General features: G+C 46.8%; 1 protein-coding gene across 1 annotated transcript; it reads left to right on the top strand.

Annotated features, from left to right (window-relative positions):
- Positions 1–25,835: 25,835 nt before the first annotated feature.
- LOC129386506 (uncharacterized) lies at positions 25,836–119,757 on the top strand. The gene is made up of 12 exons (XM_072287553.1): positions 25,836–25,917; positions 26,503–26,553; positions 28,497–28,512; positions 55,694–55,786; positions 71,307–71,540; positions 82,510–82,744; positions 84,517–84,691; positions 92,112–92,227; positions 96,636–96,780; positions 106,871–107,077; positions 109,110–109,235; positions 118,899–119,757. Exons 3-12 carry the CDS (start codon positions 28,503–28,505, stop codon positions 119,094–119,096), a joined length of 1,539 nt encoding a protein of 512 aa, XP_072143654.1. The 5' UTR covers positions 25,836–25,917; positions 26,503–26,553; positions 28,497–28,502; the 3' UTR covers positions 119,097–119,757.
- The last annotated feature ends 24,422 nt before the right edge of the window (positions 119,758–144,179 follow it).

Here is a 144,179-nt window from a genome sequence, read left to right as displayed (position 1 = left end):
ACCGGTCAAGGAACCCAACCTCGGACTGCAGTGGCCTCGGGTCCTGACACGACTTCAAAAGCTCCCACGACTAGCAACAAGATGACGAAAGGCACAACCGGACCACCGCCACCGGCGGGCACCTTGCCTTGACGTGCCCCCAAGTCTCCTCAGTCAATAACCCGAAAGCGTCACGGGATACAGACGCCCCTACATTCCAAGAGGGGGATTTCACGGCTCTCGAGGGCCCTCCGTTTGGCGCACCAAAGAATACGTCTAAGCCCAAGGTAGGCAGTCAGGATGGGCCTCCTCCACCTCCCCGCACTCCCCTACCTTCTCCCTCACCAAAGATTCCTCCTCATCCCCCCTAATACTGACGTCACGGACCTCCGCCGCGAGCTCGAGACTCTCCGGGCACAATATGCTCAACTTAACGCCAAAATTCACGCACTAGAAACGGCTCGCTCCTCCCCGCCCCCTGCCCATCTAGCTCCGGAACCGATGCAAGTGCTGCCAGCAGACCTGACACCCTCTAGTTATGACGTACGTTTCACCGCCCTCGAAAACGCCCTTGCCGAATTAACGGCTCAGATATCAAATTTTGCCAAATCCAAGAGAGCCTTCTCAAGGCCGTCACAGCTACGGTTACGGCCGTCGTGACGGCCAATATTAAGACATCGCTAGAGTCAAACCCCCGGCTTTTCTGCCGAACGGGACCCCTCAAAGACGCGAACCGCTGATCAGAATTCACCTGACCAATCGATCTAACCGAACTCTCGGAGAAACCGGAATAGCTCCCGCTGCAGGTGACGGAACCTGGGCCGGTTCTGCAAGGCGATCTCCTTTCAAATCAACATGGCTTCGTCCCCTTTGAAGGAAACACTGAGCAGCTAGCGAACGCTTTGCGCTCACAATACCTCAATCAGGATCGAGACCCGCGAGGGATGGATTACTCGTATTCAGGCTGCGACAATCCGGAAATGGAAGCCTTTCCAGCTTCACGACCTTCGTGCGGCTCTTGCACGAATGCGCAAGAGGACGGCGCCCGGGAGGGATAACGTAACAGTCAAACTATTGGCAAACCTTCCAGATCGGGCGTATGAAACCCTACTCGAATACATCAACGCCATTTGGACTGGGGATACTTCGGTGCCAGCCGATTGGAAGACATCGTTGGTAACCTTTATCCCGCAGGCGGGAAAATCGGTGAACATAGACAACCTCCGGCCCATCTCCCTCACTTCATGTGTAGGGAAACTCGTGGAAACGATGGTCCGTGACCGCCCCTCGGACTATATCGAGAGCAAGGGCACCTTCGCCGACACCATGTTCGGCTTCCGACCTCATAAATCGGCAAAAGAAAACCTTTTACTGCTTCATCACGAGATCGTCGAACTCACAGAACTCACATAACGACAAGATAGTCCTGGCACTCGATCTCAAGGGCGCCTTTGATAATGATAAGCACGCCATCATACTAAAACATCTTAGCGGGACCAACTGCGGTGCTCGTACATTCAACTATATCAAACATTTCTTAACGGACCGCTTGGCCTATACACGCCAACAAGAGACCGAGTACCGCCCATTTGAAATGGGCACACGGAGCACACCACAAGGCGCTGTGTTGTCCCCGCTTCTCTTTAACATTGCAATGGCACACCTCCCGGCACAGCTGGCGGGTGTCGATGGTGTTCAGCATGCGCTGTACGCAGACGACATCACCATCTGGGCCACTACGGGAAACATAGGAGAGATGGAGGAATGCCTGCAAGCAGCGGCGAACATAGCAGACCACTATTCCACGTACTGCGGCCTCCAAGTCTCAATTTGTGCGTATTCGAACTTCTCTGAAATGCAAAATCTCAGTTCAGCTTTCTCTAGCCAGTGGCCCCATTAGAGAAGTGGAGGAGATTCGAATACTCGGTCTCTTCATTAATCAACATCGCAAGGCAGACACAACTCTTCCCGAACTCCGCAAGGTCGGCGACCAAGTGGGCCGGACGGTTCACCGCGTTTCCAACAAGCGAGTAGGGTTGCGAATTAAGGATGCCGTGCGGCTCGCACATGCCTTCGTAAATAGTAGAGTACTGTACTCGAACCCATACCTACGCTTACGGAAACATGAAGATTGCTTGGAGGTTGTACTCAGAAAATTGCTCAAGAGAGCCCTCGACCTCCCGATCTCCACTTCCAACGCGCGTCTTCTCGCGTTGGAGGTGGTGAACACCTATCGGGAAATTCCCGAGTCGCATCTCGTTAACCAATACACGCGTCTCGCCCAGACCGTGTCCGGTTGCCGCCTCTTAGACCGGTTACATATTAAACATGACCACCATACGATGGAAAGGGTTGGAGTGCCCGAACTGTGGAGACGCGCCCTCTACGTTCGACCCCTTCCAACTAAGATGAACAAGGAGGACCATAATGACCGGCGCCAAGCGCGGGCGGATGCCCTGCACCGCCACTATGGCTCTAAGAAACACGTCTTCTACGTCGATATTGCAGGCTCCAGCCTCTCCAGGGGGGGATGGTACACGCCTGCAATCATGCACGAAGAAAGACAAGTGGACGGCCTCTCGTTCAAAGCACCCAGCTCAACGCATGCGGAGGAGGTGGCGATCGCCCTCGCAGCCTCCCACCCCGACTCTAAATTCATTCTCACAGACTCCCGTGGAGTTTTCTCGTTCTTTCCACTTCCAACTTCCAGCCTGCGTCACTGGAACCCTCGTGTTTAGGCGACACGGCTCCTTTTTCCGCCCAAAGCGCGATTCCTAAGTGCAGCGTAGGATGCGGGACGCCTCTGACAGGATCGCTGCGCCGTAGCGGGTCTGGTGCTATGTCTCCTGCTATGTGTGCGGTGCTGCAGGCGAGGAGTCATGCGTCTGCGTGGTGCTCCCAAGCTAGATAGAGGACGATCCCATCGAGGCGTCAGCCCCGTGATCGCGTCCGCCTTCATGGCGCGGCGCGGCCCGGCTGTCCTTGCCGATCACGACGTTCGGCTCGCGTAGATCGCTTCTTTCTCCGAGACACCGAGTTCTTTGGTTCCTTCCGCTTGCTCAGGCCTACGTTTCGTCTTTGTGTGACTCAAGAGCATGCCGAGCGAATTAGTGGGCGTTGCGAATGGGGTGCGATAACGCTATGGCGTTCCACTCTTGAAGCCGAAGCTTAAGCGTCCTCAAAGTTTTTGACACACAACAATCACCGTTATCTGTCTTGCTTCCATTTCCTTTCTTGAAAACGAGGCGCTCTCTACTTTCCTGTTGAGACTGGTATGTTACGCTGATAACGCGCATGCCGTTCGTGGCTTAGAAGTGACGGGCTCCCAGCGGTAAGCAAAGGAAATGCGGACAAGGCAGATTACAGTTATGGTTGTGCAGCAAGACGCGACCCAGATACCTAAAAGATACTTGCTTGTAATTTACTTTTCTTCAGCTGATGGCAGCCGGTGGAGCTTCGTACGGCAACAAATGCTGCTTACCTGGTGCTACAACTTTGGATGAATGCACAAGAAGCCCGGAACTAGCATTTATATAGAGCTAAATGAGCATTTCATCATTTCAGACGACGTCTTGCGTTTTCTTATGAAACTGCACGTGAGACAGATTCGGTGGAGGCTTCTAAAGATCGTTCGCAATCATTTTTGCCTAATAATTAAATGATTCCGCGCCAAGGCCGCGCGTGGTTCAGCAGTAGTAGCAAAAAAAAATGCCGTGCCTATCAGCAGAGCCGGCGTGGCGAGTACCAACGGGCGTTCAAAACGCGCGCGCCCAATACCGAAGCCGGAAGATGCTAATACCATCCGCTTGGCGCGCTACAGTCAAATCAGCTGTTGGACTCTATTAAAGCCTCTCCATCCACGCGTCACCGCCGCTTTCTTAAGTAGCGACAACCGCCTTTTCCCCTGACACCAAATCCGGTTCCGGCATTTCCGGTTCCGGCATGTCCGGTTTTCAGATTTCCGGTTCCGGCGTTGACGCTTCCTGGAGTTGCGCTGCGAGAATTTCCACTGTGATTGCAGACGATGGTGAGACGCCCGTGCTTAGCAACCGGTGCTAATTTGAGTAGCTCGCTCTAGCCATTTCACCAAGCGTCATTCGTGTGCATCTACGTGCTTGTTTGCGTACGCTGCGCCCGCACGCTTTGCCAGTCGTCCCCTTTCTCTGACAAAGTGCGGAGAGCCATGGGCTGGGGCACAACACACGAACATAATTCGCCGTACACATCTGCACGCGTCACAACACTAACACAATTCGCCGTACACCTTTGCACGCGTTACAACACGCGCGCACGCCCCAATTCACTGCACACCTCCACTCATATCGCACAAGAAAAGCACACTTGTTTTCACCATGTCACTGAATGCCCTCCACGCAAATTTGAACTTGTTATATTTCATAGCTTCACGTCATTGCAGTTCTTCACGCAGTGCACGCACTTGGGACGTTCGTTACCTTCGATCTGCCGTACGAGACAAGTTCAACCTCAGAATCAACAGCATAAACTCTATGCGTCTGCCGTACAAGTTGGCGTCGCGAACTCCTTCACTAAAGTCCCTCCATACGTGCTGGCTGGAGGGGATGTATACATCAAAACAAGAAGAATTCAAACGGGACAAGCTGTTGTATTCCGCTGAAGTAGTAGTTTGCGTTCGCTGTTTTCCAAATGCAAGAAAAACGGGAGCGGTCTCCAAGCACCCAGGCACTAAATTCCACTGTACGTTGTCTCTGGTGGCACAACTTGTCGCAGGTTGACGCGAAGCAGCGAACACGACCAGATCGCCGATTACAGTAGGCGGTGGTTCTTGGATGGAATCGCATTAACAGTTTCAACCGCAGCTGGTGCAATTAAAGCCTCTCCGTAGACGCGAAAGTAAACAACGCTAAAAAAACATAGGGTCACTTCCACTCGGAACAGGAAGCTGAAGCTACGTAAGTTCCGCTTGACGCCGGAAGCTGAGGGGGTGAGTGGGAAAGGAGCGTGGAGGAGGAGGGCAGGCTGGCGGTACTTAACCTGGTCGGCGGTGACGCGTGGATGTAGGGGCTTTAGGCTCTATGAGCGGCCCAAACGGCGCGAAAATAGCCGCCCGGTGGCGTGCGATGCGGGGATTTGACGGACGCGTACAAGCAAGTCCGCTAGACGGCGCGTCCCACAAGTTGTGAGTCATTAACACTCGTCGCGGTTTGTATTGTTATTACAGACTCCCGTTCAGCATAGCTTCAGCGCCGGCTATCTTTCAAAGGAAGATGGATAAGATAGAGGGTTACCGGGCCTCCAAGCCAACCTGACGACGTGCTAGTGTCGGAGCGTAGCTGCGACAGCGGAGGGAGGCTTAAGGAAGTATTACAAAGATTCCGAGACCACGGCGTGAAATTTGGTCCCGTCAAATGCAAGTGCAGACACCCTTCAGTTACGTATCTTGGGCATGGAATAGATCGTGAAGGATTGCATCGCATTGAGAAGAATGTAGATGCTACCATGCAAGCACCACGACCGAGTGTCCGAGTAGCGTTCATTTTTGGGCACACTCACGTATTATGTACAATTGATGCGCATACTAAATGGATTGAAGCGGTTACCATGAGGGACGCGAAAACAGCTTGTACTGTTCGCTGTTTTCGAAGCATGTTTTGCCGTTTCGGAATACCGCACACAATGGTGGCTGCTAATGGCACTATATTTACAAGTCAAGAGTTCGGCACGTTCGTAACAAGAAATAATATTGCGCATCTGCATACAGCGGCATTCCATCCGCAGTCGAACGGAGCGGCCGAAGGAGCGGTTCGAACCGTGAAGGATGGGCTGCGCAAGATGACACACATATGTCCACGCTCCTCTCTCCGTTGTACCAGCTAATGGAAAAGAACTCGCACTGGGAGTGGCTGTCACTGCATCACGCTGCATTTCAACAAGCCAAGGAAAGCCTGAAGGACGCTCAACTGTTGGTCCATTTCGAATCTAACAAAGAGCTGAACGTAGTATGGGACAAGAGCCCTACGGCGTGGGATCAGTGCTGTTTCATTTGGAAGGAAAGGAACATAGGTCAATTGGTTTCCGCTCCAGAGCTCTAACAAAGAGTGAGCAGAATTATTCGCAGTTGGAGGGAGCAGCGTTGGTGCTTACTTTTGGCGTGCCTCGTTTCCGGCATTGTCCTTTAGGTCGGCAGTTTACCCTGGTCACCGACCATCAACCCTTGCTCGGGCTACTGAAGCCTGATCGCCAGACACCAACGATGGCGGCAGCTCGCATCAACGGTAGGCACTTTTACTGGGCGGCTACCAGTACAAGCTGTAGTACGTGGCTGGGAAGCAACTGCTGACAGTAGATGCCCTCAGCAGACTTCCAGTAGAGGCGACTGGTCCAGCCTTGGATGGCAACCCACCCGAATACGTCTTGCCATTGGAGGCCCTGGATGAAGGTATTGCAACAACCCACGAATTATAAGAGCTAACGGCCAAGGACCCAATGTTTGTCCGTGTCGCAAGCTTTATATTGCATGGGTGGCCGCCAGCGGCTAAAGGAATGAAGAAGTCGCTGTTGCCGTTCTGCGACCGTAAGTTGGAGCTGTCGTGGGCTCATAAGGTAGTCTACTGGGGAAGTCGAGTGGCGACACCGTCTGCGGCACAGAGAAGGATGTTACAGCTGGTACATGAAATGCACCAGGATTCATTGGCCGCGAAATTGGTCGCACGGTCAATATTTTGGTGGCCGGGTGTTGACCGGGACATAGAGGAAGTGTCGGCACAGTGCGAAAATTGCGTGCAGAATCTACCCATGCCGGCAGCAGCCCCGCCAGTAAGTTGGCCCAAGACATATGACAGATGGTCTCGGATCCACATTGATTTTGCAGGTCCAATAGCCAGCCAGATGATACTTGTGGCGATTGATGCGCATACTAAATCGATTGAAGCGGTTACCATGAGGGACGCGAAAACAGCTTGTACTGTTCGCTATTTTCGAAGCATGATTTGCCGTTTCGGAATACCGCACACAATCGTGGCTGCTAATGGCACTATATATACAAGTCAGGAGTTCGGCACGTTCGTAACAAGAAATAATATTGCGCATCTGCATACAGCGCCATTACATCCGCAGTCGAACGGAGCGGCCGAAAGAGCGGTTCGAACCGTGAAGGATGGGCTGCGCAAGATGACACAAGGGGCGCTAGAAGATAACCTCACACGACTGCTGTTCAATTACAGGCGAACCCCCCAAAGAGAAGGAAAGTCCTCCCTCGAAGTTGCTCCTAGGCTACAAGCTACGTTCGCGCCTGGACACGTGTTTGCCTCCCAGGGCCACAGGTTAAGCTGCAGGCACGGACTACTGGGCTGTTTGGCCAGGAAGCAGAGTATACGTGCGCAATAGCGGCACCAGCCCAAAGTGGGCACCAGGGCATGTGCAGTCTACGTCCGGAGCCAGGATGGTAAAGGTGGAATCCTTAGCCAGAGTAGTGCATCACCATCTCGACAAAGTTCGCCACCCTCATTAAGTATCAACTGGAATGAAAGGTTATGACACAATTGCAAGCGCTTGGACGGAAGAATTAACACAACTGACGCTTCCTCTTCGACTGGCACGACAAGCACGGTCCCGGGCGCACCAGAGCATCACTCCGCAGACGAGACAACGACCGTGGCTGAACCCTACGGGTGAATCTCCGCATGGCTGACATTGGCGGTTTTGATGCAGACGTTCTTTCGACGCTAGCGCCAAGGTCCCGTTCATTTACGGCCCTAACAGGAAGGCGATGCTTTAGCATAATGGCGGCTCACACGATTGTTTAGGTTGGCATGGCAACAGGAACAGCAGCCGCGCGGTGCCTCCTCCCCATTGTGCGTGCCTGTGCTTTTTTTTTTTTTTACTATGCCGACCCACTCCGCTCCCTTTTTGCACTTCGCCATGGCCCGCGCGCCTTTACTTTTGCTTTCTTTTTGCCTGTCCGCGGTGCGTATATTTTTTATTGCGTGTTTCTGCTACCCAAGGCATTGTTTGTCAATTGGCAGCTGGTGCGCCGTGGATCCTTTGTGCGTTAGCACGCACGAAGTCTTGTCCATACTTTGAGTATGGCAGCATATGCCAGAACATACATAAATTCTACTCCCAATGCAACAGATCTTTCGCCTCGTTTTAGTGACTTCAGTTTCTGAAAAAAAAAATTTTTTTTTGCATAGCTTGGTATTATACACGCTCAGAATATAAAAGTGAAAAGGCATGACACGTACATGACAACTAAACAGAACAGTTCGCATACAGTGAAATAAACAGATAAATAAATAAAACTCGAGAAAACGTGAAAGCCTTTTCATGAACACCCATATAAAAGGTCTTTATATAATGCCCTAAACACCGAAGTGTAGGAGTGCTTCCGATATGCGCTCTGAGAGCTTCTGATATACTCACGGAGATATTGCACAAAACTGGACGACGTGTTTGACATAGTCATGAGAACTAATGAAAGGGAAATTCTCTGGTAATGGCAAAAACAATAACACGCAAAATACCTAAAAAATAGAAGAAAATACTAAGATTGTTTGATTGACAGCCATACAAAAAATTACCGACGATTACGTTACTTCCTAATGCGAAATTTGAGCGCAGCAAATGCCACCGCACAGGGCGAACGGCAGCGGCAATTTCGGCTCGGGCGGTGCACATATACAGATCCGCCGCCACCGATCTGGCTCTCTGATTGCCACCGCACAGGGGTTGCATTGGAGGAGGAGCGAAGAAAGGAATTAAGTTCGAGCCGGCGCTTTGACAACCGGAGACTCGCAGGAAGAGGGGGGAGGGGGGCGGCGTGTACACCCAGCGGCAAACGATGGGGGCAGAAGCGCGCGCAGCAAGCGGACAACACGATAAAGGGAGGAGGGAAGAGATAGCAGCGACTGACTGATGCCGCTGACGCCGATAGTGAGTCAACCCCAGCTGCGGAGTTGGTTTCAGGGACAACGCCGCCGATGCCGACACAAACAATATGATACCCTCGCTTCCGCAGCGCTAAGAACCAGGTCTAGCCGTGGGAAGGTGGTCACGTATTCGTCGACGTGCCGGGGCCTACGTGAAATAACCGGCGCGTCGGCAACTGAAGAGCACCCTATCCGCCACACAAGAACAGGGGGGGGGGGACCCTTTCCTCCTCTTTCTGCATGGCGGCGACGGTGTTCTATGCAGTCACGTTATCTTGACTCTCTAGCGGCGTCAGCGGCATCCAGCGGTATCAGTCGGTCGCTGCTAGCGCTGGGGGGATGAAAGGGGGGCGGAGCTGGTTACGAGGCCGACGACAACGCCGACGACGACGCGAAACCCAGGAACGGACGCCAAAGAGCTGCGTTCTAAAAAAAATATGATCTTACTTGTACACGTGCACTAAAGTATATGGAATGCGTGACATGTTTGTTACTATTGAATAAAAGGAAAAAGAAATGGCAGAACAAAAATAATATTGTACTAAAAACGGAAATGCACATTATCACATTATTTTGCACTTGGCCACGAATTTAGTAACGGTGGCAATGTGGAGCGGAAGGTAATGAGCTTTTGCAGCAGCACATACAAAACATTCGCACTAATGCCTATTCTTCAATCAAAGCAAGTGAAATAAGACAACACGACTTTTCTTTCCCCACGAATGCAATGCTTAGCAGTAAAATTACGTCCTTAAGACACCAAGTCAAACCTTTGTGTAATAAAGACGGACTGCAATAATCTGCATATAGGACACTTGCAATGATCATGCTTTCCCAGAAAAGAAAGCGTATCATGCCTAGACGTGAAGCTTGTTGGCGCGGTTTTCCCATCGGCAATTAATGAGATAGTACATAAACACAAACGGTAATTTTTCAGCTGTTAGTACGTTCGTAGAACGGTCACACACAGAAAAAGCACTGAGGGCGGAATGGAAAGCTGGGCGACTTAGTGAAGTTGCAGAATGACACTTGGCACAGAAAAACAAGTCATAGACCAGGTGACAATGAGTAGGAACATCCATTTGTCAGCTTTCTCTACCAGTAAGAGGGACGTGTAGCACAATCAAGGCGCAACGACGCCCAGAGATTCATGGAGCACACAGATGGACCGGGCCGCGTTCGTGTACATGCGCCTTCTGATGTCCTGGGGTCTACGCGCTCACCTGTTGTCTTTAGGCACCCGGAACAACCTTGTAGGGCTTGTTTCGGAGGTATTCGTGCACCACTCGTGCACCATGCACGAGTCGTGAAACGGGTGAAACAACCCAGAGCACAAGCACACAGCTATCGGGGACCACGAAACTGACGAAACTGACCACGCCGGTCAATGCACAGCAGCGCACGCTTCCCGATAACAGCAGATAACGAAACATGAAACGTCATGCAGTGGTCTTAGCTGGCGGCGGGCCGGCGGGCGCGCGCAGAGACAGTCTAAAGTGAGAAAGTTACGTGCGAGGGCAAGGGTAGAGGAGTTGATAGAAGGGGGAAACGGCACGGCTTCCTGGATCGGGGAGCGCGGGCGCGCGCCAATCTAGGAAGCCGTGCAAAGGAAGCGGTGTTGCTTTCCCACCTTCCTAATGGATGGCGCCAATTATCTCTGCCACCTAGTGTTCCTGTATATGCTCCCGCAGGGAGCAGAGTTGCGCATACCTTTTCCGGCGCCGCTCGCACCGCTATTGGCCGAGCGCGAAAAATGACGTCAAATAATCCGCGCCGCTGCGAAGCCAACTTTACGGGCGCATCGCCAACTCATGCGAACTCGTCGTTTCCGTCAGTGCCATCGCCATTGCAATCAGCGGACCGTCGATCGTGCGTTCAGAGGAGCAGCTGCGGGTTCCAGGTACGGTATTCGACGATGTGAAGTCAAGGACCTTGGTGAAGTGATACGAAACACATCGTACGGGCACTTGTATTCCAGTATGACGGGGTGCAGCGCACCACACTGCACAAACCGCACGGAAGGCGGTAAAGCGCTCTACGCGGTGCCAGTGGAACAAAACTTGTTCAATTAAACATGCTGGAAATCTACGTTGTGCTTTGGTGAATGCTGTTTCCTGTGGCCGGGAGTGGAGTGAATGCACTGTTGAATGGCGTAAAATTTCCTTGCCTCTGATGCAATAGGTCACAAAGCTTTGTAACCTGGCTTTTTGCCAAAGCCTGCTTAAGTGATTTCATTGACTTGATACAGTGTCTTCAACTACTGGCTCTTCTCTGAGTGGTAAGAGATCAAGAAAAATGTGTTGTCATATTACAGTCTGCACTGTGTGAATAATTACTCTGCAAGTTGGCCATCTTGATGCGATTAGCGCAATAAAAATAACCTGTTGTATACTCTTAATAGCTTGTTGCCTTTCCAGTTTCTTTGAATTCTGCCCCCAAGGTTCCAAGAACCAGCACACTGGGCCTGCTGCCAGCAGCCGTTCATGCATTCCCTTGTATGAAATAAATTTGATCTAGAAGCTCTTGCATCTTGAATCTTTTTCTACTTGCAGATTTGCTGCTACTAAATAGCTGATTAGTCTGCAGTATGAATGAATCGTAAAGTAAGCTTTGCTTAAAATGTGCGCATGTGAACATTTGAAATGCGCTTAAATCTGTGTCTGCACTGCATGTATCGAAAACGTGCAGCTTGTGAACGATGGTTAGTGACAAATGACGCTCTGTTAACGGTCGCTGACATAACTGCAGGCACGATAGCTCTCTTGGCGACGGTCATTAATCGGCTGGTTTCGGCAGCCAAAATGCGCTAAGTGTCCACCCTACGTGTCTGAAGTTTTCTTTAAACAATCTTTAAAACATTTCTTGCTTTCTGACCATGATAAGACAACTTCATATGCATTCCGAAAATCATTGCACCGCTTTTTGTGGCAACGTACTGCGCGTTTGCGAGCGAACTTTGGAGCTGTTCGAGCCATGGGAGTATTTTATTTTGGGGAATCGAAGGCGGTCCTACCCCCTATTTGTACGTTCGTGTGTGTGTTTGTATATGGGTGTTTACATAGGTACGTACAAAGTTTCGGTTGGTTGGAAGCCCACCACCTCCGGGTGCACGAATGACTCGTTCGAGCGTAGAATATATTAAGAAGTGCCCTTTGCTCAGCGCCTGCGAACAATTGGCGCTTGTAGCTCGCGACCACTAGAGAAAAAGGCGGAACACCGCGCGGCATTTGGCTCCTGCGCGCGCGAGGAGTGGCTTCACTGCAGAGCTGGAGCACGATGGCGGACCTATGCGCAACTCTGCTCCCTGCGGGAGCATATACAGGAACACTACTGCCACCGAAAGCCCTTTAGACTTCGTAAAGCAGCGACACTCTGCTCCTACGCCTCCACTCGAGCCTCCTCGTTTCTCCCCTCTTTGACTCTCCCTTCGACCGTGGCGCCGCCTACACCGTTCGAGCATAGCAACGTCGCCAACATGCGCTTCTCGCGACCGCGTAGACGCTCCTCGAGCGAAAATGGCGCTGAAGCCCGGCGCGAGGGCCCACGTGATGCTATTAGGTCAATAGCGACGTGGCGTGGGGCTCGGCCTGACCGCGCGAGGAGTAGGCGGCAGTCTTCAAAGCAGGGCGCTACTTTACGAAGTTTAAGGGGCTTTGCTTCCACCGCACCGGCCGAGTTTCCGAGGCCAGGCTGAACAGCAACCGGCGGGCTACATTCACGACCCAACTCGAACGACGCAACAAGCTCCTAACGTCGACGCGACCACGGAAACGACTGACCTTGCACAGCGTCCACTACGGCGATCGACAATAACTTGGAAGGCGATACAGCAGTTCTAATTGCGAAGCTCTGTGTTGTACGTTGCTGCGCGTCAACCAAGCCAGCTGCGCGCGCGCATGCTCTGGCACCTTCGCGTTTGTGTGCCCCTTCCCCCCTTCCCGACTCCTGTGCAGAGATATTATCTGCGTTCCATTTGCCAACCCGTTTTGCCATTCCAGTATATATATGCACATATATTGCAGCGGTGCCTTCAATAAACGTTGTTCCACGACCAGCTAGCGTCTCATTGTGCATCCGATCTATATGTAAACTGGTAGCGAAGATTCCATAGAAGCCCACATGTCAAGAAAATGGGGCTCGTTGCAACCGTCGCCATATACGTATCGCGGGGACAACTAATACTAGGCAGAAAATGAAACAAAATAAAGTGATGTCACAACAGGAAATGACAGTAACGTCAAAATCGTACGCTGCTTGGCGCAAATGTTTGAATTCCTCTTGCGGCCGGCATTACGGCCGCTACGACAGCAGTTAATTTTCTTTTGTGGCTGATGCGAGCTTGCGTTCACATCAGCGGATACGCCAGCGTTTCCTATTAAGAGTGGCGTATGTCTTAATGTGAGCGTAATTAGGTTGTTATTGACGGTAGTTGCTCTATTAGATTCCTTAGGAAGGTGAGCGAATACGATGGAAATAAATGAGACTGCCAAAGAGCTTCCAAAATCAACTTGAATTGTATTCGTCTTGAATAATGTAACCGAATAACTGACCAAACAAAACATGTTTCAATGATGAAAAGTATCATGACCAGTACGTAGTCGTAATGCATAGAAACTCATGCGAATCCTTTGCACAGAATGATTCGTAATTCCTTGCGAAACCGTCTATTCCACTTACATTCCACTTACTAATTTTGCTGCCCATCGCACACTAGGAGCCGGTGTTATGGAGCGTAAACAAACATAGCGCGACCATTCTTCGCGGGGTGTTCCGCATTTATCGTCATGACGAGAGAAGCACGTCAGTAGCTTAGCTCGGCTATGCCAGGATATACGTAGTGAAAGCTAGGGCATAGCATGGTTAGCCTTGGTTATTCTTGATTGCAAATCGAGATTAGTCTGGTTGTCTAGCTATGTTGCGGCGTTTAGCTAGTCGTTCGGCGCGCTATTCGTCTGTTTGCTGGGTGATTCGTTTCCTCTTCATTCCATTGCGATAATGGTTTCAGGCCGCCTCCTGGCTATCAGAATGGTCTCCGTCCAAGCCTGCCGCCTCAACTGTGGTTGCGCGCACGCGAGCTCTCCTTTTGAATCCTCTGACATGTTATCAGACATGCGACGCAGCTGGCGAAGCGAGCGGAGGCGAGCGCATCGACGAGGAACACGGTGTGACGTCATACCAAACGCCGGCGGTTGAAAGGCGCGGCACTGCGCAACCTGTAACTCGGTGCTACTAGTGGCGCATGCGCAGTAGTGACTAGAGAGCGAGAGAGAAAAAGAAATATCTGGGGCGAGGCAGGCGTTGTGACGTCATGTGCCTCCTCGGAGCACCGCCACGGCGACATCGCAAGTTCGCGGCCAGTAAAGCGTTCGTTTTAGAACCTGCTCTAGCACCTTTCGCCAAGGAATACAGTGCGCTCCGTCACGCGGCGTTCGTAGTGAAGCGCCCACCACTCTATCAAGAAATACGCAAGAAGAAAAAAGACAACCCGGACGAAACCGCCGCGTTCAAGTGAGCAACGCCATTCCTCACGACATAATAGCTGGCTTGCGCAGCTTTGCCAAGTCTTGCGCCAGAATCATTGGTTGGTAGGGCTCGCGGAGAAAGAACTAATAAATTGTGAAATAGAAAAAAAGTTAGGATTTTTTCTTTTAGTGCAGAAAAAAATATCTGAAACGGTAAAGTTATTCGTACTCCAGTATTCTGGTTGAACCTTTTAGAGTATTGTTTTGCACGTACGTTTTCTAGTTTCTGTGTTTGTCCCCCTCTTACCTAGTCGCGCTTCAATCATGCAACGCTAACTGATATCCTTGTTGATACGTTTAGAGGCGTTTTTCGTTCCAAGCTTCGCGACCTATTTAGATAGACCTTGGTGCCTATCGCAGCAGGTTACTACAGTTTCGAACCTCCTTGGGCCTCTGCCGGAGATAGTGCAAGCTGGCCCACCACTGTTACCTAACATCCAGGTTTGAGATGTACTATGGCTCCACACATTTATTAGTAATAGTCTCAGTAGACATAAAATAAACAGCATACGCTCTCGCTGTTGTGTTCCATAACAATTGTATTTGGGCTGCCATTTTGAAAATTCTGAGGAATATTTTGTCAAGAATTTATTAACTAGCGTGAGCACCTGAAGTGGTAGAATAGTGCGGCAAATGCAGCATGTCATATATCGTGCATGGTGTACAGCATACATCTACCTAAATATATGCAGCCTCACGGTGACTGCTACGACGACGGTGAAAATTTGCTTGCAATGTCCATGTGATTCCTATTGCAATAAAGGAATCTACAGTGTGACCGACAGTGGTATCAAATCTCTGCCGTCGAACAAGCAGCCCGGTTTTCTAACCTCTAGGTCACGATCGCTTCTTTGTTATCTTTATTGCCTCGCATGTAACAGAGCGGAAAAAATCAAGACAACCGTACAACAAAATGACATAATAGTAAACCGACAGCTGACGCTTTTCGTCACATGTTAGCATGCATGCACCACTCGTTCCAAAGCCACCCAGCTGTTTGAAAGGCTCGGGGCGTGAACCTTGTCCCGCTTGCTCGTCTTCTGTCCTTGTGACAGCTCGTGCTATGATGCGCCGTGTGAGACCACGCATCACTGTTACAAGTGCTTGAGTATGACGTTTGGTATGACGTCCGTAGTACGCTACGTAAGAGCTGTGCGAGCCGTTGTACCGACTTCTTCCTCATCCAATTTATTCGAGCCTAAACATTTATTCGCTTGAGCGCAAATGTGATCGTCATTTTACATAGAACACATGGCACAGCCATAGACGGGGGCCGTTGCGCAACACGTAGTTCCTGATGGCATGACACTCTGTGTTTCCTTCGATTAGGCTCGTCCACCAACTATGTAGAAACAAACAATTCGCATTTCATTAGCTCGCGTGGAGCGTTCGGCTTCGATATCGTGACGTTGTGGCCATACGATCATCTTCAATGTGTTCGTCGTCGTGCTAGATTTGAAACAGACACGGAGGCTTGCAGCCCACACAAACTCTTCCGCTTGTTGGAATGCGTCCATCCGCCGGTATCGTTTTGTCGAAACCAAAACAATGTTGGATAGCCAGGTACCTGCACAATGTTTTTATAACGAAGATTCTCATAGTGCGTAGGATCTAACAATTTTTTCTTGCATACTTATGCGGACGTCTCACCGAAGAATTAGTTTAAAGAAGTGGCAGACAACGAAGAACGCATAACAGAATGAAGTAATAATTTACAACAACAACACAACGGTTCTGTTGATGTTCAATCGCACACGAAAAGTACAATTTAAATGTCTGTACATCTGCAGCATCTACTATCCAAACGAATACCAATAATCACGCAAAATACACGATACGATGGGCAGATTACGGGGAAGATTTACGTGTCGATCTGAAATGAACGACACTTCTCGCAAAATGAAAGGATTAAAAAATTATGCACTTCTGCACAGTTCCTTGAACTTCATTCCCGGCGCGCTGTCCGTGCACTGATACAATGATCCCTGTGTTTGTGTGAATGAAGCTAAAGCTGTGATCTATGCAGAGTTAATTTATTGCAGACAATGGAATGCGGCATCCATTCTTATACGTCGAGAGCATTTCAGTTGAGATCACTGCCATCATCAAGACATTATAACCGTGCCATCATCTTCCGTCTTCGTATATAATCTTTTTCGTCTCGAAATCGTTGCAGTTATTCTGTGGGCCTCTTGCAAATTGCTCTGTGCCAACGGTGAAACTAGGCAGCACCAAATGTAGCAAATTTGAATAGTCATCGTAAACAAAAATTACTGAGATCTAATTCGCCAACAATTTCCGCGACGGTTGGAAGAAAGAAAGAAATATGTTATGGTTGCCTCTTCATGGCAAAAGTACCAGTTTAAACCCCGAGATGCGGGATAGATGACGGTAAAATTGAGGGATGCGCATGAACATCGAAAGCTGGTCAACGTAACCTCGTATTGACGTGGGAGGTATGGATCTGCCAGCTATGGGTAACGAAGGTACTATACTGGACCAACCATAGCAGGACAGACGGTGTAGCGCACTTCAAAGTAATAACTGCTTGAATTAGGCTCATGTTTACGAGGAAAACGATCACGACCATTCAGACAATCGTGTATGAACATGTATTTGCACATGCACCATGCGCAGACTTAGGCGGAGGCTCCCTATAGACGTTGTAGCGTGCTCATTGGGAAGAGTGAGAGAAGAGCCCTGGTGGCATATGGGTCTCGGACGCCTCTCTGCAGCCACAATGCGGTGTATCACCTCACTGTTTCAAAGCCTGTCGCATTAGCGTCGACATTCGTCGTGAGACAAGTTCTATGAAACCTTTTCTTTTTGTTATTTTTTCTGTATATCAACTAGCATTAGCATAGCATTAGCATAGCATTATTTATCTCAGTTCCTGCTATTTCCCCTGCGCTGTTCAAATAAAATCTTTCTTGCCAGATTATTTGTAAAGGATAACCACGCTGGTATAACATGTATTCAGCAGATTTCTTTTTATTTGTGCAGGAGCATACGCGCTTTACATGTGTTCTGGATTCCGCATAAAAGCACTAAAGTTCTAAAAAGCGTGTCATTTATGAATATTTTGGCGGCTGCCGCGAGCTGCAATCAAGAATTCTAATTATCTTGTGTATACGCGCTTCAGATATATATATATATATATATATATATATATATATATATATATATATATATATATATATATATATATATATATATATACACATATATAATTTATTAGAAATACAGAGAGGTATGACATAGCGAGTATGCTCGGGCCTTGTACACTGCACATTATAAAGGAAAAGGGGACAAAAAGAGTGGTACAAGATGATGATGAGGATAGGAAGGGATCCGTATATACAGCAACCGCATAACGCATTGGTTTCCTTAAAGGTTTCAATTTAGTCCCGTGATATTGAAATGTACAAAGCAGCCCTCGTAGCTGTTGCTGCTACCGCGCGGTCGCACATTGCGCGCAAAACAATACTTGCATTTAATTTTTGCCAGCCAGTGACCGCCAGCGCAGAAACCAGCGTATCCCGCTGTGAAGCACAGAGAGGGCAGTCGCAAAATAGATGGGGGAGGGACTGAGACATTTGGGAGCATTCGCAGTATTAGATCGCATTGTATTCTATACTTAAGTTCCAATTCACAAACAAAAATAAAACGGATCAGTGCGCATCATGCAGCGTCCGCAGCAGCCGGTAAAGACGAGGACGAGGCTGCACGAGCGCCGAAGCGCGTGTATCGAGCTTTCGAATCGCAAGGAGCGCACGTAATCTGCTTCATCTGCCGATCTACTTAAGCGCAGCCATGGGTAAGCAACAACCGTTGTGTTATGGTATTACCGGTAGTTTTGACAGGCGATATCCGCGTAAATATATGGGGCTCTTAGGTGATTATTCAGTGGTTGGATAGAGACCACTCCGGTGCGTTCCAGGCCGTTACGAACAAATCAGTGCTGACAGCTTCCCGCAAGTAGTTTGGCTACGGCTACAAATATCCCTCAGCAGACGTAGTTGAGTTCCTTCGGTATAGACATTAGGCTGCGTGAGTGGTGGACGCTGCTGCGTAGGGACGATCGAGTTACCGATGCTTGTGTTCGGCGTTTGCTCATTTGTCGGTTCGCACATGCGTTTCAGTTGCTTAGCTGTGTGACATTTCGTTGTGCGAATGCGTCCATCGGTTTGCTGCATACATGCATGTGGTTATTTATACGGGTAGGTTACGCTACTAAAGAGAAAGGAATGTGTGTTGCCAACTGTTTGTTTCCTTTGAGGAATATAATAGCCCCCAGCTGTTTAGGACGTAGCACTATGCACTGCTAAAGTAGTGTGAGTTGATTGTAGTACGTGAAAAAAAAAAAGACATGGCACACAGTGGGAAAGCTATCAGCACGTTCCCGCTTGAAAAAAAAAAAAAAAACATGTTGTGCGGGTATTATGCATACGTGCAAATATATGAGGTGCGAAGCTTTCCTTTTTATTCACGCAAATGCTAAAGCAAGCCATTTACTACAATAAAACCATTTACTACAAAACCATTTACTACAATACTTCAGCATAACAAAGGGAATACTTAACTATGTAAGGTAAATGCAACGCTAATTACACAAAAGCAACGCAAAAAACGTCATGCGCAGATGAGATAACCGTTGGGCCATTAGGGCGACAGAGTGGGTACCAAGAGAAGGGAAGCGGAGTAGAGGACGGCAGAAGACTAGATGAAGCGACGAAATTGGGAAACTTGCGGGTGCTAGTTGGAACCGGTTGGCACAGGACAGGGGTAATTGGAGATCGCAGTGAGAGGCCTTCGTCCTACAGCGGACATAAATATGATGATGATGATGATGATGACAGAAAGCTTCCCTTTAAAGCACCGCTGTGCGCCCGTTCGAGCCCCGTCTCTTCAATTCGCTGATTCGCAAACGGCAGCCAGGAGAAGATGTCACGGGGCGTCAGGAAGTGCAGTTCATTTGGCATATCACACAAGCACTGATAAATCATGACTATTCGAACATGACACTGAAGATCAAGCGCCATCTCGTGGTAGGGCAAACAAATATATCAGAACTGAAACTGCCACTGCTATCAGTGCAGTCAAGTACATCCAATTCTTTCTCCCTATACCTTGTACGAATTATTTAACGAGGTAGGTTAGGTACAGGGCATGGGCGTTACTTCCTGAAACACTCATTTTGCTTTGGTATCAGTGATTCCGAGGATTTTACATATTTATCGTTTAGTACGTTATACTACCCTCTGCCACTGCAGTATCTTAGGAGGAAGCTTCATCTCAGGCTCAACTCCGATGCCTTCTATTGAAATGCTTGCAAACCGCCGAAATGACTGTTTCTGAAATATTCCTACCACAAGTTTTATTAAAACGTGTTGCATTTAAAAGAAACATACTATACTCCAGTGTTACTAGGAAGCGCAATTCTAATTTAGGGTATGATAATTTTAAAGTAATAATTGCCAAAAATGTCAAGCTTGAAAAAAAAAATACAGACGCCAAGTTTGTTGCTCTGCAGCAAAAAGATGATGTCGCAGTTCTGTCAGCTGCCATCCTTTGGTATGAAAAAAGAAAAACAAACAAACTTGCTATATTATTTAAAGCCTACGTAGATTTGGTACAATGTTTACAAGAGCTGCGTACAACCACTCATCGTTTGTAATACTTTTGACTTGCGTTTAATATATCAATCTTGTTCCCTTAAGATATGTTATAAGTCTAGTTTACATAATCGGGATATTATATTTCACCGCTATTCTACAGAGTTCTAAACTTGTTAGTTGCGTTTTCTTTTCGAAATTTTACAATTCTGGACACTTTGTATTAAACAGTTGAGGGCCTGAAAAGTACGTTCCTAACAGTTTCTAGATTTTCACTTTTGCATTATACCTTACAGAACATCATTCAATTCTGTATAGCGGTCCCCTAGAAAAATTATTTCTCCTTTGCCATGTATTTAAGTAGGCTGCCCAAAGCTAAAACTTTCTCTTAGCCTCCTCTCCTAAGTGATGATAAGCGTTTATTATTTTGCTAAAATGCGCTCAAGTGAAAGTCCTCAGCGAAGTTTACATTCAAAATGAGATAGCCACATGTCACGAAAGTAATCGTAACGTTATCGTATAGACGAGCTGTGAGATTTTATGTGTGTAATGGGCATGAACACCACAGTGAGAACGAAGATGCTGCCATAGCATTTCGTTTCCATAATTCAGTAAGTAAAGAATTAGTACAAAGTGCCTGCCGCGAAAATACCGCGCGGTAAAGTGAAAATTGCGAGATCCGATGTTACTATCTTTCCATGCAATGGCAGTCTTATTTGTTGGGCAGTGCCTAAAAAAATTTGTATCTGGGATTCGTTTAGTTTCATGGATACTTGCCTGCTTCTTTACGGCGCTACGATGTCAGAATTTTTCCGAAGTCCAAGAAACTTCAAATAAATATTCTTTAATTACATGCAACCAACTTAAAGGACGTTTAAAAAGCATCGCCGCTACCTAGCTTAGGGTTGGTAACAAGCAGGCTTTTTACATCACTAATACTGGAGCTAGAGGTCACGTGACATATTAGGCGAATATTGGACGTGTCCACCAGGTTTTTAGGCCAGGTGCAATGGTCGCCAATAAGAAACTTACTGGGTTTCGCTTATTTTCATTTCACTCGGAACGTCTACGCGTTGGACACGCATCATCAGCGTTCTCTTCCCTCTGAACGCAACAGTCATCCCCACTGAGCTGTTTTATCATCATCATCATTATTATTACTCTGATTATTTCTTCGGTGCACTGCAGGAGAAAATTTTCCCTAGCGATCTCATATCACCCTCGTCATGTGGCAGTTAACCCCGTTTCACGTCTGCGAATTCCCTAATTTACAAACAACTCCTCGATCTATCCCACCCTCGACTTGGCTGCCGTTTTTTCGGCACCCATTTTTAAAACGCAGCTTTCATTCTTTCCTTTCCTGGGCTTGGGGTTCCCCGTTGTTTACACACCGGATATATTTGATATATACAGTGAGCTTGGACCGCTGTATTTTCACTGACTGTTCTCTTGCTTAGTAGGCAGCTTCGCTACAGGTCTCTATTGGCCAGCACCCAACATGGATAGCAGGGTATGCGCCACCAGATACGTTCCTATGTATATACAGAACTTTGGTACTAAATATGCGCCACTGGCTATGTCCCCATTTTTGGCCAATCCCTGGAAATACACGTGTCAATGTGGCACAGTGGGTATGAAAGGTAAGTAGATTACACCGTAACTTCTTTTGCCTATTTCCCGGGTTTTGTCTTTAATTCCATCCACTACTCAGTCACGTGGTCACAAAGAGCAGCTGCGTGGCCACGTGCATTGTCAGTGAGGGCTCGGTGGTAGGTGCGTGTCATTAGACGAGAGCACATTCTAGCTGCCGAAGAAGTTGCGTGCCTCGCTGAACAGGCACGCAAGTGTCCCGCCTCGAAACGCGAAGGTGTCATCCTCATCATCAGCCTGGTTACGCCCACAGCAGGGCAAAGGCCTCTCCCATACTTCTCCAACTGCCCCGGTCATGTACTAATTGTGGCCATGTCGGCCCTCCAAACTTCCTGATCTCATCTGCCCACCTAACTTTCTGTCGCCCCCTGTTACGCTTCCCTTCCCTCGGAATCCAGTCCGTAACCCTTAATGACCATCGGTTATCTTCCCACCTCATTACATGTCCTGCCCATGCCCATTTCTTTTTCTTGATTTCAACTAAGATGTCATTAACGCGCGTTTGTTCCCTCACCCAATGTGCTCTTTTCTTATCCTTTAACGTTACACCTATCATTCTTCTTTCCATGGCTCGTTGCGTCGTCCTCAATTTATGTAGAACCCTTTTCGTAAGCCTCCAGGTTTCTGCCCCGTACGTGAGTACTGGTAAGACACAGCTATTATACACTTCTCTCTTTAGGGAAAATGGCAACCTGCTTTTCATAATCTGCGAATCCCTGCCAAACGCACCCCAGCCCACTCTTATTATTCTGACTATTTCACTATCACGATCCGGATGAGCAGTCACTACCTGTCCTAAGTAGATGTATCCCCTTACCACTTCCACTGCCTCGCTACTTATCGTAAACTGCTGTTCCCTTCCGAGACTGTTAAACATTACTTTAGTTTTCTGCTGAATAATTTTTAGTCGCACCCTTCTGCTCTACCTCTCCAGGTCAGTGAGCATGCATTGCAGTTGGTCCCCTGTGCTACTAAGCAAGGCAATATCATCAGCGAAGCGCAAGTTACTAAGATATTCTCTATTCACTCTTATCCCCACTTCTTCCCAAACCAGGTCTCTGAATACCTCCTGTAAACACGCTGTGAATAGCATTGGAGAGATCGTATCTCCCTGCCTGACGCCTTTCTTTATTCGTATTTTGTTGCTTTCTTTATGGAGGACAACTGTGGCTGTGGAGCCGCTATAGATATCTTTCAGTATTTTTACATACGGCTCGTCTACACCCTGATTCCGCAATGCCTCCATGACTGCTGAGGTTTCGACTGAATCAAACGCTTTCTCGTAATCAATGAAAGCTATATATAATGGTTGGTTATATTCCGCACATTTCTCTATCACCTGATTGATAGTGTGAACATGATCTATTGTTGAGTAGCCTTTACGGAATCCTGCCTGGTTCTTTGGTTGACAGAAGTCTAAGGTGTTCCTGATTCTATTTGCAATTACCTTAGTAAATACTTTGTAGGCAACGGACAGTACGCTGATCGGTAAATAATTTTTCAAGTCTTTGGCGTCCCCTTTCTTATGGATTAGGATTATGTTAGCGTTCTTCCAAGATTCCGGTACGCTCGAGGTCATGAGGCATTGCGTATACAGGGTGGCCAGTTTCTCTAGAACAATCTGCACACCATCCTTCAACAAATCTGCTGTTACCTGATCCTCCCCAGCAGCCTTCCCCCTTTGCATATCACCCAAGGCTTTCTTTACTTCTTCCGGCGTTACCCTTGGGATTTCGAATTCCTCTAGACTATTCTCTCTTCCATTATCATCGTCGGTGCCACTCGTACTCTATAAATCTCTATAGAATTCCTCAGCCACTTCAACTATCTCATCTATATTAGTAATGATATTGCCGGCTTTGTCTCTTAACGCATACATCTGATTCTTGCCAATTCCTAGTTTCTTCTTCACTGCTTTTAGGCTTCCTCCGTTCCTGAGAGCTTGTTCAATTCTCTCCATATTATACTTCCTTATGTCAGCTGTCTTACTCTTGTTGATTAACTTCGAAAGTTCTGCCAGTTCTATTCTAGCTGTAGGGTTAGAGGCTTTCATACATTGGCGTTTCTTGATCAGGTCTTTCGTCTCCTGCGATACCTTACTGGTATCCTGTCTAACGGAGTTACCGCCGACTTCTATTGCACACTCCTTAATGATGCCCACAAGATTGTCGTTCATTGCTTCAACACTAAGGTCCTCTACCTGAGTTAAAGTCAAATACCTTTTCTGTAGCTTCATCTGGAATTCCTCTGTTTTCCCTCTTACCGCTAACTCATTGATCGGCTTCCTACGTACCATTTTCTTCCGTTCCCTCCTCAGGTCTAGGCTAATTCGAGTTCTTACCATCCGGTGGTCACTGCAGCGCACCTTACCGAGCACATCCACATCTCGTATGAAGCCAGGGTTAGCGCAGAGTATGAAGTATATTTCATTTCTAGTCTCGCCATTCGGGCTCCTCCACGTCCACTTTCGGCTATCCCGCTTGCGGAAGAAGGTATTCATTATCCGCATATTATTCTGTTCCGCAAACTCTACTAATAACTCTCCCCTGCTATTCCTAGTGTCTATGCCATATTCCCCCACTGCCTTGTCTCCAGCCTGCTTCTTGCCTACCTTGGCATTGAAATCGCCCATCAGTATAGTGTATTTTCTTTTCACTGTACCCATCGCCGATTCCACGTCTTCATAGAAGCTTTCGACTTCCTGGTCATCATGACTGGATGTAGGGGCGTAGACCTGTACAACCTTCATTTTGTACCTCTTATTAAGTTTCAGAACAAGACATGCCACCCTTTCGTTAATGCTATAGAATCCCTGTATGTTACCAGCTATATTCTTATTAATTAGGAATCCTACTCTTAGTTCTCGTCTCTCCGCTAAGCCCCGGTAGCACAGGACGTGCCCGCTTCTGAGCACTGTATATGCTTCTTTTGGCCTCCTAACTTCACTGAGCCCTATTATATCCCATTTACTGCCCTCTAATTCTTCCAATAGCACTGCTAGACTCGCCTCACTAGATAACGTTCTAGCGTGTAACGTTGCCAGGTTCATATTCCAATGGTGGCCTGTCCGGAGGTGTACGCATGCGCAAATGAATTAAATCAATTCATAGCACGGATTAAAATATATGTGAAATTCACATAGGCATCTCGTGCTCTCCATTTATTAGGTATGTGTACCAACGCAGGCGCGAAAGTTGCTTGTTTAAGCAAGAATATTATAAAAACGTCTACTTTAAATAGATTCGAACATTTGCGTGAGATATTCTTTATTTTATGTCGCATTCATTCAAACCTACCAACCAACACTTGATGAAAACCGACGCTTGCAGTGCGTTCTGAATCTCTGCGACGACCGCCCGTTCCTTCAGAGCACGCCAGGTGACCATCCAAACTTGTGCGTGTAATGTGAAAGTGACAATCAGAATTACACAGTACTTCCTTCCACACCACTGTGTTTAACGAGTCAGCGAAATGCTTACAAAACGTCTTCGTTGATTCTCATTGAGCGCCTTGTTTAGGTCATGTGATTGATCTGTAAATGAAGTGGTTGTTCTTCAGGCATACGGTTTTCTTTTTCATTACAGCAAGGACTGTGACTTTCATTGGGTGCATGCCTTTGTGTTAGTCTCATGCCGACGTCACTTAACAGCGGCTTCATTTTGTGTGTGTGTGTGTTTCAGAGGAAAGTCAGTTCTTGATCGATAAAGGTAAGCAGAGATTCTTTCGTCTCTCGTGACACTGTTTCAGATGGATGTTTTTTATCCGCGTCAATTGCTTGCTATGAAGAGCCGGGATACCCTGCGATTTCCTCAATTCTAACGTAGACACCTATCAAAGCCTGTCAAATTGAGAGTAGTATAGTTAGTTGGGACACCCGTAACATTCCGCGTAAAAAGGAACACTTATTCGAAACTTCGGTTTGAAAACAAAATGGTTTTATAATGCAGCAAACCTTCCTCCGAGTATATGCCCTCTACTGTTTGTGCGGGCAAAATTTAGCTGGTAAACAGGTTTTTCTTTAGGAATACCTGCTAGCTACTTATCAGACGAGAGTGTCTGGAAATTTATCTGTAAATTTGTTCCCTTGTTAAGTATCCCATTGAGGTATTTCTCGTTCATGAATATGTTCTTGTGCAGCTTCTGGAAGTTCAGTGGCGATGAAGAACTTGTCCTCGGGAATCTGAGTCATTCACCATTAATTTTATCTTGGAAGTACCTAACATTCCTGGATTTTGAAGAAAAATGGTATATATCTCTAGTCGCATATTTAAATCATTATTAATGATAATGTGTGACAGCTATTTCTTGGGGAGAAATTGACGTATTTCAATCCCGCATTTTGAAAAGAAAGCCCCCCCGCCACTCAAACTACTTTTTTTTAAGGTGCAGAGGCACTGAGTGCACAACCAAACGAAGAGCAGACAATTTTGTGGCGCGTAAATTTCCAAGCTACAAAGTAGTTTATTCAGTTTGATGTTTCAGATGTTGTTCATGTTTTCTTAAACAGTTACATTATTACAAACAAGCTAGAGTCCGAAGGAACTCTAACAGAAATTTCTGGTGAATACAACTGAAAAAATTGAGTTGGAGCTTATGCCTGACGAAAGATGACGCGATGTTTTCTGCATTTATATATTCTCTCCAAATAACCTGTCTTTCTTTGACATTCATGGACTTGTAGATTAAAATTATGACAATGTAAACCTCTTTTTTAAGTGATCTGCTACACAATGATTTACAAAATCGCTGTTATATATAGAAGGCACGAAATGAGTAAAGCAGAAACGTTGGTACTTCCTCTGCAAAGACGACGAACTCTGTTTGTTGCAGGTGAACAGTCAGAGCTGCTTCTGAGCAGCACAGTCGACAGCAACGTAGCCGGTAAGAATATAAAACGCTAAACTGTCAACCACAATTCATAATACGCTCGTTAAAAGGGTGTAGGTATATCTCGCTTAACCCGCCGCTCATGAGCAAATAATGAATGAACCCATGTTACTGCTACTGTGTATTATTATAAAACATTCATTTAGTTATACTGCATTTCATGTTGATGGCTGGGCGGAGGATACGGAGAGCGGACCCGTGTGGCACGTACTGGAGACGTCACATCGTTGTCGCCGCCCCCCCTCCCACCGAGGATATCATTTTTTCTAGTTATTCCACCAATCGTGGCAACAAAAACATTATGCGATTTTTCATCTCGTGTTACCAAAGTGCTCGAAATTAACTTACAACGCGCGTGTAGTCTGATTCACTTAGCACCACACAATAGTAACTTCACAGCGCACTACCAATGTGGCACAGTCGTCTATTCGCGGAGCGAATATTTGCAACATGATGAGGCACATATAACCTGCAGCAAAAATTCGGACACCACGAATCACCCAGTCAGAGACGTAGGTAGCGCGCAACTTCAAGAAGCGTTTTCACTTAAAGGGGACGGAACCAGCAACCTGTCAACAGTCGACAATTGCAAGATACATTATAGTATGGATGAAAAAAAGAGCAGGGCAGAGATTTAAACGACGGGATCCGTTACAGGCATAGCTAAAGTTATAAAGTAGTTTGAGAAGTTTTCAGGAAGAGAAGAAAAATACGGATATGTATAGAACCATTCAGGAAATAAAAGCACGTACAGTATATCTGATTAGCTCAAGCGGGGTAGGTGAATGTCCCCACCCCGTTTCAATGGGGGTGCCAATAAATTGGGATCATCATTATCAGAGTAATTTAGCTGTATGCCGAGGAGAAAAATAATTTTGTGCTACAAGCCATTCTGTAATGGTCTACGCCGATGTATGTGACCCCGAGCAACTCATACGTAGGACAGCGAAACCCAACAAGTTATCGCACTCTTCAGACGTCCTCAGGGTCTGAGACCAAATTCACGCAGCCTTCCACTCGTGAGTGCTCTTTCCCATCGGCATGTCGCATTAGCTAATTACACGTCCAGCATGAGAAATGGGTGAAATTTGCTCTTAGGAAAACTTGTATGGTAAGAGCTCTTTGTGAATGTGGGTACTGCATTCATGTTGTGCAACATTTTCAGTAAAACCTGTGTAAACGAAAGAAGTAAATGGTTTGGTCAACCGTACCCCACCTTGTGCAACTCCTCCGACGCTAGCGGCCATCTTGGTTCACTAACTTATCTACAATTCGTTCGCTAAGCTTGAGGTCAATTGAAACGTTTGAATATTTCTCGTGTATTCGTTTCTTGTACCCTAGGGCTTGAAAACAACTACGGAACAGCCTGCATCCTATCATTATTGTCACTGATTCAAGCATTTCACTATAGCTGAAGTGTTTATATAGGCAGCTGTAAACGGACCTTAGTACTTTGACCAGACTAAACATTTTCACTCATTTCCAACGCGAAGGGCTCCACTCATCGTATGCTTGTGAACCTCTGAAATCGCAGACTCGTCTGGCATAGAACAATCAGTCGCATGCAAGACACACCGAACCGAATTCTCCGTGGATGAGTTGTTTCTCAATGTATTGTTTCACGAGTTGACCACAAGGTCGGGTTCTCCCGCGGTTCCGTCCCTGCCTATCAGCAGCGCCCTCCTTGGCGTTTATGTTGCAAGTAATTATTTCATACGTGTCTACACCACTAACAAATATGCCTCTACGCTGCATAATTACTGGCCCCATTCATTGCGAAAGAAATAAGCCAGCCAGATAAAGTATTTAATATAAGGCATTGAGAGTAATTAACGTTCGCATCAACCTTGCTTTTTGTGTACCTTAGTAAGTCACCTTGATGAACTGAAACATTTACAAAGAATATTATGCTTTCTAAAGAACTCTAATCTTTCTAGCCTCTAATGATGATGAGTAAGTATTTTATATACCACTTATATTCCTATTTTCTTAGAGCGGTCTTCCCGTATAGGTGCTTGTAAAGTGATGGTGCCTGACTCGTTCCTGGTTCAATGCATGATGGTTATTTATACGCATATTTATTACGTAAATCTTATCCATAGGCAGCTCGCGTGTGTATTGCCGCCAAAAATACTCCCTTTTCAGGAACACAATAAATCATATTAGGTGCAGTTTGGGTCCCTGCTTTTGCCTGCAATAACTAAAAAAATAAAAGCAATATTTGTGGCTGTTACTAGACAGCCTTTTCGTGAGTGCTGGCAACGCTTTCGTAATCTAAAATAGTGCATGGCATGTTCAGCTTACTTTAGATTTTAAAGGATTCAGAGGAAGCTGAATAACGTTTCAACTTGGTTCAGCTATATCACAAAAATAACGTAATGCAAGCAACTAAAATGCAGGGCCACGTGACAGTAATAACAATGCCAAGTCACCCTGTTTAAAGCAGTACAAATCAACAAAAATACGAAGCGCTGTTACTATAACTAAACAATCATTAGACTCGATCGTCGATATCTTCATCTCACACGTCAATACAAATCAGTAGTACGGGCTTCGCTTTCGAATGGTTATGCAATATATTCTGTGCATTATTATCTGTGCTCAAGCACCAAGATTTCCGTAAAAATATGAAGCGAGAATCATGTGATGCTTGTGTGTACGCGGCTGGAGGGCACACTAAAGCCAACGAAAGTTTGCCCAATTGATACTATTGGGACAGCCTCTGCAGCGAAGATATATCGTAGAAATCCGTGCAGTAGAGAGAGAAGTGGTTCTTGTGGGGAAGGAGAAAAGGCTAGCGCTATTTTCTGCAACCCATGCGGGAGCACGGCTCAGCGCGAGCAGGGTGAAGGGGATGGGCTTAAAAGAGAGAGAGGGTAGGAGGGAGAAAGGTAGAGGGTCGTAGAGATGGAAGCGAAGTAGTGGCCGATCAGGAAGCCCGAGGTGGCGGGATGGCCGTTAGGCCATCCGTCTTTGTAGAAATGTCCTATAGTCTCGCCAAGAGTCCCGACGAGTCGAGGTACTCGACGACACTTAGGAAGGCTTGTAGCTGATTACGACAGGGGAAGAGGATATCTTCCTGTCGTGAACATGGGAGCCCCAGGCGGTTGAACTCTTGCAGAAGTCGACCGCGACGCTGCAGGTGAGCAGGGCAGGCCAGGCCAGCAGGAGGTGCTCGAGAGTTTCTGGTTCACCACAGGAGGCACAGGCTGGCGAGGTGGCTTTCCCAAGGCGGTGCCGGCGGGCTGCCGTCCAGTAGCAGCCAACTCGCAGTCGGAGCAGCAACGAGGCACCCCTTCGTAGGAGGCCGTGCTGTGGAAGAGGCCGTGGAGGCCGGCCCAGGGATACCCGTTTGTCCGGGTGGCAGGCGATGATGTGCCGGCGCAGCCTGTGCCTCGAGAAGTCTGCGGCCGTTACAGCAGGGCTGAGGGGGACGCTTGAGTGGTGGGCACTTTTTGCCAGAGTGTCCGCCTCTTCATTGCCCGGGATCCCCACGTGTGCCGGTAGCCAAAGCAGAGATACTGAGCATCCTGCGTCCTGAAGGGCCGTCAGTCTTGAAGAGAGTAGTGCTACCCCAAGGCTAGCCCTGTCAGGGTTCTGCAGGCAGAACATCACCGCCTTGGAGTCGCAGAAGATGGCTGCCTGGGTCACTGGTAGCTCCTCTGCAAGTAGGTCCACAGTGAGGGGGAGTCCTGCTAACTCTGCTGCGGTAGAACTTGCGTGCCCCGGGAGACGGCACAGCTTGCTCTTTCATAGGGCCGGTGCAACGCAGGCTGCTGTGGATGAGCCAGTCTCCGGTATCACGGATCCGTCGACGAAGATGTGAAGGTGCACGGCAGACGCGTACTTCGAATGAGCGTTCGTCCGTGCTGTGCGAGTTGCAAGCACGTGTCGTCGCTTATTCAGCACAATAGTTCACGGTAACGCTTAATTTGCCTAGAGAACGTCTTGAGCTTTGTTTCTCTTTGTGTCGCATTGACATGTGACTGTTCTTAAACCGGTGAAACATGAGCAGGCTATCTCTTCTATAACTTGAGAAGGGCTACATATCCTTGTTCGCCCTTTTCGCGGGCAGCGCAATCTATAACAAACTTCATTGAGCAGAGAAGAGGCGTACAAATTTGATGCCAGGTATAACTTCTATAAAAATTGCCTGCATGAAATGTTTGGGCCTATATCGTTGCAATGCTTCACCTGGATGCAAATTTAGATAAGGTACCGAGCATATTGCCGCGACACCATCTGTGCCCAACCACGCTGACGATAAAGACGACGACCTCGTCTGTGCAAGCGAGGCGCTAGAGAAGAAGTCTGGACTGAGCGCTTGTCCTAACTCTCTCGAATAAATACCGCTCTCCGCTTTTTTCTCCAGTGAGCCGTGACACTGGTGGACGTGCTGGGTGTCGCATCATCACCTAATGATAGGGACGATTCCTGCGAGTAGCCCTGCGTCCAGCCCTTCAAGACATCATCCACGCGTCGAGACACCTGTGCACCGCGCAAGCCGCCGCCTGCAAGGTCTGTGCCCGGAATTCGGCCTCTTTCAAGGAACTTTGCCAGCGACCTCACCGACTCAGGAAATGGCGCTGGCAAGTCCAACACAGGTGACCATTCAAAGCAATCTAGTCCCCACTAGCTTCCACGGTGACACGTATGAAGACGCCGAAGACTGGCTGGACCAGAACGAACGCGTAGCTAAGCTCAATCAGTGGCGTCCGGACCAGAAGCTTTCCAATGTGTACTTCGCTCTTGAAGGTAGCTCAAGGACGTGGGTCCACAACCTCGAGGCACATTTGACAACGTGGGACGAATTTTGCCGTCGGCTACTTGACACCTTCGGAAGCACTGATCGCCGCGATAATGCACAACGCCTTCTCGAGTTGCGCATTCAGAAGCCCAACGAAAGAAACGGAACGCCGACGAATTTGTGAGTGCCGACCTACTCTTACGTGACAGCTTTAGTTGATACTGGCGCAGACTTTTTGATAATGAGTGAGCAGTTGGCAGACCGGCTTAACAAAGTCAAAATGCAATGAACGGGCCCTTATATTCGAAATGCCGGGGGCCAGATAGTGACACCTATAGGAAAATGCACTGCACAACTCCAGATAGGAAATACAGCTTTTGTCGCCAGTTTTATTATGTTAAAAGAGTGCTGCAGATCCCTCATCCTCGGAATGGACTTCTTGCGGGAGTATGGCACCGTGGTTAACATACGGGACCGCGAGATAACCTTGTCAACTAGTACAGACACGAGCCAAGACGAAGAGCGCCAACGTACATCGTTACGTGTCGCCGACGACGACGTCTGCATGCCACCACTATCATGCAGTCTTGTCTCCGTCAGTTGCGGAGAACAATTTAACAAGGACGGTGTAGCCGAACAACTAACTGCACTTCTGTTCCTCCAAGGTGTTGCCATCTCTCGCGGTATCGTTAGCCTAATCGGTGGTCGCACAGAGGTACTTCTGACAAATTTTACCAATGAACGCCGGCACATCAGTAAAGGCACCGCTGTGACGTACTTTGATGAAATCGACCACGTTCAACACTGCTTTGCTGTAAAAGAAGAATCGACCACCTATACGATGCCACATGCACCCGTCGCGATGTTGACCCAGTTTTAGCGCCGCAACAGAAACAAAGTCTCAGGGAACTGCTTGACGATCTTAAGGACTGCTTCTCTACAACCTCCCGAGTACGTCAAACTCCACTGACTAAACACCGCATCATTACGGAGGAAGCAGCAATACCCATCCGACAGCATCCGTATCGCGTGGCTGAGAAAGAGCGGGAAGCAATACAGCAGCAAGTCAAGAAAATGCTTGAAGATAATGTCATCCAGCCGTCAAAAAGCCCTTGGGCATCGCCCGTGGTACTCATTAAGAAGAAGGATGGTAGCCTGCGGTTTTGTATCGATTATCGCAAGCTCAATCGGGTTACAAAAAAAGATGTGTACCCCTTACCACGCATCGACGATTCCCTCGACAGGCTACGGCATGCACGGTACTTTTCATCGATGGACTTAAAAAGTGGATACTGGCAAATAGAGGTCGATGAGCGGGATCGCGAAAATACTGCTTTTGTAACGCCTGATGGGCTCTATGAATTCAAAGTTCTCCCTTTTGGTTTGTGTTCCGCCCCAGCCACGGTCCAAAGTCTAACGGATACTGTTCTCTCAGACCTTAAGTGGAAGACTTGCTTAGCCTACCTAGACGACGTCGTTGTTTATTCTGCCACATTTGATGAACATCTCAGACGGCTACGGTCGGTTCATCAAGCCATACGGTCCACTGGGCTTACCTTAAAACCTGAAAAGTGCCACTTTGGCTATGAAGAAGTACAGTTTTTGGGCCACGTAGTAAGTCACACAGGTGTCAGACCTGATCCTGAGAAAATCGCAGCCGTCACAAAGTTTTCAAGGCCTAGAGAGAAAAAGGCAGTCAGACGCTTCCTCGGCCTATGCGCATATTGCCGGTGATTTATTGCGGGTTTTGCACGCATCGCGTCACCGCTCACCTGCTTAACCAGAGAAGATGTCACGTTTTTGTGGGGCGAGGAGCAGGAGGCGGCATTTAACGAGTTGCGGCACCGCCTACAAACTCCGCCTGTTCTTAACCACTTTGACGTGGATGCGCCGACAATGATCCACACCGATGCCAGCAACGTAGGTCTAGGCGTCGTCCTTGTTCAACGGCAAGACGGCGCTGAGCGAGTCATCGCTTACGCGAGTAGAACATTGTCACGTGCCGAGTCGAACTACTACACCACCGATAAGGAATGCTTGGCTGTAGTATGGGCAGTTACCAAGTTCCGCCCGAACATATACGGCCGCCCATTTCAAATTATAAGTGACCACCATTCTCTCTGTTGGTTGACCAATATGAAAGACCCATCTGCACGTTTGGCACGCTGGAGCCTACGGCTTCAAGAGTACGACATGACAGTGGTCTATAAATCGGGAAGGCAGCACTTAGACGCTGACTGCCTTTCCAGATCGCCGATCGAGTCGTCAGGCGGAGACGATGACGAATCCGCAGGTTTTTTGGGAGTTGTTCACGCGGCCGCCATCTCTCAACAACAGCAAGAGGACCAGGAGCTCGCGTCACTTATTGATTTCTTAGAAGGCCGCACCACAAACAAGCCCAGATTGTTCTCAAGGCACGTGTCATCATTCTGCCTACGGAACACTTCTTTTTAGGAGGAACATCTCTTCAACAGGGAAGAGATATCTGCTAGTCGTACCTAAACCTCTCCGCAATGAAATTTTGCAGGCCTGTCACGACGAAGCTACCTCAGGTCACTTAGGCTACACAAGAACATTAGCACGGATCAAAGAGAAGTATTACTGGCCACGGCTCGCAGCACAGGTGAAGCACTACGTTCGAACGTGCCTTGACTGTCAGCGACGAAAAGTGCCACCTACGAAACCTGCCGGATTATTACATCCCATTTCACTACCGGAAACGCCGTTTGCACAAATTGGAATGGACCTTGTGGGCCCATTCCCAAAATCTTCTGCCGGCAATAAATTGATCATAGTTGCGACAGATTACCCCACGCGATATGCTGAAACCAAGGCACTTCCTAGCAGCACAGCAGCCGAGGCCGCACAGTTCTTCATCGAAAACGTCGTCCTGAGGCATGGTGCTCCAGCGGTCATCGTAACCGACAGTGGAACCGCGTTCACGGCTGAACTTTTGCGAACTGTACTCACCCTCAGTGGTACGGCACACAGAAGGACGACAGCCTATCACCCGCAAAGCAATGGCCTTACGGAGCGCCTCAGCAAGACTCTCGCAGACATGCTGTGCGTGTATGCCGATGTGGAACACAAGAACTGGGACCAAATATTACCCTATGTAACGTTTGCTTATAATACGGCTCAGCAAGAAACAACAAGGACGCCATTCAGTCTCCTCCACGGTTGAGAAGTAACTACAATGCTGGATGCTATGCTTCCTCATGATTCCAGCGATTCCGAGACTGACGCCGCAGATTTTACAGAGCGCGCCGAAGAAGCAAGACAACTCGCGCGCGTTCGCATAGCCAGCTAGCAAGACCGTGATGCCCGACGTTACAATCAACGCCATCGATGTGTCGTCTACCAGCCCGGCCAGAGAGTCTGGGTTTGGGCTCCAGTACGCCGCCGAGGCCTCGCGGAGAAACTTCTGCGCCGATACTTCTGGCCGTACAAGGTTCTACGACGTCTTAGCGACGTCAACTATGAAGTTCCTGACAGCCCATCTTCCTCGAGGCGCCGTCACGACCTTCCTGAGACTGCACGTGGTGCGCATGAAACCTTATTTTTCTGAATGACATGGACACTCTGTGGTTTGCTGGACACCGGATGCTACCCGCCGAGCATCGGGACGATGCTCCTTCTGGAGGGGGGCAAATGCCGCGACACCATCTGTGCCCAACCACGCTGACGATAAAGACGACGACCTCGTCTGTACAAGCGAGGCGCTAGAGAAGAAGTCTGGACTGAGCGCTCGCCCTAACTCTCTCGAATAAATAGCGCTCTCCGCTTTTGTCTCCAGCGAGCCGTGACAATATCATCCTGCCATCCTTCTAGGATAGCTATGCAAATTCCTGGCAAATTACTGGTGGCAGTGTAAAGTGTGTATTACAAGGTTGATATCCTTAGTTTACCATATATCTACCATATTTTGATAACAGTCAAGTTTTAACATATTTCCAAATGTTCGCATAACATTGCAAAAAATTTCCTCCGAATGTGGCTTACTTGACGAGTCGGACAGCACATGCAGGATATTCTAAGTATCTCTGTCTGTTTGGTACCTCACATATCCTAAATTTACTCTGGATCAATCAACTAAGGTTCATCCTGCAGTAGCGAATCAGAAGCTGAACAGACGCGAAGTGTCCACGGCTTATCAGAAGTATTAGGACTACTATTTTTTTTTATATCTAACCGCCACCAAAATTTAATAAAAGATTTATCGGCGTTCAGTTTCATTAACCGGAACGCTAGCCCACTATTCAGCACTTTTCGCAAAGAGGGACCTCGAAAGTCACTGAAGCCTAAGAAAGAATTTCGCATGAGGTAACATCAATTATGCTCGTTTTAAATTTTATAATCACAGCGTCCCCCCTTATTTGTCAATGATAAAGTGACAAATTCTGAGAATTTGCTACTAATGCGTGAGCATTGATTCGCTAGACTGCGACTTCGTTTTTGCTTAGTTTTACTTACTTGCGTCTCCTAGCTTACGCGCGTCTAGCCATGGCCTTTTCGGTGGCAAATTATTCTTATGCTTTAGCAGACAATTTTTAGATTTTCTCGCCGCATCAGACTTATGCTCGCGGACAACTTTCGGTGGCAATTGAAGGGAACGCTGCGAAGGCAAAGAAAGCACGTGTGAGAGCGGTTTTGAAAAGAGTCCCGCGTTTTCATCCACCTTAGTTTAAGCTGGGGAAGAGAAAACATAAACACCTTGTTAGCAACAGGTAAATAAGATAACATGCAGCACTGAATGTAAAAGTTTACCTATTTTTCCGCTTTTCCCTTCGGCGTCTGGGCAAACACGAGACCGTCCGACGAAGAAGCTGCTTCGATTCAGCGTCTGGTCCAAGCAACCGAAAGCATTGCCAAACGCTGGCGAACTACTTGGCGCAGTAACACGTGTGCAGCACCTCCGCCCCCGTAGCTTTCCCTTCATTGCCACAGAAGGTTGTCCGGGAGTATGCGCAATACAGTCGTACTAATCGAGCCAGAACGCCGGGCACGAGCGCGCCTCGACGGAACAGAGCGGTCCAAGGGGAACACAAGCTGCCGTAGCAGCGGGAAGCGTCGCGTGAGGGCAGAGTGCATCGCCGCGATGCAGTGCAATTCCATGTCACCCTCGCTTTCTTTCTAGCAAGCCTGTGTAATGCGCGCGTTCCTTGTCCACGCAAGCTCTCAGCTGGGTTCTGACTGCGCCTTGTTCAGGCCCACTGAAAACGCGTCTAGCGTCTCAACGCGTCCGCTTGCCGACAATGATCCACACCGATGCCAGCAACGTAGGTCTAGGCGCCGTCCTTGTTCAACGGCAAGACGGCGCTGAGCGAGTCAACGCTTACGCGAGTAGAACATAGTACCCCCAGATTTGTGCTTGGCCCAACCACAAATTTAAAGTTAGCCCAATTGAAGTCGGCCTGCCCCAAAATTTCAAGTTAGCCCCCATTTAAATTTAACTTGACCTACCTCCAGATTTCACGTTTGCTGATCCGCAAAATTAAGTTGACCCACCCCGTAGTTCCAAGTTCACTTAACACCCAAATTTTAGTTAGCCCACGTGCAACTTTCACACTGTTTCACCCCAAAATTCAACTTGGCCCACTCCCAAATTTATGTTGGGTCGCCCTGAAATTTCAACTTAGCCCTACTTCCTAATTGAAGTGGCCCCACCCCCCACTTTCAGTGGGACCACGTCCAAATTTCAATTTGTCCCACCTCCAAATTTCATTTGGCCCATATCAAAATTTCATGTTGGCGCACTTGCAAATTTATACTTGGCTCACTGAACAGATTTAAGTTGGTTTACTTGCAAATTTATAGCTGGCTCACCCAATAGATTTAAGTATGCCCGCTCCCAAATTACAAGCTGGCCCACACCCATGTTTTTGTTGGCCCACCTACAAATTTCAAGTTGATCCAACCACAAATTTCAAGATGACCCACTCCGAAATTTCGGATGATCCACCCCTACTATAGGCTTCCCCATGCATTTCATAAGCAGCCCTATTTATCACTATGGGTACTGTCCTTTTATGTTATTTTTGTTGCTTTAAATTTCTCCTTATCGCTTAAAAGCTAAAAGTCATCTAAATTTACACTATACTAAAAAATGTCTGCAAATTAAGCATTTTGAGCAGATACAAGGCATTTTACTTTTGACTTGCCAGACTGGGGAGAGCTCGGCAAACAATACATGCGCATTAAGTGTACATTAGTGACTATTCCTAGTTAGCGTTCCAGTCACTCGGATGTTTAATCCAAAAATTTGCGCCTAATCGAAATATTCACTTGAAGAAGCAGCACCATGCTATCGGACACACGCATTTAAAAAAAATTATTTCAACCAATGAGGAAGAAAATGCTGGTCGAATATTTTTCGAATCAATACTACCGCGCATTGCCACAGTTAAAAAGAACAACCGATAAAGAATCTCAGTCTATATGTATGGAAGCAAGAGTAGCCTTGTGTACCTCAGAGGAATCCCTTAGGCGATAATTGCTGCGGGCTGCCGGAGTTCTTATAACGCATAGTGCAGTGTATTATTATGTATCATGCCCCAAGTGTAAATGAGCTTGTGCGAGCTTGTAATGAAAGCAACTTGAAAGGTCCTTTAAGTATTTCTCAAGGCTCATTTTCCTTTGACTACTAATGTAATGGTTAAGTACTCGAAAAGGTTATTGTATATTTTTTGAAGGGGGGGAGCGTAGAAGTCTAGTGCAATTTTGTTTTTTTGGCACAATGTCTAATAGCGATATTTAAAACATCAAATTCCGTGTATTGACTTACAGCAAAGTGTTATTTGCCATCTTGCGTAAGGCATGGTATAACGAAACCGCTCTCTGGAAAGCATAGCTACAGGCATAGCTGCGGCTTTCGCCCTTGCCATACGCGGAGCCAAGTGCTCGAGGCAACGCCGGTAACAGGCTGGCTTGTCTTTTTGTTTTTTTCGGCAATAGTTATTAACAAAATCACCATCCTCATGAAATCGGCATGATAAACAGTGGCCAACCAATACGTAGTTTCCTTTGCTTTGACTCCGGCATGTTTTCTTGCTGCGGCAAGTGTTTACCCCTCTCCCTCTCCGAGTCCTAGAGGATGCGAGAAAGATACGAGAAACAAGAAATATACAAGATAAAAGAAAATAACGGAACACTGGGTGCGACTTCAGTGCACATCGCTCTCCTCGTCTTTACAGCAGCTCACAAACGGCATAGATATGGACGATACCAGCGTGGTCGACCCTTAATCTGCAGCTGCTTCATCGCGCAGCGCGCTGTAGTTTAGCATGTGCGTTCCTTTTCCATGTTCCCATTTGGTATTTAATTACCGCGTGTACTTTCGTTTTCGGGTGTGTTGTCGAGGCGCCAGGCTTCAAAGTGCACCTAACCACGCCTTTGAACGGTTAGTGCGCTCTGCATTCAACGGGAGCGTCTGTAAACAGCTAATTCCTGAACTCAGGAACGCGTGATCACAAACGCAGTTCGATAATTAGGCAGTGCACGGGTAAGAGAGAACACGCGAAATGCCTTCTCGTGCGAACACTTCATGCTTGCCGCCGCAACCGGCAGCAGCGACCACACGCAACACATTAACTGCTGTCCCCCAGATTGCCGTTAACATTCCTCATACATTTCCACCGGACATGCGTGTGTGACATAACGCGCACATTTTTGCTTCACACGCTAAATCTAGAATCCAACACGAGTGTAGGAACGACAGTGTATGGTGCACGCATGTAGTTTAATCACCTTCGTCCAACAGCAGTGTAGTTCGGGAGCTAGGATCTTTCACGTGCCAGGCACTTTCTTGAGAATGCAGCAAAGGTGCGGTTCGTAGTACGACGTAAAATTGTGTAAGAGGTTTCCATCGAAAATTCGAAACCGTGTGATAGTTAGTAAAGGGTACGTAGCCGAGGTTCGAAGAGCAAGTCGCCGCGAGCAGAGGCCTCTGCGATGGTTTCGGTTTTAAGGTAGTACGTCTCTTGAGAACGCCGCTTGTGCGGGTATCACAAGACGCAGAAAACAGAAACGTAAGGCAGCCTTTAATAGGAAATATAATCCATAACATAATAACTACTCAAACACAAGGGCACGAAATTAAGCTCTGTTCGAAACCAAGTCATCACGGAATTAGAGGCCACGAGAGAGCTGACGCGTGTGCCGATCAAGCCTGCCATAAGGATGTCAGTACTGTAAATATACCCTATGCAGATTGCATGAAGATAGTAAAAAATAAGCTTAAAGAAAAATGGCAGTGTACATGGAAAAGCGAAGAAAATAAGAAACTACATTTAGCAAAACCTATTCTGGGAGAATGGAAATCATGCAGGCATCAGGAACGTTTTATAGAAGTAATTTTATGCCGCCTGCGCATCGGACATATACACCTAACACATAACTTTCTACTGACGAAACAAGACAAACCCTTATGTGAGAAATGTGGAGATGAACTCACTGTAAATCACATTTTATTCTCGTGCACACAACTCGAACGGCTAAGGAAAAAATATTTTACTGTATTTTACAGTGAACGCCATTCCCTTCCATTCCAGTCTACATTTATGAGATATCCCACTTAGGAACCTCATCTGTTTTTTAGTTTTTTGAAAGACGCAGCGATCCTAAACGAAATAATATATATCACAGAACTACTAATCCTAAAAATTCTTACCCAGCTTTTCCACGGATCTTATGATGCACCTGACCCATTTTCTCAGTTGAGAAGAAGGCTGAGGTCTCCATTTGATTTGTTGGGCTCCTCAGAGTCCTTGTCCGGACAAGGACCTTCGCTGAGGATACCCAATTTTTGAAATAAATTATGCCATGTGTTTGGCGCATGATAGCCTGTGTTGCTTATGCGCCATAAAACCCAATACAATAAAATACAAATGCAGAAAACAGCATGCTTGGCTTCGTTCATTCGGGGGGAGGGGCAGGCGCGCAGTGAAGTTAGCTCTTCAATATTCGCTCGATGTTGAAGACGATCATGTCATTTTAGAGTCCCAAATGGCCACAAGGCCACGATCACCGAGCTGCACGAAATACTGGCACAGTGAAACTTGAACTCCGAAAAGATGGCGGATGCAGCCAGTGCTGCGAGATGACTGTGCACATTGAATGTCCCCAGTTATGTACACATGAATCTCATAGTGCTCATGGTATTGAAATGGTCATTTATATATTTTAGGCGAACACGTACGTGTTAATATGAGCAGACAGACTGCATGACATATGACACTCCCATTCGCGTGATCTACACAAGGGAGAACTACATGTGATACATGTCCTGAAAATCGAGGAACCTAAAAAAATCTGAGAAGGAAACAATAAAGCTAGAATCAGCAATCTCAAACAGTGTAAGAATGCTCGTTTGGTTGGTGCACATTTACTAAGGTATTTCTCCTCACGCTTCTTTTAGTATATGCGCATATGCACGCATTAAACATTCACCTCACAAATTGATGAAATCATTGTTTCAGTGTTGTTTTGCTTGTCGCTCGCTATCTTGCTTTTGATGTTTCTCAGTTGCCGTGCACATCTATCCTCTAGAGTCTCATAAATTTTTATAGAAGAAATGCCCCTTAGTTTGCATATCAGTAAATGTGTGTCACCTTTCTTCCATGAAAAATATGGTACAGAGTGCGCTCAAACACATGAAGTGCTACTTTACATCCTGTGTAACACGTCGCTAACTCCTCTGCGTCTATTCCATTGAAGACAAAGGGCTACCGGCATCGTACAATTCTGCTTGGTAGCATTCTGCTTGCTTCTCGCTGTCTTGGTCGGCGTTCTGGTGGCCGTCTCCCTGAACTCTTGTAAGTATCCCATGCCTATCTTCCCAGTCTCATCGTCTCTGATTGGCCATTGCACAAGCCTAGAGCATAGCACATAAATTGACGTAGCCTTTGAAGTGGCGCTAATGTTTCGGACTCTCGAATCCGCACTGACCATGCGGCAATAAGATTTAGGAATGTAGTATAACGCAAGTTTCTAGTTAAAAAAACAATTCATAAGCGAGAGCCGCCAACTATGCCAAAGCGGCCGCCAACTATGCCTGTTAATAAACGTTCAGTTGTGTGACTAATGTGACCCGCTTTGATGGCGCAGTGGCTTGTATGCCATGTGCGCAATATCAAATTCCGGTGGCAGGGGCTGCATTCCAACGGTGGCAAAATACAAACAGATCCCTGTATTGTTAATTGGGTGAATGTTAATAAACTACAGGAGGGCAAAAATAATCCTGGATCCCTCACAACTACAAAATCGTAGTATGCATGAATCGTAATACACAACATCGTAGTAGGCAGCACAGCCTCGTGTTCTACCGCACACCTGATACAAATATTCGCGAAGCTTCGTCATCTGAATTGCTTTTTAAGGAAGCATGCGCAACAAAATTGCAAGTTAACCCTGAGTCGATCGAAAAAGCCCATCGACTAGGAATATTTCGAGAGGGGAAAACGCGACCCTTGATCTCAAGGTTTCGGTCTCTGAAAGAAAAACATTTGATTTAAGGAAATCCCAAGAATTTGAAAGATACAGGTATCAGTATGCCGCAAGACCTTTCCGAGCCAGTGCGCAAGAGAAGGCGAAACCTGTGATGGTTTGCTCAGGAACATAAAAGTAAGGACGCATGTGTGCAATTAAAGCGTGACATACCTTACATAGACGGCATTAAGTACACCTATGATGACCTTCCAGAGAAGGTTGTGCCGTGCAAATGACCGAATAAGTCCTTATCGAATTCACTTTTGTTTTTTGTAGTCAACTGTAAGAGCATTAAAAACAAAGTGGATGCTTTCAGCAACTTAGTGCGCATGGTCAAACCTAGTGTACTTATTGGCACCGAGTCATGGATCGATGAAGACGTAGCGAGCTCTAAATTATTTCCTGATAACATTACAGTTTATAGAGAGGATAGAAATTATCACGGAGGTGGTAATTTTATCTTGGTAGACAAGCGCATTACTTCTACACGCGTAAATATAGAGGATGGGAGTGAAGCTGTTTTTTGTCAGCTGAAACTCTCGAATGGCAAATCACTATCAGTCAGCGCCTTTTACAGGCCACCTATTGGTTCAGCCAGAGAATTGTGTCATTTTACCGCCACAGCTACAAAAATCACATCTGATTACGTCATTGAGGGTGGGGACTTTAATCTACCTAATCTCATCTGAAATGAACAGCCGATAGCCTCTGGAAGCTCCCCTAGCTTCAAATCTGAAATTGCCGATTTTATTAACCTCTTTTCATTAGGACAAACTGTGCTGGAACCTACGCGAGGAAGTCATATCCTAGATCTTTTTTTCACAGATATGCCAGAAATGGTCCAGAACACTGAAATATTGCAAGGAATAAGTGATCATGACGTCATGCTATGCGAAATAAATATGAAACATGTAAGCGTTTACAATGAGAAGAGTCGGTGCATGTATAATTACGCCGAGGCTGATATGCAAGCAATCAATACTTCATTACAAGCCTATTTCGTTGTGTTCGAAACACTTGCGGATGAGTATTCCGTGGAAAACCTATGGGTTCTATTTAAAGAAAAAATCTTTGAACTGCACAACTGGTTTGTTCCGTCGTATGTATTGACTAGAAGGCGTAAGCGAAGTAAGCCATTGTGCATTGAAGAACTGGATGTTTTAGTGAAGCGTAGGGATAAAATTTACCGTTCATTCAAACGATACCCTTCTAACGAGAACTTACGAAAACTAAAACTGGCAACGTGGCAAGTGAACAATGCTACAGTACAAAGAAAATCAGCCTACTTTAAAAGAATAGAAAATAAAATAAAGCAGAGGCTGAAGGAACTTTGGAAGCATAAAAAACAAAACAAAAAAGACATTTCTATCCTCGCTTTGACCGATGACGATGTTACGATTTCCGACGCCACAGAATACGCCAAGTTGTTCAATCTTTATTTTACATCAGTGTTCTCTGCCCCAACAGATCTCGGAAAGATCTGAAATATTTGAAAGACGAATCCGCACCCATTCCTAAGATAGTGATCGAAGCTTGGGGCATTGAATTACTGCTGCGTGATTTAAATTGTGCAAAAGCTGTGGGCACCGACTGTTTACCCAATTTTATGTTGAAGTCTTGCTCTCATATAGTGCGAATGTACTTAAATATTATTTTTGAGAAGTCCTTGGAACACAGCTCACTTCCGGCTGATTGGAAAATGGCATCGGTTTCTCCTATACATAAAACTGGCTCGATCAACGCTATTATAACTACCGTCACATTTAACTTACTTCTGTCTGCAGTAAAGTTCTAGAGCATGTTTTATATACTGCAGTAGTCAAACATATAATTTGTAATTCTTTTAAAACGGGGGTGTTTGCCCAGCAGCACTAGTTCTAGGTTTGCAGCGGTAGGCCTAAACAAGTCGGTACTATGGCGAAACGGGGAAGCCAGCAATTCTCGTCGTCTTCTCTTTCACAAGCACTATGCCCACTGCCCAGTGCCTTCAGTACAATCAATCCCCACCGAAAGAGTAGCCATCCTGGTGACCTAAGGGCAGGAAAACACAGGGAGGTCATGGCACTGCTTGAGCCGGGAGACGTGGATAATTTCCTGGCCCCAACGACGCTGGTCGGAAGGCGCTTCCATTGGCTCGATGAGGTAGTTGACCGCGGATGTTTGTTGCAGTACCCGATAAGGACCGTGGTACGTGGAGAGCAACTTCGAGGAAAGGCCTGCAGGGGTAGAGGGCACCCACAACCAGACCAGCGAATCCCGGAGCAAAGCGCGTAGCCGTAGTGGATGAATCGTGGCGATGCCTTTGGCGCCACTGCTCCTGGGATGTGAACGAACGAGCGAGCTGGCGACAATCTTCGGCTGAAGCAGCCGCTCTAGAAACAGTCGTCCCCTCCGAAGCATCCGTCCGGTAAGGTAAAATCGTGTCCATAGTACATTTAGGTTCGTGTCCGTAAAGGAGAAAAAAAGGGCAGAATCCGGTGGCGCTTTGCGTGGCGTTATTGTAAGCGTAGGTGATGAAAGGGAGAATGCGATCCCAATTTGAGTGGTCAGATAAAATATACATGGCCAACATGTCGCCAAGGGTGCGGTTGAAACGTTCTGTCACCCCATTAGTTTGAGGATGATATGCCATGGTAGTGCGGTGAATGATGCGACACTCCTTGAGCAATGCTGAAATGACGTCGGAGAGGAATACGCGACCGCGGTCGCTCAGTAATTCTCGAGGTACTCCATGGCGTAAAAGCAGATGTTGAAGGATAAAACTGGCGACGTCTTTTGCTGTGGCAGATGCAAGGGCTGAAGTTTCAACGTACCGCGTGGGGTGGTCGATAGCGACAATAACCCAGCGGTTGCCGCTTGGAGTGTTAGGAAGCGGACCGTATAGGTCAATGCCGACGCGGTCGAGCGCGCGCGCGGGGCATGGTAAGGGCTGCAAGGGGCCGGAAGCATGTTGAGTTGGCGTCTTGCGTCGTTGGCATATGAGGCATGACCAGACATACTGGCAAACGAAACGGCACATACCGCACCAGTAGTACCGAAGCTGGAGGCGAGAGTATGTCTTTAATACACCAGCGTGGCCGCATTGTGGGTTGTCGTGGAACGTGGCGCAGATGTCGGAGCGGAGGTGTCGGGGTATTACAAGCAACCACTTGCGCCCGCTCGAATTCTAGTTGCGGGGGTTCAGCAAGTTATCCCGAATGATGAAGTGCGCGGCTTGACGACGGAGCATCCGAGAGATCGGCGCTGGTGACTGTCTAGACAAGAAGGCAATGAGCGAAGAGACCCATGGGTCCTTGCGCTGCTCTTATAGTATGTCGGAAATACTGAGGGCGAAGGCACCGCATGTAGAAATGGACGAGTGGACAGGAACAGAGGGCAGGGGTGACCGGGATAGAGCGTCTGCGTCTGAATGCTTTCTGCCTGAGCGATAAACAACGCGGATGTCGTACTCTTGCAGGCGCAATGCCCTACGGGCGAGCCGACCAGTTGGATCTTTTAGTGAAGATTACCAGCATAGGAATGTCTGGCCCAAATGATGGCCAGACATTCCTTCTCAGTAACCGAGTAGTTCGCCTCGGCTTTGGTAATGGTGCTGCTGGCATACGCGACGACGTACTCTTCGAAGCCATCCTTGCGTTGTGCGAGAACAGCGCCGAGCCCAACACCGCTAGCGTCTGTATGAATCTCAGTTGGAGCAGAGGGATCGAAGTGTCACAGTACTGGAGGAGAGGTGAGAACGCGTCACAATTCTTGGAATGCGTCATCGCACGCCGGGGTCCAGGCTGACAGGTCAGAACTTCTGGTGAGAAGCTGCGTCAAGGGGGCGATGATAGAGGCAAAGTTACGGACGAAGCGTCGAAAATATGAGCAAAGGCCGATGAAGCTGCGAAGCTCCTTCAAGGTGGTTGGTTTAGGAAACTCGGATACGGCGGTAAGTTTCGTAGGGTTCGGGAGGATACCGTCTTTTGAAACTACATGGCCAAGAATAGTGAGCCTGCGTGCGCCGAAGTAACATTTCTTCAGAATTTGTTGCAGGCCTGCAGTGGAGAGGCACGCAAGAAGTTTCTCAATGCTGCTGAGGTGCGACGCAAAGTCGGTGGAAAAAACCACAACGTCATCCAAATAACAGAGGCCCGTTTTCCACTTCAGCCCTCGAAGAACGGTGTCCATCATTCGCTCGAAAGTGGCAGGCGCGTTGCAGAGGCCGAATGGCATGACGGTAAATTCATATTGCCCATCAGGTGTTACAAAGGCTGTCTTTTGGCGATCGGCCTCTGCCATCGGCACTTGCCAGTACCCGGAGCGCAAATCCAGCGAGGAAAGGAATTCAGCTCCCTGAAGACTGTACAAAGCATCGTCGACGCGCGGCAGAGGATAGACAATGTTGCGCGTTATTCGGTTAAGGCGGCGATAGGCGATGCAAAATCGAATGGAGCCATCTTTTTTTTTTTTAACGAGGACAACCGGAGATGCCAAGGGACTGTTAGAGGGCTGGATGATGCCACGCTCCAGCATGCCGTCAACATGCTCGTCGATGATACGGCGTTCAGCAGCCGACACGCGATACGGACGCAGGCGCAATGGTGTTTGTTGACCGCTGTGGATACGGTGAACGACTGCGGACGCTCGGCCCAAGGATGGCTGGTCAATGTCAAATGAGGCACGAAAACGTTGGAGGAGCTTGATGATTTCTGTGTGCTGCGCAGATGTGAGCTCTGCGTCGACGGCACGAGCCAACACGTCTACAGGGGCATCGGTCGCAGCGGGAGGAGTGACGGCACAAATCGGAAGTGATGCCATATCACCAAACGTGGTGGCTGGGAGAACGCAATCGAAAGGTTCACAGGTACCCAGGCGCTCGCCGCGGAGTAGGGATGATGGGCAGGCGGACAGATTGCACACGTAAACGGCAGCAGAGCCGTCGCAAAAAGTGACTACAGCAAACGGAAGCAGAAAGCAGGAACAGAAGCAGAAGAATGGTCGTCAGGGTCAAAGCATGGTACGGATAACGTAAGTTCGGCACGAGCGCAGTCCATAACACCTTGACTGACAGATAGGAAATACCATCCAAGGATAACGTCGTGCGAGGAACGAGATAGGACGACAATTTCGATAACATACATAACGCTTTGAATGACGACCCGGGCTGTGCACGACGCTGAACGCTGAATGCGATGCGAAGTTGCCGTACGCAGAGGGGAATGGTGACTTTGTTCAAACTGCGGCAACGCTTCTCACTAATAATAGAAACGGCGGCTCCGGTGTCGATAAGTGCGTGTACGGTGACGCCGCCTGCGGAAAGTTCAGTTTCGATCGCCGGTGCAGAATGAGGCCTTGAAATGTTCGACGTAAACGCGGTTCTTGCCTCTGGAACTGCGACTGTTAGTTTTCCTCTCGGGCTGGGCTGGGTCGGCGAACCATCGGGGATATGGATTGGCGACGTGGGGAAGGCGACCAGCGTGAATCCAATGGGAGGCGACTGTAAGACGAGTCCGGAGGTAAATTAGATTGGTCCTGACGTTGATGTCGAGAAGGCCTGTAGCTTGAGGCGCCCCACTTTCAGCTAAACGGGGGCTGCGACGGCGGCAGAATCGTGCTACGTGGCCCGGAAAATGGCAAGAATAACATAATGGAAGGTGATCAGGTGTTCGCCACGGGTTGACGACAGGGACTCCAGCGGCCGAGTGAGGAACGACAATCGGACGCGAAGTTGGCGGCGGCACATGGAAGGTACCGGTGGCCCGGTAGGCATCAGGATCCGGAGTATCGTAAGGCCGGGCGACAACGTCACCGTAAGTTAGCGGTCCAGCTGCAGGCTGCGGAGGAGGGGCAGATGGTAGCGCCGCGGCAACTTGGGTCTGAATGACATGACGAAGCGAAGGAGCCAAGGTCGTCGACGGCTCCGGTGCGCTATTCGCCAGAGAGAGTTGGCGTGCGACTTCCTGACGGATGAACTGCTTCATCTCTGGCATTAAAACAGAGATGTCGGCAGCGTCGCGGCCGAAATCAAAGGGAGATAAATCCGCGGTGTCCTGCTGAGCAGCGCGTCTTGATGCACGCTGCTTGCGCAGCTCGTCCTATTGTTGACAAAGCTGTATGACCTCGGCAATCGTCCGGGGACTCTTCGCGACGAGCATCTGGAAGGCATGGTCATCGATGCCTTTCGTGACGTGCTTGATCTTGTCTGCTTCGTCCATGGATGAGTTGACGCGCTTGCAGAGCGAGAGCACGTCTTCAATATAACTGGTGAAGGTCTCGTCCTGGCGTTGAGCTCGGCCATGCAAGCGCTGCTCAGCGTAAAGCCGGTGAACGGCGGGACGGCCGAAGACCTCTGCCAAAGTCGTGAAAGCCGACCAGGTGGTAAAATCGGCTTCATGATTGAGGAACCATAGGTTTGCCACATCAGTCAAGTAAAATATGACATTTCTGAGCTTGGCGCGGTCGTGCCATTTGTTATAGGCCCTTACACGATCATTTCCTGCGAGCCAGTCTTCCACGTCATGATCATCTGTGCCGCTAAATATAACCGGATCACGCTGGCGAATGACGCCAGAGCAAACGATGGCTGGAGGCACGGGAGCAGCAGTCTGGGACGGTCCCGGTTCATTCATTGAAATAGCTGGTGGTAGCGTCCGACTGCGGAGTTCCAGGATGTCGAAGAGAAACCCCCACACCTCCACTAAATACAACGGGGGTGTTTGCCTAGCGGCACTAGTTCTAGGTTTGCAGCGGTAGGCTTAAACAGGTCGGTACTATGGCCAAACGGGGAAGCCAGCAATTCTCGTCGTCTTCTCTTCTCTTCTCGTCGCCCACTGCCCAGTGCCTTCAGTAGACTTCAACTCAAATCAGCATCGATTTAGACGAGCATTATCATGCGTCACACAAGTAATAGGGATCAAACGTGTCTTAGTGGCAGCCCTGGACGGCAAATCATCGGTTGACTGTATTTTTCTTGATTTTTACAAAGCGTTTGACACCGTTTCACATTACCTGTTACCGCAAAAACTAACCAGATTTAATATTAATCCTCAAGTTATTGCGTGGATCGCCGAATATTTACGCGAGAGGCGACAATATGTAGTCGTAAACGGCGAACAATCTACAATAACTAATTTTATGTCAGTGGTACCTCAGGGGTCAGTTCTGGGGCCCTTCTCTTCGGAACTTTATATCAATGACAATAATTAAAATGAACAGTCCCATATTAGGTTATTTTCAGATGACTGTATCTTTTACCGTAAAGTTACATCTGAAAGTGAAGGCTTCGCAATTCAAAAACGACTTATATGCCATAAACGAGTGGTGTGAGCGATGGGAAATGAAACTTAATCTCGAGAAAAAGATGTGTGTGAGGTTCTCCAGAAAAAAAAGATCTTGGAAAATGTGAATACGCGATAAACTGCTCTCTAGTAAAAATGGTCTGTGAATATAAATACCTAGGCGTTTACTTTTGCCCCTCTTTGTCATGGAATCGGCATGTGCATTATACCGTAGGCAAAGCTTGTCGGAGCTTGGGATACTTACGACGAAATACACGTGCGTTTCCACAACAAACCCGGGAGTTACTGTATTAATCATATGCAAGATCTGCGCTCGAATACGCATGCTCTGTGTGGGACCCTTCATCAGTAACTAACAAAGAAAGACTAGAAAAAGTTCAGTTCATGGCGGCAAGATATGTACTAGATGTACCAATCTATGACAGGCAGTTTAGTGCAACTAAATCTAAGGCCAATGCTAAACTGGCAATCTCTCCAGCACTGAAAAGCGTCGTTTCGACTTAAGCTTGTACGCAGCACATATCACTCTCATACTCGAATTCCGCCTGACGTGTACATAAACCAGCCTCACTACACATCAGCACGCAAAGATCATGACCACAAGATAAGAGAATACAAATGTAATACATCGGCCTTTAGCAGCTTTTTTCCCCAAGAGCCATCAGTCAATGGAACCGACTTCCTTCCTCAGTTGTAGGAATTTCTTGTCATAACACGTTCTTTTCTGCATTAAAAGTAAGAGTCTCTTGATCACTAAGGATTGATAAATTTAGCGTGTACGTCTAGCAATTATCATGACCTATAAAGAATCCCAGTTGCAAATGACATTTTCTTTTAGTGCCTCTTTTTTCACCTTGTCGCACTGTATCTTAATCACCACATTCTTTCTTTATCAACTTAATATTCGCTTTGTTCTTTTTTTTTTTGCTTTTTCATTATGACTCTTCGTAATCATTCTGCTTTATGGACTTTTTTTTTTTCATATGTGACATGTGACATCTGCAACGTGCCTGTGTCCGACGTGGCTGCGTGCAACTTGGCTGTGTGGTTTTGTGCCGGCGTACAATAATGTGTTGTTCACTTACACGAATTTATGCAAACCCGCAATCTTTATGCTTGTTTTTTCATCTGTATCCCTCCCCCCCTCCCCCCCCCCTCCCCCCCTCCCCACTGTAATGCCTGAATGGGCCCTGTGGGTACGAAATCAATGAATAAATAAATATATAAATAAACAGCGTGCCTCATTATGGTATCTTCAATTTGGCACATGAAACCAGATCACTGCATCTTTTACTCATATAACAACAGGCCCATTGCACCGAAGGTTAAAAAAGAAGGTCAATCGGGTTCCATTTCATTGGAGAGAACGAGACAGTGGCGCCACTACCCAGCTTTCATTTTTTCTCGTAATCACGGCATGTTCTGTTGATGCTGGCGTCACGAAAAAAAGTGGCAGAAAAAACGCATAATTTCGGGATAGACGATAATTGCAGTATTTCTCGCGTAGGGGGATTGGTCGAATATCACGACATCACCCTCAACTACCGCGAAATGCGGTTGAGATCATCATCATCATCATCATCATCATCAGCCTGGTTACGCCCACTGCAGGGCAAAGGCCTCTCCCATACTTCGCCAACCACCCTGGTCATGTACGAATTGTGGCCACGCCGTCCCTGCAAACTTCTTAATCTCATCCGCCCATCTAACTTTCTGCCGCCCCCTGCTGCGCTTCCCTTCCCTTGAGACCCAGTCCGTAACCATTAATGACTATCGGTTATCTTCCCTCCTCATTACATGTCCTGCCCATGCCCATTTCTTTTTCTTGATTTCAACTAAGATGTCATTAACTTGCGTTTGTTCTCTCACCCAATCTGCTCTTTTCTTATCCCTTAACGTTACACCTATCATTTTCCTTTCCATAGCTCGTTGCGTCGTCCTCAATTTGAGTAGAACCCTTTTCGTAAGCCTCCTGATTTCTGCCCCGTAGGTGAGTACTGGTAAGACACAGCTATTATACTTTTCTCTTTAGGTATTATGGCAACCTGCTGTTCATGATCTGAGAATGCGTGCCAAACGCACCCCAGCCCATTCTTATTCTTCTGATTATTTCCGTCTCATGATCCGGATCCGCCGTCACTACCTTCCCCAAGTAGATGTATTCCCTTACGACTTCCAGTGCCTCGCTGCCTATTGTAAATTGCTGTTCTCTTCCGAGACTGTTAAACATTACTTTAGTTTTCTGCAGATTAGTTTTTAGACCCACTCTTCTGCTTTGCCTCTCCAGGTCAGTGAGCATGCGTTGCAATTGGTCCCCTGAGTTACTAAGCAAGGCAATATCATCAGCGAATCGCAAGTTACTGAGGTATTCTCCATTAACTTTTATCCCCAATTCTTCCCAATCCAGGTCTCTGGATACCTCCTGTAAACAGGCTGTGAATAGCATTGGAGAGATCGTATCTCCCTGCCTGACGCCTTTCTTTAGTGGGATTTTGTTGCTTTGTTTATGCAGGAATACGGTGGCTGTGGAGCCGCTATAGATATCTTTCAGTATTTTACATATGGCTCGTCTACACCCTGATTCCGTAATGCCTCCATGACTGCTGAGGTTTCGGCAGAATCAAACGCTTTCTCGTAATCAATGAAAGCTATATATAAGGATTCGTTATATTCCTCAAATTTCTCTATCACCTGATTGATAGTGTGAATATGATCTATTGTTGAGTAGCCTTTACAGAATCCTGCCTGGTCCTTGGCTTGACAGAAGTCTAAGGTGTTCCTGATTCTATTTGCGATTACCTTAGTAAATATTTTGTAGGCAACGGGCAGTAAGCTGATCGGTCTATAATTTTTCAAGTCATTGGCGTCCGCTTTCTTGTGGATTAGGATTATGTTAGCGTTCTTCCAAGATTCCGGTACGCTCGAGGTCATGAGGCATTGCGTATACAGGGTGGCCAGTTTCTCTAGAACAATCTGCCCACCATCCTTCATCAAATCTGCTGTTACCTGATCCTCCCCAGCTGCCTTCCCCCTTTGCATATCTCAAAGGCTTTCTTTACTCCTTCTGGCGTTACCTTTGGAATTTCGAATTACTCTAGACTATTTTCTCTTCCATTATCGTCGTGGGTGCCACTGGTACTGTATAAATCTCTATAGAACTCCTCAGCCACTTGAACTATCTCATCCATATTAGTAATGATATTGCCGGCTTTGTCTCTTAACGCATACATCTGATTCTTGCCAATTCCTAGTTTCTTCTTCACTGTTTTTAGGCTTCCGCCGTTCCTGAGAGCATGTTCAATTCCATTCATATTATACTTCCTTATGCCAGCTGTCTTACGCTTGTTGATTAACTTCGAAAGTTATGCCAGTTCTATTATAGCTGTAGAGTTAGAGGTTTTCATACATTGGTGTTTCTTGATCAGATCTTTCGTCTCCTGCGATAGTTTACTGGTATCCTGCCTAACGCAGTTACCATCGACTTCCATTGCACACTCCTTAATGATGCCCACAAGATTGTCGTTTATTGCTTCAACACTAAGGTCCCCTTCCTGAGTTAAAGCCGAATACCTTTTCTGTAGCTTGATATGGAATTCCTCTATTTTCCCTCTTACGACTAACTCATTGATCGGCTTCTTATGTACCAGTTTCTTCCGTTCCCTCCTCAGGTCTAGGCTAATTCGAGTTCTTACCATCCTGTGGTCACTGCAGCGCACCTTGCCGAGCACGTCCACATCTTGTATGATGCCAGGGTTAGCGCAGAGTATGAAGTCTATTTCATTTCTAGTCTCGCCGTTCGGGCTCCTCCTCGTCCACTTTCGGCTATCCCGCTTGCGGAAGAAGGTATTCATTATCCTCATATTATTCTGTTCCGCAAACTCTACTAATAACTCCCCCCTGCTATTCCTAGTGCCTACGCCATATTCCCCCACTGCCTTGTCTCCAGCCTGCTTCTTGCCTACCTCGGCATTAATGTCGCCCATTAGTATAGTGTATTTAGTTTTCACTCTACCCATCGCCGATTCCACGCCTTCATAGAAGCTTTCGACTTCCTGGTCATCATGACAGGATGTAGGGGCGCAGACCTGTACAATCTTAATTTTGTACTTATTAATTTTAACAGCATGACCTCCCACCATCTCCTCAATGCTATAGAATTCCTGTATGTTACCAGCTATATTCTTATTATTCAGGAATCTGATTCCTAGTTCTCGTTTCTGCTAAGCCCCGTGCCCGCTTTTTAGAACTGTATATGCTTCTTTTGGCCTCCTAACTTCACTGAGCCCTATTATATCCCATTTACTGCCCTCTAATTCCTCCAATAGCACTCCAATAGTTGAGATATCCTCCCCCAGATAAATTCTTAACAAAATTCCAACAAAGTACCTGGCGCCAGCTTCAGGCACAAACTTTTCTTTCTCCAGCTTTTCTCTCCCTGGTTCATCCAGGCCTATATCGACAGGAATGTACGCTCTGCGGCGCGCCTAGAGCCAACTTCCATCACATAATGTTCTTATGCCCTGAGCTCCAGCCACCCTCTGAGTGGCAACTCACCGACGTCGAGGGATCGGAGACCGTCGTGTCTAGCTCCAACCCAGCCGACTAAATACGGCTGCTGGACTGGGCTTTGAGCGTCGCCGAGGGCCACAAACTCCCGGACACCCTACGCGCTCCTGAGCCCCCTCACAAGTAACGTTGTATAAAGGCTCAAGTAATAAATGTTTACCACCACCCACCTTTACGAACAACTGAAGCTCACGAATCATTTAAAGACTCCTGTCTTTCAATCTGTGAGTCTAACAATTGTCAATCGCGAGGGTGAGCATAATTGGGCAGAACGTCGCACGCACGTATCATTCTCGCTCTATAGAGCATTGCGTCCGCATGCCCGACAGCACAAAGTATCTAGCTCGCATAAATTTCTGAAGTGCTCGTGGATCAAGGAGCTTTAGATCACTTACACCCCCCGTTCCGACGCAGGCAATGTCATCGTTGCTTGTCTAAAATAAATTTATTCTTGCTTCATATCACCTTAAAATGCACTATATGCAACATTGGAGCTAATTCTAACAGAGACACATTGAAATGTGTTCACTAATGCGCTAGCGCACTTATGCCAAAGAGTTACTTCGTACTTCGGCTGAAAAGCGAGGTTAAGGGAGATGAAAGACGATATTTCTTACGCTCAGTTATTTTTCTGCATGGGAGTCAAAGCAATGAATGTGAATGAAGTAGATCAGTGACTAAGGTCTAAAAGCTATCATTTTGTTTATATGCCTTGTGCCACAAGCAGTATTTATGTATACAGCTAGATAAGTGTTAGACAAAGGCCAATCACGATGCTCTGCAGACGAGACTTATACGCAGGGTTAATCTTAAAGACGGTCCAGAGCCACTTATTCTTTAAGCATTCCAACGTCAGTTTCAAAACATTGTTTCGGTAGAACGGGTTCACATGACTCGCACGTTCCCAGAATTAGTTATTCTGTCAGCATTCAAACGCCAGTTCAAAGTCATTGTTTGGGCAATTACGTTCCCCAGATTTTACTGCGCAGCTCCCCTCAGAAAGTGAAAAAAAGAAATTGTGGTTATTCCAATACTACATATTTCCTACCACTTGAAAAAGGTAGCTGAGCGATTTAAAACAACAGTGGTCTCTTCTGCCCGTTCTAAGCTTGTTTAGTTTTGTTGCCGAATAATATGAGGTAGCGCCAGATGTATAGTAACTAGAAACAGATAATGCAGTTTGTCTACTGCACTTACAATAACGCCTACATAACGGGTGGAAGCAGCTTACAGATCGCACGTACTGCTGTGTAGGTCACAGTCTCCGAGAACATGACGATAACAATAAGAACAAGCGCAATGACTCGCTCACGCATCAATATAAATCTTGTGGTCCTTAGCCGTTTTTATTGCATGTACTGCAGTGAGCAACAACTACCAAATTATAGTACTCATTACAATGGTGCCGGTACAAATGTATGACACTAGTTAGATTGTGCGAGTGCCGGTTTTGGGTTAACAGTAATGCAGACGCTAAAGTACCACTAAAAGCGATGCAGGCGTGCTTGTCACTTGGTGTCACTGATGTCTGTAAACAACTGTGTCTGGGAAGGCGTTGCTACAAGAAACTAGTGCTGTGTCTTCGACTCTACTGTTCTGCCTTCGCGCACGTGCAGCCCCGCCACAGATACCGGTTTTAAATTCTCTAGTAGGTAAATGTTAATAGTACATAGTAGGTAATGTGTTGCTTACTCTTCACAGCTCAGCTTAAAGGAACAGCAGTTCTTGAACCTAAAGCACCGTGTATGTATAACGCATCCTGGCCGTGACAGTGTGCTTTGTGTGCAGGGAAGTGTAGCTTTGCTACGTGATCAAGCCCGACAGACGCAGTGAGCCTACGATAACATGCTAGACAGTGCAATGCCCATGATATTCCCTACTGCGCTTATGTAATGTTGTCTAATGTGGTCACGTGAGCTCCGACGTATATTATCGAACGTTTACATTAGGGTACAATTTAGCAATATGGCATAATCTGACTGATTAGACAAGTCTATTTTTGTTATGATGCTGTTTAATGTTTCATACTCTTCAAGCGTGACTGATGACATCGCAGCTTTCCGTGAGGAAGAAGTTGATGATACTGAGGAAGACATCTTTGGCGGCAGCGACGGTGGCAGCGGCAGCCGCACTGGTGCGAGCGGAGGAAGTAAGTACTTCAAGGCGTACACCACCCTCTGTGTATTTAACGCCTCGCACGACAGGTGCGTGTAATACCAATACAGTCGAACGCCTTTACCACGAATGCCTCAGTAACTATGCGAGCACTATCGAAAAACAATTTATTAGGTCCCAGCCAAATGCGTATCCTTCCTACGCATGGTTATGACCTCTGCAACGAAAACCACTACAAAAAATTTGCCTTTGCCACCAAGAAATTCAGGCCGGCAGGATGGTTGAATTGTTGCTTCACAACGAAGCCCACGTGAGGGTTCTCTCATGCCTCCACCCCAACCCTCCCGCCAACCAGACACCACTGAGCTGCGCTTTGCTTGCATCAACGGCAGCGCCAGTGCGCCATTTGAAGAGCGTTCCGATGCACTACTGCGCTGCTCCAAATATCGCTCAACCCGTACGCCTTTTGCAACACAGCAGCGGGTGCGACGGCTGAACAATGCGTAGCAGTTGTTGATGGCGTGATGACGTTATCGTAACTCATAACTGACGAAGTCTTCAAAGTTAGCTATCGGACTCATAGTGCGGACAGCTCACACATTGTGCCGCAGAGCGCGCCCTGAGCTTCTGCACAATAAGATCAGGGTGGCACACTGCATGAGACGAAGTGCGCGCGAAAAAGAAAATAATTACAACTTCTTTCATTAACTTTAGTTAGTACAGGTTAAATATAGGCTATCACTTGTTCGACATGTTTAGAATGCGCTATTCTGAGCGCCGCGGAGCGTGGTCTCTGCGATCCCTATACCGTAGAATTTCGGAAGACGGCTTATAGAGACTCATTTGCGCACAGGTCAAAAATAGCTAGTTGCAACGGCAACGCTCTGTATTGGACTTTTTTCTCAGAGGTAGCCAAAGAACTGATGCAAGGCCCATAATATTTGAAAAGCGCACTTCGCAAAATACATTTCGCTTGCTTCAATTCACGATTTCAATCACGTGCAGAATAACGGGATCTGTTAAAGGGTATTGCTCATTTGCGTGACGCCTGCGCTAGAATGTATTTTCCACATCTGCCGCCAACCCATGCGTTTGCTGGCGCTGGCTAACACTCGCAGAGTTAGTTCTAGCAGATAAACATAAATACCCCTAAAAGTGAATAGGAAAACGGCGCTGAGGTAGCTCATTTGGTAAGAGTATCGCACGTGTAAGGCGAAGACGTGCTTCGTACTCCACTTGTTATTAGTTGTTATTAATTATTATGTATAATTAATATAATAAATATGTTTTCATTTGCATTATTTTTCATATCTTTAATTGAATTCTGAGGTACCAGGAATTTTCCTATGCTGTTTTTGGTGTCTTTCTTTGTTGGCTTCTTCTGAGATGACAATAAAAATGGGGCCCCCATTTCCTTCTCGTTAATTACATAGCGAGTGTTTCGAAACTGGCACAAATTATGCCTTCAGGTGGCACGTATGGGTCTCTTGACCAGTTGCTTTCACCCAAATTGTTCACGTACACTTGACGCCGTGAGGCGAAGAGCACGCTCAAGTGGAGAGCAATTCGATGGGTCTGAGCCACTGCCCTGAAAATTGATAACCGGATGAAGAGGGTAATCCCGGCGTCTACGAATGGTCCGCTTTCCCTTACATAGCTTGCGGTGGCTGGTCAAAATAGTGGCGGCATGCAATGGAAGCTTAAGGTTGACGCTAAAACGGATCCTCAACAAAAAAGAGTGGGCAGAACGACGTCTTAAACGTGCCGAAAGTGCTCGAAAACATTACGAGGCGACGCAATAAGTTTGATTGTACGCAAATAAACCTATGCTCTCCGGCAGGTGCGAGCAGCCAGTGCCTGAGTGATTGGTGGCAACCATCTTTTATTCCTTTCGGAACGGGGCATCCTGAGGCTATTCAGAAGAAAATTCCGTTTTGTTCGGCATATTAATACATCTTTAAGGCGTACACGTCACTTTGACGCGGTGAGTTTTCGGTGTTAGGTGACGTCGCGTGATAGGCAGGCAGACTGACTACAGCCCGAAAACGTTTGAGCAATTCTCGAGGTATAATGGCGAAAAGACGTCGAATCAGAAACAACTTTTTTTCTTTTGTTCGGTTGGTCCAGTCATGCATAATCAATGTAGACACGTCATATCAGATGGGGAGCTATCGCGGTTTTCGTGAGATCGCGTGACATACAAGCGAAGTAGAGGTGGTCCAAAAAAGTTTTTGAAAAATCGCTCAGGGCTGATTGCAGAATCGGAATAGAAAAGTTTTGAACAGCTTTACGTTATAGCGCCCCAGGTCGCACTACTAGAAATGGCAGGGTGTGCATCAAAAATGTTTGAAAAAATGCGTAGATAATATCGCTGCTGCTAGGCTATTTGAAAGATAAAGTTAAATCATTCGCCCAATACGAATCCTACTGGGGAGGCCGGCTCCTAATATATTGTACAAATAATTAAACATCGGCAAAAAAGTGTGCGCATGTAAACGCCCTTATAATATATATCGAGTATTAGAATCTATGCTCATGACTGGATGTTATACAGACCAATAAACTGTATAAACAGTTTATAAACAATCTGCACATTATCTCTAACTGCCGTAGCACCTGCCTTATGACGCTAAACACCAAGATATGCAAAATATTACTTTTTAATGTGAGCGTGACGTTTCCAATTTTCCCTACCACATACAAGGAGATAAGCTGTGCCGCACAACATCTTACAAATATCTTGGCGTTTATATTACACCAGGGCTCTCCTGGTATGAGCCCATCACCGCTGCCTGCAATGAAAGCCTCAAACATTAAGGTATTTACGCCGCAACATCCATCATTGTCCCTCTACTGCTTGCAAATTATGGTATCTCATTTTCATGCACCGCCAACTGGAATGCAATTCACCTCTTTTGTCCCCTTCCGCTCATTATCTAATTAACATGCTTAACGCAGCTCAGAACAGAGCCGCCCGTTACATTTCCAAGCAACTATGACAACCATTCAAGTGCGACTAAGCTTAAACTCAATCATTTCAGTCAACCACTGGCCTTTCATGGTCAAATGTTTTACCGTACCTGTTTCACAAGTATACGTATACAGCAATAAATAGCCTTGTTACGCCATGCCTGACTTGTTTTCAAGTCAGGCAGTCCACATAATCCAATCACCTGAGTTTCACGCGCATCTTTGATAACACGAACGCTTTTAACACATCCGCACATCCACAAGCCGTCCGCAAGTGGAATTATCTTCCTGGTGGATATTGCCTCTGATAATAACCTGAAAATGTTTCGCCACAAGCTTGAGGTACATTTTCTACTATAGCTTTGTAACATGAATTCGTCGTTTAAGTTCCTAATTTGTTAATATTGTGATGTGTTCCCTTTTGTTCTTCACTTGCACTCAAAGGCTCTTTTAGTGTTTATTTCACAAACGCATTCTGTTCTATTTCATTCTTCTTTTTCCTTTTTATAATTTCCTCATTTTGGTCACTTGCGTTGTAACCTTGTTTGTATTTTGCAGTATAATTTCTTGCGCTGTGTTTCAATATTGACTGGCTTCGTAACCCTGTTCCTTAATAGTTTGCTTGTGCTTTGATTGTTATAACTAAACCCCCTTTACACAATGCTCTTTGGGCGTGCAAGGGATATTTAAATAAATAAATATCTAAGAATTCATCACCATTTACTAACTATTAAAATGTGGTATTTGTGGAGGGCCACACATGTTGGCGCTACCTATTCGGGGCAGAAAAACTATTCTTCGCTCTACATCGCGTTCCACTGAGGGCTTTCTGTGGAGTTCAAATCATCATGCTTCAGCGTAACGGCGTTTATTACGCAGTGTTAATATTAAGGTCGCGATACTAGTCCAAGGTAAACTGCATAGCCTTCACCACGCAGTTGGCCAGCTATACTGCAATCCTTCCTCAATCCTTCAAGTAAGCAATGCGACAAAGCTTCTGCTTGCCCGTGTTAGTACATTTATGTTTGCCAACTTCGTCTATGTGGTCAATTACTAGGTTGACTCGCAAGGCAAGGAAAGGAGGCTATGTAATCTTTCTCACCAAAGCCTGTGCTGTGTTGGAGAAGCAAAAGCAGCAGCTTCATTGCTGCAAAAATAAGGACATTGCGGAGAAAAGCAAGACACGCACAGCATGGTCTACCAACTCAAATATTTTATAATATCACACAAATGCGTATATTTTCGAGCAATCACGTGGCAAGAATGCAAGAAAAATAGTAAAAGCAAACACAATCGAAAGGTGCGCATTGAGATGCTTTGCCCGAGCCATGCAATGCCGACAGATTGTCTAGAACCGCACATTTCAGCGGATCTCTTTATAAAAAAATGCGTTAGATGTCATGTACCGCCTTGTCTTTACATTTAGAACTGACCATGGTATCCGACACAATAGATATACAGCCGCGCTCTTTACAATGCAGATGGCGACTAGCTCGCGAAAGATGATATATGTTGCATTAAGCTATCATTGAAACAGCACCCGCTCGGGGCAACGTAGCATTTCCATAATGATAGAAGAATGTCATAGATGAGCTCTGCCTAACACGCGACCATTAATCGACGTGGCTAAACAGTGCGCCCATGTGGGCTTGAGTTCCGTTCTCGACCCTTCCGTTCACAGTAGCGCAGAGCGTGCCCAGTTTGTGCTTTCACGAAAATATTACACAGGAGCCATAAAATGCCCCTATTATCGCGACAGCGTTAAAAAGCTTGTGTCGCAGAAAAACCGGTGTCGTCGGCGTCGGTGGCCTTGGCCGTGACCGATAAATCCCGGAAGGCACTTCATAAATAAAAAAGAACTTGCAAGATGTGCTGGGTGGGAATCGAGCCAGGGTCTCAGGAGTGTAAGACGGAGACGCTACCACTGAGCCACGAGTTCGTTGCTTTGAAGCGGTACAAAAGGGCCTCTAGTGAATGCGGTGCTGCCTTAGAAACTTGCCGTAGAAAGTTATACTGCGGTGCATATCGGTGAGTATGAGCATGTAACTTACAAAAGTCGCAGTTACACGAGTAGCGAAGCAAGTTTCCGCTACATTTGTTCTGCGCTCTGCTCACACACAGAGCCATCTTGCGGCCAACATAGAAGATCCCCTCCTCGCTATGTGTGGCGCTGCCCCGACACGTGGCACGCCTCTCGCCCGCTTCTCCCTTTCGGGCTGTGCGGGGACCGGTACGAGGATGCCCCCCTACCCTTGCGTTTAATAAGTTTTCTCGCTCTGTCCCCTTCCAACTTCAAGCGTGTTTTCTCAAGACGATGTGACACACCGTGCCAATACGGAAACCTTACAACCGAAACGTTCGAGCGATTCTTTCACGTACGAAGGCGTTAGCTTCCGCTTGCACTCGTGACGAGCCCCTTTCCCTCATAAATGCCAAGCTATATCTAGCTTACCGCGTTTGCTTTAGTTCGCCTAATGTCCTGGCGAAGCTTCGGTTCATTCACTGTATGTACATTTTAGTCAAGGCTGCATTCAGACAGGAAACATCAATGACAATATTTACTACCTGCGAATGGCCCAAGCAGAGGTCAAGAATATTCGAGAATACAGCAAATGTGACTTCGCCTAAATTGCAAGGTCTAGTCCGAGACCCGAGAACATATTGTTAGGGACATGCAACGTTAACTTTTAGCTGAAACTCTGTAAGTGTGCATCCTAAAGATATTGGCCGACAAGTCTGCGTACATGTCTAAGTTAATAACACCTAAGTAATCGACGTCTTCTCGACGTTTCCTTCTTTTGTATCCCGGTGCCCTCATCATCATCATTGTGTGAGCAGTTCGATTCGCGCATCGTCCAGTGTCGCCACCGCGCCCGCGTTAACACCGAGTCCAGTCAACGAGATAAAAAAAAAAAACTTGCTATGATGTATCCGATTGTTTCGTTTCCTTCCATCCTGGAGACGAAGTGTTTTCGTGGACCCAGTTTACGGTCCTTTGATTGTGTTACAAATTTCAATCCCATTTCATTGGGTCCTACATTGTTCTGGAATAAACTTCGCCGCTGATTTATTGCATCGCTTTCGTTGTCGTGCCTTTTGACGGCCGCTGCCTGTGGACGGTGATTATGCCTGTATTGCGCTTAAAGCCTTTTATACGTCGTTCACTGCCATATGCAGCCGCGAGGTTGGCCGCTTCAACGCGTGGTGAAGTGCTGTCAGCATATTACCCCTTCATCTTCTTCAGCTGCATATATTTACCACTATAGCCAGCCTCATGCGCATGGGCGCGTGTCCATGATGAATAAAACGTCGAGGTTTAACAGCTGCTTCGCAATTTATATATATATATATACATATATATATATATTTATATGTATATACACAGTCCGGTTGTTCGATGGGCCAGATAATAAGTGGGTGAAACTGAATTTCCCAATTTCGTGGTAATCTGCTGTATTCCCCGAGACCTACCACTACCTCAACGACGTGAACGACTTCCGGCACTTCACCCACGTACTCGTTTTGCCAATTTGACACTCACAATAGTAACCTATTAAATATGCAGGACTACTTATTTTGTGAAGCAATGCACACTACTGTAGAAGCAGCCGCCGTTGAGCACCACAGCAGCACTGGAAGCATTGACAAATTGACTTGCGAGTGTAGGGCATTAAAATGTGTGTTAGCACGTTGCCACACGTCACACACACCACCGAGCACACGCCACCTAGGCACACAGTTTAGCCACGAGAAGCTCAAGAATGTACGATGCAATAAGGGTCTATAAAACAATACGAAAATCGATTTCCGAAGTTGGAGCATTTATTCATGATCGAGGGGCTGGTAAATGGCAGCTTACGCTGACTGAATCAATGCCAATCCAACGCAAATCGCGTGTGCTTGTCAGCTGAATCAATAAGCATTTCTCCGCAATTGAAGCCATGCGCCAATGCCATCGCGCGGCTGGCTTTACGTCCCTTTTATTCTTCCGTAGCAGTGACAGATAGCGCCACTGTTCCAGTGTGGTAACATAGCTAGCTCCCTGTGAGCGACATTAGGCTAGGACGGAATGCCTTGATATTAATAATCAATCTCAAGACCGCCGACATGACACCTGAACTTTGATGCCGAGATTAGAGAAAGCCTACCGGACGACTGCAACACAATTCCCTTCCGTCAAGGGGAGCAAACGCGTTTGAATTTGGTACCCATTCGGTCCAAAGTGGCTGAAATGCCGTTATGTCAGGCTGGAGAAATGCTGCTGAATCCGGTACTCTGCGGGAAAAATTCGAGAAGAGTTTTAGCTCAACGGCATTATATGCGTCCAAGCTGGACGCAGACTCAGACCATGTCTTGCCAAAAGAAAAACTATACTACAAAACACTTTGAATACCCCGCGATTTATGAAGCCCCGTCTTCAATTATCATCATCGTCATCATCAGCCTGGCTAAACCACTGCAGGGCAAAGGGCTCTCCCATACTTCTTCTACCACGGCGTTCATGTGCTAATTGTGGCCATGTTGTACCTGCCAACTTCCTAATCTCATCCGCCCACCTAACCTTCCACCACCCCCTGCTACGCTTCGCTTCTCTCGAAACCCAGGCCGAGACCTTTAATGACCAACCGTTATCTTCCCTCCTAATTACATGCCATGAACATTTCTTATTCTTGATTTCAACTAAGCTGTCACTAAATCACGTTTGTTCCCTCACCCAATCTGCTCTCTTTTTATCCCCCCCCCCTTTTTCATCAATCTTCTCTTCATAGCACGTTGCGTCATCCTTAATTTAAGTAGAACACTTTTCGTAAGCCTCCAGGTTTCTGCCCCGTAGGTGAGTACTGGTAAGACACAGCTGTTATACGCTTTTCTCTTGAGGGAAAATGGCAACCTGCTGTTCACGATATGAGAATGCTTGCCGAACACATCCCAGCCCATTCTTATTCTTCTGATTATTTCAGTCTCATGATCCAGATCCGAGGTCACTACCTGGCCTAAGCAGGTGTATTTCTTACCATTTGCAGTACCTCGCTACCTATCGTAAACTGCTGTTCTCTTCCGAGACTGTTAACTATTACTTTGGTTTTCTGCAGACTAATTTTAAGACCTTCCGTTCTGCTTTGCCTCTCCAGGTCAGCCAGCATGTATTGCAATTGGTCCCCTGAGGCAATATCATCATCGAATCGCTATTTACTAAGGTATTCTCCGTTAACTCATATCCCCATTTCTTCTGAATCCAGATCTCTGAATACCTCCTGTACACACGCTGTAAATAGCATTAGAGAGATGGCATCTCCCGGCCTGACGCCCTTCTTAATTGGGATTTTGTTACTCTCTTTATGGAGGACTACGGTGCCTGTGGGGCCACTATCGATCTTTCAGAATTTTACATACGGCTCGTCTACACCCTGATTCCGTAATACCTGCATGACTACTGAGGTTTCGACAGAATCAAACGCTTTCTCGTAATAAATGAAAGCTATAGGGTTGGTTATATTCCGCAGATTTCTCCATCACCTGATTGAAAGTGTGAATTTGATCTATTGTTAGGTAGCTTTTACGAAATCCCGCCTCGTAGTTTGGTTGACAGAAGTCTAACGTGTTCATGATTCTATTTGCGATTACCTTAGTAAATACTCTGTAGGCAACGCACAGTAAGCAGATCGGTCTAGAATTTACAAGTCTTTGGCGTCCCCTTTCTTATGGATTAAGACTATGTTGACGTTCTTCCAAGATTCCGGTACGCTCGAGGTCATGGGTCATTGCGTATACAGGTTGGCCAGTTTTTCTAGAGCAATCTTCCCACCATCCTTTAACAAATGTGCTGTTACCAGATCCTTCCCAGCTGGCTTCCCTGTTTGCAAGCTCCCAAGGTTATCTTTACTTCCTCCGGCGTTAATTGTGCGATGTCAAATTCCTCTAGACTATTCCCTCTTTTATTATCGTCGTGGGTGCCCCTGGTACTGTATAAATCTCTATACGTAATCCTCAGCCACTTGAACCATCTTATCCATATTAGTAATGATATTCCCGGCTTTGTCTCTTAACGCATACATCTGATTCTTGCCTATTTCTAGATTCTTCACTGCTTTTAGGCTTCCTCCGTTCCTGAGAGGATGCTCAATTTTATCCATATTATACTTCCTTATGTCAGCTTTCTTATGCTTGCTGATTAACATGGAAAGTTGCACCAGTTCTATTGGAGCTGTAGGGTTAGAGGCTTTCATACAATGGCGTTTCATAATCAGATCTTTTGTCTCCAGCGATCGCTTACCCGTATCCTTTCTAACGAAGTTACCACCGACTTTATTGCAAACTCTTTAATGATGCCCACTAGATTGTCATTCATTGCTCCAACACTAAGGTAATCTTTCTGAGTTAAAGCCGAATACCTGTTCTGTAGCTTGATCCGGAATTCCTCCATTTTCCCTTTTACCGCTAAATCATTAATCGGCTTCTTATGAACCAGTTACTTTTGTTCCCTCAAGTATAGGCAAATTCGACATCGTACCATCCTATGGTCACTGCAGGGCACCTTGCTGACCACGTCCGCATTTTGCATGATGCAAGGGTTAGAGCAAAGTATGAGGTCTATTTCCTTTCTTGTCTCGCCATTCCGGCTTCTGCACGTCCACTTTCGGTTATCCCGCTGTCGGAACAAGGTATTCATTACCCGCAAATTATTCCGTTCTGCAAACTCTACTAATAAATCTCCCCTGCTATTCCTAGAACCTATGCCATATTCCCCCCCTGATTTGTCTTCAGCCTGCTTCTTGTCTACCCTGGCACTGAAGTCGCCCATCAGTATTATGTATCTTGTTTTGACCTTACCAATCGCCGATTCCACGTCTTCATAGGAGCTTTAGACTTGGTGGTCATCATCTCTGGATGTAGGAGCGAAGGCCTGTACGACCTTCAATTTGTACATCTTATTAGGTTGGACAACAAGACGCGCCACCGTTTCCTTAACGCTATAGAATTCCCGTATGTTACCAGCTATATCCTTATTATTAAGGAATCGGATTGCTATTTTTCGTCTCTCCGCCAAGCCCCGGTAGCACAGGACGTACCAGCTTTTTAGCAATGCATATGCTTGATTTGTCCTCCTAACCTCACCGAGCGCTATTATATCCCATTTAATGCCCGCTAATTCCGCCAATAGCACTGCTAGACTCGCCTCACTAGATAACGTTCTAGCGATAAACGTTGCCAGGCTCAGACTCCAATGGCGGCCTGTCCGGATCCAGAGATTCTTAGCACCCTCTGCTGCGTCACAGGTCTCACCGCCGCCGTGTTCAGTTGCTTCACAGCTGCTGGGAACTGAGGGCTGGGGTTTGATTGTTGAATTCATATAGGAGGTTGTGGCCAAGTACCGCATCAGGGTGGCCAATCCTGCTGTGGGGAAGGGAGTACGTCACCGGGTTCAGGCCGAACTCCAAGCCTGCTTATGCAATTTTAGCAACACGCGGTTTTTTTTTTTAATTGGGTGAAAAATTACGCGCCGCCGGCGTTTGAGCCCCGGTCCCCTTCCACGCGAAGCGGGTGCTCTACCTATACGCCATCACTGCGCCTTCAGTTATACATTCGGGCTACGAGAATGTAGTAATCAATGTCATGGCTTCCTCCTGCCTAAATACAGCCTTGCAGTTGTCATGCAAGCAACATATGGAGAAAATCGTCGCCAGACTTTAGAGCGACAAATGCAATCAGCAAATTGTAAGAACAGCTTGATCTTCCTGAACGAAAAGGGTCATACGATGGATAAAACCAGAACCAAAGGCATAGTAAATATTGACGCCTGCTCTACGTAGACATGAAGACAACGATGAGGATAGTGCTTGAACAGACTCCGTATAGTGAGACTGCGGAAATGCAGAGATGAAGACGTCTTTGTTCTGGTGGTTTTGAAATACGCTGTACCGCCGTCTTGCTTAACGCATTATTGTCTCGTGTTCGCGTTGAGCCGCGAAACTGGTGTAGGTGCGGGCTACACGACCTTGCCTGATGCTCCGGACTCCTCCTGGGAGCCGTTCATCCAGGCCGTCTCCGCTTACAATGCATGTGCGTCACATGCTTCGTCAGTTCTAGCCCTTACTGCCGAGCTCCACGCCCTACAGAAGCGTTTGACCGGGGTTGTCTACCTCTGCCAATGGCGGCCGCTAGCCTGGCACAGGTTCCACGAGTTCTACAAAACAGCTCTACACAGAGTCCGTCCCAGGTAACGCTGCTGCAACCACTGCTTTCCGATCGCTTTCGCGGTGGTACAAATGAAGACGTTGAAGAATGGCTTGAGTAGTGCGAACGTGTTGCCAACCTCAATGCGTTTCCTGCCGAACAGGAGTTCCACGTGTATTTAGCCCCTGACCGTAGTGCTCGCACGTGGCTTGAAAACCGTGAGAACAACATCACTTCATAAGTGGATTTCCAACGTCAACTCATTGAAACATTCGCGAGTGTTGATCGACGGGACCGCGTCCAGCAACAAATTGAGTTACGCATCCAGACACCGAACGAAACCCTACCAATGTTTGCGGTAGACATGACCCGCCTATGTCGTAGAGTTGACCCTCACATGCCTTAAGGAAAGAAGTTGCGATACCTTACGTGTGGCGGCAAAGAAGAAATACTCGCCGGACTTGTGTGCAATCACCGAGTACCGTGGTTGATTTGATAAAGGAACTCACTGGTATTGAACGCGCAGTCCATCTAAAGTGCAGGCAGTAGGATCGCTTGCCCACCAGCACTTCAATCAACGCCGCGAAAGAGCCATCAACAATCACAGCTTCTTCCCTGACCTAATTCGGGAGATTCTTCGCGGAGAACGTCAGAAGCTCTGGATACCGGCAGTCAGCACACCCGTGACGTTAGTCACTGAAGTCGTCCGTAATGAAATTAGGCAAGCGTTCTCGGCAGGCGATCCTAGTAGCAGTGTCCCATCAGTTACGCCGACGCTCTCCGACGTCAACCCTCTGTGACGCCCATGCGGTCGAACCATCAGCAGCCGAGAGCCTCGCCTTGGTCACCTCCAAGAGAGAAAACTTTGAGACGACCGCCCGCTGTTGCCATTACGTCCTAACGCCAGCCGCCGCCAGCTGCATTCTGGTCACCGCCACACGACGAGACTTTGAGGCCTCCGCAGATTCGAAAAACGGACGTATGGCACGCTTTCGATAGGCTACGAATAGACCGGCGATAACTGCGGAGGCTTCGGCCTATTGCCCGCCTTTTAATGGTAGCGCGACACCTCTTTCCGGCCTTGTCAATTCCGGCATGACGGTCGACGCAGCGATGACGACAACATGCTACGACGTGACGATACTGCTTTGCAAGGCCCGGCCATAGCAGGCACTCTAAACGAGGACTATCTGCCTAATCACCAGACCGATTTCGGCCGACGGTCACGTGGTCCGTCCACTGCTCATTCATTGTCACCTAATGAACGTCCTTCTGCTGACCTTCGGCGAAGAAGATCGCCCAGCCCACGCCGGGAAGACAAAAGCGGCGTCCTCTGGGGGTAAGGTTGCGGGCCGACAGCAAGGCGATTAAAAACCCCCAATAACGCCGCTGCAGGACGCCGTGGCATCGACAAACCTTGATACCGACGAAATTGTGAGCGCAAATCTTATTGTGTCCGTTGACGGACAGCAAGTGACAGCATGAGTCGACAGGGTGCCGATATTCTATAATGAGGACAGGTATAGCCGTTCGCCTTACGAACGTAAAAGCTCCCTAAATGGAGCCTCATATAAGGGCTGCAAAATTGAAATGCATAATCGACTATTTAACGAGAAATCCGTAATTATATTTCTAACTAATTACCTTAAGCCACATATTGCAATTTACACCTTCTAGCGGGTGAGACTGCAAGGCATATCCTCTTCGAAAGTATTGTGCGGATGACATCATTTACGAGATATGCGCCTAGAAACTTGCGGTAAAAACGCACTCTTGTTCGACTTAGTTCTTTAATAAGACGTCGTTTTATGCTTTAAAGCACAAAAGCAAATGAAAATATATTTTTTCCGCAAAGATAGGAAATTATTATCTCGAAGCTGGTGTCATCCTGAGTACTCGTTCGAAGTGGATCCGCCTTGCGAACTACCCACGTAGAATGTTGAAACTGCAATATGTGCCATGAGGTAGTTAGTTGAAAACCTAATAATTTATTTCTTGTTAATTAGACGGTTATGCACTCCCATTTTTGGTGCGAGTAATGTCCGCCTCTTCAACTGCGCCAATTCATGGAATAGAAAACATATTGAAACCATTCGGTGAAACGCATGGCAGAGGAAGTTTTTTAAACGGTATAGATTGTTCATAAAACAACATGAGCGCAGCGAACGTGGCATTCTTGCGCACGTGTTGCTGCGCAAGAATAATTAACAAAGAAGAATAATTAACAAAAATGTACTAACTACAATTTTTATTACTGCCTTAGGGGCCGTCGTCATAACGACTAATTTTGAGACAGTGATATTTTCATGTGCACCAATCTTTTAAAAATGTTGAAAATGGCGCCTAATTGGAAATATTTATAATAAAATTAGAAAGCTGACTTGAGACGATAGAGGTTTAGTTCGGCCTCCACAACAAGTTTGCGCACGCAGGAAACCCGCGGAGACGACACTGCGCATGCGCATTAAGCTGGCGCACGCACGGTCTCTTGCGTGCTTTTTGCGGGACGATCTCGCATGTTCACGAAAGCGCATTTCTTTATACGTCGCTTGCCGAAGAAATGACTCCGGCTTGAGATTCGATATCGTGGCGGCTGATATTGGCTACACAGTTCCAGAAGCTTGCCATACGAAGGCGCTGAGCAGCACACTACCGGCTCCTTTGCGTGCAAGTCAGCAATTCCGACCTCATATTTTGCTTCCGGCCAACAATCGCCGTTTCGTGAGCGTGCGCTTTTGTACGTACGCACGACCTCGCCCGCTGCGTATGTGGGTGGTTTCAGACGCCCAACTAAAACGGTCTGTTAGCGAGACTGAGCGCGTCCCGCGGCGCGTTCGATGGCAAGACGCCGGAAAAGAAGCGTGGGGCGAACATTTAGTGAGAGCACGTCGCAGCAACTCCTGACCCGACACACTACACACGCACGCGAAGCGAAGCGTGTCGTATCAGTAGCTGCCGCGATTGGCCGAGGCATGCGGTTTCAAACTTTCCTCGCGCTAATATTCACGGGGTGTTTACGACCGATATGATAGCAGGGCCGCCTTTTATGCACTCTTGCGGCACTCAGTTTCCCTTGAAAGTTGATGACAAATATCTTGAATCAGGTGCGAAGGTTTCTTTTGAACATTTCGGTTGCATGAAAATGTGACGGCTTTCTCTTCCTCAATTGTACAACTACCGCTAAGGCATCTTCAAAGATACATATAATGCATTTGTGTTTATTAGACTTCCGAAGCTAACGTTATTATCGGCATAGTATGTCCGCCTCTTCCAGGAAATTGTTTGGCAAAATGCCTTGCTTGCTGCACCTATGCTTTACTGCGAAGCTGTATATGGCTACCTGATCCGTCCGTCCCCTGTATGCCGGAAACTCTTCCTGCGCGACCCTATGCGCATGCGCGAAAAAAAATGAGAACGAGAGGCATGTGATTAGCTAACACCACCTAGATCGCCCAAGACCAGTTCACTCCGATCCATAACGCCAAGCTTCCTGGTCCGAAATTTCCATTGACAAGGCTGGCGTGCTGAAAGTGGTGATGTCACAATTACTGTTGCCCGATCGAGAGCATCCCCATTAGATTCTATGGTAGTCAGGTGAGGTAAGCTCACTTCGTCGATTGGCGTGAAAAGGCGTTGCGCTATCAAGGCAGCCTTGAATTAATTGGGCTAGAAGTGACGTTGCTCGCCGTCGCAGCCGAGTGCGCGCGCAGCATTTCTCTCTGGCTCTAAAATGGAATGGCGATGCGTCGTACGTACTCCTTAGGAGCAGGCAGCTTTCGATCAGCAATGCCTCGAGTGTAACCGGCAGCGAATTCGTCTATGCCGTGCCAATATTGCAGCCCGGGTACAAGAACAGGATAGTGCAGCCGAGTACATGCAGTGTAACTGCGTACCGAGGACCCGGAAGCCTACCAAGCCCTCATTCAATGAACCGTCGGCATTAACCAGATTAAACCGGGACCACACTTTTCAGCTTCGCCGGTTTACCAAGAGTGCTGAGTGCTTGGAGGGTGATCTATTTAATAAAATATCTGCACACAAGCAAAAAAAATAATGTATATTGCAAGTGGCGGTAGTTTGCACTTGATTAGTAGCATTTGCGCTTCGCTGATTGAAAAGGCAGTAGGTGTGTTGAGTGAGCTTCTGAACAACGACTTTCGGCAAGGTAAACGTGATTCAAATCATGGATCCGCGACCTCTGAGAGCTGCAACGTAATGCAGATGTCTTTCTGTAGCATTTACCTCTAAATCGCAACTGCATTAGTTATTTATTTGCTTATTACTAGCAATCCCTTCTCCGGGGATATAAGCAGAGTGGTTTACAAGACTACAACAGTAAACAATCGCATAAAGCATGAAATATTCAGTTGACGTTTTTCTTATATTAATATTTAGTGTTTATATACCAGCAGGTCCAGCAGGTCCTCTAGTACCGGCCACCCCTGGAATGCCCGTAACCCCTGGAGCACCGACACAGCCAGTAACCACCCCGCCTCCGACCACCAGTCGAATGTTAACAAGCAAACCTTCAAGCCCGCCTACCACGCCGACTACAACATCTACTTCAAAAATTACGACAACAACATCTACTCCAAGAATTACGACTACGTCAATACCAACAACGACAGTGGATCCCAATACTAGTGAGTTGCGGTTTGACCTTAATCTGCTTGCGCCTATTTCATTCCATATCAGTGACAAACAATGCTGCATAACGTGGTGTGTTATTTCCACCCTGAGCGTACTGCCCAATTGCATTGCACAGTTTAAGCAATTTGATGAAGAGAAAAAATATTCATTAGTTATTACAGACGCTATTGCGTTGGTATATATCATGAGCTAACTACAACTCGTTAATTACTGCCTCAAAATTTTAATTGCTTCGCCTTTGCACAAGTGTCCCAGAAAGCAACTCTTCTCGAATACACGCCTTATTAAAGTACCTTCCAAACGTTGAATATATTACCAGCTTTAAATAAAGAATCGGCTATTGCACGATTCCATTGAGTCTTAGAATTGATTAGTCTTTATTCGTAGATACGAATATTGGAGAGCTCTAACGTTAAGGTATTCCAGACTTCCACAATTGTTCAGCAAAATTTCGGGCTACCCTCCTCCCCCCTTCGCTTGTCTGTCGCGCGACGTCATGCAAACAGTGAGAACACTCCCATCTGATATATTATTTGCACGCTAATTTTATATCATTATACCGAACGAAGGAAAAATAATTATTTATGATTCGATGCCTTTCTGCGACGTTAGTGCTCTGCTATTGGTCGAACATTTTCGCGCTGCGCCCACTTCACCTTCTGTTACGCGACGTCACAAAACAGCGCGAACTCATCGCGGTAAAGTGACGTGTACAGGCTGAAGGCATATAATTTTGCCAAACTAATTTCTTTAGTAGTTCTAGACTGCCCCGTTACGAAAGAAGTAGGAGATAGTGCCACGTCGATCGCGCCGAGGAGATGTCGCGGAGCATGATTTATTTGTTCATAATAAGTGATTTTGATGGTCAGTATGAGCTTATCAAGCCCTGTCGGCACGTATACGAGGTTGCTTTGCAAACTCGTTGCTGAGAATCCGTTCTGGCGCCATTTTTGACGTTTCGTTGCATGCCGCCATGATTTTCGACCAGACATCGCATGCTAAGGGGAAGAGGACCAATCGAAGAAGTCAGCGCCACCCATTATCTATTATCACTGTGCTGACTCGGCCGCATCAAAACCCTCCCTAAATGAGCGTGCCCCTCACCTCTTGGCAACAAATCAGATAAAAAAACTGCTCAATGTAGGCAATGCTATTCCCTTTGAAAGCAAAATAAGTGACCTATAAACGAGACGCGTTTGATTGGACTTTTCAAACAACGCTGTTGGTTACCGGCCGATGCTTGCGTCGGTGATTACGTAAATTTGACATAAGGAGATTGGAATAATAACAGATTGGAATAGTTTTACATTGTAGGACCCATGTTTGCATAGTTTTCGAATGTGTCAATGACCGTGCTGTCTGTGATCAAGCATAACACTTCAGCGAAATTGTCATAAATTTAATCTCGGCGGCCACAATTAACCTAAAATGAGAAACTATCTATTGGAGATAAAATCACTGGAGATAACATAGAAGATACGTAGTGGTGCGTGCTAGGTCGCTCTGTCCATTTACCTTTGATCAGACCTTTACACACAAATCGCCAGCATTCCCACTCAACAGCGAGCGATGAGTGTGCAAATAACGTCCTTGTTGGCTCCTAATGCTCCATCTACACGTGTTGATAAACAACGCCTCATAACGCGTAATAAAATGAACGAAACTGCTAGCGTTGTGAATATACTAACCTAGGTGATGCATTCATGTAAATGAGATCCGCTTATACGATTTCTATCCCATTCAGTCTAAAAAAACACTTCCCCTACCAGAACAGACCACATTCTTCATATTTCTATGCGAAATGTAAATGTGAACTTAACTGTGGAACTGCATTGTATTAGACGATCGATATGTATTTTATTACACTGCAATACCTATGGACGTTTGGGGCAAACAAATTTCAAATTAAGCATACCAAGATTAACACGACACGTCCTACTCCTGAGACACTCGGTAAAGATGGAAGCAATATTCCTCTCAAATTTTGCATACTTTAGAAATTCTCTGCACCAACAAAGCTTGCAGTGAAGAAATCTTTTTTGCTAGCAGGCAGTGGGGATGTTTCGAGAATTTAAGAGCTCGATGTGTTATATTGCACCTTTGTTTGAATTTTTAAGCTATACGCTCATCGTAAGCGACTTTAGGAGTTCCTTGAAATAAATAAATAAATAAAGCTGTTTCACGGAGGTTGCTTAACGTAGAACTATATCCAGGTGGCATGTCTGATTTCTCTAAAAAATACAAGTGAAACCCAGAAAATGTGATTTTTACAATATTTATTGTACCTGGAATAAAAGGTAATGTGTAGCGGCTCTAAGAGGCCAGGTTATTTAATTTGAATCAGCCCATTTATTATAGAAATTAGGTATGTTAAGAAAATAGATGCACGAGGTTTGAAATCCGTAATTGGGCATCAACATTATACAGAGCATCTCGTTCAGATTCTTTTATCACTGGATCTAAAGAGGACGTGTAGGAGTTGTGTGTCTACCACATGGAAGCCAAGCCTGCATCGCGTATCGGCCGGGCTGAGTTCAACATGGCATGACGCTGATAAATATGAGTAGTCGAGTTTGTCGACGCTGCGTAGGTTAGTGCTGCTCTACAGAAATAAACGTAACCCCTTGAGAAGGCACAAAAAGACAGCACTAGCTTACACAACCCGAGCGCTTTTCCAATTATTCTTTTGTAATGCAACCACAAGCTGTCTTCAACCCTTCGGCGTTGCGCCATATGACCTCACGGTCTATTTCTTGTGTACCTTTTCTAGGTTGGAAACATTGTGTAATCACCGCTGAAGGGCAAGGAAGCAGTGCACGTTAAAAATGTTGACCGCTGCCCTTCGCTTTTTTCCGGCGTTTTGTTCGAAATTTTGCACCGATACTATCACCCATCGCGCAACTGCTTCGTGGCGCCAAAGATCTCTCATCTTGGTCCCGTGCCTGCGAAACAGACAAAATACGACAACGCCACTTCTCACGACGCCACCTATTCGTCATTTTCACTCTTAAGCTCCTACCAATGTACGGTCGGCCAAAAAAGTAAACGGACCACGGCTTAGGTGGCCGGAGCGGCTGCGGCGCCACACCGGGGCGCTGCTATCTCGCTCCGCGCGCTGACGGCGAGTGTGCCCCGAGTGATGCCAGACTTCGCCCTCACTAACACGCGGAGCCTTGTCACGCTTGATAAATTTCTAGTGCGCCGTTCGTTTGGTCTGGTGCTGACGGTTGCGACGAAGGGGGACCGTGCATTGCCTGTAGTCAAGCATACGGCGCGGTTGCACAGTAGTGGACGGCAGCCGGGCATCATTGCGCGGCAACGAGAAGGAACGAATACCAGTTCTATTTGTTGTTTTCCTTATATTCACCTTAATGTTCATATCAGTGCATGTCGCTGTCATCCACTGCTGCTCGATCTTAGGCAACATAACGCAAGTAGCCGCATGGGCGGATACGGTGAAGCGTGCTCTTTCACGCCGGTGCGATAAGTTACAGGCGACAACTTTACTTTGAGCGCGGTTTTTCTGTCGAGATTACTTTTCCATCATTGTCTACAGCAGTGGGTTTATTATTTATATCAGCGACGCCTATGAAAACGGTTTAATTAGCTAGTACAATGCCTAGGCGATTGTTAAACTTTACAACAGTACGTCCAGGAAGAGATGATTGGGAAGACGAATAGAAATAACTAGTAAGTCGTGAAAGTTTATTTACGGAAGTATTCCATGATTTAAAGGGGTCCTCAGTGCGATGAAAAAGTGCCGTCAACCGCGATGACTTGGCTTACTCACTCTGGTATCGAGTCGTAGAGCGCCGCCGCTATAGCTTCGGACGTCCGCGCAGCGCTTCCCACTAGCTCATCGCGCCGACGTGACAAAGCGCACGTCACCGTACACTCTGAGACAATGGTACACAATTTGGGGAGCATATGTGCCACAAAACAATGATCTTCATCTGCCTTGCTTGCATTACCTTTCTTGAAAACGCTGCGCCCGCTATTTTCGTGTCGGGAATGCTATGTCATGCTGATAACGCGCATGCCGTTCGTTACTGGGAAGTACCGGGCATGCAGCGTTAAAGAAAGGAAATGCGGACTAGAAGGGTCACGTTTATTGTGTTGCAAGGTACAACCCAAAGGGTGTAAGATCCGTTTGGCCGCTTCGCTCGCTGAGCCATGGGAATGCAGCAGTACGAGATAAGCGTGGTGTATCGCTCCGTTTGGAAGCATTCCAACGCTGACGCTCTTTCCCGCTCTCCACTCTCGCTAGAGGCCACTGTCCCCCTGTTAGCACACATTGTCGTCTCTTGACTTTGACACTATGCTATCGAACAATATAATGACCCCTGAATTGCATCCTTTTCCACCTTCTCGCGGATACCTCAACAGTTCCGGCCTTTTGAGCACTTCGGCGCCAAATTCCTCATTTTGCGATCCGTAATAATCTTCTGTACCGACGCAAGTATGCATCAAAGGGAGGTACGTAGTTGTTTGTCATCCCGGGAGCCTTCAGATCAGAAATCTCTTCCTCTTTCCATCCCGACCCCCCGTTTGGCCACGCTGGCATTTTCAAAACGTATGAGCGACTTGGGCACTGCTACTACTGGCGGCGGATGCACACCTTCGGGCGGAACTTCGTCCACTCTTGCCGTGAACGTCAGCAATGAAAATCTCCGCCCCATCTCCTAGCCGGTGAACTCCATTACCTGCCATGGCCATCTCAACCTTTTGATCGTGTCGGCGTCGACCTATATGACCCACTTACATTGAATACGTCCGGCAAGCGGTAGATTATAGTTGCCGTCGACCACTTAACATGCTATGCAGCGACTGCTGCTCTTCGAGCTTCTACTGCGCCGGAAATCGCCAGTTTTATAATACGCCGATTTGTGCTTCGTCATGGAGGCCCTCTTGAACTCGCCGACCGAGCCCACACCTTCCTGTTTGAAATCATTGAAAAATTGCTTGCTGAATGCGCCATTGTTTGTTCATCGCACATTTACCGCATATCACCTGCAAGCCAATGGTGCCATGGAACGCTTTAATCACACCCTTGGCGACATACTCGCTGTGTATGTACATCCCATCCGACCACTCTAATTGGGACCTAGGTCTTCCATTCATCAGCCACGCTCACAATGCCACAACGCAAGCCACTACCAGCTTCTCCCCACTCTATATTTTTTGTGGTCGTAATCGTTCTAAACTCAGACCCATCAGAATTCCTGTCAATTTTGGACGCCGCAAGGCAACCTATAGAATATCGTCAGTTTGCCCGCCGCTTCACTTCTGACTATCAGAATCGCCAAAAATCAAAACACGATGCTCGAAACTCGACTCCAACTTTTTACGGGAAACCGTCGTTTGAGTGTCCGTACCGACCCGCACACGATGACTCGCTTCAACACTTCTTCCTAAGTAGCATCGACCATACCGAGTTCTGCAGCGAACTTCTCCTGTCAACTACCTCAAAGAGCTACTTACCGGACATGCGTCGTTTTCACAGCGAAGTCGTCAACGTCCGGCGGCTCAAGTCCTGACATGATTGTGCGGCCTCATCTTTAGACGAACTAGCCACGATGGCTCCTTTTTCCGATGGGGTCATTGTAATCAAGAACGCGTGGACGTAGGCAGCAGGATTGCGAACAGCATCGCCTGCCGCAGATATTCGAGCTGAGAGACTCTGGTCAGTGGTGCGCTCTACCCGCCATCAGCACGTCGTGTAATACGCCTCCATTATAATATATATATATATATATATATATATATTATCAGGGTGTCCCAGCTAATTTGGACGAAGATTTTAAAAATACCCGAGAGCGCTAGAGAAATCGTACCGACCGCATAGTAGCCGTAGTCGCACGTACTACAGCGATGGAAGCAAACGCGAACAGCGGAGCTCGTGGCCGAAGCATAACTGAAGGTATAGTGCGCGCCGTCCAGTTAACACTATTGACAGGCGGGCACATCTGGTTTGATCGCGCTGTGCGATGGTGCGCCCCCTATCCTGCGCTATTTTTGCTTCTGTTCTGCTTAAGTTTTATTTGAAAACGAGGAAAGGTGACGGTACAGTAATGATGACAGCGCAAACTGTACTATCGCCATGAAAAGAACCGCGAACTGCGGAAAGCGTGGCTTTTGGCACAGTCAGCGCTAGTCCGAGGATACGTGTCCAACTCTCATATGCATTGGCAGTCGCTAGGCGTCACCGTAGCGCAAGACATGATTGGCAGATGATAAGCTTTCCTTGCCAATATGCCCGGCAAGTAAAATGCGGCACGCTTTCATGCTGTCGCAATGCTTCTGTGCTTAACAGAACTGAAGTGTTAAGTGGGAGCTCGATCGTCGCTGCCTCACGGCAGCGGGGATCATGAAAATAAAAAGGAACAAGCTTCAAGAATAAAAACGATGATAGGAAGTGGAGCTGCAAATGCGCGATCTATTCTCCTACGGCATAGGAGCTGAGCTATCGGATTAAGTCCCTTCAGTTTGGAAAGAAAAACATCGCGCGTGCGTCGGACGCCGACAGGATCGGAATGATCTCTTTGTACCACCAAGGAATTTCCCAGAGAAGAATAGCGGAGATTACCGGAAGAGCGCTTTCGACAGTCAACAGACTTTATAAAGACTGCAAAACTGAAGGTAGACTCCCGGACCTTCCTCACAGTTCACGGCCACGTTCCACGACCGCGGAACAAGACGTAATAATTATTGCATCCGCCGTAGACAATCCTTTTTGAACAGCGCCGCAGATCAAAAATGAGCTCGGGCTAAACATTGACATTCAAGCGGTGCGACAGCGCCTCCGCGAAGCGGGCTTTTACAGCTGGAAAGCCGCGAGAAAGCCTTTGCTTTTGGATCGCCACAAAGCCACACATCTACAATTCGCACAATTGCACAAAGACTGGTCTGTGTAGGATTGGGGCCAGGTGATGTTCACAGATGAGAGCACATTTGCCACGAGGGGTCACGAGAGGCTGAAATTCTGGCGTCAAGACAATCATCGCGCTCCATAAATGATGGGCCTTTGCACCCTAGTGTTCTGAATATGTGGTCCTGAATTCGTTCACTCAGTGCTAGTGTGGTCAGAGTAGCATCAAAATTTAACGAAGATAGCTCTACGACGAATGTCACATTAGGGTGCGACTACCGATTGTTTTTAGAATAAAAACAGGAACAGCGCAACACAAGACGAACGAGAAAACAGGACGGAGCGCTGTGTCCTGTTTACTCGCTCGTCCTGTGTTGCGCTGTTCCTGTTATTATTCTAAAGATGAACCAACCAGCGCCATTGAACATACCGATCATTTAAAGGACATAATATATATATTTCAGCATTTTAAATTCAGACATGTGTTCTGCAATAAGATTGGCCACTTTTTGGTTGATGCATGTCATGAATTAACTGCTCGAGGTGCATTCTGAGCGAATGACTAAAAGCTACGTTACAGTCACAGCGCAGTCCTTGTTCTTGTAGCAGGTGACTACTTCGCTACAGTATACATGAACAATGTTTGCATACAGCAGCGATTGGGCTAAACGTATTATACTACTTTGATGTGCGTAAACACAAACATAACTTTTTTTTTACATTATGCAGCTTCGATCCCACCTGCTTCAAGCGAACAAGCCTCAGCGGGCGCTGCTCCTTGAATGTGTGAAGCGTCATCGAAGCCGAAGGCTTGTCTCCCCTTATACGGCTAGATGAACGCTTCAGTGCAGCAGAATACTGCCATGTAATCGAACAGGTTGCCCTGCCCTTTGCTTTTGATGGGCCATTCAAAAATGGGCTGTTTTATGATCAGCATAACCTTTCTCCAACCCATACTTCACGTTCCGTGGAGGCTTTGCTAGACAACCTTGCAATCCGTAAGCTTTCGTGACCAACAAAAGCAGCGCACATAAATCGAATTGAGAATGTCTGGGGAATTATGAAATCACGCTTGTCACGTCTGCAGCTCCATAAAATGAACAAGGACTCCCTATGGGCTGCTGTTCACGCCGATTGGGACAGGCATCGCGGCACTGAGCTAGCCCCATACCTGTTTGCCTCTATGCCAAGGTGCATGGATCCGCCATCCTGGTGGATTCACCCTTCACCAAATATTAATTACTACAAAGTATCTTTTTGTCAAGCGAATCCACGCTTCAGTTTTGTTAAGCATACAGGCATCGCGAAAGCATGAAAGCGTGCCGCATTTTACTTGCCGGGCCTATTGGCATGGCAAGATTATCATCTTACAGTCATGCCTGGCACTCGGAACGCACACGCGGTGCGATAGCGCCAACGAGATCAATATTCTAGCGCTTCGGTGGCGCTGACTGAAAGCAGAGATTCGCCTAGCGACTGCCAAAACATATGAGAGTTGGCCACGTATCCTCGCACTGGTGCTGACTGTGCCAAAAGCCACGCTTTCCGCGGTTCGCGTTTCTTTTCATCGTGATAGTACAGTTTGCGCAGTCATCGTTACTCTACCGTTACTGTTCCTCGTTTTCAAGTAAAACAGAAGCAGAACAAAAAAAAAAATAGCGCAGGATAGGGGGCGCACCCTCGCACAGCGCGATCGAACCACATGTGCACGCCTGTGAATGGTGACCACTGGATGGCGCGCACTATACCTGCAGTTATGCTTCGGCCACGCGCTCCGCTGTTCGCCTTTCTTTCCATCGCCATAGTACGTACGGCCAGGATGTTTTTCAACACGAATATTGCTTCGTTACTTATTTTTAATTTGTGAACATTTTAATTATTGCTTGAATCGCAAGCATATCTGTTACAATGTTGTAGGGCACCTTAAATAACCTCCGACTCAAGCGTTTATTTCGTGCTGAAATGGTCCTGGTTGTTTTTTCCAAGAAAAAAAAATCCCGCAAAATACGCGAAATACGAAATAGATGCGCACGCGCACGCCGCTACTCAAGGGCCTACAAGCAATCATTGAAATATATACGGCTGCATTCTCTTATTGCCGCATCGTACAAGGCTCCAGTGCGCTTATCAATTCGTTAGCGGCGTGTTCTCTTGATGCCCCGACCCTGACATAGCGTAATGCACTTTATCGAGCTGCCGCCGCTAGTAAAGCAATGTATCCGTGGCTATTCGCTGGGGAACGCTTGAGTAGCGGCGCGCGAGCACGTAACTATTTCGTATTTTGGATGTTCCGCGCACTTATGTTTTTTCTCGCAAGAACCAACGAGACAAAGCTGAGCACTAAACAAATGCTTGATTCGGAGTTTATTTGAGGTGCCCTACAACTTTGTAATTGATATGCTGCGATTCAAGCAATAATTAAAGATTTCACTAATTAAAATTACTTAAGTAAATAATACATCGTGATAAAATTAATACTGGCCGTAAGTACATACGACTACGGCTACTATGCAGTCGGTACGATTTCTCTAGAGCTCTTGGGTGTTTTTAAAATTTTGGTCCAAGTTAGCTGCGACACCATGTATAATGTGTGTGTGTTTGCGTGTGCACCTGAATGTGCGCATGTGCGTGTGTGTAAGGGTGTGAGGAAATCTACAGACTGGGAATAGGCAAAAGGAAATGCACACGTTCTCATCTATTGTCTATATAGACAGTCTATAGACGAACGATCAACAAGAGTAAATAGACTGTACATACTTTTGTCTAGAGGTAGTCTATAGAGTGAAACGAGGCAAAAAGAAAGGAACATGTTATCGACTTTCTTCTATAAGAGATCTATAAACGGGAGCATCTATAAAGCGGGAGTAGACAAAAGGTATCAACACCTTATCGACTGTCGTCTATAGACAGTCTCTAAACGAAGAACGAACGATAATTAATAGAGACAACCTCCACTTTTGTCTTTATCTGGTGTATAGAACGGAAGTAGACAAAAAAAAAACTAAACATCGTATCGGATTTCTTCTATAGACAATGTATAGACAAATAAGAAAATAGAGAATGTATCGACTTTCGTCTATAGTTGTTCTATAAAGGGGAAGTAGACAAAAAGAAACAAAGACCTTATCGACTTTTTTCTATAGACCGACTGTAGAATATGAGTAGGCAATAAATAGAAACCTTATCACCTTTTTTTTTACTGCCTGAAGGCCGTATCAAAAAACAAATAAATCTATAAAATAGCAAACTCATCTAAAAGAAGTCTATGGACACTCTGTACACATTCTAAGTTCATTTTTCTAAAGGCCCAGCGGCATTCAAGTGTTGCTTGGTTATTTTTATTTTATACGCTCATTTTATACACTAATGACGTGGCGCCACCTCCTGTCCATTGGCTGCACCGTCACGTGCCCAACGACGTACGCTCTAGGCCAAACGTTCAATCAGCCAGTTGGCTGCGACGTGACGTATGCAATGGCGGAAGCACTAGGCGCACGTTTAGTCAAGCCGAACCGTGGAGCCGATCTGGAGTCGGGGAAGCGTACCCTTCTCGCCCCCCCCTCCCCCCCCCCCCCCGGAATACCAGGGTTACAGTCCCACACAGGCGGACATTTACCAAATATTCTTTTCAAAGACATTAACTTACTTTCTTTACAGGAACCTCCCTTAGAAATTTGGCGTCAATTCGAGCATTTGCGCCAGCAGTCACTTTCGGTGCCATTATTCTGTCACGCAGCCGGCTACAAATCCAGATTTTCGCATAATGGGGCATATAATACTTTCGCTTTGTATGGACATGTCTCTATTCGCTCCACGCTTCGACTCGTACGATCTGTTCTACACCCTCTTCGCATGCGTAGGCGTGCCGGCAAGCGAACGTGTAGTTTGGCGTTAAGAGTTTAGCTGCTTTACGAGCACGACGAAGAGCGGCTGGCTCAATAGCTCGGGGAAGGGTGCAGGTCAGGGGCATAAATATTTTCGAAATACATTACTGGAAGCATAAACACGCAAGTGAAGCTATAGAGTTGCTTTAAAATCTGCTGTTACCTATCGCACTAGCGTGCTCTCTAGACCTTATGTTTCTTCTCCCGCAGAGAGGCCACTGCCGCTCGACGCACTGATTTGCACACTAGAATCCCCATTCCGAAGAGATCTTTTGGGAGTCCCGCCGGACGGGCTTTGCACGATTGTGGTGGCCTACCCGTTCTACGAACCTTTTGACTTGGAACTCTTCCCAACAAAGTATTACTCGTTCAGGCATTTTGACGTCATCGTGGAGAACGCCGGAAAGCAGAACAAGACGGAGTTTGGAATCGGCATCACTTACAAGTACGTGCTGCGATTGCCTTCGGAATGAAATGCGAACTGCTATACCTCAGCTAATAATTTACTGCACTTTGTCGTGCGGTATTACCGTACTCCACGATTAGAGACATAAGTGTATACGTCAGAAGGAAAATAATTCCAGACTATTCGTACAAACTGGCCTCATCCCTCAGCCAGTCTATTGTCCTCAACAATTGTTAATATACTTATAGTGAAAACCGGCCAGAAGGCAGGCACGTTTTACAGCACTTTTCCTTACGTGGCATGGATATCAAAAATATCCATCCCGCGCATTTCTCTTCAATTGGCTCCATGCTTCTATGCGGGCAGTGAATGAAAGAACCACGCCATAAAATAGTAGCTACTATAGCCACTACAATGTCTGCTAGCTAACATACCTAGGCTCCTAAATGATTTGAGATACCGCTTGCACAAATGAAGTTGATATAATAATATATTTGAAATTTTGCGCCCTACTCTTTATTTAACTTTAAATGTACAAACACGACTAGATTGTTGACAAGGCTCCTACAAACTAATGAACGACCAGCGATAAGCAGGGTTTACCGTGAAATCATAGCTGGCATATTGCATTTGGAAAGATTTTTCTCATCCGACTTAATACTTCAAGCTGTATGAAGCAGAACGCCTGTATTACGGATGCCTAGTCGCACTGTTGGGGGCGCTGACTAAACCTAGCAGTTTTTTCGATCACCAAACTTTTGAGTGTTGGGCGGTACCAACACGCCTGATGGGCGATGCAAACATAATGTCTCGCTTTCGCGCTTTCTTTTTCTGAGGTGCGCAAAGACTAAAAAATGTAACAACTGTAAGCAGTTCATAATGAAGCTTTCATCTGTGATCTTTCATTCGGGATATATTTCGGATGTCTCGTTCGCCAAGTGATTCCAGAACGTTAGGACAAAAAGCGCATGCAACAAAATGGTTAGGTGACTAAATAATCAGAATACAACTGCTGGCAATGTCTTCGATAAGGCGAGCGGACATGCCTTATGAACTTGCCGAGGCTTATATAATTTAAGAATATGGCTAGCATTAGCTGAAGCGTCTGACCATATGCAAACGTTAATGCGCAAGCACGCATTGAGAATATCGCACGCGTTGCTGTAATGCATTTACATTTTGCACTGCGGAAGCCAGTACCTGGAAATTCAAAGAAGCGTTTACCCTAAATTGAGGTTAGCGCTAGAAACACTTTCAACTGGAAACTCTATTGAACGATCCTGCAAGTATTTCCACCGTACAAGTCATTGCCCGGAGCCCATTTTCATGCTTCGGGTGATGCGTTCCTTTATTCACATGAGTAATTGAAGTGTTCCAAGTAAACGTAGCAGTTACTGTCACTTACAACTTGGCAAAGCAAAACTAAAATTTCTAACGTGAAATCACATTAGAGTATCTTTAAAAAATTACTCCCCTGATATATTTCACAAATATATTTCTTCTTTGATGTACTTCACTAAATCGAATGATGAATTACTTCGACCAATTTCATTCAAATGCATGAATTGAAATGCAAAGTTAGAGGCATACATTATTTCCCATCCCTCGCACTTAACCTCTCCTGCTTGAGTGAAGCTATGCGAGTCGCACGATGTCTGAAGGGCTGTGTCCCGACTGTTGTAGAGGAGAACATGCTTGTACAAACAAACTGCGACGAGCTATGCCCGATGCTTACTTATATCAAAAGGGTAATGTAGCCTTCCTGTGATCGGTGACAGCAAGACTTATGTCTTCATGTTTTCCACGTTTAGGTTTTGTAAGAGCATTGCCAACATGACAGAACTTGCCAACAATCCCATGACCAAGACAACATTGGACTATTTGTGGACCAAGCGGTTTTACCACTACGGACAAGTTAACCCTCCTCTCGCAAATTATGGCGGAACCATACAAGATGTAAACGTCAACTGTGCCAAAGGACTACAGGTTATTCTTCTGAAAACTTAAAAATCATGTCTTTTCCGCCACTGGACCCAGTCCAGCCTTGCGCTGCCTTGTGAGAATAGTCATCAGCCACACGAAACTCATGCCTTCGTAACGTAAAACACTGTGGGCGATCTTAAATAAACGTAACTATTGCACATACCTTAGAAGGGTGATGGTTTGGGATAGTTGATTTCCCATGACACTGTGTTGTGGAGCGCAACGCGGGTCAGCGGCACAGAAAAAAAACAAGGACTAGCGCTTGCTGCCAACTGATTGTTCTTCTCTGACACCAAGGGTTATATAAAAAAGCTGAAGGAAAACGACATAAAAATTAATGAAATATCAAGATAAAGCTGCCAAATAACGATGTCATCACCACTCACTGGCCGCACAGCCATTGTCTAAAAATGTCAATTCCTTTCGTGATAAGAAGGCCAGGGACGGCTTACGTATGCATAGGCATACTTGGCGTGCCATGCTAGCCGATTCGACGATAATGCGCGTTCGATCGACCGACCAGTGAGCGGTGATGACATCTTTATTTTATGTGTCCTATTTAATTTTTATGTCATTTTCCTTCTCTTCTTTTTCCTATATAGCACCTCGTATCAGACAATAAAATTTCAATTGGCAGTAAGCCCTTTTCGTGGGATGTTTTTCTGCGCCCCCTGTCACGCTTCTCGCTGCACCACAGTCTCGGGCACATTCCCTTTCTACACAGAAATCAATCCACTTGCTTTCAGTTTAACTCATTATAAAACTCTTCATGCTCGTACATAAGACCACTTTAAGTAAATCACGGACACAACGTCAGCATTATCGTCATATCTTTGAGGACATTGTTAGGAAATAATATTTCGCATGCTTTTCGCACTAAGCGATATCTGGCTCTATATATGGGAATGTTCTTTGTTGTCAACATCAGCGTGGTGTCCATTTTTAGATGTACCGTATTCTTGAATTTTCCTGCTTATGAACAATAAGATCACAGTCATGAGATTTATTGTCATTCAGCATCAAGTGCGTCATTGCTTTTTCACAGCGCACATAATTCGTTATATCAGCTGATTGTCCAATCTAGCAGAGCAACCACTTAAAAGTTTACCACTCCTTTCTGTAGTCGATATTATGGAAGGCATACTGCGTATTAGCTGCGATGCGGGGACTAGTTACGTTGAACGCTGGTTTTTATTTTTGTACACCATGGAGGGTGGAAAGATCGGTGCTTCTCATTTAGCGCTCCATTGCATCGCATTCTACAAGAAAAGTCTTCGCGTTGTGTTCCGGAATATTTTGACCACCTGGGGTACGTCCACCTGAACCTCGATATCAGTACACATGCGTCTCGTGCATTCCGCTGTTATCGGAGCACTAACCGTCTTAACGCCTGTTGTCCAACAAGCGTCTTTGTTTTATAAACAAAGAGCTCTCGTCGACATCCAATCCTTCGTTTTGTCGTAAAAGCACTTGTTAGTGATTTATGGCCACCGTGCCTTATATAATGACCTCCCCATATAATAATTGCTGCCGCTCCTCCTGAATTCAGCTATCTAACGCAAAATTTTTTTTAGCAAATCAACATTCTCATCGGGGAAGTTCTTTACACATTAACGGATGTCATAAAAAAATCCCGCATATTTGTATGTGACTCCAAACAACTCACACATAAAGAAGTTTCGACCAAGCGTTGATGCGAAAGAAGACAAAGCCGATGCACATGATCGTGCAATGAGTTGGATTATTACAAGATACGTCTCCATTCTCTCTCTTTCTCAGGTTTATTATTAACCTATTTTGCATCCCATTCGTATCGTATATGACGTGCCAATAAGTTGTCCCCCATCTGGTCTTCATAGAAGTCTTGCAAAGCATTCCATTCCTCAGAAGTTTCGACAGCTACGCGTCTGTGTTGGTCGACTCTGTCCCACTACGTGACCTCGACACGCTGTTCAGAGTCCCGCTTCTCCTGGCGGGCATGAGACAAGTCACCAATTTCGGTGACACTTGGGCTCGCGAGCTTTGGCCCTCTCGGCATTGTAGGAAACTGTGTGCTCTTCGCGTGCACGGCGCGTGCTTTGGCGAGACGAGTGGCGGCCCGCGCACGCACTTGAGACGCCTCTAGGACAGCGTCAATGCCGGCGCGCCGCTTTCGCTTCCACGCATGCGCAAGGACTGCATTGCAGAAGCGCACTTATTACACGCTCTTCTCCGACGCTGCTCTCGCGAGTGGCGCGGTACCAGAACAATGAGACACCTCTACGCGTGCGCCCTCCCACCACGCGTAGTGGCGTGGGCGCATCGTGGCACCCTAACAAACCAGCTGGTGGAGGGCGCGCCATAAACATGGTGGCGGCACGACAAAGGACGCCATTGATAGAGGCCTACATCCCACCACGCTCACAGATAATTACGCTCCTGATCGTTGTCGTAACAATTACATGGACACTCGTGCAGGATTTCCGCCATCCTCTTCGGCATCCCACAGCGGTACTCCCTGTAAAGTCCAAGTGCGATAACATCGCACTGGGACTTCGATGCGAGCGAAGGCATGCAAAGGTGCGCGGAGAGGGGTGGGGGTGCGATCTCCTGCGTGCAAGGGTTGAAGGCGAGGGGTGAGAGCGCCCTTTGAGAACACGTGAAAATTCGTAGCTAGATTGCAATGTTTCTGACAATCTTACAATCAATTGCAATCAATCTTATAGTAAAGATCCACTGTCCCTGCAAGCACCTTTTTAACAAACCCCGTTTTCATATACTGAAGGTAAAATATTACTAGACCACGAATGCGTTTCATCACGCATATTCGGAAGGCATTTCTTGAAACAGGTATCAACGGCAGAAGTCGATTAAAGTGCATAACATATTGAATGTTGCCGGTTACAACTCGTAAATTGCAATAGGTGCGGTAAAGTAATTTGTTTAATTGGTAAATTTAAAAGAAATTGTTTTAGTTAATCAGATATTTATTGTAATTTTTGGCGTAAATATTGTTCGTCGTTGAAAGTAATCCAGCTCGTGAAGTAGAATTTTGCTGTATGCCATGACTGATTATACAAAAATTCTGGTAATGATGAAAAAACGCCGTAAATTAGGTATGAGGGTAGGCATGCCGCAACGTCGCTATTCACACGCATTTATAGCACAGCGTGCTGGCTTGCCTTTAGCAGAGTTCTAGGCGCCGAAGATTCCCCGGTGCAGAACAGCATGCCTGCTACCGACCGCACTTCGATGTCACCTAGAGGGCAGGAATCCAATCGCGTCCGCAGTGTCCGCATTTAAAGGGGGGTGGAGGGCGGAATGCAAAACTCCCGTGTGCTGTCCATTCGGTGCACGTTAGGGAGCCCCAGGTGGTCAAAATTATTTCAGGGGCCCCCGCAACGGCGTATCTCAATAGGGCATGGTGGTTTTGGCACATGAAACCGCAGAATTTAACCATATTAAGTATGAGGTCTCTTAAGGTTTCGTTATTTTCAGTCGGCGAGATATAGCAGATTTAGATTGCTGACTTTCTCTACGAACGGCGATGCGAGTCATCGTAGTCTAACAACGTTAAAGGCCAACTGCTACGTCCTGAAGCTCATTCGGGCTAAATTGGCTATAAGCATTAGCATTTGCTAGCAATGTAAACTTAGCAAAGCCACAGTGCTGGCGACTGTCTAATTTTCTATCAGCGTCTACATAGCGCCTAAGAAGGCTATGCGTGATCATGTCTGGGAACAACAGTGATTCGGTTGTAGCGAAAATTGCGGGACCGTAGACGAGTGGTCACCTCTACGTTGCGCCTCAGTGTCCAGGTCCATCGCTCGCTCAACATTTGCAAGTGAATGGGTGTGTCTCTCGGCGGGCTTTTTTTTGCACACATTATTGGAGTAGGTTCTAGTATAAGAGACTTGCACAGGCTCGGGCCGTCCGGAGAGTTTTGCGGGGGCCTGGGCCGAGCTCGGGCTTGACGCCACGGGCTCGGGCAGGATTGGTCCACCGGTTGAAACTGTTTAAAGTAAATACCTGTTCTGTTTACGTTGTAGCATCGCTCAAGTTCTTTACATTTAAAGGTAGCCTGAACAATTTATCAGTACCTATATGTTAGCTGACCTTGCACGACTAGATCTTGAGTTCAGTGCAAACACATATGCACCGACGGAAAAATAACAGTGTACCTAGGCAATAGGCCAGAGGACTTATGTTCCCATTCCAGAAACAAACATTTCGGTCTGTATTGCGTATACATTGCAGCTCATTTTATATATGTTGTGCGAGTGACGGCTCGAGTGATGGCAGGCGTAAGAACTTTATTGAGGCGACTACATAGTTTAGCGCTCATTATGGACGCTTGGGCTCCAGTATCAATTATTGCCACCAACGGAACACCATGTACGTCTACTTCAATTAGGTTCGTGTTGGGGAGGAGCGTCAACGGAGGATTTGGACAGGTCGAGCGTGATGCAGCACTACCTCTAACAGCTGCATGTCCTAGTTTTCCGTCCGCCGGGTTGGCGAGGAAAATCGGCGAGGTTGGGGTGACGGGGAGTGAGGGCGTTGAGGCGAGGGCAATCGCACGGAGGAGCAGCTGTCAGGGGCATCAGAAGTAGGGTACCGACGGCGAAGTGAATAACGGCGATCACCGACGTATGGGTGAGGATAAGTGAATGAGCTGCAGTACGGCGGCAACCAGGTGGTCCGGCAGTGGCGGGCTACATGACCAACGCGGTGGCAGCGGATGCAGATCGGTTTGTCGTCTGAGGTTCGCCATTCAGCAGGATTGCGTGGTCTGTGCGCGAAATATTGGTCATTATAGGTTGCGGACATGGGAATGGGCACCGAATCTGGTCGGGAGACAGAGCAGGCAGTAGGAATGCCAAGGTTTGCAATTTCTTGCCGCACAACTGCTTCAATAACGGAAATAGTGGGGGCCGCTTGGTCGAAGGTACCGTCAAGAGGTCGTGGATGAAGGGGGCCGGACTCGCCGCTTCAAAATCACAGCGAAAGATACGTGTGACGTTCTCTTGAAATGGTCGTGTGGCGGTAAGAGTGGAACAAGAGGACGTGGCAGGGGTGTTTGGAAGCCAGGAAAACTGTGGGACGACGCGGCGCCTTTTGGCTACATCGAAGCGGCGGCAATTTTTGACGATGGCGTCAACGTAGAAACGTCGTTATAGACCAGCAAGTTGAGGCGTCGTCGGCGATGCATATTAGGATATGGCCCACCTTGGCAACCTCGGTCATGTGCTCGTCGACTTTCCGGCAAAGCGCGAGCACTTCCTGTATGTAGCAAACATACGATTCGGTCGACGACTGGACACGGGTGGCAACCTATTTTCGCGCAGCCTGTTGGTGACCTGATGGGTTGCCAAATAGGTCGCGAAGCCTCTTTGAAAATGTCCCAGCTGGAGAGTTCGACCTCATGGGTGCGAAACCAGACACGCGGTGTCCCGTCCAGACAAAAAATCACATTGGCAAGATGATGGTAGCGTCTAAGTGGTGACTTTGGCTAACACGCTCATACATGCTGAGCCAGTCGTCGAGGTCAACGCAATTTTGGGTGGAGAATGTCCCAGGATCGCGGAGTCTAGGAACCGCAACGTACGTTGTGGTTGGCACCGCAGGTGTAGGTGGCGATGGGATGGTTCCATCGGAAGCCATGGCTGAGAAGACGACGGTGTGGCCGCTCCGGAGCTCCGTGGCGAGGACGGGGAACGTTCCACCTACACCACAATTTTAAGCGAAGGACGAGTCAGTAAGACGAGCAACTATTTACAGGATATACTTACAAAAGCGGTTGCAACGCTGACCGGTTAGATTCATCGCGTGAGCCCCGTTCGTTCTTCCTCCTCTTCTCTCGTTCAAACACGCAAATGTCACACGCGTGTAGCAACATATATATATATATATATATATATATATATATATATATATATATATATATATATATATATATATATATATATATATATATATAGGAATACAGGAGGTATTCAGAGACCTGGATTGGGAAGAATTGGGGATAAAAATTAATGGAGAATACCTTAGTAACTTGCGATTCGCTGATGATATTGCCTTGCTTAGTAACTCAGGGGACCAATTGCAATGCATGCTCACTGACCTGGAGAGGCAAAGCAGAAGAGTGGGTCTAAAAATTAATCTGCAGAAAACTAAAGTAATGTTTAACAGTCTCGGAAGAGAACAGCAATTTACAATAGGCAGCGAGGCACTAGAAGTCGTAAGGGAATACATCTACTTAGGGCAGGTAGTGACGGCGGATCCGGATCATGAGACGGAAATAATCAGAAGAATAAGAATGGGCTGGGGTGCGTTTGGCAGGCATTCTCAGATCATGAACAGCAGGTTGCCATTATCCCTCAAGAGAAAAGTGTATAATAGCTGTGTCTTACCAGTACTCACCTACGGGGCAGAAACCTGGAGGCTTACGAAAAGGGTTCTACTCAAATTGAGGACGACGCAACGAGCTATGGAAAGAAGAATGATAGGTGTAACGTTAAGGGATAAGAAAAGAGCAGATTGGGTGAGGGAACAAACGCGAGTTAATGATATCTTAGTTGAAATCAAGAAAAAGAAATGGGCATGGGCAGGACATGTAATGAGGAGGGAAGATAACCGATGGTCATTAAGGGTTACGGACTGGATCCCAAGGGAAGGGAAGCGTAGCAGGGGGCGGCAGAAAGTTAGGTGGGCGGATGAGATTAAGAAGTTTGCAGGGACGGCATGGCCGCAATTAGTACATGACCGGGGTTGTTGGAGAAGTATGGGAGAGGCCTTTGCCTTGCAGTGGGCGTAACCAGGCTGATGATGATGATGATGATGATGATATATATATATATATATATATATACAGTACTTTTTGTACATTTACGCCGGGCCTCGTCATGCACTAAGCTTAGTAATGAGCACCACCCGGCGCCCCGCGCGGTGCCTGGGATTAGTAACAGAGGTCCGGGTACGGGCTCATACTGAGTTCGGTCATGTACGCCCGGGCTGGAGTTGGGCTTTAGCTTCATAGAGAGGGCCCGAGCCGGGACGTAAAATCGGGCCCGTGCAGTCGCCTCTACACCTGTGATTTTACGGTGAAGTTGTATGTGGCTAGGATGCCGGAATTTAGTCGTCTCCGTAACCCAAAACTCAACCAATCATAACGGAAATGTTTCGCCGCGTGCGCCCCTGGATTCCTTGCAGTACCAGGCTTGCTGTACCAGCAAATATATACGGATCATTCGAGCATAGGCCACAATTTGCCTGCAAAAATTATAGAAACCACAGTAACGGGCATAGACTCTTGCATTTATTTTCAGCAGTGTCTCTTTAGCCGACATGTTTCACTGTTCGCTTTTTGATGCGTTTCCTGGGTAGCCTGTCTGGGTACAACTTGTGCGCTCAGTTAAAAGAAAAACATGTATTTTGATCGCAGATGCTCTTCGATTTGATGAAAGACAAACATGACAACGTCAATCGGCCAAGTTACATCATACTCTCCTTCCCTTTGTATGCTCCGGGAAATTTTCCTGCAATTGGCCAGGCACTAAGGTGAGTGGCACCCAGTAAAATCCAAAGCACGACGCATATTTAGCAAAAGTACGCTGCCCTGCAACGCAATATCGTATGGCTGCATTTTGATTCTTAGAAGCCTGTACCGCAAAGTTGGCCGCTTTGTGTGTGTCAGCCTATTGCCATATTCTTACGATGACCAAGTGCAAGATATCCTAGGTGTGGCTTGCGGAGAAGAGTGCACTGTAATAGACAAACTGGTAAAATTAGAATCAGAACAGTGGAGGTCGCGTTCCGCATTACTGCGAGGCCGAGCAATGCAGTTCAGGTTTGAGTAAACGGCTTCGTGAGATTGACCCGCTCCAATAGCCGCTTCATCGCAGCCATCCAGTCTGAGCACATTAGATTTCGTGTTAAATCGCTGGATGGCGTCGAAAACAGTTCTGCAGGCTTTATTCCCGGCGACTGCAACAAACTTCCTACCCTTAACGAATGTACAGTTGTCGTTACGTTCATGCTTGCAACCTCGTAGAGATAACGCACCTATCTACTCACTGCACAAAAGATTATTATTATTATTATTATTATTATTATTATTATTATTATTATTATTATTATTATTATTATTATTAATATTATTATTATTATTATTATTATTATTATTATTATTATTATTTTCCATTGGGTTTGATGGGGCACGTAGAGGAAGAAAGCGCTGCCATGCTTTACTGGCTTTCTCTAATGCATACTTCAACCAACCACATTGACTTTTGCCAGCCCATCTCGTACTGTTAACAGCCTTAATTTAGCATGTTTTAAGAGTATGCTTGGCCAAAGGTAAGCTTTGAACGTGTCAACTCTGCCTTATACAAAAATAACTTGGAATATTCCTTCCCAGAGTTTTATTAATTTCTGCGACCCAATGATTCCAGCTATCTATTATTTCCGCTATTATCGTAAACTAATTGTCTTAAACGGAGTACTGTATTTATTCAATATCCTTTAAAGTAACTTTCGTTGCGTTTTGTTGCTTAAAATTCTATTTTTTTATCGTTTCCTTTCTATGCAGTTGTATTCATTAAATAAATATTTCTGCAAAAAAAGTTTTGCAGTTCGTATACTATAGTACAAACTTTGCCTAAAATAAGTACTTTTTTTTGATACCCATCACCTACAGGCATTTGTTTCCGGTGATCCCGGCGGCTGCGGTGTTTCAAATTCTGAAACTCGTGAAATGTGTCTAGAAAATAAACGATACTTACTTTTCTTCCTGCCGTTAACCACAAACGCCACGCGTTTTGTAAGTGATATGCAATGAGATGAACTTGATAAGACGAACATCGATGAGACGATGAGACGAACTAATATCTGAAATCCACTAGGCACAGAACAAACACAATTCGGCGCTGCTTATTGTTTCTTGTGACGAAAGCGTAATGCAGTGCACTGTACTGAACCAACACTTTCACGTCCCGTGCATAACCTAATCTGCTAATATAAATATGCCACTAAGTGCGCTAGCGAAAACTAAATAGCCAACTTTAGTTTCACGTGCGCAGAAGCTTTCCACACGCAAACGCTCGAGTTCCATGTGCTCTATGTGCCGCATCCGTAGGACGTTTGCAGTTTTGCGTACGCAATAGTCAAAGAGCCTTGCAAACGTATAAGTCATTGCCTCCGCATGTCTACTGGCGCCCTCCACCGGCAGACGTGAGCACTACTACAGTCACGTTCGTTCAAAACGAACCGCAGTCGCAGTCGACGCATGATTCTGACACCCCGCGAACTGTGCGTCCATGCTAGCCTGGACTGCCTCGGGCTTCGTTCTCTGCCTGGCAGCTCGTAGAGCCCGTCACGTACGCGTGGGACGCGCGACGTAAGGACACCGCTTTCACGTCCCTACGTCAGGGGCGACGGGACTCCCTACATTCGGACGCCGCATGCGCATTTCGATCCCGCTAGATCTTCACGTACGTAGTGCTTCTACGGACGTCAAACTAAAATTGTCTAACGATACTCTGCTTTCTTGCGTCTTCGGATGTGGTTGAACTGAGGTTGGTGGGATGAACCGAGCCAGAAAGAGAATCATTGGCACGAAAGAGAATTGAGTTCGCAATCAATTCTTCATTTAAGTTGTTCTGACCCACCACTTTTATTGAATTCTGGGATTCACATTTGTTGCACTAATGATGCGTTCCAATGTTCTTGGGCGTCTTGCTCCTTAGTAGTGATCTTAGTATCATTTGGAAATGCAGGTACTTTCTGCGTTTGTTCATTTGTATCTAACCTCTTTAACCCCGTGGCCGAAGTTCACTACAAGGTTGGGAAATTAACAATGTTCTGGCTGCTGTTCTGCCAGCAGGCAAAACAAAAATTGAAGGACGTTTAAGCTTCGCTTTTAGGAGTGGAACACAGTTGCTTTTAGGATCCCTGACTGCTTCTCGCCCTTGCCGGCAACTACAACCTATGTAAGTGTAATGTTAACCGGTAAATGCTGGAGGCGAACGCTACCCACGAAGGCAAGCTTTCTGGTAGAAACGCGGCCTCTTGCGTGGGCCCATCGTCTGTCGTTATTTCGCACTTGTAATATTTCTGTCCGAGAACATCTACCAAAAAAGGCGTTCAGTCTCGGTGTTTCTCAAAATTCCGAGGAATAACTTTACAAAGAATGTGTGTCGAGGTGTGAGCAACTTCGGCTATACAGAAAATATAGAGCAATTTTCGATTACGGGACGCCAACTTCCGCTACGACGCCGACACCAGATTTTCTGCGATACGGAGCCCTTAAGAGGAAGCTTTATCTCGGGTGCTCCTATCTAGATGCATGTAAAACTAGAAATCGTTTTTCTCGACAACCGCTACACCAAACTTGACGAGGTTTGCTGCATTTAAACGAAAACGTAAAATCTAGTGACTGGTGGTTTCGACATTTTTGATTAGGGTCCTCAATTTTTTAATAAAACATTGAAAAAGTCGCAAATTTTCAGGAAACGAAACTATTAGGTTTACAAATTCGTTACTCAGCAATGAAAAATATCATAATCATAGCAGATTTAGGTGGACAAAGTTCATATGGTACACATGCATATCAAAACATTTAGCAATGGCAAATAGAGCACTCGCTGAACCCTTTTAAACAACGTAACAAATTCTCCTAATATATAAATTGACATATCGGATTTGTCCGCTTTTATACGTCTTAGGCATGCCTTTTAAGGAACCGCGATATCTGTTCTTGACGGAGAGCTATTATTTTTGTAAAGATTGTCCTTTTCTTTTTAATAACTTTCGGATTTCTGAAAATTCTTTGAACAAAATTCAGGCCCTAAATCGAAATTCCGCTTCCACAATGACTGGAGTTTAAATTTTTCTCTCAAATGCAAACACGTTATTAAAATCGGTGCAGCGGTTATCTCAGAAAAGCGTTTTCGCGTTTTACATTTATTTGAATGGGCCGCGTCGGAGTTGGGCTGGAGCTAATGCTTCCTCTTAACGCTGTCGCGGTTAGAAGGACAACTGCCTACGCAGCCGAACCACTCAGTTACTGCTAGCTGCGGCCTCGTCTGGCAGAGACTTGGAGACACCGGTTTGTGGCGCTGGACATTTGCCGAAAGAAAAATTTTAGCACTACGTATTTGCTCTTAGTACGTGCACGTTCCTGACCAATCACCGCAAATGGATGTAACAAAAGGTGGCACAAAGGTTGCGTAGCGTCAAATATATTAAAGCGATAGCGCCACATTCGCAACAGACATCACCATGTCAAGGGCGCCCGCTTCTCGGATAGCCATTACAACAAAGATTCATCCACGATACCAGGAATTGTGGATTTGCCAGGCAGTTTCAACTGGGTTTCGGTGGCTACAACAACATACACCGTGTCATGTTTTAATTCGGCTTTGTTGATGACAGCGAGATTTCCACTTCACACGTCAGCATATGTGCCCATAATGCTGCGCGATTCATGTATGGATGGGCATAAGTATGCAGCAGTCGTAATTATTTTTACAAACGGTAAACGTATTACCGTTAAATAAACGCCCATTATAGGAAATATTACTATCGCGTTGTGCAAGGTATTGATGTGCCGCCAATTTTTTTGCTATTTTGCCGAAATTGAATGGGGAGTTAACCTTTGAGTGCTGTAGATACTGCATTGACCATTGACTGGCATTATTTTTTACACTCAGAGTTATTGGTGATTATCACGAGTAAGTGCTAAAGGCGAAAGAATGGTTACGCTGCGGGTGTGCATGCTGGCCGCTGGATAGAGTTCTTTACGAGTACGTGTAAAAAACGTGTTCTATAATCTTGACCTGTATTTTGTTAAAGCTATCTGGATAACGTGGAAAATAATATAACGCTACGACAACCTTCAGGGCTATCTACTCAAAGATAGCGATCACCGGACGAAAATGATAAGAGCTGACAATTTTTCTTCACGTAGGAATCTTTCAGTGGACATATTTATTGCTGTGGGGTACCACTCGTATGGAGACAACTATTTCGTCAACTGCCGTATGGTTTCACCAACCATGCTGAACAAGCAACTTCTCCCACCTGACATCTACAGTATCTATAGCGTCCGTCTGGTAAGTTATTTCATCAGTCATCTAATTTCAGTGGTTGCAGCTATTGACGATTGTGCGTTGAAACTGCATTGAAACGCCCAAGTTTTACGAAGTTATATGCAGCTTCAATTTAATTTTAATAGGCAACTTGCATTTCATACTTTTATATGCAAATGTAAGAGTGGTGGGGAGAGAGGAAAACTCTGTCGTCGTTGGACGGCAGAGTCAGGCGGACGTAAGCAAAATATTCATGTTTAGTGGCCTCCCCTTTGAAACCACGTGTGGAGTAGTCGCATAGATGGCTTGACTTAATTGCGCGTTGCATGTGCCGCATTGTATAATTTTGATGATCTCTTACCGATCTGTGACCATTGAAACCTCTATCTTTATATTTTAGATTCTTATGCTTGTAGCGACTCCGGTTTCATCAATGTCTTCACCGCATGTCTGACCCGCTTCGGAACCCACTTATTATAGAAGGCGTACATTCTGTTCGGGTTTTGCTGGCTTAATATTTGGTTCTCAGCAGCTTCAGAACCATGCTGCAGTTTATACACGCCTAATTTTGTGCCAAATATGTGCCATGGTTTGCTTTTCTTTCCTGAGGAAGTACAATGGGGGGCTTTCAGCTCTCACACACATATTTCTTTTGAATTTTTTTTTTTGCTTTATTTCAAAGTATCCATGTTCTTTTCTGTGGACATCCTTTGTATCTAGTTTACTGCACCTGTTTGCTTCACTTCCTCTTGATTACTCTTGCTTACCAATTTTGTATTTATTTCGTTGCCCGGTACTTGCCTGCTAATTTGCTTGAGCGTTTCTTCTATTCCACGTTCATGCCTTTGAGATACAGATATTTATGTAGATTAGCCGCCCATTTCTTATCACCCAAATTCTGGAGTTTTTCTTCAAAAGTAACATTGCACGGTGTATCTCTGGCTTTGAAAGAAGTACATCCCGTCTCACCCCTCGACTATTTCATTTGGCATTTCACCGTTACCCCCGAATGCCAGCCTATGGTTAACATCACACTTAGGCAGCATGTCTTTTGTTCAGCAGAGAATTCCGTTTGCGAATGCTAGCAGTGCTACTATTACTCATTTACAAATTACTCGCACCTCCTTATATTATTTGTAACCCCAAAGTGTTTTATTATTCATGTATTACGCTTCCCCTTCGTCCTCAAATTAGGTTAGTTGGTGGTTCAGCTACTCGTCCCTTTGTTTTTGTAAGCCCCAGACATTTATATTTCTGGAGTATGGGCATGATATTCTTTATAATTGAGACCAAGTTGCTTTTCGCCTGTTCAAAGATAGCCATAGTTTCTCATTTCTGTGCACTAAAGTTAAGGTCTGTATATGTCCCCCCATTCACGCAAGTATCCACAGGGCTCTGTTTATCGCTTGCATTTTCCGTTAGCAGCACTATATCGTCCGCATAGATCTTTGCAGGCAGCTTCAGTTGGAGCATTTGCCAATTACAAACAAAGATAGATGAAAAACTAATTGACTGCTTCCCAGTCGTGTTTCCATGCCTTTAACACGTTACTGGTGAGTGTTGCCTACACACAACGTATTGATCACGATGTTTCTGGCTAAATGTCTTCAGCCAACACTGAATGACAGGCAGCAAGCGTCGTTTATTGGTTTAGAGAAGGACACTGGCCGATGAAGAAGAAAAGGAAGTCTTTTTAAAGCAGCGTCACACGATACAGGTCAGTGTAAGATATCGTGCTACACTGGTGTCACACGTGTGATGTAAAGAAAATGAAGTCTACATTTGTGGTTCACATGTGATTAGAGCTGGCTATACAAATTGAAAACAAAGCCTTAGGTGGCTTGTGGTAAAGCGCACTTTCAGTTTCCTGTCTGGTGTTATTCCGCTATTGCTGAAAACGTTTCTACAAGATATTTTTCTTTTTCTTCATTATCCTTATTCTGTATGCGTTTTATACATATAGGTAGAAAATAAACATCCTCTTGCTTGGTATTTGTATGTCTTGTCCTTGAAGGGCTAACATGGAGCTATCATCTTCAAAGCAATCTGCGATGTTTGCAGAGTGTGAGACACACTGGAGACAGAAAGAATTCTCACTTCCCCATGCTACATTTTCACTAACTCTGCATTTCTGGCCTTGCAAGACACGTTTTGCACTCGGTTGTTCCGTTACCTCTCCCGCAATATTTCCACAAATTGTCGTCTATGCCACCGTGCTTCAGTATACACCATAGCAATTCGCTGTGTACGTTGTGGCAAGCCCCGTTAACTTCCAGAAACCTGCTGATGACGGTGTAGTCTCTGCGTTTAATATCTGTCCGCCCTGATGTATTACAAAGGAATTGTCCTCTACTTCGTTTAGCCTCAACCCATTCTGAGGTTACCCAATATTTCAAATCTCGCCAACCACTTCGACAGCTGTAATTTTAGAGATGACATTTCCAGTATATATACAACCGACATTATTAATTATTCTGTCATGTATAAGGTAGCCTTATCCTTACCAGATTTTATTCCGATAGCAATTATATGGACATTCCAGGCGGATTTTCGCCGTCGACGTTGGTGTCGGCCATAGCCGTCGACATGAAGTTGGGTTTGAGGTAATGCGTGTGAGGGTGAGCCGGCGAACGCAGTTCAATATCGTGTGCGTGAGCGATGAACGCGGCTCGGATTCGGGCCCTCTCGTGTGGCGCGCGAGGCAGAGGGGTGAGGCGAAGGAGGAGGGCCGTTCTTCTCCGGCGGCTGCTACGGTGCCTCGATGTCCTGCATGCACATCGCTCAGTACAGAGTGGACACAACTGCGGCGTCTGCTGCGGCGTTGGCCACGCTAATCGCGGACGCTGTAGTAGATACCTTTGGCGGACGCCGTAGGGACGCGTTGCCGGCGCTCGTGTGTCTTGAAAGCGGTCTGTGCCGTGGCGTCTTCAAAGATATCTGCGATGTTTGCAGCTTCGCATGCGCTGTGCCTTCTACGTTTCGTAGGCGTTGAAGCGACAGATGCACGAAGGTAAATTGGCTCGTTGCTGTTGCCGTGATTCCTAACTCCAGCGTTTTCACAGACAGTTCCTCCAGCATCGAGCGATGTGTGTTCATGTTTACCTGTGCGCGCGTGACACGGTGCTGGTTAATTTAGTTAAAACACGTTGACGGGCAAGGTGATTCGAATACATGCTAGAATGTGTCAGCACAACTGAACAAGGACATAGAAATAAGCAGACATAAAGACAACGTTGTCTCTTTGTGTCTGTTTCTTTCTGCGTTCTCGTTGAGTCCCGCTTACACATTCTATCATTGTTAATTTAGTTAGTAATCAAATGTGTACAAGTTTATACGGCCGATCAATCTACTACCATTACTTCGTTCCGCTAACTACTAATTTGTTATCGCAATCGGTCTTTCGCCTTTTAGGCGGAACTGCAATTTTTTTATTTATATATTACTACATTGCCTTTATGCAACCCAATTGAATCTTTCTTTGACTTAAAAATAAACTCTAATTATGGCTGTTTGGATAATCACTTTGATTATCTGTATAGCACGTGATAGTTCGTCGAATAAATGTAGAGCATGTAAGCTTTGGAATGGGTATGGTATGAAGAACTTTATTTAGGTCCTGAGAGATCAGTCTGGCACTGATGCGGGCCGCTCCCACGTCGGTACAGAGAGGCCGAGTCTCTCTGCCGTCACACGGACCCTCTGGGCAGCCCTGAGTTGGTCCGCCAGCGCTTCACTGTGCAGCATCCGCTGCCACCACTGTTCGCCTCGAGAACCATCATCGGCCAACGCCAAGCAGCGCCAAAGCATGTGTTCTAAATCTGTCATGCACTTAACTTTGGTGTCGTCATGCAGAGGGAAGCAGCCATTACTCGTCCATGCATGGATCGCGTGAAAAAATGGCGCAGTTGTCGTGGCATACGTAACGCAGTCGAAGTTTTATTCAGACCCGCACGCGTCGTGCAGAGAGCCGTTGCTCGGCAGTACATCTGTCAATCCGAGCTGGAGTAGTAGTACTTGAGAGAGCTACCAAGGTCGGAGTAATAGATCATAATCATTCAGGTGGTCACCATAAGGTGCAGGGCCTACAAATGTACAGTTTCTTGCAGGCACTTCACCCTTTAGTGGCTATGGCCTCCTTGTGTTCGACTGTTTGACCCGTACGGTCCAGAATTCTCATGTAGAGAATCGGGCAGAGAGACTAAGAGATCTCGAACTTTTTTGACCGCAGAAGAATGGGCTCGTAATATCGGGAGAGCAATCACAGGGGATTAAGGCAAGCGCTGGAATCCCAGTCATACACGATTGCGGCGGGCTTGAGCAGCACCGGACGGCTTAGGGCGCCACCAGTAGGGCTGTCTTTTTGTTTGCATTAGAACACTAGCATTTTCTGCGAAACAGACGAGCCCACAACTAAGAAGGAGGGACCACGATGGTGAAATCAAGCCGTGAGACGCCCATTAGATGTAACATGAGTTTGGCACATGAGCTTTCTAGGCCATGAATAAATGTATCTTGTCCACATGGTCATTTGATTTCTGTACCCTGTTGCTAATATGCCTTTGCAGAAAGTAATCTGTTTCACGTAGGCAACTGCGGCTGCCTTCCCGAATCTGCCTGCCCAAACTCGTATGAACAAACTACTGAGGCTCGTAATTATTTGCAAACTAGGGGCATTCGGGGTAACAGACACCATATAGCGCACAAGCTGTTCACATTTCAGGGAAGTTATTGAACAGATTTTTTCTTCGATACAACAAGCATGGATATCTTTCGTTGACTTTGTTCAAATTCAACAGGACATTTCTCCAAATCATCCATACATGGAGCTAGAATTTCCTCCAACAAATGCCAAACCAAATATGAAGAACTTTGCGCAGACATGCAGTGAATTCTCGGTTGTCTTTATCTTAAATCCCACCAGACGTTATTTTCTTTATACACTGCAGACTAGAAGTCATTATTATCAAAAAGCTGTTTTCGAGCCGGCACTCCGTTGTTGTAGGCTGTAGAATTGCGGCCAGCCGGTTCCCTGTATATTCGGCAAAATGCTTGCACCAGGCTGAAAAGTGTAAATCTACGCAGGTCCTCTAACCCTTATTGAGGGCAGCGCCAATTTGCAAATATTTTTATCATGTTTACCTCTTTCTTTAGATACTATTAAACTGCATTGGTGGGAAACAAACTTCCTACAGGTTCCGTTGGTCAGAGGTTCTTTCTCGCGTTTGGCTGACACAAGAACAGCAGATGGAAATCTCAGTACATTCGCTAGTGACTTTTGCTTCTCAGAATATGCCTTTGCTTACTTGCAATGGAGTACGATGTGATTTGCTTCCGTTTAACCACCACGTGTGCCTCCGTCTAAAGGTGACCATCACGGACGATAAAGAGCCCGTCCTGACGAAGCGGCTATTCTAGGTGGTCAGGGGGTCGCCTGTGTCAGTGGGGTGCACGTAAGCTGAGGTTTGCGCTTCACGGTATGATTTCGGTGCTCTTACTATATTGCCAGCATCACTAATGCCACTGCCAGGGTCGTCGCCGAAGGCTTAGCCTGAGCGCTAAGTTCAGTATAGCTCGCAACTGAATATGTTAGATCAAATTGAACTCGCAGCAAGAACATTTCATTATAGATTGGTCCTATGCGGCCACTAAAGCACCATCAACCCCTCTGCCCAAGCGAGCATCGCACAGGGTCCCTTCACTCCTCTTGGCAGGAACCCTCTTATTCAGGCCTATTGGTGAAGCTCAGCAAAGAATGCAGAATTCAAGCGTGGAACATAGCATACTAGAGAGTTTGAGTGTGTCCGGTAACCCTGTGAACGCCGTCGAACTGGCCGTTTTACCTGTTTAGCGGAGACGCAAACGTGAACGGTCTGCACGGTGGAGCGATTTGATGGCAAAGAGCTCAACCACACTAACGCAGCTAATATTGCAGTAATCAAGTGTATTTCACTTTGCTCGTCGAATAAATTTTCGGCAGCAGCACGATTACGCAAATGCCGAATATTTAAACAAGCAGCGGAAGCAGCTCTGTATTTGTCTGAGTCTCGAGCTACCACTTGGCTGCAATATGCAGGTTGTTCGCATTTGCACCTCCAGTGATCCGGTAAAACCCCTGTTCGCTTGCATTTACCTGTATGCCAGATACAATATAGCACTATAATAAGGCTGCTAAACATAAAAAATCGCAGTGCCCTTCATCTCTGTGAAGGATGACGAGCGAAGTTGTGTCTTTGGACAACTTAATGACGAACTGCAGCTACGCGGTGGGTCGGCCCGGCATCGCCCTATCTTGGCGATATCCCCACGGATGGGGAGTGCTTAACGCCTGCTTCACCTTCGCCGTGGATCGGCCCGACATCGCACCATCTTGGGGATCGGCCCACGTGTCTACTCACGGTGGCCTACCACCGTGTGGAGACCTGTACACCGGTGGCCTACCAAGCGTTGCACTGTTGAGATTACCGTAGCTTCCGCAACCACATTCCAAGGCGTTCGCTTCACGTTTCGACGCCGCGGTGCCTGTTACTGGCCTCCGTACGCTTGTCTGCAACCCCCGGTCACTAAGTGAAACGTTACCAGAACTTTTCAACAGAGTTCGCTGTAATGTTAATTACGGCCGCAGCACACGCTGCTCAACAGATGCAACGAGCAAAGCCCTCACGCATCAATGATAGATACATCGTGTGCACGCAGGTGGGCGGATCTGCAGCATGCATGCTCATTTCAAGTGGGTCCTCTCCCTGGCACCAAGTGCATTATCGAACTAATTAAATTTCCCTGCATAAATTGCTCACAAAATTTGTAACGTACGGCTTACACACAATCTGCAAACATGACAGCATCGAATTGCAATTGCAATTTACACGAAAACATAATTCCGCTGCCCTGAAACTTCTTCCACAGCTGCCTTCCAGCTGCCATTTGTTTTTCTGAGCAAAACTACGCCCGCGGACATGAAAAATCCCGGTCTACAGCTTCGCGGTAAAAATTCGCCGACGATTGCTATACTCCATAATGCATATTTTGAGCGCAGCTGTTGCTTCGAATTCACGATGTGTTATGGTAAAAAAAAAAATTCATTCTAAACGAGTGTCCTCTCGGCGGCGGTGCTGAACCTCTGCTCCGGCAGCGACTTTAGCAGCAGCGGCAGGCTAAGCATTTCCACCACGTGCGTAGCTCGTTGTTCAGAAATAAAGCGTGAACACGGCAACGCCTGGCTTGCGACGAGCGCAATCTGTAGCAGCGGTGGCGAAGGCAAACTAGCGCATGCTCAGTCCGTACGAAGCCCACGCCATTGCTCTGCTTCGATGTTAGTTTCCACATTTCTTTCATATGTGGTATCGCTGGACGCGCTCGCCGCATGCCTGGTCGCTGCCAAGGAGCACGTCTCGTACATTACTGCACATCCCTCCACACCTTTACGCCATAGTGTACTACTCCGCTTTCCTCTTCGCGCTCTCTTCGCTCTCGCCGTCTTTCAGGCCCCCCTCCGCACCGCGTTCTGTCTTTTATCTTTCGCGGTGCTTGTTCGCTCGGTTACGCCGAAGGACGTCGACGCTCAACGCAGTAGCGTGCGCCTAGGAGCTGTACTCCAAAGAAAATTAATTTTTACGCTAACGTCCTGCGCTCTCCTTTGGCCAGTCAGCTACCAGTCCTTACCCTAGTCAAGTATGTTTTAAGAAAACACATTTGAAAATCTGCTTGACGAAACGCGTCTCTAATGTGCTGGGTAAGCACATTAGAGACGCGTTAGTTCATGGAGTGGTGGAGTGAGCCAGATCGTCTATAATCATGGCTGGATGTGAGCGCGAGTGGTGGAGAGCGCTGACTGCACCTTATGTTGGATGTGAGTGCAATACCATAGGCAATGCTCTGGGGATGGCTCTAGGACACCGATGTAGGCCTTTGATTAGCGTAGCGGAAAAGTGGAGTCACTATTGAGTTTTAAATCTGCGGAGAATAACGCTGTCTACTCGCAGTAGGCTCCAACACAAGAGGAGTCATTTACTGCATATATATAAAATATCCATGACAATTAGTGGTGAGAATTGTAACAGATAAGTATAAACACTTTGCAAAATTACTTAGCTTTAAAGTGAACAAAATTGCACATCTCGCCATCATCATCATATTCTTATGTTAGCCAAATTTTGTATTTAGCTGCAAAAAGTAAGGACCGTAGTTTTATTGGCCTCGCACACTTGCAAACATTCGCTTACTAACTAAATTATTAAGCATGGTGTGAGCACTCACAGGCAACCATGAACAAATCCCATTCGATGACCGCGGGCACTCGTATTCAAAACGCTTGCGCAAGGAAGTGCGGCAGCCGCAGCAAGCAAAGTGACCTTCGTGCTGTCTATCGCTTCAAAGCTAGCTGAGTGGCAAAAACACAGCACACGCAAAGCTACGAGCCGGCGGCCAACCTAGACGATGCCCCCAAAGCCGATCAATTTCAAGTTAAATCCCGCGTGACAGCGCGTCGTTGTCGAAGCACAATGCCTACCATACCTCCCCTCTCCCGGTGCCTCTCCTCCACCATCGCTTAAGTGGAGCGGCGCCCCCCCCCCCTCGACATTTCTTCCCACACGTGTCGCCTTCATGCGAACTTGCTATGAATCGGCAACCTGCGTTTCAAAGTCATTCACTTACCGACTAGTGGAGTCGGCACCCGTGGGTATCTTAGTCCGTTGTCCAAAGTTAAGCAGCCTGGCCGACAAGGACTGGCTTTTCTAGGCACGTGACCTCGGGCTGAAAGACCACATCACGGCCGAATTCGACCTCATGACTCCGGCCTCAGGTACTGGACAGAGTCACTTCCCAATTATAAGCCCTCATGCAACCAGGTCACCAGTGGTAATTTCGTAGGGCCACAAGAGAGACGGAAGCATGGTAATACGTTTGATCCTGATAGATGCTATAAGGGTAATGGACACGCGTCCGTTCTCCCACGGTGCTTGCAAAGAGCTCTGTTGTTTTAAGGGAACAATAATTTCTTGCCGAGAAAAACTATTTGCATAAATGCGCCACCTAGATACCGCTCAAAGCCAAGGCTGCTGTGGCGAGCTTGACCTTGGCACTCTTCTTACCGCTTTGTTCCCTTCCCTTCCTGAAACCATGAGCAGTGTTCCTTAAATGGCGCAAAAGAGAGCCATTCACAATCGCTCTCTGAAGGATCAGAAAGTCTCGATGCCCAAACGATGGCGGGAGACAACACGCAGTCGCTTGTCTTTCTATAAAAAAAAAATCAGTTATTGGAGACTGTGCTGCAGTGGGTTCCTGAAGCGTCTTGTGCCCGCTACTGAAGGTGTATGGACGCGCCGTGGTGGCTCAGTGGCTATGGCGTTGGGCTGCTGAGCACGAGGTGGCGGGATTGAATCGCGGGCATGGCGGCCGCATTTCCATGGGGGCTAAATGCGAAAACACCTGTGTACTTAGGTGTAGGTGCAAGGTGAAGAGTGGCATGCCTTATAGTTAGAGAGTGGTTTCGGCGCGTAAGACCTCATAATATTTTTGAGGTTCTGTCGACACTAGGATTCAGATGTGCTTGCTCCCTATTCGACACAAGAAAGGATTCCTGTTAGGACAGGGTTGCCTGGAGGTTCTCTGTTCAGGCAAAGGGCGTCCGCGCACTGATCTGTGTCGCGCGAACACATTTCCCAATGGCAGAACTTTTCGTCTTGAAAGGCTTCGTCTTCTTCACTCGCTACTGGGGTGAGTAGACAAGGGATCGATATCCCCATTTTAAGACGGCATTATGGAGATAAACTTCTTTACACATTCACTAATGTGTGCAATAAATATTATAGCGAGTTCATTCATTTGCCTCTCGAATATGAAGACACTGAAGTTCAGCTCGAACACCTGCTTATAAATTAGCTCCGTGAACACCATACGGTGTGATTACGTGCGCCTCCGTACGCCATTGACTATGTATACATGACACCAGCCTATATTTATACTCTTGCAAGATCGACGCGCTGCTTTATGCGAGTGTCCAAACAACGAATATGGAAGTTGCAACGTGCCAGTACGTTTTTTGGCTAAACATCTCGATCTTTTAAACCTGTAGCCTAGGAGGTGTTCATTTGCCTTTGCTATTTCGAATACTTAGGCCGAAGTCATGAGCAGCTTGACGGTGAACCCCGCGGCGTGGACACCAACTACTTCGTTTGCCGTGTCCGTTGGCATGGAAGGTCGTTGGTATAAGCCAAAGGACCGAGACTACGACCCCAACGGGCCCGGGAATTACCAGCTTGGCAAGCCGTGCACAAATGAATTACCTCTCGGGTTCACGAAGCAGACATCAGACATTTTATGGGTGAGTATGCCAACGTCGTAGTTTAGCCTTCAACATAGGAAGTTTCTCTACGTGAGATTGGGAGCCAACAACTGGAGCAGTCAGCCCACTGCGTTACTCTAGCGATTCAAGGGACGTTTGAAGCCCGCCGCCGTGTCCGTTAGCAACGCAGGCTAAAACTCTGATGCTCCAACTTGAGACATTTGAACTATACGTGCAATTTCATTTCCACGTAAAATTGTTTATTCGTTACAACGAAACATCCCAATCCCATCCCAATCACTGCTGCTATGCTCTCTTTTCACATATCGTTAACCGTAACATCGTGCTTTATATATCTCAATTTAGTGCATGCTATAGATGCATTGTTTGAGGCATTTCTATATTGTCATCGTATACAAAAACAAAGACGATCGCGTTTTTGCTATACTTAGGCTTAACGTTTTACTTGCAGTAGTGTGTGAATCTGTCCACGTCTACTTTTTGTATATTCTTATTATAAGATCCAGACCTTCGTTGTTTTGTGCGGTACTCTGTATTTGTTCTGATGTGCCTTTCTTATTATCTAGGCAAGGTTTTCTTTAGACAATACACAATTAATTTGGAACGCCTGGGCATCTCCTTAAACTCGACCCTGAAAACGAAGGCAGTGATTGATATACTGGTGCAGCGAAAGTAGACGTTACTGTTTCCAGTCTCTGCTTTGTTCCTCTGAATGGTATATATTACTCTACAGTTAATAATAAGAACAGGCAGTTGGTAAACGAGTCCATGTTATCATACTTATATTATAACCTGCTGTAGTCTGTACTGAAATGATGTCAATGTGGAATAATGAAGGTTTGTGCGTATTCGGATGAGTTATCATTGCCGCGGAGTGGTTGTCATACATTTATTATGCAGTCTCAGAGAGGCAACAATTTTTCAAGTTAGATCACATGCTCAAAGCGCAAGCACATGCTATTTACTGGATCCAGGCATTGCAACAAACCAACGCTGCCATTGAACCGTTGGTTACAAAACATGGCCTATTGAGTTATCGCTAAAATATTACCTTGCCTTCAACAAACTACTCATGTCTAGCAATGTTCAGTGCCATAAATACACAGATGGTTCGATTAACCCGAAGCCTATACCTGTGGCCTCTCTGACTGACCACAAATGGACAAACCTGCAAATGGAGATCGCGCAGACGTATATGTATAACAACAATACAGTGCATAAAGTAACGAAAGCTGCAGACAGACATGAAAAATGGCCTGCACACCCACGTATGTCCGCGTTTATTTTGTCGAGCCGTGTCTGGTTCTCGGTTCCATATGCTACCTTGTCCAAAAGCCTACCCAAGTGAAGTTAAATGGAAGGTGAAGCCTAAAACTCAAAATTTTTTATACGATATTAAAAAATAGCTTGCAGCGCCAAGTGACTGCGTGTCAGAATCACTTTTCCATGATCATTAAATATACTCTGGCTTCGCACTCTGAATGGGGGCACAATCATAGTATTATTAATGCGTCCACTCTATGAAAGTAAACAGGGACAGTTCTCTTTCCTCATGTTTTCTCCTGCAAAGGATGGAATTTATCGGCAACATAATTTCTTCCAGTGACGCTAGAAACTTGCTACATATGTCTTAGGGATGCTACGTAGCGCGCAATGCTTTCAAAGAAGCCTCACTTTCTGAAGTTGGCAGCGTGCGCCGTATTTAGCTAAGTTGAGGATAGGTAGTTTCAGTCGAGTCTGGCGGTACAAGTGTACATAAATGAGCTAGGGCGTTATTTTGCCCTAATTGACAGAAGCGTCGACTTCGGAGAATTACATCTTTTCACGTGTATATCTGTCAAATGCATTAACATCGCGCAACCGGCGCCGACGCCAAATCAAGTTATCAACGAACGTCTTGGTTACCACCTGTAGGCGCCAGACGGCGGAGCGTGACATCAGGCACAGAATAAAAACCTTGATGCACGTGCGATATGACAGGCGAACCGGTACGTTCCTGTCACTGGTCAACATTTAACTGCACTGAAAATTCTGTTTCGGTTTTTGACAGGCCTGTCGTAACCATGGGTACAACAAGACATTCAAGATCGACCAGACGTTCCAGGCGATGGTGGGGTACGATAAGCAGTTCGGCTTTCTCTTCACCTTCGACACAGCTGAAACACTTCGGTCAAAGGCAAGTCATGTTCTAATGTGAAAGCAGCACATATGTGCGCTCATTTAATTTTAGACCTGCACTATGGACCTGAACTCCGTGAGCATTTGTCGCCCTTGGGGAAGTGCAGTATCAACTTCTAGTTCTGGTCGTTGGCTACGTGGTTCGCCTTTTGACCGCGAGTTCTTGGAATCAATAGCCGGCGGCAGTTGTCGCATTTCGGCATTGATGATACAGGGAAGTGCTCGCGTACCGTGCTTAGGCAGCGCGTTAACGAAACCTAGGGTAGGTAAAACATTGACTAGCTCGCCGTTATAGCATCCTTTACAAAGAAATGTGCAGTTTGAAAATTCTAAAGCTACCCTGTTTTTTGTAATGAAAGTATACCGCAGCGACGATATACTACCATTGGATTTGCTCCTCCCGAGGGCTTATAAAACGTAACGACAAAAGTGACCGCTGTCTCAAAATTGACATTTAGTCTTCTTTATGAAGATAATGAGGAATAATATACTGCCCCATTCAGCAAAAACGTTTTTTTTTACTCATTGCAAACAGTATCAATTTTGTATTTCCGCTGTGAAGTGAGCTTCCGACAAAGCCTTGATATCGGCTATTTCTCAGTAAATATGGAGTATTTTTGTTCTTGAATAATGACGATGCTTCCAGCATTTTGCACATTCCAGGAAATTCCGTACGTTTGGTCGGGTACAGGTGTATGTTGCGGCTCGTTGGGCGATGCAAATTTCAATAGATGCGTCATTGCGCTGCACTTCGTTCATAGTTGTATTTGGTACCCCGGCAGGGCATGTGTTGATCTCATAAGTAATGCATGGGTAAACGGTGAAGTACAACACAAAGTGGCAAAAGCAATATTATAAAAATAGGTTAACAATTATCAAGGCAGAAACGCCAGCCAAAAAAAAATTTCGCAAATCTATGTTAATCTCAGCAACTGATCGATCAATGACAGGGAATCTATATAAACGAATTCTCAAGTAATAGGGTTCAGTTGGCTGACATTTTTTACTGAGGGCGCCCTCCCTGCCTGCGGTGCAACAAACATGCCGTCAACAATAGCTGCCTGAACTGTATAAACGTAACGTAAAACAGAAAAAAAACGCCTAAACAACCACAGTGGTGGTCTAGCTGTAGAGCATCCGCCTCTTACATTGAGTTTAAATCCCAGTGCCGCCGAAAAGCCACCGGTGGTTTCAAATGCGTACAGACGTGCCCTGGTCTGGTGCTCCGCTTCTCCTGGGGGCTTCAATCTTGACAGGGAGGCATAAGAGATTTCTCGAATTGTCTGTGGACGCCTCTTGTCCAACCACAGACGGCCTTGTTGAAGAGAATCCGCCGCGGCTGCGGGAAGCAAGTACTGTCGACGAGCACCTACCTGTGAAATAGGTATAAGCGCGCTCCCTGCCTGGTGCTGAGCCATCGAAGGATCTCAACGATGGTGAGGTGCTGTTTGTCCTCAACCCCAAGGCGTACCCGCCTCAATAGGCGCGTTTCGAGTGCCATATGGGGAATCGTCGCCATGAGAGCAGCCTAAATCTCTTTTTTGTTGCGCTCACGAGGGTTTCGACGGTAACTGGGCGCGCACGCTCCTTTCCCAAGCGTATCATTATTGGAGGAAGCCTAACGGCCGGCTGGTTTACGCTTGTGCAATTGTGTCCATTTGAAGTGGTCGGGGCCCGTCGACGGTGGGAATCAAAGCCACAATCGGCAGCAGCCGTGGCGTCCGCTCTACAAATAGAATGATGCAAATGCAAGACATTAGTTTATGTAATTGGTATTTTCATTTCAAAGCAAGGATTTGTACCTTTGTTCTTTAATTTGCCACTGATACCGAACATGCCGCTGAACGTCGACCTTCACCACGGTAACCGCGGGGGTGGAGGGGGGGGGGGGGGGGCTGGCTCCATTCCACGCTGTGAAAGTGGCTGCAAAGCGAAGCTGTGCTATCACCTGATCCGATAGACTGATTTGACGTACCCTTGAATTCAGTTCTTTCAAGCCTGAGAACAACGCTGATCTGTATATTGATGTAGCTGTTCCTTTCGTCGCTCATCATATTCGCGCTGTTCTTCAAACGTCCTAACTATGCGTGATTTGCACTGGTCAGGAAGCGCTGAATCCTGCGCAGCCTGAGCACGACGTCGTTGTGCACATTGACGTTGATGTTCCTTTCGTCGCTCATCATAATCACACTGCTCTTCAGTCGTCCTAATTGTGCGTGGCTTGCTTGGGGTAGCAACCGCTGCGCCGTGCCTAGCTTGACCACGAGGACACTGCGCATATCGGCATTGCTCTTCCTCTCTCCGCTCATGTTCACTGCACTTCGGGAGTTCTGAGTGGCGTTTTCACAGCGCTATCACAACATAAATGAAACCGCTTCGTACGCGGGCTTATCCTTTTTTACATATGAAAGTGTTGTGACGTCACTGTCTGCTTCGTATGCGACAGTTGCCACTTCCCCACAAGTGCAGCTTATGCATCCGTAATCTTTAACGCGAATCGCGTGTGCTGAACACTATTACCAAAGACGAGCTGTTCGGTTAGTTTGTTTTATTTCCCGCATGGGCGACGCCGCCGCTGCACCTGGTGGTGGGCCATGGAACCCAGAGGCACACGCGGCGCGTGCCTTTTCGTGTGATTGGTTAAGTTTTTAGCTACGGAAACGGAGAAATCTCGGAGTCCTAGTCATATGCAGCTTCATTGTCAAACCGCTGTGTTAATTGGCACAAGAGCCTCACTGTAAAACCAGACACACGTAGTCACACGCCTCTAAAAGGTTGCGCACCATGCGACATTTATGGTTAAACTTTTATAGTGTCGAATGAAGCTTTTATAGACCGTTCATGGCCAGAAGCATCGGTCTTCGCATCTGTTGGTATGGTAGGTATTATTGCTCACCTTGCTAGTGATTTGGCGTTGTGATTTAACCGCATACGTGAAAATGCGTGGCTTAGTCGGGGCTATGAAGTAAAGATTTGACCAAAGTCTGACGAACTTCTCGAGGCTTGTTGATGCGCCAGCCACAGATCTTTGCTCGCCTATTTCTTCCAAGATAGTAGGCATCAATGAGTCCGCCAACGCAATACAATAGGTTAGAGATTTCTACGTGCAAGCTTTAGATTTGGCCAAGTTTTGTGTAGTATGCAACTACACCATACTCACTATCCTGACACGGATTTCTAATTGGATCATTCTTACTTTGTGTTGCTTTTGCCACTTTCTCTAGTTCTAAATTGTTAAATCAATAAAAACTTTTTGTTCGCGCAACAGCACATGTCCTGTGAATTAAGGCTGTTTACGTTCGCGTCGCCGCACTACCGAAACAAGCGACGACATTTTCATTAAAATTAGCAAGATTCGCGTAATGTCTTGCTGCCCCTTTATAACAGAATTCATTTTTTCGCTAACATTCCGAACGTTCCCTTTTCTCAGTAAAGATATTGCAATGACATGAGGCAGGAGAGATGGGGAAGAGGTTACCTTGTGCTGCCCATTGACGCCATTTTAACATGAGCTTCAGCCTCGTCCTGTAAATAAACAAGCATCAAACGCAACGATTACCGTTTGAGCTGGAGGCGCCGGGTACGTCGACCAAGACGACGGTGCTGCTCCAACAAGTTCCACGCCGAAGTCCATCGACAGCCTCTGACACCACTGGAGATCGCTATGTCCCACAGCGGTGACCCACAGCCATCTCTCGCTGCTCCGGCAGGCACAACCGGCGCGTGGAAAACTATGCGAGTACGTGGAGGGATGGCTGAAGCGTCTGACGAAGTACAGCGGCTGGAACTCTGCGCCTCAGCTAGACAATTTCATCCTCTTCCTTGCAGTCAGTGCGCTAGTGTTCTTCGAGAACCATGATGATATTTTCACGACATGGTACAGCATCGTTACTGACCTCAAAGTGTGTTTCGAGATTCTATGACGAAAAGGAAGTGGTCTGAGCATACGTTGCTTTAGGGTGCTGAAGTCCCAGGTGAGACCTTTACTCGATACATAGAAGCGATCCTGAAGCAATGTGAAATGGTCAATCCTCGAATGTCCGAAGAGTACAAAGTTGGGCACCTTCTCGATGGCATTGTCGAGGATGTGTACCATTACTTATTTGGAAGGGAGAGTCTCGCCTCGGTCTCCAACCTCATTATGCATTGCCATTCGTGACCTTCAAGTTGCGGCGTATAACGACAATGTTAGGGAGGTTGGCGTATTTTGCAACGGTTGCAAGTCTTCACGACCAAAGTTTTCATTGTGACCTTGCGGTAACTGTAAGGCAAATTGTCTGCGAAGAACTTGAACCACATACCAAAGGGGCGGATGTCGAACAGCTTTGTTGTGCTTCCTTCCAAGCTCAAGAGCATGCATCTGCTGTATCCTCATTTTCTGCCATGCCAGGCGCTGCAGACTGTCAGGTTGTTCGGCTGCGACAGCGTCGTCGTTCCTTGCCCGACGACATGGCATACAATCAACGAATTCGTAAAGCTGCCACTACGAATCAGGATTCGGAAGATCGCGTTTATTCTCAGCGTCCAATGGTTGACCCCGCACTGCACAATGTCGGTCGCGCGTCGCCTGTGTGACGGTTACCAGTCACCAGCGCCGTTCACCACCACCACCGTGGGAAACTTGCAGGCGCTGCCGATGGAGGCAAGGTTGCCGGACAATCTGCGTGTATGCGAAATACTCCTCTGCCTATTGTGTAGATGAAGAACAAAGTGTGTGTGTTAATTGATAGTATGCCTGTAACCTCATTAGTGGGTACTAGTGCCATCGTTTCCGTCAAGAGGGATTTCAAAGGAAGGCTGAGTCGGAAAATTATGTTTCCATGGAAAAATAGTGTGACGTTTTGTGGTGTTAGTGGACGCTGTCTTATTCTTCTTGGTGTTCGTTTTGCAAGTGTGTTATGAGAGGAGGCTTTAAAACAATTTCTGGTACTGCCGTGGTGCACTCATGATGTGATCCTTTGTATTGACTTTATTCAGGTTGGTGGTACTTCCGGTAACTGTGGCACAGACGAAATTATATTAAATATCGCGCTTCCCTCCACCCTTGCCGACGCATCATTGCCAGAGAAAGACTATTTTGTGTTTCTAACAAACTGCTGCTATCGACTTGACCGCTGTCACGTGTCCCTGTCATTGTCGCTGCTACCGACCTCTTATCTTTTAAATCGCAAATCCATCCATTTTCGTCAAGCTGCGCGAAGAAAGATGTGCTTGTGGCGCGCAATCTGCGTACATTAGTGAATGACACTTCCAATTTGTGGGATTTCAACTGTTATTCCGTCCCTGTTGTTCACACGCACTATATGGAGCTCGCTGAATTTGACGAAAACATGTACAGCGCCATTACAGTTCAAAGCGAGGGGCACTCTCCTACTAGCTATTCCAACCGAAGTATTTCTGAAGAGCAGGTCCTACAGAGAATTAAGTAGTAGCTGCCCTCACATGAGGGCCACGCTCTCGCAAACGTTTTGCCGGCACATTTTTCTGTGTTCGATTAGACGCAAGATGACAAGCAGGCCTCACCCCCACGTTCTCGTGCTCGCCAGCAACGAATTGATATCGGATATGCACATCCCATTTGGCAACAGTCTAACCGGGTGTATTCGACAGATAGGTCTTTAATCGCTGAACAGGTGAAAGACATGGTACGGAAAAATTTTGAATGCAAGAGTCCTGTAGTCCCTGGGCAACACCGTAAACCTCAGTAAAAAAAAAATATGGATCGTGGTGGTGCTTTCTTTAAAACAGGAAACCAAACGCAGTCACCAAAAAGAATGCGTGCCCGCTCCATAGCATTAATAATATCACCGATTGCCTATATTCCGCAGTCTATTTTCATCACTGGATTTGCGATCAGGGTATTGGCAGACACCCATGCATCGAGACGATAAGGAGAGAACGGCCTTCGTGACATCATCCGGCCTTGATGAATTTAATGATATGCGGTACAGCCTTTGTAACGCGCCAGCAACAGTCGAACGATTTATGGACACTATCCTCCGAGAACCTAAATGAAAAATTTGATTGTGTTCCCTCGACGATGTGGTGATTTACGGCAGCACTTTTGAGTGGCCGTGCCAGACGTCTCCGTCGTGCTCTGTATTGTATCGAAAAAGCGGGCTTGATACTGAATTTCAAGAACTGGCGGTTCGGTTAAACCGAGACGTTACTACTTGGGCATCTGGTCTACAAAACCCGCATGAGGCCAAATCCACGAAAGATAGATGCAGTCAGCTCCTACGAAGCACCCAAGTAAGTGCGGGATTTGAGGAGTTTCTTTGGCCGTTGCTCGTATTTTTGTCGCTTCGTCTCAAGGTTCGACGACGTGATGTACTGCTCCCCATGTCTTCTCTCAAAATGTCCCTTCTTCAGGACATCGGCGTGCAACAACGCATTCCGGCAGCAGCATTTCTATTAGCGTAGGAGACTATACTGCGTCACTTCATACAGGGCCGAAATGTAGTGCGCTATAATGTAAAAATAATAGGCGCGTAATTATTATTTACATCAGGGTGCCTAAGTGCGTCTGGCGTTCTAGGAGTATCAAATGTTTCAACATGAATCTTTGCGGCAATAAAACAAGCGTGCCATTTGTCAATCTGTCAGACGTTGTGAGAACAATAATTCCTGAAACAAGTGCAGAGGCAATCTGACACAAGACCGGATAAATTATAATTTTTTTTTTATGCGAAAGCATCAAATTACTGTTTGAGCAGAAAGCCGGCGTCTGCAGCAGTGAAGCGGCGAAAAATTTCCCCTTGGCTGCGACTCCACGTTACGAGCCCGCCTCGACTCTGCAAAGCGGGCGATTCGGAACACCTTCAGCTATAGCGCGCCAGGTGTTGCGGCGTGAGGGGAAAGGGAATCGCACCCACGCACGTCTCCAGCGCGCCTCGACGTCACGGTGACGCTACGCGGCAGGGCGAGATGGGTTGTAATCTAGGGCGGTTATTTGGTCTAGTTGGTATTTCATGATATTTCAGTCAGCTAGTAATTTGTTTCATAGCACTATGACTTCTTGTTGGAACACCCCTTTTCAACGCATGCCCCTTTTCTATAATTACACACGATGTGGCAACGCAATAAAATATTGTTGGAAGTGAGCGCAGTCTATGTCGTCTCTCGCAGTCTATGTATTTCGCGCTGTACCTCATTCTTTTTATCATTGGTTGTTATCGGCGAGGTACTCGAGTGACGCGCGCGTGCGGGTGCCGCCGTCTCTCTGTGGCCCCGCTTTCTCCCTCTCACCCACACTGGGCTTAGCTACTGCGCAGACCTGCCGGCCTTCGTGGCTGCTCCTGCTTCCTAGGTCTCCCATCGCGCAAGACGTCAGTGGCATGCGGCGCCCCTGATTTCCCATCAATATCGTCCAAACTATTCCGGTCTGCAGCCAACATGCTAATGTGGAAACTATACAAAAAGATAACCCGCACCAATTTATTTCCACAACTAGTGCGTTTCAAAACTCCAAAACATTGCTCACCGGGCAAAACTCGAAAGGCCGCTGAGCGGCATTCAAGTGCGCTTTGATGGTTTCGCATTGTTTCACTTCCGACGGAAATGACAACGCTGGAGCGAGGCCGGATGGTGACTTGTTCCTCAAATTCGCAAAAATCCTCCGATTTTTCTTCCGTTCCATTTGTGGTCTATCTCTTAAAGGCCTACTGCAATAAAGAAGATAACCGACAGTCTGTGCTTCTGAGTAGAGATGTAAGATGTTGAATTCAACGTTGAAAATTTTGGAATTTTTTTTCGTTATTTTTTTTAACAAGGATAAAATTGAAAAATGAAACAGTTTCCCCGCAGGATTTATTTGTTGCCATGAGTCTCCTTTTCACGTCTCTAAGATTTGGCCAAACGCGGTGTTTGGCAGTCTGCGAAGCACCTGGATCGAAGCACGTGGTGGCAAGGACTTTCCTTCAACCAACCCTTGAGCTCCCTCGCCTGTCGCGCACTGCAGATTCCCCCTTCTTCTGCAACATGGAAAAGAAACTGGTCCGAGTTTGAAAATATGCCCACCATGCTACGCAAAAGGCTCGCAGGGCATCGTGTGCAAAAGCTTGTGTGCGGAAGGCTTCGTACGATGCCCAGCTAAGCGTTGACGCGGCAAGTGGAAATAAAACGAGCACAAATTGATACAAACTGATCATAATGCCACCATATTCTTGGATAAAAAAAAGCTTGCGACAAGGATAGCAATAGGTAAAAAACTGTTTTGTTTTGCCTCTTTTTTGGAGTTCGACACAGAAAGGATAAATGGCTAAACCAGTTGCGCCTTTGGACGTTTATTTATGGGCGGCTGAGACGTCTTACGTGCGTTTGGTCTATTTCTTATTGAAATAAACTCCTGAGTAGCTGTTCTTCCGAGAACTGCCTTCTTTTCTCGTGCTCTTTTGTGCACTAATTTTTCTAAAAATGGTTGAATTTCTTTTGTTTCTTCGTTTCATGATACGCAGAAGTTAAAGCTATCCCGAGCGCCTCATATTGGAGGAAAAAATTTTTTCGTCCGCAGATGAAGACGTTTATCGCACCATGCTAGTTATGTCGCAAAACCTTTCGATCCGTCCTACATGACGAAGCCTTATACGAATGGAGCCGCATATCTTTCGAAGGTTGCTTGGAGGCTCTTGAGTAGCGTCTCGTGAGCGCCCATCTATTTATTATTTTGCGTATTTCGCGGGATTTGTCTTTCTCTTCGAAAAACAACAGGGCACACTTCCCCACGAAATAATGCTTGATTCGAAAGTTATCTAAGGTGCCCTCCAACTCTGTATTTGACATGTTTGCGATTCAACCAATATTTAAAAAATCACTAATTAAAAGCAGTTATTAATTATTACTTCGTGATTAAGAAATACTGACTGTAAGTGCAAACGAGAGCCGTTACTATGCAGTCGATACGATGTCTCTAGGGCTTTTTTTTTTTTTTCAAATCTTGGTCCAAGTTAACTGGGACACCCGGTATACAGCTTTTTTATCTCTGGAAATGAAGATGTGCGCCTGACCAATGTTAATTCCGCCTTGCCTGGTATTTTTCTGTGCCACAATACCGGTGGAAATACTGCAAGAAGCCGCTTGCTCTTACAAGATACTTTGGCGCTGACTCATTGAGCACAACAATGAGTTTTCGGTATGGAGGTTTGAAATACACGTTTGCCTCATATGGCTCAAAGAAAAACAAGGACTCATGGCAACGTGCTGTGCACCTCAACGACCATGCAATCTCATTAGCTACCTGAAGCTTGTGTTCAGTGAACTTCACTGCAGCTCGACACGACTCAACCGTCTATCAAGTAAAATATTAATTCGGTGAGCTATGTTCTCAAATACATGATACTGAATACCTCCTTATGTACTGCTGACACTGTAACATTATGGCAACATTACGTAAAACAATGTCAGATGCAATGATTAGGATAATTGCATTGGCTTAACACCACTTTCGTCCACACAAAACCGGGCCGTGACTTGTTAATAATCTACAGCGCAGTGAATGCGATCCTGTGTGCCTTTCATTTCGCAAATACAGGCAGTTCTGACTTCGTACTCAATGGCGGTTTTCCCGTACTTTTACAATATTAATGACCACATTGGCCTTTTAACTGTTATATTTTGGACTGTTATAGGTAATCTGAGTGACAACCCTTTCATATTTTTGCAGTTGTGTGAAGCGAAGAGCACCGCCCCAGCTGCGAAGTTTTACATCGCTGCTGCCGCCATCGGAGCTGAAGACCACGTTAACGCGTGTGGATTCGGAGCGTTGACACGACTGCGCATGCTCAAGGCTCTCACTTATTTCTTTGCGTACAACTACACCTCAGCTGCGCAAAAGTCAGCATGCCTCCTGGTCAACCCTTAGTGAGAGCGAGACTGATAAGTCCCTTCGCAGTGTCTACAGCCTACGCTACCATTATTTTCAGGTCTTTTTTTTTTTTTGTCCGATGGTGAGGAAAACCGGCAGCGGTTTTTCATGCCCCGATCGGTAAGCAATAAAATTTCCTGAGGAGATAAGAATCTTGTCAACACTTATGGGAGAAGCTTTATTTGGCGAACGGCGCAAACATAAGCTTCTGCGTCGCACCATTTCCTAGGAAACTGCTTTTCGTCCAATCTCACTGGTACGTGCAAAGCCTCTTGCGATTGGATAAGGCGTTTTAGGACATTCCGCAATTTCTTTGTAGTTCTAGGGGAACAAAAAACAACAAGAAATGATTGCGAATAATTACGACAACGCAATCACGTGTCATAATTACAGTGTATTGCGAGACAATTCATAGTTAGTCCATTCCATATAATGATGAATCAATGATAGTATTCAATGTCGCGTGTGGTGGTTGTTATATTTTATTGCTGTCGGCACGTGACTGGTGAATTAGCTATCAGCAACATCTATTAGAATATATTTACGCTTCATACTAAACCATCGTAAACAAAAATGTAAAGCTTTTTAAACGACCAAGTTTTTGACGTAATAAATAGGCGAGTTATACTGCCATATTACTTCGAATATAGGTCTATTCCTATATTCGAATCGTCGAGGGGTAAAATTTGAATCTAAGTCAAGCCATATATATTTTAGAAGAACGGAAAACTCGATATAAGACGCACCTATGTTTATTATAAACTCGGTTAACCACGCCTCTCTACTCGGTGTCACAAGTGACATCCTCGTCGGATGCTTCTAAGGCGTCATCGGCACCCTAAACGACGTTGACCTCTGCGCCGTCGATTGCATTAGACAGGCAGAATGATCTCCAGGCAGGCTTTGTGGGGGGTGCGATGGAACCACTCTATTAGCTAGGCAATCGGCTGACCCTGGTGAGGAATATAAGCGGACACTCTATGGTCGCGGGCATAGGTCGATATATCACGCTGGTCCATATTTTATCAAATATTTCTTAGCGCCCATTAGGTGAAAATGTCTTATCATCCTTGGAGCTTTTCGTAGTGACAGCGCATGCACGGTGATGAATAATTTCAGCTTTTTCAGATGCTTCCCTAAAGACAGCCATGAATATTTCTTTCCTTTTTTAGTTCGCTATAATAACCGTTTTCTATTATAATCGTCTACCGTGCCCCGCGGAAGGTTTTGTTCAGTGGGAACATATTGCGTATTGGTTTGTAAGAATTAACGTCGTGAAACTGCTCACCGACTAGGAGAAAGGCCGTTGTGGATGGTTCTGGGTTTTCACCTCTCGGTTTCGTGCAAAATTGACGGGCAATTTTCCATTACGCACCGCAGCAGCTGCAACTCGAGCGGAGATGGGCCTATGTATTTAAATGGACACATGGACAAATTGGTTTTGCACTTTCAAGCAAAAGACCTCCATTAGCACGATATGCCCAAAGATAACCACAATACAAAGTCATATTTAATGACCACCAGTCCAAGTACACCTTTCGGTAGAACATAATTACTTGCAGTTAGTTGCCGAAATACGAATATGTGACTGTTATTCGCGTGCGTGAAGCAAGACCATCATTTCAGAAGTTTGCGAAGGGATACTTGCGGGATTTTTATGTTCTTCACAGTGTATGCAACGCTGCGGTTAATATATCCGCAACGGAAACTAGCGTATACCGATAGAAATATATGCCGCGAATCTACTTAAAAGACATGACGCATAACTCATTACTCTTACTTGTATTCAAGAGTTCTGCTACTTTCGAGAACGTCGTCAAGAAATGTTGTCAGTTGGATAAATGTGACGGCCGGCACACGACAATGCGTTCGCATCCTCATCGTGTGAATGTTCGTGTTCGGAACGCTACCTTCAAACACTGACACCATGAAGCACATTTTCTCTCTGGTGACAGAGACTGCGTCTGAAATTACATCACCGACCTGCCCTGTGATGAATGACCACGACGCATCTCGCTTATATGGGCCTTGGCTGGACAGTTTGCCGGGAGCTGGCGTCGGCGAATGGACCGAATGAGCCTCTGCACTAAGCCTGCTAACATTCTCACTTCTCACCTGCCTCGTTGGCTTAGCGGCAATGTAATAGCGCTGCGATGCACGAGTCCGCGGGATCAAATCCCGGCCGCCGCGGCCGCAATTCAATGGAGGTGAAATTTCGAAAACGCCCAATGTCCCGTGCATTCGGGACATGTTGAAGTTCGCCTGGCGGTCTAAATTAGGCCGCAGTCCCCCACCTCGGCGTGTCTCATAATCAAATCGTAGTTTGGGCAGGTGAACCACCAGAATTGAAATTCAATCTTTCGCAACATCGGGCTAAAGCTGAACGCTTTCTACAGCCACTTTTTCTAGCGAAATGTGACCACTGTTCAAGTTACGCGTTTTTAAAGGCAAGCTTCAGTTTTTCGTATCGTAACAATGCTTTAACTAGTCTATAATGCTCATGTACAAATTAAGCGCTTCCTTGTGCACAGGCTACTTGCTTTTATTGAATTAAGAAAATGTATTACGTCCTGTCTCTTTTCATACATTTTGGTAAATTGACGCCTACACACCTGTGTACTCAGATATGAGCGCCAGCAGCCTTTTGATGCCTTTCATGGGCTTTTGGGCCGGTCGAGTTAGCTGCGCACCACTTTTTATCCAGAACCGCACCATAGAATTGTTTTCATGCGAAATAAAATAATTCATGCAAAGATGTGTTTTTTTTTTGCTTTTTCTTTCGATTGTTCCACCGCCGCTGCTGCTGCTGTGGCTGTTTTGCACGCGCCATCGGGAGGGGGTAGCGGGAGTGGTTCAGGAGGAGAACATGAATGGCAGGAGCGTGGTGGAGAGAGACCTGTTTGGACCCTTCCATCTGTTGCAAGTGTACAATGCCCTTTATAGCTTCCTGGGCGTCACCGCATTAGCCCCTTGACAGTTGTTGACAGTTGTAATTATCTGTAACCCCCGCAAAATAATAATTGCAGAAACAGCAGCGCTTACCTTTCTACTAATGTGGAAGTTCAGAGGGGAGGCAGATAGCATGGTAAAGAGGAGGGGGAGAGGAGGCAGACAATGGGCAAAATCTACGCACTCGTGAAACGAGTAAATGACAGTCTTGCCTCTCCCGTAATTGCTATGCAGCAGGAGATGACTGGAGAGGGAAAAGACGACACTCGAAGGGAAGAAAACAGTGGTCGCGGGCATACTTAAGGTACGGTACGGTACGCTTCTGCTTCTGAAATTTAAATGCCGTGCAAATTTGCAAGTCAGTGAACGACTGACTCAGGGCGTGCAGAAGCAAAGCCGCATTAAAATACTCTGTGGTCTAGGTGACAGCACGGCAGCGGTCGTCCGTCAAATCCAAGCATGCTGTGCTAGCCGCGATAGTTTGACGGCTATAGCATTGCCAGATGCCACCGCAGGGTAGATCCTCGCCGTGGCAGGCGCATTTTGACGGGAACTAAATAGAGAAACGCTAGAACACTTATACCTAGGCGGGTGGTAAAGTACACCAGGGTGCCAAAATTAATGCGCAGCCCGCCACTACGACGTGCCTCATGTTCCAATATTGGTTTTAGCACGTGGATCCCCACAACTCAAATTTATATTCATCAGCTCTGCCACGATGCGAGTGTCATGCGAGACAATTATAATGCGCAACCCTCGCAGCGTTATGAACAACTGCGCACTACAAATACTCAAGCAAACACGTCTCCCTGTATATTTTGTGTACTACGCATACAAACAGCATTGGTGCAGGCGAAGGAACGTTTGATGACTCAAAACTCTCGTATTGCACTAAACGTGTAAAAGAATCGCACATCTGCCGTCAACATCACCGCTACTTATTACTAATCAAAGCAAACTATACAAAGCTTCGCTTTCATCGATTGCCACAGTACGTGGGATCCGCATATGTTATCATTAATCCGATAAATTTAATGCTGTGCTGAGTTCTTCAGCGGTTCCATCTTTTCGATGATGTGCACAGTTTTGTCCGTCTCTTATTTTTGTTCCTTAGTGAAATGGCGCAACCCACATTCTGGCGTTGGCTACTAACCGGGCGATGCTGTTCATAAGTTTTGCTGCCTTGCTCCCAACTTCACTTTAGATTCTACCCCATGTTGGCAACTACACTACCACGGATATTCGCAATCATTCAACGGCCATGGGGTTGAAGCCGTAAAAGACAGCTTTACTCGGAAACTACAGCCGTTTTTAAATACGATGCATTATATGCCCCAATACGCGGAAATTCGTCGTAGTCGGTGGCGCGACCGAGTCATGGTACCAAAAATGGCCGATGGCGAAAAGAGTATAAACGCGTCCAGAAATCCTCCGATTGACGTCAGATTTCTCAGGGCGGTTCTTGTACACAAGTAAATAATGCCGTCCAAAAGAAAATTTTGTAAATTTTGGTCTGGCTGGGAAACGAACCGGAGCCCCCGGGAGGGGGGAGGGAGGGAGGACGGGGGGGGGGGGGGGGGGAGTTGAGCACGTTCACTCGATACCACGGCGGTCTCACCGTTCTGTGTGAGTAAAGATGTGCGTATTGCGTGCGTCGTTGGGCACGTTACGGCGCAGTCAATGGGGAGGAGGTGGCGCCACCTAATGAGCCTACAAAATGAGTGCAAAAAATATCATCAGCCATTGCACTCTGTGAAGGTGGATGGCCAGCGAAGCTGTTTAGCGCACGACACAGAGGTAGCACATAATTTTCAACAAAGGTCGGAATATACTTATTCTCCTGATGGGTGGTCATTGTGACGACAGGCACGCAAACATATTCGCGTGTCAGCTCTGTTATTAAACGTGTTCGTCACGTAAGACAATGAATGGCTCATACCCACCTAAGTAGCGGCTCATACCTCCGCTACGGCCTCCCCGTTACTACGACAGAATAGAACGAAATTTGAATCTGTCCGTCACGTAAGACAGTGAATGGCTCATACCCCTGTAAGCAATGGCTCATTCTACCGCGAACGCGGCCTCCCCATTACGGCGACCGAAGAGAAGTGAAATTCTACGCTCGTATAATGAGCGACAACGGAGCCGGCTGTGGAAGAAGACAGCGATCACGAACGCGTGATTATTGAGTGAGTTAGTGAAGAAACTTTATTGCAGGTCCGGCGAGGACGCGAACTCGTCGCGCACCCGGCTAGTCCCAGGTCGGGACCGGCAGGTCTAGCCCACCGGCCCGATTGCGGGCTGGCCGGACAGCCAGGATTTGCTTTTCTAGAGCGGGGCTACGCAGAAGCGAGTCCCACTCCTCCTTGATGAACTTGGGGCATGTCGACCCGCACTCCCAGAGCATGTGCGCTAGAGTGGAGGTCTGCCCGCAGGAGGGGCAGGCGTCGTCGCGATACACGTCCGGGTAAGCCTAGTGGAGAACGGACAGACACGGATACGTGCTGGTCTGCAGAAGTCCAAGCGAAACGGCTTGCGCCCTATTCAACTTGGGGTGAGGGGGTGGAAAGACCCTTCTAGAGATGTACAAGAATTTAATAATGTCGTTGTGAGTAGCGGGCTTACGAAAAGGGTTCTACTTAAATTGAGAACGACGCAACGAGCTATGGAAAGAAGAATGATTGGTATAACGTTAAGGGATCAGAAAAGAGCAGATTGGGTGAGGGAACAAACGCGAGTTAATGATATCTCAGTTGAAATCAAGAAAAAGAAATGGGCATGGGCAGGACACGTAATGAGGAGGGAAGATAACCGATGGTCATTAAGAGTTACGGAATGGATTCCAAGGGAAGGAAAGCGTAGCAGAGGGCGGCAGAAAGTTAGGTGGGCGGATGAGATTAAGAAGTTTGCAGGGACAGCATGGCCACAATTAGTACATGACCGGGGTAGCTGGAGAAGTATGGGAGAGGCCTTTGCCCTGCAGTGGGCATAACCAGGCTGATGATGATGATGATGATGATGATGAGTAGCGGGAGCGTCCCTGTGGCCGTAGGGAGGAGGGGAGTCGGCGCTTCTTGCTTGGAAGCGCGGTCGGTGAGGTCACGCGAAACCTCGTGAGCAGACTCATTGAGGTTCGGGGGAGCACCCTCAACCAACCCTACGTGAGCGGGAAACCAGTGGATTCAATGACGCGTGAGAGCATATCGACTCGAGTTGCTAAGACGACGAGCAGCTTGCTTGGCGATGCGACCCTTCTGAAAAGCCCTAACTGCCGTTTTGAAATCGCTATATATCTCGGACCCACGACCATTTAGCAGGGCGAGCGCGATGGCGGCTTGCTCGGCGACTCCGAGGTCTGAAGTGCGAATGGAGGCGCTATTGTAAATCTTGCCGCTGGAGTCGACCACAACGATGGCAAAGGTCTTCCCATCGCTTTACTCCGCGACGTCGACGAAGCTTGCTCTAATGTCTCGTTGCCTGATCTGTTTGAGGATGGCTGCTGCTCTGGCCTTGCGTCTGCCCTCGTTATGGACGGGATGGACGCTTCGGGGCAAAGCGGCCACTTCCATCTTTCCTCAAATGCACCTAGGGATCGGGGTAGTGACCATAGGGAATCCCGCAGGGTGGTAACCCAGCTGTTCGAGCATGTGTTTTCCTGCCGCTGTGGTGCTCAGGCGTGATTAGTGCCAGGAGTGCTTTCGCATGGTTTTGCTGGGGGCAGGTGCGAACAATCCAGGTATGGAAGAAGCTATTGCTGATGACGATAGCTTTTCGCACAACGGAGTCAGCTGTGGAAGTAGACGACGACGATGACGAATGCGCGAGCACTGGCACGAGTGCGTTCGCGCGGTTGCGCCGAAGGGCCCCAAAGAAGAAGACGACGCTGGAGCCATTGCCGATTATGATAATTTCTTCTAGTAGACGCCACAAAACCCTGTATCCGTACCATATACGCTGTAAAAATTTAGAGCACGCTTAAGCTTCGCCTTGAACAGCGGAACGCGATAACATTCAAAGATTCCTGACCACTTCTCAGGCTTCGCGAAAACTGCAGATTATGTAACCGCAATGTTACCGCAAAACGCTAGCGGTGAACACTATTCACGAAGGCGAGCTTTCTGCTAGAAACAGAGCCTCTTGCAAGGGTCGCGCTGCGGCAGAGGCAAGCGCCATGTGGTGGTTTTGCAAGGAACTATGTGCATCGTTTATAGCCTCTGAGATTCGCGGGTGCAGGCGCGCGCCAATTTCGGAGACCATGGCCGCTCTATGAATGGATGAAACGCTGGAAAAGGTGTCTGTGTATTGAGTTTCCGGGTAAGAGAATTATGTTTTCTCGTACATTGAAATGAGGATTCGATGCTTTTCTTTGACTCGCAGGACATCGTCACGTTCGAGAGGTGGCAGTGGCTGGTGGTTTCGAATGGTCTAGCTGTGTTTCGTTACTTGAATTACTAGATGATACGTGCAATCGGGAAGTAGGTTCTGCATGCGTCTGGGGGGGCCTTGAAGCGATTCGCCAGGAGATTTTTCACCTCTTCAGTGGCGAGTTGGGTCTCGTCAAAAACTTTTTGCACCAAATTCAACGGCGGTAATGTGTAACGCCAGTACTTTCAAGGTTGTGCAGACTACCAGTGGCTCTCCGTGACCCGGTCACGAATGAACTGCGACGTCTCGAGGACTGCGACGTCATCGAGTGCGTCGAGGCTTATGAGTGGGTGTCTCCACTCGTTGTGTTGCGCAAGAAGGATGGAGATATCCGGCTCTATGTAGACCTACTGGACCGAAATAAGGCAATTGTCATTGATGGGTATCCTTTGCCGAATTTAAAGGAATTATTACAGATGTTCCATGGCGCGACTTATTTTTCTAAGCTAGATCTAGCGTCTGCTTATCATCAGCTGTTACTGGAAGAAAATAGTAGAGATCTTACTACATTCATAGCCCATGAAGCTTTATTTAGATTCAAGCGTGTCTGTTCTGGGTGGGCATCCGCGCCAGCAGTATTTCAGAAAATGATGTCACAAATTTTAAGAGTTGTAAGTGTGTTGTCTGTTACCTTGATGACATTTTGTTATGGGGTCACACACAACCTGAGCATGATGCTAACTTGAGAGAAGTCCTAGTTTACATTTCGAACAGTGGTATGAAACAATGAAAAATGCGTCTTCTCACTTAGATAACTGACTTTTCTGGGACATAGAATTTCAGCTGAAGGCATTTCGCAAATGGAGAGCAAGGTAAAAGCAATTCTGAATGCGCCTGCTCCTACAGATATTAAGTCATTGCAATCCTTTTTAGTATTGGCGGGTTATTATGCCAAGTTCATTGATCAAAACGCGGAACTGGTAGAACAGCTTCGCCTCATGCTCAGGCAAGGGCAAAGCTTTGCTTGGTCTAATGATGCACAACGCAGCTTCAGTCAGTTGAAAGCTCGTCTTACATGTTCTCCTATCATTAAGGACTTCAATCCTGAATTGCCTGAAGTAGTCACGACTGATGCATCTGATGTATTGTTTGGTGCTGTGTTACAACAACCGTATGGTTCTAAGCTTGAAAGTGTAGCATTTGCATACAGAACTCTGTCGGTTACAGAAAGAAAGTATTCTGTAGGCGAGCGTTTACATATGCGGTAGGCGTTTCACTCTTAGAACTGACCATCAAGCTGGGGTTGCATTACTGGCCGCTAGTGACTCAGGTCGTCGACTTCTTCGAATTTCGAGGTGGTTAGCCAGGCTTCTATGTTACAACTTGCAGATTGAATACTGCAAATGATCAAAAAATATAGTAGCTGATTCCTTGTCTAGACTTCCAGTACAGGTTTCTCAGAATGTAATTCAGGACGAAGAAGTAATATCCCTAGTTACATCGGTCGTTGACAAAGGAACAGTGCAGCTTGCGACGAGTACAGATGATACCATTCAGAAAGTCATTAAATACCTGTCAAAGGGTTGGCCTTATAAGAAAAGCACAGGAAATGCTTCAATAGCTTATTTTTATATAGATGAAGAATTGCTTTTGTAGATGGATTACTCGTGAATGATGATCGTGTTGTAATACCCTGTGTTCTGGTACCCACATTTCTTCAGTTGGCACATGAAAATCATCAGGGCATAGTGCGTACCAAGCAGCTTCTCCATTAACGCTATTGTTGGCCTCAGATGCATAGTACTGTAGTACAGTATGTAAAGCATTGTCATATATGTCAGCTGGCAGACAAGTCGGCAAAGCTTCATGTAGCTCCATTACAGCCAGTCGAATGGCCAAACAGGCCTTGGCGGAAATTGGGAATGGACATCAGTGGTCCATTAAACACGTCCTACCCTAGGTATCTAGTCACTTTAGTTGATTATTACTCAAAGTGGCCAGAAGTACTTGGTAATAATTCCATCTCTACAGATGTCATTAAACTTCTTGGCTGGGCTTTCAGCCGTGAAGGTTTACCAGACTCTATAGTTACGGACAATGGTCCGCAGTTTGTCACAAAACAATTCTAGGATTACCTAAAGGAAAAGGGAATCGCTCATTTTTTTCACCTCGAACTATTATCCTCAGGGAAACGGTTAAATGGAAAGGTTCAACCGAGTCATTAAGGAGCATTTGCAGGTAGCCAGGCTCGAGGGCCGAGATGCTTCGAAAAGCACTACACAATTCGGAGGTTACAACGCTACAACGGGTCTCTCCCCAGCTTTCCTACTTCATTGTCGTCAACCTCGTTCAGAGATAGATATTAGCAACTTTAGGTTGCGTAATCTTGTAGCGAAACGGCGCAGTTTTCTACCTCAAGTTCGAGAAAGGGTCTCGCAGAAACAGTGGCAAACTAAACATTATGTAGACAAATGTATAGGTGCTTAGGTGCTCAGGCAACTCGTATCAAGGTATGAGACGCCGTCAAAATAAGGTTCAATAGGAAATATTTCTTAAGTATAGTAAACCTCGTACAGTTGAGGCCCAGATAGGACCATCTACTTTTGTACTCAGTGATGGGAACACATGGAATTCGTCTAAGTTAACCCTAGCAGTAGGGCATTCAGAAGGTAGTGCATTGTCTACAAGTGATAACGAATCAACAAGCGTAAGACAGCTGCCATAAGGAAGTATAATATGGATAGAATTGAACATGCTCTCAGGAACGGCGGAAGCCTAAAAACAGTGAAGAAGAAACTAGGAATTGGCAAGAATCAGATGTATGCGTTAAGAGACAAAGCCGGCAATATCATTACTAATATGGAATAGATAGTTCAAGTGGCTGAGGAGTTCTATAGAGATTTATACAGTACCAGTGGCACCCACGACGATAATGGAAGAGAAAATAGTCTAGAGGAATTCGAAGCCCCAAAGGTAACGCCGGAAGAAGTAAAGAAAGCCTTGCTAGATATGCAAAGGGGGAAGGCAGCTGCGGAGGATCAGGTAACAGCAGATTTGCTTAAGGATGGTGGGCAGATTGTTCTAGAGAAACTGGCCACTCTGTATACGCAATGCCTCAGGACCTCGACCGTACCGGAATCTTGGAAGAACGCTAACATAATCCTAATCCATAAGAAAGGGGACGCCAAAGACTTGAAAAATTATAGACCGATCAGCTTACTGTCCGTTGCCTACAAAATATTTACTAAGTTAATCGCAAATAGAATCAGGAACACCTTAGACTTCTGTCAAGCAAAGGACCAGGCAGGATTCCGTAAAGGCTACTCAACAATAGATCATATTCACACTATCAATCAAGGTGATAGAGAAATGTGCGGAGTATAACCAACCCTTATATATCGCTTTCATTGATTACGAGAAAGCGTTTGGTTCTGTCGAAACCTCAGCAGTCATGGAGGCATTACGAAATCAGGGTGTAGAAGAGCCGTATGTAAAAATACTGAAAAATATCTATAGCGGCTCCACAGCCACCGTAGTCCTCCATAAAGAAAGCAACAATATCCCAAGAAAGAAAGGCGTCAGGCAGGTAGATACGATATCACCAATGCTATTCACAGCGTGTTTACAGGAGGTATTCAGAGACCTGGATTGGGAAGAATTGGGGATAAAAATTAATGGAGAATACCTTAGTAACTTGCGATTCGCTGATGATATTGCCTTGCTTAGTAACTCAGGGGACCAATTGCAATGCATGCTCACTGACCTGGAGAGTCAAAGCAGAAGAGTGGGTCTAAAAATTAATCTGCAGAAAACTAAAGTAATGTTTAACAGTCTCGGAAGAGAACAGCAATTTACAATAGGCAGCGAGGCACTGGAAGTCGTAACGGAATACATCTACTTAGGGCAGGTAGTGACGGCGGATCCGGATCATGAGACGGAAATAATCAGAAGAATAAGAATGGGCTGGGGTGCGTCAGGCAGGCATTCTCAGATCATGAACAGCAGGTTCCCATTATCCCTCAAGAGAAAAGTGTATAATAGCTGTGTCTTACCAGTACTCACCTAGGGGGCAGAAACCTGGAGGCTTACGAAAAGGGTTCTACTCAAATTGAGGACGACGCAACGAGCTATGGAAAGAAGAATGATAGGTGTAACGTTAAGGGATAAGAAAAGAGCAGATTGGGTGAGGGAACAAACGCGAGTTAATGACATCTTAGTTGAAATCAAGAAAAAGAAATGGGCATGGGCAGGACATGTAATGAATGAGGAGGGAAGAAAACCGATGGTCATTAAGGGTTACGGACTGGATCCCAAGGGAAGGGAAGCGTACCAGGGGGCGGTAGAAAGTTAGGTGGGCAGATGAGATTAAGAAGTTTGCAGGAACGGCATGGCCGCAATTAGTACATGACCGGGGCTGGCGGAGAAGTTTGGGAGAGGCCTTTGCCCTGCAGTGGGCGTAACCAGGCTGATGATGATGATGATAACGAGTTTTCGTACTCATATTCCGATGGCTCATACCGATGGCTCGTCTACAGCTACATCGTCTCTTTATAGTAATAAGGATCAGCTAAGTAGTTCGTTTGACTGCATCACTTCAGAGTCTACACAGTCTGCAGTCGTCTCTGATTCCATGGGGGCATCGGTAGCCTCCCAGGACTTGTTGGGACGTCGAGAGGTGCTTCCTGGGCAACCCTCTTAAGCTTTGTGCTAGACCAACATTCAAATGGTAAACCAGAGGGAGGGAAACAGTAGTGGGACGACAGGGTCTTCAAAGTCGACCGACACGCGTCGCAAGCCCCAAAGTTCGCCTGAGGTACGCACACGTCCTCAGCGCAGAAAGAAACCGCTTCCGCGGCTAGATGATTTTGTTTCTAAAGTGTAGGGCGTAGTGTCATTCCTGAGGCGCCACGGCTAGCGGCCTCACAGTGACATTAAAGAGATAGGTAATGTGTTCCCTTGTTCAATACATATGTACAATTTATTTTTCTTCATGTGTGCTGCAATGAAACTTGTAGCTTGTGTTGCTTATCGGGTTCTGCGTTGAACTCTGTGCAGTGCAGTGTTACAGATGAATATTCCTTTGTGAAGTGCTAAACTCACTAGAGGCGCCTGGACACTGTTGCGTCAAAAACTGTCTGTATTCTTGTGCCTCCAATGACGTGCGCTTGTGTGTGAACTTGGGGGGGACGGACAGAAATGATTCTTGGCCTTAAGTACGTGCGCTTCGAGTGTGCGTTTCAATGAATAGTTACTCTTCTTTTCCAGAGGGGGATGATCTGCTATACGCTCTCACTCTGAGAGCTCATGTTAACTGCTTAATCATGTTGTGGTCTAGTTTGGCTAGCGCATCCCTTTCGGTGATGTGTTTGGCTTCGACCAATGAGGTGGGGACATCTGGCAGGGAAGTCTTCGTGCATTAAACGGTCGCTTGTCGGCCCAGTCCTTTGTGTGGTTTGTTTCAAGAGCGGTCGTCTCTCCGCCTCCCTCTCGTGCAGGCGTCGCCAGCGCTCGCCGCTTGCTCTCCGGACGCCGGGCCCCCGCTGCCTGCCGCTGCCGATACAACAGACGCATTACAAATGTTTCTTGGGCGCAACCCTTCTTCTGTCGCTGTTGTCGTCACTCCTTGCCAGAGCTTCGATGAGCTGCGTCGACAAAGGGTCCTTGCGCGCATCGCTGTTGCACCTGGCGAATCTCTCTACGGCAGCTCTACGCCAGCATCATCGCTCTCTGCTCAGATTAAGGGTTTTATTCGTGAGGAGATGGCACGCCAACTGTCCATTAGGCATCTCAACGATCGACCTCCCCTGCCTGACACATCACTGGCTGCTCCCATTAGGTGGGCCAATCGCGAGGAACTTGCCGAGTCGCTAACTTTCAAACTTGCTCTCCCGCGGCGGCACCTTTGACCTATGCCAAAATCGCCGCATGACATGCACCGCCGGCGTTCGCATTTCCTGCGCCAATGCGACTTCAAGCTGCACCTCCTCCCGCGTCGCCTCCAATTCCATCTCGAAGCCCAGTTCCGACCTCTTGGCACCCACGAGACAACCGGCCCATAGGCTTCGCTTGCGGTGTCGCCAGCCGTGTCACGCGCTTTTCCCATCGTCGCATGCCACATGCTAACGCTGCTGTCGCAACGCCTGGATATGGCTATTCCCAAGATGCTACCGGGCATGCGATGCTTCCCAACCCAGTGTTCTGGCCGCCTCCTGGACGCCCTGTGGGCACCAATCGTCCGCCATCACCGCGTCGTCGCTCGCTTTCCCCCTACATCGCTGCCAGTCACATAGCGAGGGAAACTAGTTGCTGCAGTTCCGCAGGCACGAACCGCAAGCTTCGCGACTATTACAAGGCCTGAACAGTCGCCACGTACTTTATTGGACGTTTTGGTCGAATGAACCACCGCAACTACGCTTATTGATGCCGGGGCTGCAGTTTCTGTTATTGACGAAAAGCTTTGTCGTAACCTCCACAAGGTCACAACGCCGTTATCTGGTATTCTTCTACGCACCGCGACTACACAGAATATAGTCGCACTTGCTCAATCTACTGCAAGGGTGGTCATCGACGGCATTGTCTATGTTGTTTAATTTTTCGTGTTGTCTTCATGTTCACATGACATCATTCTCGGCTTGGATTTCTTGTCTTACCATCGTGCCATCGTCGACTGTCCCCGGACCAAAGTAGCGATTTACCCGCTTACCGATGCACCACTGCCTTTCTCTTCTGGAGTTAAAGCCTCCAAGCTCGCCGTTGTGTCCGATACGGACATACCACCCGAAATGTCCACGCTTGTGCCCGTCTCTTGCTCTAACGCGCCAAACACTGCAGTACTTTTTACACATTCACCTATTTTTATGCGCCAGAAGGCCCTACCTCTCCCGTTTGCTGTCCTCACCACTGTATCTGGGTTAATTTCAATGCTTGTGCGTAACGCGTCTCACTATCCTGTGACCTTACTGCGTGGCGATCACTGGGTCATATTCAGCCCCTTGACCCGCTTCACATTCTCGATGCTTCCGACGACAAGCCCTGTTATGAGCTCGACGCCCTCCCGTGCTGTCCGCGCCATCATCATCATTGTCGTCGTCGTCATCAGACGTTCTTGAATCTGTCATAGACGCCGATCTGCCGCCTCCGTATCGCAAGCAAGTCCTCGCGCTTCATAATTTTCGCTCGTCATCTGATTGTGAACAACCATCTCTGGGGCGTACGGCAACCATCAGTCACAGCGTCCACACTGGTTCTCATCCTCCTTTACGCCAGCGACCAGACCACGAGTCGGCAGCCGAGCGACAGATCATTAATGAGCAAGTCGACGATATGCTGCACCGTGGCGTCATTCGCCCTCCCATGGTCTTTGGGCGTCTCCTGTAGTATTAGTACGCAAGAAGGAAGGGTCAATACGCTTCTGTGTGGATTACCGCCGACTCAATAAGATCACTTGTAAAGATGTCTGTCCGCTGCCTCGGATAGATGACGCCCTCGACTCATTACAAGGCGCGAAGTACTTCTCATCTTTCGATCTTCGCTCCGGCTATTGGCAAGTGCCGATGGCAGAAGATGACTCTGAGAAGACAGCTTTCGCCGCACTCGATGTCCTGTACGAATTTACTGTAATGCCATTCGGGCTCTGCAACGCGCCCGCTACTTTCGAGCGTATGATGTACACCATCCTTCGTAACTACAACTGGGCAATATGTATGTGCTACCTTGATGATATCGTGGCGTTTTCGCCAGATTTCGCGGCGCACCTCGTTCGTTTGCCCGATACTGACCTGCCTCACCTCTGCTTGCCTCCAACTCAACATCAAAAAGTGCCGTTTTGCTGCCCGCAAGTTAACAATATTGGGACACGTTGTATCAAATGATAGCCTGCTTCCTGACCCAGTCAAGCTTCGCGCAGTCGCAGAGTTTCCGATGCCCACTGCTCTTAAGGCGCCCCGCCGCTTTATAGGGCTCTGCTCTTACTTTCGGTGTTGTGTGCGAAGTTTTGCGACTATCATCGCACCACTTACAAATTTGCTTACCGCTACCAATGACATCTCCGCGTGGTCAACGTCCTGTGACGAAGCCTTCAAGCAACTATGTCGCCTACTTACTTCACCACCGATTCATCGACACTACGATCCTACAGTGCCTACAGACGTACACACGGACGCCAGCGGCATCGGACTTGGTGCAGTCCTCGCACAACGAAAAGACGGCTATGACGACTACGTCGTCGTCTATGCGAGCCGCACTTTAAACAAGGCAGAAGCCTACTACTCTGTAACAGAAAAGGAGTGCTTGGCGATTATTTGGGCTCTCGTCAAATTTCGTTCATACCTATATGGTCGCCCTTTTGACATTGTAACCGACCACCATTCCCTTTGCTGGCTCTCCTCGTTGAAGGATCCCTCAGGTCGCCTAGGCCGATGGGCACTTCGCTTAGAAGAATACGATATCCGCGTTGTCTATTGATCGGGCAAGAAGCACCCTGACGCTGATGCGCTTTCCCGATCACCGATACCTTCTGATATAGCTTGAGTATCTCCGCTATTCGCATCAGCGAAAGGATCCCCTGTAAGGAAAGCAGCGTAAGAATCCCCTGCTTTCAGCTATGCTGAATTTCCTCCAATACCCATCCGTCACACCTTCTTCTCGAACACTTCGTCGCCAAACCACTCACTTTACGCGAGAACGTCCTTTATCGCAAAAATTATTTGCCTGATGGCCGCAAATGGCTCCTTGTGATACCACGACACATGCGTTCTGACATATGCGCTTATTTTCATTCTGCTCCTCATAATGGTCACGCAGGCTTTCTGAAAATGCATACTCGGCTAAGGCAGCGTTTCTACTGACACGGCAAGTATCACTTTGTGCGCCAGTACGTACGCGCTTGTGTGGCGTGCCAACGGCGTAAAATACCACATCGCCCTCCTGGTGAGCTGCAGCTGCTGGCATGTCCAGATCGGCCCTTCTATCGCGTCGGCATAGACTGTTACCATCTGCCTGCAGGGGTACTAACCTGCGAACCTTTCCCAGTCCGCTGCAGCTGTTTCGATCGTACTGCGGGGGTTGCCATCTTCGAACCCTTCCCGGCTCGCTGCGACAAGTCGCTTTGGAGAGTCAACAATGGGCCTCTTTCGTAGAACTGGCGACCACATCGAAGTAATTCAAACTTGCGCCTCCTTCGGAGAGTCGGCGCCGCCAGCAAGGCTAGCCAATTTTGGCGGACCGAGTATTGTTAGTTGGTTCGCTGTTGCCTTCATGGTGTACTTGGAGAAAGAGGACTCCTGGAAAAGGGTGTTTTGTGCGGCGTTTTTGCGGGCCCCAGAATTCGCCACAGTCTGTTGACAGTCGCGGCGGCTACCTAAGGAGTCAGTTTTGGAATCAAGAGGAGCGGGCTAGGGTCAAGCGTGACAACCCATGTCTACGAGGACACTCTCCACTCGGTGTGTTCTGTGAATCCAAAGTGCAGATGTGAGAGCGTGGACGTTCCTCCTCAAAGGCGGGTTGACTACGCCTCCACGACGACTTTGGACGCTCCGATTGGACGGAGGTTCAACGGCAGTTTTCCCTCATCTAGGGATCTAGGGAGGACAGGGGGTTTTTAAGCAGCCGTTTACCGGCTGCTTGTGGTGCTTCGTGCTCGTGTGCTTCGTGGTTCGTCTTTCGTGCTCCAGTTAGCAGTCATACTAGACTGTTGAAATGTATCTCCTGTCCTAATGCAAATATTGTAAATAAATCCCGTACTCCTAATTCTCTATGAGAGCAAGTTCCTCCCTACAACTCCGTCGTAAGCGTGGGTGATTTGGACGGCCGCATTGACCAGCTACAACATATTTCATACCCGACCCCAAACTGCGCAACTGGTTGCCAGCGGTGGGATTGTCGTCCAACTCTTACAAGACCTATACGGGCCTCTTCCCTGCAGCTCCTCGGGTAACCGATGCATTGTAGATGGGAATTGTAGGCGTCGACCGCTTGAGGCGTTACGCCGAGACTGCCGCACTCCCGGCAGCCTCTGCGCGCGAAGTTGCGCTTTTCATCATGCGGAACTTCGTTCTTCGACATGGCGCACCACACGAACTGCTCAGCGACAGGGGGCGTGTATACCTGTCCGAAGTAATCCAAGGCCTCCTCGCTGCAAGCAGCATCGTTCACCGCATGTCTACAGCTCAAAACTCGCAAACGAACGGCTTGACATGACAGAGAGATTCAACCGCCCACTAGGTGACATGTTGACTATGGACGTCGCCTCGGACCACAGTAACTGGGGCACTGTTTTGCCGATCGTAAAGTATGCCTATAATATGGCCACACAAGCTACCACTGGCTTTTCGCCCTTTTTTCTGCTGTATGGACGAGAGCCCTCTTGTACTATGGACACATTGATCCCATACTGACCCGACACTTCGGATCGGAGGCCTGTGTCTGAAGCCGCCAAATGCGCCGAGGACTGTAGGCAGCTCGCGCGAACCCTAACGAGCACGGTCAAAACGAGCACGAGCAAGGTGGTCAAAAGCTGCGGCGTGGCAGCGGCGCGCATACACCACTTTTCCCGACTGGTTCCCTTGTTTGGATGCGGGTCCCACCTCAAAGCCCTGGCTTTTCATCCAAACTGCTTGCACGCTATGATGGCCCATAGCGCGTCGCACACTGTACTTCCGCTGTCACCTACGTTGTAGAACCTGTGACGCCATCACCCGAGGCATCGCAGTCGTGACATGGTTCACGTAAGCCGACTTAAGCCGTTCTATGACCCCCTCATCCTGCCTACGCTATAAGTCGCCAGGATGCTGCTCTTCTCTCCCGGGGGCCATTATAGTGAAGAGCATGACGAATAAGACGCTCTTGTATCGGCAGTGCGCGCGATCAGCGTTCGCGTACTGCTGGTGCAACTAGACTGTGCCTAGTGTCTTTTAATAAATCCTAATATTACACAAATGTCAATTAGGGAAGTACATGAAATGCAGAGCAGGCATACGCCTGTTACGCCTGTTATTTCGTGCTGCAATGTCATGGCAAAGTATTATGAAAAGTTCATTTGAAAATAATGTAAAGTTTGACTGACCAACATTTTTGATAAACTGAAACAATACTTCGCTGACATGTACTTGCCTTAATAAAAGTTGAAGTCAGGAGCAGCATTACAAATATACGCTTTTCGACATGAAAACTTGATCACGAAAAATTGGTAAATTTTTTTTTTGCTTGAAATATTTTTTTTTATGCGAAGAGAGAGTTCTGTCGGTTAAATGTGCTGCGTAGGAGATCTTGAAATGACAATACCGCTTTCTTTAATTTCGTTAAATACGAAGACACAGGTCGGTTATACAATATGTCGCTTGAACACGGATTCTTATTGCAAAACAAAAGTCGGGAATATTTCATATTTTATACTAACAGGTGTGAAACGGAGTAATAATGGGGGCCACATAAAAAGAAATGAGTGTTAACTATGGCATTCTGCTGAAAACAACAGGTGGACGAAGTGTTCTAAAATACAGGGCGAATTTATTAATTGTTCTCAGGTTCGGTAATGCAGGATTAAAGCTTGTTGAACATGTGGTTATGAAAATGAACAAATATAGTTTAGTAAATCAGCAATACTCTGCTGACTAGCAGAGGCTTCGGACGTGTGAGCCCTACATTTTTTGAACACAGGCAACTGTACATAGGTTCAAGTTACACGTCACACTGTTACTATTCTCCAGCAAGAAATGATTGAATGAAACAGTACAAACATATTGAACAGGGTATATTAGTTCTTTCGAAATGAGAAAAGGCAGTATACAATTGAGTTGTGACAAAGTAATTTATGCAGAAAGTCGCGTTTAGCTTTCAAATAGAAAAAAAACGCTGTTTACAGTTAACCAGGAAGAACAGGGAAACGAACGTCTGATCACCTTGAGCTATTAATGCAGTGCGTTGCTATGCTGAAGTCTTGCGTCCTCCATTAGTAAAATATGAGAAGTGACCGCACAGTGCAATTCGTTGTGGTCCTGTACACAGCGCAAAATTCGATAAGGCAACAAGCTCCTGAAAACAACAACCATAATGTGACCGGGCAAACATCAAAGCTTAGGTCACTGGGCAAAGCGAAGAAAAGGTAGGAGGAATGTCTATCTTGCCAATTTATAAATTATAATTTACACTGAACGCTAAACCACTAAGTAATTGTGAATACAGAATTGCTTACGCAGGAGCAATAACAAATTTACAGCATTCTTTCCAGCATAAATAGGTAAGAGCTCATAAAATTTAGGAACACTACCAACGACATCTCTCAACATGGGCAATTTGTCCAGGACCATTGATGTGACCTTAGAATAAAACGGAGTTTATAAAATCGGCAATTGTTCAGTACGTTGCGCTTCAGAAACACTGCAGCTGAAGACTCTCAGGCACATGGCCCATTACAACTGAGATGTACAATACTTGATAAGAGAGTTGTCTTTTGCACATTACTGCACTAGGTAGCAAATACTACTATTGTACAGGGAGAGTGCACACAGAAAGAATGACGAAACCCCCACCCGCATACCCACAGGCCCTGAAACACATGAATCCAGACCAACTGTCTATATATATAAGGGCCTCATTGCATTTTACGAGGCCCTTTCTGTATCACTAAAATTTATAATTTATCATTGTCTATGTCATATTCATAATTTGGTAGGATTTGGCGTCTTTGCCCATATTCTTGGAAAATTTAGCACATATAGTCTACTATTTTTATCAGAGCACAACCTCCTTTTTCCTATGTATTAGCATGGCCACATGCTGACAAGTAGTATTCCCTTATTTTAATGTACGATCCTCATGCTCCCGATTTCTACTTCACGCTCTAGACAGTGGTGTCCCTCTTACCCAGTTTATGTTACTCTCCCACCATTTACATCGTCCTTCTTGCTGCAGCCTCTCAACTAGAGCCAGAAATTCCTCGCTGTCTCCGAAAACCAACATCTTTATCCCCAAGATATCTTACGTTTTCTCCTCACTAGGGGGAATTGTATACTAGAGCTGACCTATTCGTTGAACGCATGCTTTATTAAATTGTTCGTGGCACAGTTTCAGTAAAGGCGTGTGAAATCGTTCACAATCATTTTAAATAAATAAATGATTCCGGACAAAGGCCGCGCGATATTGAGCAGCACATGAAACAAAAAAGCGCCAAGTATGGCAGCCGGCGTAGCACGTGCCAGCTAACGTTCAAAACGCGCGCTCCTAAAACCGAAACGAGAAGGAGCTAATCTTATCCCTTTGGTGCTCTACTGTCAATTTGGCCGCTGGGCTCTATGGAAGTGTCCGCTCTTCTTGAATGTACCTCTCTGCTTTGGATCAGTAGTCGTTTCGGCAGTGTGCGCTATAACAACGCCCATATTTAAAATGATGGGAAACGAGCCTCCTTATGCTTTGCTCAATAAAATAAAAATATTCTGTGCCGCTTACTTAAAAAGCAGCAGGCCTCCTACCACAGATGTTGCATTTATGAACTGAAATTGTGATACGTCTGTATGTTTGTATGCGAATATGGTGTTGTCAACACTGGGCGGGCGTGCTTTTTCTTAAGAAGTTAGGTTGAATGTTATGACTAATCTCTCAGTGTGACATTGCAAAACTGTATTTGTTCACAATAGTGTTCACAATACTCTGCTAGCTTTAACTGGCCCGAGTGATATGGTTAATTATTGTGTTTTCCTGTCAGCTCTGCAAAACAGAACCAGTAGACAAAAATTCATAGGCGATTTAGGTGTGAATGCGAGCCAAATGCGTTACCACAATATTGCAACCTTTGAGGGTCTCGAACGTAAGATTTAAATCATTTTCTCCACATTGCCAAGTGTTGTTGACAAGGTCAAGTAACACAAGTCCTCCCTTTTGAGGAGTAAAGTTACACACGCACACACACCTATATATATATATATATATATATAAACGTTCATTACACAATGGGCCAATGGAGGGTGGAGCGCTTCACCGAGCACAGTCTCTAAGCTCAAGCATCAGCGGCACGCGATGCTGTTGGAAATCCTGCTGCTTACATCCAGCCGTTCTTCCTCATTACAATAGCCCCACGGGAAAAAAAAAGCCATCCTGGCGACTCAGTCTGAAGATGACCCCGCATAATCATGATAGAGATTGAGATTAAGCCGCTGGGCGTGGACAACTTCGCAGTTACGACGACGCATGTCAGACGGCGGTGTAAGTGGCTCTATGAGTTGTGGACGGGAGAAGTTCACTGCAGAACGCGTTTTGGTCATAATGCAAAAAAGAAGGTGAGGTGTGCAGCCAGGACACAAGAGTAGAGAAGTGGACAACACGACAACACTTGTGTCCTGTCTGCACGCCTCACCTCTTTTTTGCATAATGAATCCTTGCCGACAAGCTCAGCTTTCTGTCGTTCCAAGCAGTATGGTCCACTGTATTTAGGAAGAAGTTTTGAAGCAAGTCCTGGTGTGCCGGTCGCTACGAAAAACCAAGCGAGGTTTTGCGGTAGAAAAGTATGCGTCGAGTTCCGAACATCGTGTTTTCATTTTTGGTGACCGGATCATCCGAAGTGAAGCGTAGAGCCAACTGACGACATTCTTGAACTTGTGTCGCGGCGTCCAAGGTTGGCCGACATTCTGATGGGTCTGTGTGGTAGGGCAGAATGGTATCTGTTGTATGAGAACGATGACGGCCATATAGGAGATAAAAGATGAGCATTCTGCACACCCCCTTCTCTCTCTGATAGAGAACCGTTCGAGTGCGCAGATACACTCCTTGTTTCAAGAGCACAAATCACGACTCCCACGATCACTTTTTTAGCAGTCAGACCTCTGCTACCCACCATGGCTTCTGCAAGCGCCGAAAATAGAAACGTCAATCGAAGGTCTTAAAAATAAAAGTGACGTTTCCACATTAGCAGCAAAACAATGAGCCTATTTGACAAGTACCAGGAATCTATTCACGTCAACATGGACGGTTCTGTAGTCAAAGAAAATGCGTCGGCAGCTTATGTTATACCGTCCTTAGGGGTAGTGTACGGTTGTCGACTAGGACACACGTCGCCACCAACAATAGCGGAATTAGTGGCAATTCTCCATGCCACTAATTTTATCAAAAGATATGAAACACCAACAAAGTAGTAATTTGCACGGACTCTTTATGGGCTTTAGCATGTCTTGAAAATATTGATGACAGCCAAGCACACGCACGGATAACATACGCAATACTGAAGAGTTTAACTGAGGCTAATGAAAGGAAACATAAAGTGATAGTACGGTGGGTCCCGGGCCATGCTGGTATAGCAGGCAACGAACTAGCGGACTGATTGGCAAAATCAGCCCATAAACATACAGACATTGAACTCATCCCTTTATCACAATTGGACTCAAAACGGATATTGACAGTACTAAAGAAAGACTTGTGTATGTCAACATGGTTTAATGAAAACACTAAGGAATCAATGCTTTACGAAGTATACCCTCGCCTCGAATACCAGCTGGATATACAACTTTCTAAAAGTACCGAGACACTAATTCACCGACTGCGCCTTAGGACAGCATACACGAAACATTGCCTGCATCGCATAAAACGGGCTCATTCCCCGGCTTGCTCCTGTGGCCACGACGATGAGGATGTTCACCATCTACTCCTCGAATGCCCCATATACGAGATACAAAGACAGCAGCTATAACAAGTGCTACACTCCATCGATCGTCACCGGCCTTTCTCACTCCCAAAACTGCTGGGCCCATGGCCATCGAAAATAGCACAGCGAAACGCATTGAACACAATTGAACATTTTTATGAAGACACAGGCATCCTGAACACATACCAGGTATTGCATTGGACAATCGCACGATGTCACTAAAACATCCTTCTATTATTTGTAATTATTAGTATTGTACATTACGTGTTATACATTTTTTGTTGTTGTGCGTGATTATTAGGGCTTGTACATTACGTGTTATACATTTTTTGTTGTTGTGCGTGAATTATTTTACCACTGTAATTCCTCATATGCTCATCGAAGTCTACATCATGGCCGTTTGTGTGTGTTTGTGACTGTTTATTAACTCATTGTGGTGCAACTTGCATTTGACTTTTTCACTGTAATGTTCATAGGCGTATAGCACTGTGCTGTGGCTTTCTCACCCTATGAAGCGATTTTTCTGTTTTTTTTTTATTTTCCAACATATTTTTTTTTTCATATCGTTGTTTCTGCTATGAGAAAAGGAGTAGCAGTCACCATTACAAGGTGACTACGTCTGTTTATTTTATTTTCATTTCAATAAAAAAAAGGTGAGAAACCGGTAGTGGCTTGCGTTGCGATATTGTAGGCGTAGGTGACTAACGGAAGAACTAGGTCCCGATGCAAGCGGTCGCAGGCGATGTACATAGGAAGCAAGTAAGCAAGAGTACGAGTAAAGCGTTGCGTGGCACAATTCGTTGGCGGGTGATGGGCGGCGCATGTCCGATGAACAACAGCCCATTCAGCAAGAAGTTTTTAACAACTTCCGACAGGAAGGCACGGCCTCGGTCGCTGAGAAGTTCACGAGAGCCTCCATGAAGAAGCAAAAATTGGTACAGCATGAGAATGGCAATTTCCTGCTCTGTAGCAGCTGGGAGTGGTCGACGGCGACTATAATGCACCGGTTACCGGATATAACAAAGAAAGTGGGCAACTGTTGAGATGGTTATGGCAGGGGTCAGAATTCACCGGTTGGGAGGAGCGACGATGTGCGCTGTTGATATTCCGAGATAGAGCGGACGAAGTTCCCCACGAAAGTGTACATCCCCCACCAGTAGCAGCGGTGCCGAAGTCGCTCATGTGTCTTCAAAACGCTGGCGCGGCCACACTAGGGGTTCGAGTGGAAAGGGGAACAGATCTCTTATTTCAGGGCTGTCGGGATGACGAGCAACCCCGTACGTACCTCTGCTGCATAGTTGCGTCGGTACAGGAGCTCATCACGTCTCGCAAACTAAGTAACTTGGCACTGAAGTGTTCGAGAGGCTGGAACTGATGAGGTATGCGAGAGAAAGTCGGAAACGGATGCATTCCAGGGGTGATTGTGTTGTTCGGCAGCAATAGCGTCAAAGTCAAGAGGCGACAACGTGCACTAACAGGGGGACTCTCCAGTGGCCTCTAGCGAGAGTGGTAAGCGGAAAAGAATGTCTTTGTGGGAATGCTTCTACCCGGAACGATTCACCACGCGTATGTCGGAATCCTGGATTAGCAGGGTCCAGCGAGCTAGATGGCAAAAGGGGTCTGTTCAACTTGAAAGCCAACAGAGCCCATGAAGATTGGTCACTACGCAAAAAGAGCGGTGTGAAATAAGCGCGAAACCTGCCAAGCGCCAGACAATGGCCAAGCTCTCGTTTTCCGTGACGCTGTAATTGCTCTCGGCCTGGGTTAGCGTGCAGCTCGCATAAGCCACGAGGGGTTATTACAGACCAGGATGGCGCTGTGGAAGAACAGCACCCAGACCTACACCACATGCGTCGGTATGTACTTCAGTAGGAGCTTCAAGGTGTTGTCTCTACTAAGCAGTTGAGTAGGGGCTGATAGTATTGATGCAATATTTCGAACGAAGCACTGGAAATAAGAGGATACGCTGATGAAACCGGGAAGTTCTTTCACTGTCGTGGGCTTAGGAAACGCAGAGACGGGATGCCATTTCTCGGCATCCGGAAGAATACCAGCTTTAGACACAACGCGGTCGAGGATCGTCAACATGCACCCGCCTTGGTTGCTCAGTGGCTATGGTGTTACGCTGCTGAGCACGA

Source organism: Dermacentor andersoni, chromosome 4, assembly GCF_023375885.2.
Source record: "Dermacentor andersoni chromosome 4, qqDerAnde1_hic_scaffold, whole genome shotgun sequence".
Lineage (NCBI taxonomy): Eukaryota > Metazoa > Arthropoda > Arachnida > Ixodida > Ixodidae > Dermacentor > Dermacentor andersoni.
The sequence above is the reverse complement of the archived record's forward strand: the minus strand, read 5'-3'. Positions and strand labels throughout refer to the sequence as shown.

What these genes read in the sequence shown, in the direction of transcription:
- LOC129386506 (XM_072287553.1), top strand. An exon ending in CACTGGTGCGAGCGGAGGAA is followed by an intron (nt 55,787 to 71,306) that starts GTAAGTACTTCA and finishes TTTATATACCAG; the next exon opens with CAGGTCCAGCAGGTCCTCTA. An exon ending in GGAATCGGCATCACTTACAA is followed by an intron (nt 82,745 to 84,516) that starts GTACGTGCTGCG and finishes TTCCACGTTTAG; the next exon opens with GTTTTGTAAGAGCATTGCCA.